Here is a 142564-nt window from a genome sequence, read left to right on the forward strand (position 1 = left end):
TGCCATTATAAACGTAAAAAAGTGCTACGCAGAATAATAAAACCATGTTACTGATACACAAACCATAATGTATATAGCAATTTCAGTTAAAACGATTTTTTTGCAATTTTTTAAATACGTTATTAACTACTGGAAATGAACGATTAAATAACTTTAGTTTTACTATTACTACCTTATCACACCATATTATGTGGTTATGAGAAATGTTTTACGATAACCGAAATATACAGGGTGTCTCAGAAATAAGTACATTAATTTTAATCAGTTATAGAGCTCATTGAACTCAACAACTTTTTTTAATAGAGTTTTGTCAAGAACTTTTTAATTATCAAGTTAAAAATTGTTCAAGTTTTATCCCAATTAAGGTTACCCGCCCATGGATCCTCAGTCACCCATGGACACTAATAATTATTATAATTAATAATTTATGGTCAAAAACAGTTACTAGGATACATATTTTCCTAATCTTGTCAATGTGACAAACATTTAGAGAGAAATTGAAAATCCTGCTCCCTAATGGCGTACGGAATTTCATCGGCCCAAATGTGGGTGTTGATTACACATTCCCTCGTGTAACGGACCTCATCAGTTGATGGTATAAAAGATACAAAATTTGCTTGTTCGTTTATTTTTCTATTAACCTACTCACAAAAGTTTTGCCTACGTGGTAAGTCTGTTAGTTTCAATAACTGAATTTTCTGGTTCTGAAAGGGGTACATTTGTTCTCTGAGTATCCTCCAAATAATACTCTCCGATACATCACACTAGACAGTGATGCGTGCTAGTGCTCGGTCGAGCTTCGACACTCTTCAAAACAGCCTCTTCAATATTAGCAATTCTACATATTACTACGTAACTTACCCTGATCCTGAGGTGCAACTTTAAAAGATCCGCACTCTCGAAGATGCTGCAACGTTCTTAAAAGTGCGCATATTTGGCAGACGATTTGGGAGGCTTTCTGAAAAAATTCTTTGGGCGCGAGTGTCGTTTCCCCGAGCTTCACCGTACGTTAAAACGATATCGGTGCATTCCAAATTTGAAAACAAAGCCATTTCAACACATTTCGTCTATAAATTAGAAACCTGTGCCAAACAAACTTTAAAGAGACAACGTTTAATAACATACACTTGACATAAAAATGATTGTCAGTGTCAAAACGGTTGCTGGGGTACCTTCTTCATTGTTGTAGTGTTGTTATTATTTAAATTATTATTTAAGGTGAACATAGACGGCTCGTGAATATATGGGTGGGAAAATTCGAAATTCGACTTGAGTTTTCGAAAAAATGGTAGATAAAAAAGTTGTTCCGTTTCACGAGTTCTGTTACTGGTTAAAATTAATGTACTTATTTCTGAGACACCCTGTATAATTGAAAGGTAAAATATCTTGCCATTGTACATATATTAAAAATGAGATTTGTTTAACAATAGATATTTTTACATGATGTCATTTCAGTATAATTTTTTGCAAAATATGTAATATATATGTATGTAAAATATACTTATGTACTTTGAATAAAGTGTCTTTTGCACAAAATGAACTTTAAACTAATTAATTAAAATACCTAATAGATTTTCATAAAAAAAATATTTTTTAATCAGTTATACAGGGTGTCTCAGAAATAAGTACATTAATTTTAATCAGTTATAGAGCTCATTGAACTCAACAACTTTTTTTAGTAGTTTTGTCAAGAACTTTTTAATTATTAAGTTAAAAATTGTTAAAGTTATATCCCAATTAAGGTTACCCGCCCATGGATCCTCAGTCACCCATGGACACTAATAATTATTATAATTAATAATTTATGGTCAAAAACAGTTACTAGGATACGTATTTTCCTAATCTTGTCAATGTGACAAACATTTAGAGAGAAATTGAAAATCCTGCTCCCTAATGGCGTACGGAATTTCATCGGCCCAAATGTGGGTGTTGAACACCTTCCCTCGTGTAACTGACCTCATCAGTTGATGGTATAAGAGATACAAAATTTGCTTGTTCGTTTATTTTTCTATTAACCCACTCACAAAAGTTTTGCCTACGTGGTAAGTCTGTTAGTTTCAATAACTGAACTTTCTCGTCCTGAAAGGGGTACATTTGTTCTCTGAGTATCCTCCAAATGTTACTCACCGACATCACACTAGACGGTGATACGTGCTAGTGCCCGGTCAAGCTTCGACACTCTTCAAAACAGCCTCTTCAGTATTAGCAATTCTATTACTACGTAACTTACCCCGATCCTGAGGTGAAGGTTTAAAAGATCTCTCGAAAATGCTCCAACGTTCTTAAAACTGCGCACATTTGGCAGACGACGATTTGGGAGGTTTTCTGAAAAAATTCGTTGGGCGCAAGTGCCGTTTCCCCGAGCCTCACCGTACGTTAAAACGATATCGGTGCATTCCAGATTTGAAAACAAAGCCATTTCAAAACATTTCGTCTATAAATTAGAAATCTGTGCCAAACAAACTTTAAAGAGACAACGTTTAATAAAACCATAAAACCATTGACATAAAAATGATTGTCAGTGTCAAAACGGTTGCTAGAGTACCTTCTTCATTGTTGTAGTGTTGTTATTATTTAAGTTATTATTTAAGGTGAACATAGACGGCTCGTGAATATATGGGTGGGAAAATTCGAAATTCGACTTGAGTTTTCGAAAAAATGTTAGATAAAAAAGTTGTTCTGTTTCACGAGTTCTGTTACTGGTTAAAATTAATGTACTTATTTCTGAGGCACCCTGTATATTTTAGAAAAAATTCAGCATAGGTTACTTCGACAAAACTTTCCTCGCCCCTGAAATACAATAAAAGATTTCTAACTTCTTCGAAAAATGTATAAACAAAAACAAATTAAAAGTCGAATGGGGCAAAACCCATATGAACCACCTTCGATGCAATGCCACTGATCCACCTTTTAAACAGTAGGTGAAAAAACGTTCGAATAAAAACGATGTAAACACCTTCAGTTTCAATTAAGAGTAAAACCGACTTTTTGCTGGTTATCATTCGTTCATTTATGTATTCATTCATCGTTAAAGGTTAATGCGAAACATTATTAATTGTAAAAACAAATGGTGGTCCTAAAAAGAACCAATTTTTGGTAATATTTCATGCAGTGAGGTGAAAGATTAATCTTTCACCTCACTGACTTCATGATGATCGACTTATTATTCTGACGAATGTCGTCCTTGCCACATTTAAAATGCTACTACTTTTTTACAATAAATGTTGAAAATGTTGTCCGTGACTAGCACTAGGAATACAGGCTTCAGTTACATCGCAACATGTTTGCACGGATACGTAAAAAACTCCAGAAGTTCCACGAACTGTAGCGGCTGCCACTTCCACCGTTGTTCAAGTTCTTTGATAGTTTCTGGACACTGCTGATTTCCAGAAATTAACCGTTTCATCCAACCCCACAGACAAAAATCACACGGATTGAGATCGGGTGAACGCCGAAGCCAAGCTCCTGAGCCGTTTCTACCGACCCACTGGTTAGGAAAATAGTTATTTAACCATTCAGTTACTGGCCTAGCAAAATGTGGTTGTGGTCCATCATGCAAGTACCACATGCGAACTGATTCACCTAAAACCACATTTAGCTGCTCTTCCAAAGTTCCCACACGTTGTTTAAAAACTTGAGGTTCTGTGCCGCAATTCGCCGACCAACCTGTCGTTTACATCAGCCACACCATAAAGCATTACCATGTCGACACGCTCAGAATTGAAAAAATTCAACATTATCAAAGACCGAACACACTACGGCAACTAACTGATACACGACTGGCCCTGATAATATTTTTATACGTTGCTTATTTAGTGCGCCGCTTTTTTGGTTCTTAATCTTAGTCATTCTGTGCCATTCATTGAATAGTACAGTCACCGGTACGAAAAACGGGGCATCCTTTTTTTTAAGATCCGAAAATGTGCAAAATAAAGTACGATTTCGGTTGCAATACTTTGATGTTGTACAATGCTTATTGTAATGTTTTTATTCAAAAAGAACTAAAAAATATATCATTTTAATAGAAAATGATAAAAATTCAACAATCAAACTAAGCTGAAAAAAAATTTAAGTTTCCAAAAAAGCAAAATCAATGATCATTGACACACTGTTTAAGGACGCCAATAACGAGTATTTCCCCCACGAACCTGTAAGACTGCTGCCATTCTCCAGGGCATCCCATGATTAAATTGTTAATTTCTTCCTGTTGGATATTCTCTCATTCCTTTAAAAGCATATTCTGAAGCTCATCTACAGTATGGGGTGCAGGTACACTCAATTAATATGCTGGTCAAGAAACAACATCAAAAATGAGCGTAGTAAAAACGTCGAAATACTGTACTGAGAAAAATATTAGCTGACCCATTTTTCATGTCGGTGAGTGTAGTTATAGTCACGAAACACAACCACTGGCGTGCATAATAATTCATATTTAATTTCAAATAATGTTTTCCAGACATTACTGCCCCTTAGGAACGTGAAATTTGCACAGATCCATAATCATATTGTGAGCTATTCCCCATTTTTTTAATTGCACACATTTCGAAATCACCCTGTATGTGCTCAGGAGAATATATCAGAACAAGCTTTGTTAACTAATTTCCATCAGAAATAACTGTAACTGAGTGTAAGAGGCCACATTAACATAAATATTAATGTTAAATAATATTCAATGAAAAATAGTAAAAACCTGGCAAATTACTATACCGCCCTAGATCGATATATTTTCATATTTACAGGTTTTACCTATCCCAATATTTTTATGAAATTGTATTTATAATTCCAACGTTAATCAGAAATTAACTATTAAAAATTAAAACAACACCTTTTACAATATTTTTAGTGAACCTTTCAATTTGAACACAAAAAAGTAAATGTATTATGTCGTTTAGAGTTAACAATGAACTTTCTCAGGGATGTCTGAGAGTACACGATTTGCTATAATTAATGTCTAATGTCATGTTTTCTTGGCATTGTGACTACTAAAATTTAGATTTCTTCGAAACTATTTACTATTGAAATTTACCCCAAGCTGTAAGTTAAAATTTGTCAGTTCATTGCAGCTAAAAAGTTGAAAATGTCTTGCTAAAACATTATTTGAACAACTTTCAAACACCAAACAAATTTCTTTATTTATGGTTTCAACTTTATAAGGGTTGTCCTAAAAAGATGTAACTATAGAAGTTACAGTTATCAGGGATTATTATCGAAGTTCTGATGTTAATAGTGTTTTGGAAGAAAGCTATTAGTTATTTACTTACGTTCACACAACTTCAAACATTTGTTTATTATATTTAATCGTTTGAAGATTCGACTTTAACTCTGATGTTCGTAAGATTGGCAAGAGAAAGGTTTGGACAGGTCAACAAACTGAATTTTCTCCGTCGACCTGCTGACTGAGATATTGCGAGGATACCTATACTGTTGCACATCGTCAGCAGAAGCCGGCATTTGAAATTCACACAGCGTAGTGAACAGTTACTCTATTTGCTAACGTACGTGGAATATTTATTTTATCAACTGTATCAAATTGAAGATGCGCCCTTTTCATTATCGTGCTACCGAGTGAGTATAATTTTTGGTTTTCCTTTTTTTTATTTGAACTCCAACTTTCCTTAACTGCATACATTTATTTGTTACCGATTCACCGCAACAAGTCTACTTTACTCCCACAAAAAGTTTAAAAACCAGATTAACAAGACTCAAATTTTTTTGTTGAATCGTTAGTGTTTTTAGGCATTCGTTTTAACGGCATTCAACAATTGGAAAAACAGTTTGTACGTTGTGATAAAGTAAACCCTGTACTTCTGTTCCATTTATATAACGGTTATAGGTCTGCAGTTACATACAAACAACTAATTAATTATTCGTATAGTGTAAACGATTTTCAAGACGATATTTTTATAAAAAAAAAAGGTGCTTATTTTGATTACACTTATGCTTACTTTACTTTATTACTTATTTTATTATGTATGACTATTTACTTTATTTAAATTAACTCCTACAAACATAAACAAAAAACATTAAACAGTTATTTGGGCGCACCATTTGCATGTGTGTTATATTTTTCCATACACTTACGTTCTTACTGACCGCCTCAAATTTTTGGTTGATATAAAATACGCGTTTCTCAGAAAAACTGTAAACTTGTAATGTACATACATATTTAATCTTTTCAAGAAATTATCGCTTTAATATTTGCCACCTCTTTCACAAATTATTTTTATAGTTAATGTAATAATAATACGTTTATTTCCAACAGAAAAACCCAATTACCGGAAATGTATAAAATTTAAAAAATGACTACTTATACAGTGATTGGTTGCGTATTGTAATCTAAAACTATTATTTCACTATGGCAGGTATAGTGTTAATTTTAAATGCCAAAATTAAGAATGACACAGAAAAAGAAATTATATTAAATAATAAGTATGTACCATAATGCTTACCTATGTATTAGCAACAGGCGATTTTCGCAAAGCATTGGTTCCACTAATATCGAAATAAAATGCAAACGCTCGAAGAAAGTGAATTAATTCTTGACACAAGAAAATTAAATTATAGAAAAAAATATGGGCAATCATTAACTAAAGTGAGGAATAATTAAAAGAAAATATGCTTTAATAACGATGAAAATATTAATTATAATCGGGAAAAATTTCAAAGTATAAAGTCGAAATTCCTAGGTACAAAACTGAACGTCAGAGTTATAAAGTATAAATACGCAGTAAAATTAATAGTTTTCAACATATTTTCATATGGTTTTCATTTTGCACAAAACTTTTTAGTTACTTTAAATTATTAATTTTGCAAATTCTCAATTTCCCCATATTATTCAAATGAGACATGTATTTTAAATCATTTTAGCGTTCATCTATAAGTAAACTTTTTTCCAAACTAGATTTTTTAGAATTATTTTTAGGAGCAACCCCAACAAAGTTGGTAAAGCTTATTTTTAAAGACAAATTCGAAAATATCCTACAACTTTGTGATATAGTGTTTTTCTTTTTTTTATAAAGATTCTAAATCTGTAGAAACATATAAGGTGTTCTCTCCATTTGAAAAGTAGGTACTGAGTAGTAAATAATCAAAATATTTTTTTTAATTTATCTTTTATTTTTATGATTTGTGTTCTAGACTCACTAATAAAAAATGATTTTGTGTTGTTTTTGCACATATAAGTCAGCAGCACCTATCTTTACAACCCAAAATCTGCTTCAAAAAAGCTTGTTTTGAGTCTAAAAACATTGATAATTAAGAATTAACCCCCACTTAATTTTTAAAATGTGTCAAACTTATTTACGATACTTGATAATTTTTAATTTCTCACTAAATCACTTTTTAAGGGCCATTTCGTTCGTTTTGAACCGTATACAGAAAGTCATCATAAAAGTCCTAGATTTGGTCATTTTGAGTTGGCTAGCTATCTATTACGTCAGTGAAGCCTTGATATTGACCGTAACCCCAACGTTCTTACGCAAACAGAAAGATCTTCGAGGTAAAATCATCCTTCTCACTGGCGGAGCCGGAGGCGTAGGTCAAGAACTCGCTATCAGGCTTGTCAGACAAAAAGCCATTGTCGTCATCTGGGATAACAATGAAAAAGGTAAAATATTATAGATAAATTAATGTAATGAGTCGAAAAAAGTAAAAGCGAATGTGAAGCGAAAGTCTTGGTCAGAGCGCATGGAAAGTGGGACAAGAACACGTAAATTATTAAGTTTCGTTTTTCTAATGGAAATTACGCGTGTGCCTTTTAGCATTACAAAAACATTTGCGTAAAGACAATGTTTTTTTTCAGCTTTGGAAAAAGTGCAGGAAAAAATAGAATCACAGGGTCACAAAGTTCACACATATCCAGTCGATATATCTGATCGGGCGAACGTTTACAAATATGCTGATATAGTTAAGTCTGACGTTGGACCTGTGGATATTATTTTAAACAATGCTGGAATTGTATGTGGGCAGACGTTTTTGGAGATTCCCGATCACATGATTGAGAAAACTTTCAAAGTGAACATACTTTCTCATTATTGGGTAAGCCGATAATTTTTAAGAGGGAAGATCACTTCCGTTTTAGAAACTACGCTTTCTAAAGATCTCAAATTTTGCTGCATTTTCTTTTGGCTTTTTTAAGCAAAGATATATTTATGTAGATGATGTAGATCATATTTAGTTTTAACACTTAATAACGTATGATATACAATAAACGTTCTCAAGCTAACGCTAGACAGCCAAGTCAAATTTCTCGTCTACCGTTAATAATGTTATTAGATCAGGACGTTTTTGTTAGAGAAAAATTCTGTAGGGATTAATGAAAACCCGTTCAATAACTTAGTTAAGCAATTGGTGAAGTGACTATTATACGTGTCGACGCACAGTTACATTTGGTATTCTATGATTCTACATGACTACTTCGGCAATGCCAGGGTTTACGAATTACATGAAAAGTTTTTCTGTAACTGTTTTTTAATAATGAAATAATGTTCCAAAATTAAATTCCAAGCATTAAAAAAAGGATGTAAAGTATACTAAGTACTTAGCACCACGTAAAAATTTAATAACCCATTAAAAAAAATTAATCGGAAATAATTACTTTTTCACAATCTATTCTATCATTTTGACAAGTTTACCAAAGTTGCTTTTTAAGAAAATAACTAGTGGAATGGTAACTATTGTAGAAAAAACTCTAGGAAGGGAAGGTAATTATGGTAATGATAATTTACATCCTGGATCTTCTCTCCAGTTGCTTGCAACAAAGATTCTATGAATCAGAAAAAAAACTCTATCCTTTTGGCCTTTTCGTCAAACAAGCCAAAAGCAGGCAAGCATTGCAGATTATAACTGTTACAATCGGTACCTAATAAGTAGTTTGGGGGCTACCAATATTCACTATTTAGTCGTCTCAGTAGAGTTTAACTACTTGGAGTATAATTCCGAATTTTAAAAGAATTCAACAAAAAATGTTTTCAATAAATTGTTGTTTTACGTAAGTCGAATTATATTACGAATGTTACTTATTAATTATGAGCACTATCAGAAATAAATAGCTTGTAAAAAGATGTTTTGAAGAAAAGAAAAATATGCAGTTAATAGATAGTCTGCAACGAAAATGTCTACGACACTATTCTAGTATCAGTGACAATACTAAGGCATTTTGCAGTTGCTATTTCCGTTTGTTACTGGTCGTCATCGATACAATTGTTGTACCTATAATAATTGGCACAATTAGTGACCATGAAATTAGGTATATAAATAATTTGGAAAATCATTAACATAGACTAGAAATAAGAGGGGCCCAAATACGAACCTCTATGGAACGCCGCACTCAATTGTCTATATATTTGATACCCGGCTATCAGTAAACCGTCTTTTGCGGATGACTTACCAAGTAATATTTCATAAGATTAATGTTCCATTAACCTTTCAGCCTTCAGGTCTAATAAGACTGGCGTATTTTAAAGTTATCGAAAAGTAGTTACATTTTTCGTCTTCTTTATCTGTGATATGGAAAAACTATAGGTATTAGATTTTGATTTTGATGGGAAGAATCGTTATAATAAGGAAACTGTTTTGATTCTTGATGCCATCAAGCGTCGGACTGCATAGTTCTTCTCCACAACTTATCACACATGTTATCATGTAACTCCCTGTAACAACAATGATACTTACCATCATCATTAGGTAATTTTCGTCGGGTGCGTATAGCTTAAAAAAATCCATGTATCTAATCTGGAGTAAATACCTTTGATTTTTTAAGATGATAGTCTCCGCTTTTTTGTAAAGAAAGATAAAATATTCGTATATTTTCAAATATCGACGTAGTTGTTGAGCATACAAGTATCTTTAACAAGAATCTTTGACCATAGGCTCCCTGGTGACTTCACTGACGTTAATTATTTTCGAAAATAAGCGGATGATACCGTGCTTCATTCTGTGAAAAGTTTTATTATAAAAGATGTCGAGTGTTTTTAGAAATTGCCAGTAGAATTTCGATATAAAGCTGCATTTGTAGATTCTTCTATATCTACAATTTTCTACTATTTTTGTGAATGCGGGCGCCACGGAAAACCTTGGTCGCTTCGTATTACGCACTGTGAATTTTTTTTGCGAAAATTTGGCCGTTTAGAGAGAAAACTCGAAATGGATTCGTACACCAGAAGTATAAGAGTATATTATTGTATAACATTTGAATCATTTTAATTTAGAATCCTCTGAGATGACCTCGTCTAATTGTTGGTGGGTACACATGATCAGCCAAATTTACAAATATAGGTTTACCTATTTAAGAACAATCTATCCATTAGTTTCGGAGATTACCTGTCTAATAAAAATCGACACAGACGACAGACAGACGGAAACGGGAGACTACTTTTTTCGTCCTCTAGGGGTCATGAAACGTCGAGAAAATATGAAATTGGCAAGTCGCCCGATGGACTCGACTACTTAGTACGTATCTACACCTCCTTCGCTTATGCTCGGAAAGTAAAAATAATAATAACAGACCTTTAAAATATAGCCGACTGTATTTGAAACCAAAAAGCTATAGCTATTTCTATACAGATTTGACAGAAGTTACCTTTATATTCTTTGTAACCATTAAACTGAATCACCTGGTATCCGGACATCGATCTTTAGGTTTAACAACTACTAAGAAAATGTAGCAACAACTTGTCTTAAGTCATTTCTTAAAAATGAAATCCGGCGAAATTAGATATATTTATTAATTTTAAAATATTACTACTAGTATTTAAACATTAAAAAATGTTGAAAGTGTGATTTCTAAGAGAATTGACTACAAACATTAAATTTACAGACAATTAAAGCATTTTTACCACATATGATAAAAACTGGCAAAGGACATATTGTCACGGTTGGAAGTCTGACAGGATTACTAGGAACTTATAAATGTACAGATTATAGTGCGTCCAAACACGCAACTATAGGCTTACATGAAAGTTTACTAATTGAGCTGAAAGTAAGTGTAGTCTGTTTGAAAAAATTGTAAATTATTAATGTTATCAAATTGCAGACACACGGACATCATAATATCAAAATGACTCTTGTATGCCCCTATTTCATAAATACCGGAATGTTTGCAGGATGTAAACCTAGGAATCTGAAGATGTTAGAACCAAAAGAAGTGGCAAAAAGGATAATTACAGCAATCAAAAATGAAGAAGTTTACGTTACAATACCCACTTTCTCCAGATTCTTTCTTCCTATTAAAAAGTAATGAACCCACATTATACAATGAATGTCAAGTACTTACTTCAGCTTATCCACTCTTTTCAGTTTTATTCCAGCCAAACTTGCGTGGGCGTTTATTTACAGAATAATTCAAGGGCCACAATCAATGATGGGAATGAGAAACTTTGAAGAAGTTGAAGCTGCCTGATGTCGTGTTAAAGTTATGTAGTCACAATACTAGTAAAACGTAAGGTGATAGTGATAGGTTTTATTTATTTTTTTGTGAAAAAACTAAAAAACGTTTAATAAAAAATCATAACAAATCATAAAAATACTTCAGTCCTTGTCCCAATTCCCAAATAGAGATGCCTGTTCCTAGTTTTTTGCACAATTCAATTCTCTTGTTAATAGAATAAAGACTTGGATAAAAAAGAAGATGTTTTCCATTGGATTCACTGTAAATATTAGTAATATAAATTTAGAAACAAACAATTTATTCACACTTACTCGTATTCAATATAATGTTCAGCTATCTGTGGGTCATACATCATTTTTGCGTTTTTTAGCTTCTCTTCTAACTTTTTTATAAATTCATGCCCCACTATTGGCTTACTGCCCATTTCTGCATAATGGTTGCCATAAAAATTAAAGCCTGTTAATATTTTGTGGCGTTTTTGTTGATCACTAGATACAGCTTTAACACAGTCTTCAACCCAAGATAACGGAGCGTTAGGTCCGGGTCTGCGAGGATTTGAATAATCATAAGTCATTAAGGAAAACGCAGTAGTGTGATTATATAATGAATTAAAGTGATTTTCGTTAAATGGTAAATTACGTCCCCGTTTAGGAGGAATGACTAGGATCATCTCTAGATTTTCAAGAGCTAAGCTATCACCTAATAAAAATTCATTTAACTCTTTTCAACAGCACTAAACATGATTTTACCAATAGTTTTTACAAAGTCTACAAGAGGCTGGTAGTTCATTGGCATTTCCAGTTGCGGCCAAATTTCTATAACGTATCCATCAAAACGATTTGAACTTGCCGTTTCAATTAGTAACTTGATCAACTGTTTTGCGTGCTTGGGATTGGAAAATAAATCATTAATATCTTTTTCACCAAGGCTACTAAACAAAACTCTAGGAAGAACTAAATCATTTGTTAGCTGAAAAAGTGCATAAAGAAATTCATACTCTTAAGTTTTCTTTCTCTTCCCGCGTTTCGCACATGAACCATCCACTTTTTATCAATATCATGGGTTCCGCTTAGTTCATACACCACTGGTCGCTTCACTTCTAACCAAACAGGACTTATGTAGGTAAACTTATTACCAAAAATTTTGGCAATATCGTAACCTTCACTATTCCACTAAAACACAACTGATGAATAAGTTACCTTAAAAAATACTTCCGAACACACAGGTGTAACATAACCCAATACATGACCCTCAAATTGAAAGTCATCAACTTCTCGAAAGTACCCCTGATAATTCTGTAAAATTTCCTTAGGAACAACCGTCTCGGTAACTAAACTTCGGTCAAAAACCGTCAAGTTCTGGGGGCCGCTTTTAATTTTGGCTAACCTTAAATCGTCATTTTTTCGTGACTTTGGTGTTAAAGTAGCTTCCGTGCAAAGATGAGTGTAAGAGTCAATTATGACAAAAACAATTAGTAAAGATAACATTATGTACAATTTGGAATTTAGACGCAAACAAAATGAGGTTAAGTTATATATTGACGTTTGTTGATGTGAAAAAGTTGTTAGACGTTTTTGCTGTCGAAAATTTATTCTGTCAAAAAGCGATTCTTGACGTTTTGTTGGTGACCCGTTGCTGTTTGAGGTTATAATAATCGAAATATTTACTTTACTTATTTCTTGCTCATTTTTACAAGAACAATAGACAACATTTCATGATGATGGCCGCACCTCCACAGGCACTTGTTAACCGTAACAAGAAACATTTTCTGGGAGTCCCTGCACCACTAGGTTATGTTGCTGGTGTTGGTAGAGGGTAAGTTTTGTAAATAGGTGAATAAGTGTAGTTGCTTATGTTATTGTTATTTCAGTGCTACAGGATTTACGACACGATCAGATATCGGTCCAGCCAGAGATGCTAATGATGTTTCGTAAGCCATCACATAAATTGTATAAATATTGAGTTACGAATTATCTTTTTTAAGGGATGATCGACATGCACCTCCCGCTGCCAAACGAACGAAAAAGAAAGAAGAAGAGGAAGAGAAAGAAGTACATGTCACTTATTAGCATTTTTACGGTAATGTTTATAATTTTGTTTCAGGAAGAAGAAGATTTGAATGACTCAAATTATGATGAATTTAGTGGATATGGAGGGTCACTATTTTCCAAGGATCCATATGATAAGGATGATGCTGAAGCGGATGCAATTTATGAAGCCATTGATAAAAGGATGGATGAGAAACGTAAAGAATATAGGGAGAAACGTTTACGGGAGGAATTGGAGAAATATCGACAGGAAAGGTAAAGACATACTTTTTGTGTGATCACATCTTTCATTTGAACAAAAACAAAAAAAGTTTATAATGTAGAAACATAACTACTGCAAAAATTCTTTACGAACAAAATATGAACAATTTTAAATTAAATTACTGATTTAATAAGAAAAAATACAAAAAAAGTAGTGTTAATTAAAAATTGCACTTCAGGGCTAAGAGAAGTTCTGGGTAAATAACTTTTTGTTGTTAATGGTAAATGAATATGAATTAATTTTATTAACAGGAAAATTTATGTATTTTATACTACTAACAAAAATCAAATTTAATACTAAAAAGTAATGCATTACTTTAACAATTACTTTTTGCACTTTAAAAAATTTGATGACACAATTTTATATATTTGTTGTATGGGTCCAAAGGATCAAGGAAAAACTTGTTAGAATCAAAAAATGCAGTGAGTGATTTATTTTTATTACATGTTACATATTTTACCAAAAATTGGAGAACCTATTCTTTTGCGCCTAATTTTATTCCACTCTAGCTACAAATAAAAGTTCGATGCCAACTGCAACAACTTTTAAACAAAAATTTGTATTGGTGGGAGATTTTAAAATATTTTATTGGCTACGTGTAAATGTATCGTAAATCCACCGATAATTACCTGCGGACGCAAATCTTTTAATCTTTAATAAAAAGGATGTTCCTAAATGCTTAGAAGGGGGCTATAAGATAATGCAAACTTAAAAATTTGTCCTTAATTGCGTTTTACTTGGTGTTGTGACGTACAGATTAAATTTAGAAAACTTTAGAGGGTGGACACTCTCATAAAATTTTTATGGGGGATTTAAAAGGACGGGCTCTATCGGTTACCTGTTATATATTTGAGTGAACCAGAAAAATGGCTAAAATTTGTTTGACCACAATATTCTGCCCCTGTTTACTCAATTATTTATTAAAATATTTTATTTCTGTAAAGCGCAATGGATTTTTTAATACAATTTCTACTAATGTACCTTTTTGAAAATTTTATTTTTGGTAAAAATTTAGACAGAAGTTTATATGTATTTCCCTATGCTGGAATATGCTTTAGCTCACCCTTAAAATGATGAAAAGCTTATGTTATGGTTACTGGGTTTCTTAACAAATTCAAAACTAAACAATATTTTTGAGCATGTGGGTTAAAAGTGATTGCAAAAAGTAATTGTAAAAGTGACTGAATTGCTCAAAAAAAGTAATTCGTTACAGTCACCGATTACATTTTTTGAAAAGTAATGCATTACAATTACTCATTACTTAAAAAGGAATTGAATTACAGTAATGAATAACCTGTAATTGAATTACTTCCAATGACTGCATGTACGGATTATTCACAAGGAAGTTCCACCACAGTATAGAGATCATTCAGTAGGGACAACTCGTGTCGGTGCCTTTGATCTTTCTGACCCGTCATCGGTGGTCGTTGCTTAAAATATTTCTAGATATCGCCACCCAATTTAAAAAGCATCACAAACGCTTCATTTAAAATTGATTGGTGTACCCAATTTACTACATTTTGTGCAAATGAATTTTTGGAAAAGAATTAAAAATTGTGTAATAACAATAACATTTTGTAACTAGTTGATCTTAGAAATCACACATTCTATAATAATAAATAATGAATTAAGCGCCCTACAACATAGATGCCGTGTTGAAATTTAGATTTGGTCCCGCTTCTCTGATTACGATTTTACGTTTTTTATTTATTTTTTTTACAAAAAAAAAATAAACAGTAAACAATGGTCCCATTAAAACATGAACAATCCTTTTTAGAATGTCTCTGTGAAAATGACACTTAACTGCAATAATTACACCGGAAGATTATCCTTAAATCGTCAAAACCAATGCAACTAAACTGCCAAATTTCAAATATTTCACATTAAAGTCACTAGATAACCAAAGTACCGCAGTTCAATGTCCCAATGTGTAAGAAAGAGAAGTACCTTGCGTTGCGCGCCCTCATACGGTCACAAGACAAACGACCACCCATGAAAACGGGTCAGTAAAAATAGCGAGTTGTCCCTACTGAATGATATCTATATGTCTATACTGTGGTTCCACGCCTAAAATTCAAGATGCAACCACAAATACAATTTCAAGCATATCTTTGATGTTTCATACTATGTATTTAAAAAAAAAAAAACGGAAATAGTAAAACGTACTGTCACATACTATCATATAAAAAATGACAATTCGTCAGAATTGATGCAGAGTGTGCTGAAACGACGAAAAGACTGATATGATTTTGATATTTGGTCAGTGCTGTACAGTTATATAGAGAACATTATCCGTATAGGAGGTATCGTGACAAGGTCTTGTTTTGATTTTGTTTACATTTAGTTTTAATCTAACAATTGACGTTTGTTTATTTCCAAATTATCAAACCCCTACAGCCATGTTTTACTTAAAAAATAGTGAGAGTAAGAATAAAAAAAAAAAACAACAGTGGATATTTACTAGAGAAAGGACTATGCAACCAATATGATAAATTTTAGCGAAATAGTTGTTTATGTTGTACCAAGGGTGGCTACGCCTCGGCCATCAAACTGGAAACTTGTCTAAAATAGGCAGTTTTTTGCCAAGGTGTATATTACATTTTTCCGTCGAACTTCCAGATTCTAGCAAATTAAAAATGCAACAACTCCTTATTTTCATTATAATTGACATTGATATTGATTGAAGGTTGATCAACAAAGTGCTGCAAGAAAAGCTACCTGTGTCCGTGATTTAAATCGAAATAACTGTCGATTTTGTGTATTGGCGTCTACCACACCTCAAGATGTAGCAGTTATAAAGATTTCATCTTTGCATCGGATTTGTAAATTGGTTAAGAAGGCCTAGAATCGGTTTGCACTCTTTTTGTGAACCTGACTTATCAAAACAGTGCTAGTTGTGGTCAGATAACTTATTTGTGTCCCCCTGATTCTTCGGGAACCAAATAAACAGCCGTTTGGCTGGGTTCTGCCAAAATGTCAACAAGTTCAATTTCAACTTTTTCAGTTTCCAAAAAAAGAACAAACCATTGTCCTAAATGTAATTAGTGACCTGAAACTCACAGACTATGTCGTTGCAGTGGGAGAAATTATACAACCTAAAAACATACTGTTTGCTTCTCGTATAGCGAACAATACAATATGTATTTATTTTAGTAGTAAGGATCTGGTCGACCAGATTTTTAATTGCTCAATCATGTACACTAATCTTGGATCTCTGACCGCAAAGTTTGATGATTTAACAGTTCTCGTTACTCAACAGAAACCTACTATACTCTTAATAACTGAAACTTGGTTGAATTCAAAAATACATATTACGGATTCAATAGTATCATTACCAAATTATATTCTTTACTGATCAGATCGTAAATCAGGAAGAGGGGGAGGTATGCATCTATTTGTCTACCCAAATAATTTCCAATTTTTCTGTATCACCTTTAGATATTGTTCTTGATAATGTCGAATCATTATTTATAAAAAATTCCTATCGTCAAGTATGTTTCGTATTTATAAGACTCCTTCAACAACATTGTGATCGATGTTCACCTGTTTCAAAGCCTGACGGAATTGGCAAATGACCATGACAATCTTCTTATTTTCGAAGACTTTAATATGCCGCAAATAACCAATAATAATCCATCGCTAATCACGGTTCGGACCAATCTTCACAACTTTTAGTCGATTTTATAAAGTAGTCATTTATGTCAAGTTGTGAATAAACCCACGAGATACAGACAGAATCAAACACCGTCGATCTCATAATATTGTCAGACGTGAATCTTCTTTCAAATTTGAGTTACGGTTCTCCTGTTGGTATTTTTGACCATGTTACTTTGTCAGCACAGCTGCAACTTTGTTGTAATCTTCAGGGTATGAGAAGAGTTTTCACTAAATTTTATACTGACTATGCAGTGCTGAACCATGACATCAGTAACTGGGAGACTTTGTTGAGTTCGGTGTCTGTAGATGATAACTGGATCATATTTAAAGAGCACTTAGTTGACAAAAATACTGTTAAACAAACTGTGACTCGTTCAACGGAAAAACCGTGGATTAGTAAAAACATTACTCCAGATGGTTTGTAAAAATAGAGCATTGTGGAAGCGATTCAAGAATAGCCGATCTGACACTGACTATGCAATTATGTTTACTCAATGGATGGAGTAGTATTAACCAGTACTAATACTCAATTGGGTCTAGGTGTAATAGTAAACTCAGAATTGACATGGAGTGATCACATCGTGAGTGTCATTAAAAAGCAAATTCCCTTGGGTACTTACTCCAAAGATCTTTTATAAAACCAAGACTAAGCACCAAGTTAAAGTTGTATAAAAATTTTATAAGACCAGTACTGGAGTTTGCAAATAACGTTTGGTGGCCTGTGCTCATTGAAGATCAAAATCCTTTAGAGTCAGTACTACAAGGTTTGGAGTCAGTACTCGTCTTCCCTATGGTAATAACCCTTTGTGTCGTTACCCACATTGAAGGACAAAAAAATTAGAGGGAATGTAATTTTCACCTTCAAATCGTTGAGGCTCGAGAATCCATTGATGCAGAATTTATAGGCCTTATGCCCATACTCCAGAACTAGAAGTTATTGCTTCAAATTGAAAAAGAAGAACTTTCGCACAACTGTAAGACACTTCGTAACAAACAGAGTGGTTGACACTTGGAACAAGTTGCCGGAGGAAGTCGTCCAGACTCCTAATGTAAATATTTTTAAATCTAGAATTGATAGTTTATAAATTGTTAACATATTGTTTGTAATTGTACAGTTCCAGGGGCATAAGAGGGCTTGCCCTCTGCCCTTTATCTTTTATTAATAATAATAATAATAATACTCAAAATGAAAATTAAAATGGTTATGTTATTCGTACACGCTGCTAAAAAACACCAAGCCAGCACTGTGCCGTATCTAGAGCGAACGAGAAGTGTTAAGTGTTGAAAAAAGGACCATTTTTTTGACCAAAAATTATAAGTACGTAAAATGTTATTTTTGGTAGAGGTCGACGGAAGCTTTTGTTTTTATTATGTAATGCTGTTTACCTTGAGAATAATAATTTTTTTAACAACAAAACAATTTTTTTATTGTTTTACAATAAATTAATCGACAAATAATGTTAAAATTCTGAGTTCTTTTTAAAAAGAAACCTCGAAAAAACTAATGCGTTTAAAACTGTTGCGCTTAATCTTGTATTATAAAGTGATCTTTTATAATCACGGTAATTACTCGAATTTAACATAAATGAATGGAATAATGTATTGTATAACAACTGCGTGAAATGGATTTTTTAACACAAGCACATGACAGTAAACAATTCTTCACGCATGTGTTGAACCTATATCTCTTATACGACCTTACTTACATAGAGCAAATTAAAAAAAGTCGAATACATTAATTTATTTTATTGAATAAACATTAAATAACAGAAAAATAATTGATTAATTTTGTTTGTTGTATGTAATAACTACTGCACTGATACGTGTTTTTTAATGGTATACTGAATCGTAAACGTCTGTGTATTTATCTTTGTCTCTACGTGTAAAGAATCTCTTTACGCGCTAGATGGGTAAAAATTTTTACCGGGCTGTCACTTTTTTTAACGATTTAACAATAATCATGAATACTGTCATATCATAATATGTATTTAAAACCTACATAAAAAAAAAATATACAAAATACTGAAACAAACATAGAAAATTTAGTCTATGATTTTATGCGTAAATAACGATTAACTATTGAGAATACCAAATCATAGTTATGAAATTATTGTATTGCCATCGGGTTCTTGATAGATAGATCTACGTGAACAAAATTTTAAATAATTGAGACGTCTCGAAGTGGGTGAAAATTTTATTGAATGATTCCATTATATACACACATATATCCAAGTGAAGCTAATAAAATCGTATTACATAAGTTCTTTTAATTCAGGTACAGACATTTTATGGGAGTTTCGCCACGACTGTTGTACATCGATCCTGCAGTACATGATAATTACAGTGTTTGAGTACAATTAACTATTATAATCTGAATCATTGGAATCATGTATGTAAATAAACAAGATATAGTTTACATGAGCATCTAAAAACTAACCGTTAACAATTAAAATACATCCAAATTCAGGTATAGATGAAATGTGAGATTAGGTTGATTTTTGTTCATTCCTTTTTTCGAATATTACTCGATAACCTTTTTTTGCTTTCGATACTAAGAAAAAATAGTAATCAATATCTTCAATATTTTTGTAATCCACTGTTTCCACTATTTTGTAATTTTTGACAATAGTTGCAAGGATAATTTTCATCGATAACATAGCATATTTTAAACCGATACAGTTTCTTGCGCCGTAACTGAAAGGAATATAAGTAAAGCGATTTCGTTTTTGAACTTCTTCAGGTAGAAATCTGTCTGGGTCAAACTTAAAAGGATCCGGCCATAAATCTGCTCTTCTGTGCAATGTTGCAATTGGAAAACCCACCCTTGTACCTGTCGGGAGAACATACGTGTCTGCAATAGAACTATTAAATATTTGTAGGGATTACGAAAATGGTTTTTAAGGACCTAGAGTAACATCTTGATCTAAAGTTCTTAATATAATTGGTATTGGAGAAAATATTCTCATCGTTTCTTTAATAACACGATCCAAATAATCCATATTGTTTATATCTTGTGTTGTGAAGTTTCTGTCACTAGTTCCTAAAATTGAACTTATTTCTTTGAAGACTTTTTCCTGCGGTAGACAAATATGTGGATTCAGTTATTTTCTAAAACATTGACTAGCGAACCTGAATATCGTGATATAGTCCAAACACTAGCAACACCGAACTTATGGTGATTGCAGTTGTTTCACTAGATGCGAAAAGCATGAGAGGAGTTTCCTGTAAAATTTCTTCATGCGTCAGTTTCTTCGAGTCACGCAGTTCCAGTAGATAATTTATAAAACGTTTCTTTTTTACAGATTCGTCTGAAATGATACATTAGCGTTACAACAAATACTTAATTCCGCAAAAATAATACATTCAACATCTTGCGTTTGTTGGCTACTATTACTCTTGGAATATCGATTAATACGTATTATCTGAAAATGTTTTATTTTAAAATATGTCTCTTCTGTTCTCATACACAAACCTGTTCCACAAAATCACGAGCTTTCTCTGTGATAGTTGTTGCCTCTTTTTTGAGGGCAGAATATTTCCAGAAGAAATCACTTTGTAAAAGTGGATTGAAAAACCGTTCTGTTAATAAGTCTTCATATCTGAAAATTCCAGATAAAAATGTATCTTTCTCATTTATTAGATTTGCATCTACGTCTCCTAGAGTTTCTAAAATTTCTAGATTAAAAATTACAACGTCAATTTACCAAAGACATACCACATGCAGACTCGAATGTGAATTTCCATAAAACAGGAAAAATATCTTTCGGTTCTATACTGTAACCACACAAGTTATTCAAATTATCGCTTAAAATATTTGCATATTTGGTTAGTATTGGAACAAAAGACTTTAGTACATTTGTGTTGAAAGTTTGATTTATGATTTTTCTGTGTTCTTTCCATATGTTTACTGAAAACATTGTTGAAAATCATTTTGACCACTGACTTTCTGTTTAGTAAATTACGTGGTGCAATAAGTAGGGAACCATTAAAATAATCCTTAGCCAAGTTGTAAAATTCACCCTTATTTAACACGTTAGGAAGTATAATTTCGATATCTTCTGGTCGAGTTGTGCAAACATATAGGTCTGGCCCCATCCACAGTTTAAATATTGGTGGATACTGTGTTGTAAGCTTCAATATAATGTTCAAACATTCTAGAAATATATATAAATAGGTACAAATTTTTACACTGTTAAGCCATATTATATTTTTTAATTTAAATTAAACGAACCCCTTGTTATTGCATAAAAAAATTATTATTCTTTCGGAATATGTACAAAAAAAACTTACCTTTACGCTCTCCTAATAACAAATAAGCAGCCCCAATTATTGGGAAATTAAAAGGGCCTGGCATTTTCATTGTGTGATAATAAAGCCAACGTTTTTTCCAGTAGTAGCAGAAAACAAAAAATACTAACAAAGTACTTAAGACGCATATGAAAATATCAGTAAGTAGAAGATCCTCGAAGAAGGTAATAAATGTCATCTTCGAATGTTGATGAATTATTTAAACCTATTATTGTCCCGTTGTTAATTTATACTCTCGCACTGTTTATAATATTGTTTGATTTGATGGAAACTCGTAGGACCAGTGTCCCATCCAACACAAGAACAAAAGACGTATTGACTCTATGGTTTTATTTTAACTAGTGAGTCGGCCGAAGCCCGCAGAAAGTTGACGCACGTGTACAAAGGGCGGCAACACGCACAAATACGTTAATTTCATATGTTGTGCGCAATTTTTTGCTCATGATCAATTATAAGAACGAGTCAACAAATCCATTTCAACATATACTTTTTTTTAAATCTAGATATGAGTCGTATAAACAGTCTGTATTCAACACATTGATATATGAAAGTAAGCCAACTTGATCAACGTTCGAGTGGTTTAAATCGCTAATATCATTATTGTTCTAGCTTCTCTCTGAATTTTTGAGGATGGATAAGTCCAGGTGTGTGTGCGACTTAAAGAGTGCGTTTATGTTGGAGCAACGCTAAGCGAAGAGAGCAACGATAAGAGCGAAGTAGCGAAAATGAATGCATGTAATTAAATGCAACCGTTTATGTTGAAGCAGCGCGATGTTGCATTTAGTTATACGCATTCGTTTTCGCTGCTTCGCTCTTCCTTTAGTGTTGAAACCTGCTGTTACTTGAAAAAAATCATACATAATTCAGTGAGACATTTTGTTGATCAATTAAAACACTGCCAACGGAGAATACCTTGAACATTTATTGTAGTCCCACTCATAGTTTATTATTTTATTAGTATCTTCAAAGATGACGTGATTTTACAATATTAGGGGCCGATTTATAGAAAAGCGAATTTACAAGGAACGGACCTCAATCTAAAGTCAATCGCGAATTAACTTTAATGTCGTTTTCTATAAACCGGGTCTAGGTATTTTTTTGTGAATTCATCAAAAAATGTGAAAAAACTCTGGGTGTTCCATTAAAAAAAAAGGTAGGCGGCCTTGTGTGTCAAACCGAAAGCGATAAAAAAGGAAAAACATTGTAATCAAGTTGCTATATTTAACTACATATCCACACAAAATTTCCAAAAAAAAGCTTTTCAAACAACAAGGTTATTCAATTCTTCGGGGACTTTATACTAACCCTGTATAAATAAAGTAAAGTGGGGAACGAACGTTCCAATGGCTTAACACTTCCTCTCGAACCTCAACTACTTTATAAAACGAAAACTATTATTATCAATTGCGTCTCTCCCTAACACATTTAACGCAGTTTTCATGTTTAGCTTTGGTAATGTTCTTGGTCAGAATGTCCGCTACCATCTTCTCAGTAGGACATGCTCAATCGCAATTGGTCTGATCAGCTCCACCAACAGTTAATGAATTCATCGTAAATTTTGAATAGTAAATGCTACTTAAATTTCAGATTTGTTATGCCCATTGTAGATATTTTTCTTGGCAAGATATTGAATAAATAGTAGAAATAATAATTTTCATCACGATTATACTTTTGAATAGAAGAGAAAGAAGAGCAATTTAAAATTTTTCGTAACTATTATAACCATTACACATTCTCATTAAACTGAATTAAGGCGATCTAGGAATAACAGACGAATAATTTGTTGTTACATAAATATTACAACTTTTATTGCTGTAACATTAGTTAAGACATACAATTAGTATTACGATTATTTACTGCCATATTACTAGAATATGTAGCAGTGTTAACAAACACCATATTAAAAAACAAGTTTTATAAGACGTTATTTTAGAGTATGAATTCCAAAATTAGAAAACGAGTGGTTATACCAGTTTTCTATGGGATGCGTGCTCTAAAATGTTTTATGAAACGTATATTGTATACTATTTTTTCTACTTCGCTCCTTTTTTACTTCCCGAGGAAGCATTGTATGTAATAGGGTCCCTTCGACGAATGTACACTTTCATGTTTTCTCGACCATTCATGACTTGTAAAGTACGAAAAAGTATGTCTCGGGTTGCTGCCTGGCTGTTGTCTGCCCATGTCGATTTTTATTAGACAGATAATCTATGAAAGTACTGAACCGATTGTTGTCACATTTTGTATGTGTGAAGGTGAAGACAATCTTACTCTCCCAGAAATACAAGAAATTGCCCAAAGTAGCACTCAGTATCTTTGGAAGGTCTAAATCTAAATTTGTCCGGATGCTTCAGAACTCAGCTGCAGTTAAATGAATCACGTGACAGTAATTTCAGCAAAATATTATGAGAATCGCCCTTATGTGGCATTAATCTAAGTGCCCAAGACACATCCAATGTGGCATTAATGTTTATAATAATTGTACTTTTCATGATAAAATTTAATTCTAATTAAAAATATAATGTTGAAAACACTCATTTGGGTGCTTGATTATGAATGCGAAGTCGAAAAATATATGTCTGCTGATTTTTTTTAAGTGGCTCTAAATTATTTCATATCTCAGCGTGCCATAAATTGTCATAGCGATAAAGAAAACCAGACTCGTCTGGAAAGCAATACTAATAAATATAACAATCCCTTTTCAATTGGGGGTGTTCAAAAACCAATTTTTATAATTTTTGTGACTTTGATAGTTACCAACACGATATTAATGGTCCATCGTGACACCTTCGAATGGAAATGTAATTTCGTTCAAAATGCAGCAGTATAAAAAATATAATATATGTATGAGCACTGAGCAGGAATCCAGAAGACCTGCCATAAATGGGGGTAAGTCTTCCAGTTTACGATAGATAAAAAAAAAATAATCGAAGGTAATTTGGAAAGAACTTCCCTTACCCCTAAAGTGCCGTCGAGCAAATACGACTTCGAAAAACTGTGAAAATTAACTTTGAGATTTTTTTTATGATGAGTCAAAATTAATATTAGTGTGGATTGTTAAAATACACGTAAAGAACATCAACAACATTTTAGCAAGGACACGTATATCAATTTGAATAGGTGCAATGTAGTACTGTTAATAACAATATTGTATCCTGAATTTTTCGTGAAAATGAGATAAGTACTAAAACATGTCGCAACATTCATTAATTTTTTTGAGTCACTTTATACCTATAACCAACTCTAAAAATATTAACGTTTTAGTAAACTACACGTGTAGTCTCTTAATATTGTGCATATTTTAAATCTATTAGATACAATTTTGAGATAACGTCATCATTTTTTTTTTGAGAGGGGATAAACGGATGAAATCTTATTGACGATTTACTGTGCTTACAATAACAGTAAAACGTTTGTAAAATTTCAAAGCAGTCGGTTTCGCAGTTTCAAAGTTACTTTGTAACATTTTGTTATACAATCTTGATTTTGTATGCCTCATAATTCTATGCCTAGGGTAAAAACTCAACACGGATTCATAAACTACAGCAGTATGTTATTTTACAAAATTGAAATAATATTAATTATTATTGTAAAAGTTGGAGATGACATCACATCGATGTTGGTGGTGGTGATCAGACAAATTTTGGTTAGCATTTTACCATCTGCACGACATTCCTAATATACGACAATCGGTCCGATAGTTTCAGAGATTATCTGTCTAATAAAAATCGAAGAGACACTGATAGACGAGAAATCTATTAGCTTACGCTCGAGAAGTAAAAAAACGTATGTTAGAAACAACAAAGAATTCATTTAAGTCATTTCACTTAAAAGTTGAAGTCAAACTGAAACGACATAATTTTGTAGCGTTAGTGCTATTTGTGATGTGATAATAATTTGTAGACCCTATCTATATTTAAAATTAGGTTGAGAGACTTACTTAGAGTTGTGTTTACAGTAACGCTATTGTTTTCTATAAACTAAGGGATAACAAATTTTGGGAAATATTTCCACACGTCGTTTTTCTTTATGGTGGTGTTAGAATAAGTAAGGAGACCCATTTGTCCCTCTCTGTATATATATATATATATATATATATATATATATATACTTATTAGCTGCGAAAAATTTCCAAGAGTCAACAAGAGTAAGTTTTTTTTTATTTTAGCTATTTATACAAAAAATTTATGGGAGTTCCATAACGACTGATAATTACATTGTTTATGTACTATTAACTTTTATAATCTGAATCATTGAAATTCCAGTTTATGTAAAGAAACGAAATACAATTTATATGAGCATCGACCTCAAAACTAAACATTAACAATAAAAAAAACTTCCAAATTTCAGATTAAAGATTAAAAGTAAAGTTAGGATGACTTTTGTTCATTTCTTTTTTCGAATAGTACTCGATAACCTTTTTTTGCTTTCGATACTAAGAAAAAATAAAATTCAATATCCTCGATATTTTTGTAATCAACTGTTTCTAATATTTTGTAATTCTTGACAATAGTTGCAAGGATGATTTTCATGGATAACATGGCATATTTTGAACCTGTAACGTAAAAGATGACAAATTATAAACGATCGTTGAAAATAACATTTACCGATACAGTTTCTTGCGCCGCAACTAAAAGGAATATAAGTAAAGCGATTTCGTTTTTGAACTTCTTCAGGTAAAAACCTATCTGGGTCAAACTTGAAAGGATCGGGCCACAAATCTGCTCTTCTGTGCAGAGTTGTAATTGGAAAAAACATCCTCGTACCTGCCGGAATAACATATGTATCTACAAAAGAAATGTCAGACATTTGCAAAGATTGTCAAAAAGGTTTTTAAGAACCTAAAGCAACATCTCGGTCTAAAGTTCTTAATATGAATGGTATTGGAGCAATTATTCTCATAGTTTCTTTAATAACACGTTCCAAATAATCCATACTGTTTATATCTTCTGTTGTGAAGTTTCTGTCACTATTTCCTAAAATTGAAGTTATTTCTTCGAAGACTTTTTCCTGCCGTAGACAAACATATGTATTCAGTCATTTTCAAAAATATTGATTAGCGAACCTGAATATCGTGATGAAGCCCTAACACTAGCAACACCGAACTTACGGCGATTGCAGTTGTTTCACTAGATGCGAAAAGCATGAGAGGAGTTTCCTGTAAAATTTCTTCGTGCGTTAGTTTCTTGGTGTCATGCAGTTCCAGTAGATAATTTATAAAACGTTTCTTTTTTACAGATTCGTCTGAAATGATACATTAGCGTTACAGCAAATACTTAATTCCGCAAAAATAATACATTCAACATCTTGCGTTTGTTGGCTAATATTACTCTTGGAACATCGGTTAATACGTATTATCTGAAAATATTTTATTTTAAATTATCTTCCTTCTGTTCTGATATACATACTTGTTCCACGAAGTCACGAGCTTTCTTTGAGATAATTGTTGCCTCTTTTTTAAGGGCAGAATATTTCCAAAAGAAATCACTTTGTAAAAATGGGTTGAAAAACCGTTCTGTTAATAAATCCTCAAACCTGAAAATTCCAGATAAAAATGTATCTTTCTCATTTAATAGATTTGCATCTACGTCTCCTAGAGTTTCTAAAAATCTATACATAAAAAAATTGCATTGTCAATTTACTAAAGACATACCACATGCAGACTCGAATGTAAATTTCCATAAAACTGGAAAAATATCTTTCGGTTCTGAGCTGTTCAAATTATCACTTAAAATGTTTGCATATTTGGTTAGTATTGGCACAAAAGACTTTAGTACATTTGTGTTGAAAGTTTGATTTATGATTTTTCTGTGTTCTTTCCATATGTTTACTGAAAATATTGTTGAAAGTAATTTTGATCATTGACTCTCACATTTCTATTCAGTAAATTACATGGTGCAATAAGTAGGGAACCATTAAAATAATCCTTAGCTAAATCGTAAATTTCACCCTTATTTAGCACGTTAGGAAGTATAACTTCGATATCTTCTGGTCGAGTTGTACTAACATACAGGTCTGGTCCAATCCACATTTTAAATATTGGTGGATACTGTGTTGTAAGCTTCAACATAACGTTCAAACATTCTAGAAATATATATAAATACAAGTTTTTATACTTTGTTAAACCATATTGTATTTTTTAATTTAAATTAAACGTATCCATTGCTACTGTGTAAAAGAAATATGACCCTACATAAATGTGTACACGAAAATAAACTTACCTTTACGTCCTCCTAATAACAAATAAGCAGCCCCAATTATCGGGAAATTGAAAGGGCCTGGTATTTTCATTGTGTGGTAGTAAAGCCATCGTTTTTTCCAGTGGTAGTTGAAAACAAAATATACTAATAGAGTAATTAAGGCATATATAAGGATATCAGTCAGCAGAAATTTCTCGAAGAATCTAATAAATGTCATCTTCGAATGTTGATAACTTATTTAAAACTATTATTGTCGTGTTGTAAATTTATACTCTTATACAAAAAAATAATTTCTTATTTTAAATGCAATTTGTCACGACACCTCATTTTTTGTTGCTCATCATCAATTACACTAACGAGTCAACAATATTTCTGTGTAAATACATATAAACATACACTTTTTTACTTCCTGACCGTAAGCTAAGGAGGTATAGTAATCGAATCCATCCTGCAACTTGCCACTTTCATGTTCTCTCAATGTTTTATGACCACTAGAGTACGAAAAAAGTGAATTCCCGTTTCCTTCTGTCTGTCTGTCTGTCTGTATGTATGTGGTAAAACGTTAACCAAAATTTGGCTTAACATCCTCACCAACAATTTTGTGACATCCGCTCATTTTATTGCATAACCAGCTGACCCGGTGAACTTCGTTTCACCTACAATTTAATTTTGAATCTGCAAAACCGAATGCTTTGAAATCTTGCAGATGTTTTAAACATATGATAAGCATAATACATTTTTATTTAAAATATAATTACTTATCCCCTCCAAAAAATTGATGGCGACAGGCCAAAATTTTGCCAAATGAATCCTATCTAAAATGATCAAAATAGGAGGAGTCTATACGGGACAAAATACGATAATGGGCAAAAACGTGTTCTTACCACATTTATCTGTGTTTTCTTTTAATTTTTTCTTTAATATTGAATTTATTATAAACAATGACTTTATAATTATTAGATATTACACAGTTCACTAATATTAAGTGGTACACAGTTGTGGTTTTCCATAAAACTTTTAACAAATGTAACGCCGGTCCCCTGTCCCCAGGCGATATTTACAAAATGCTTCGTATTGTGGGCAACTGCTGCATTCATGTTATTTACGTATAATTTATTTTTGTAAACTCAATACCGTGAAAATTTATTTAAACATGATTAAAAGTCTTTTAATTGCTTTATTGTTGCACAAAAAAAATAAATAAATGTGTACCTACAAATGCGTCATTTAAGGTTTGGTAAGCATTTATGGATATTGTTATCATTGCTTTTAACTAAAGAAGCTGTGACTGCTTCTGACAAGTTGACAAAGTGAGTGAAAAAAATGGCCAAACAGGTAAGTTGTCTGTTGTTGTAGTTTTCACGTTTTATTTACATCATTTATTCGTAATTTGAAAAAATATGTTTTCTAAAGTAACGACGGTCCCCACTGATATAAACGGTATTTTCAATTTTATAGCGTAAGTATTATGTTTGTTCAATAAAGCATTGAAAACAGTTTGTTTAAATGGTTATGTGCTAAATTTCAGATTATTGCGAATTACAAAACACATATATTAAACGTATTTTGTAACGACGGTCCCCCGTAACGCCGGTCCCCTTATTTTTACTTTTACCGATAAATTCTTATCTATAGTGGCTAACGGCCATATTATTTTATGTTTTAGAAAACGAAGAAAACTGCAGTTGAAAACGAGAATATGAACGTGAAAAGAAAAACGTGCAAGAATGTCGGAAAAAGATGGAAATTTAAAAAGAATGAAAGACACGGAGTACAATCTAAAAAAACAAAAGAAAATAAATGACATGAACAAAAATGAAAAGATGCGAGTAAGACAGCAGGAAAAATTAAGAACTAAGCGTTACAGAGATATTTTCAACATTCCAGGCATCTCACCAAATTACGTGTAGTATTGAAGCCAAAAAACATATTTTGTAGAGAATTAAGTTATTTTGAATGCTCATTTAATTGTATTTGTAATAACTTTCCTTTTACCAAAGGCCAAATAAATTTTATTAACGTATTAAAATTTATTATTATTTTATAATTAAAAATGTTCCTCGCTTAGAAATAAAATCTAGTTCTTTATTTGTTGCCTATTAAAATATTTTCGCGGACATTATTATAAATTGCTTTTTAACATCCTGTAGTGTTAATTTAATAACAAAAAATTACACCTAAAACATATTAGTTATTATTTTTTTCTTTTCACTGATTTTGCCCTGTATCGTATTTTGTCCCATACTTGTAATTTATCATTCGATTCATATTTTTTAAATTTGCTTATATAAGGTGAAAAAATTAATGAATGGGTGAATTAATTTTATTGATTTAATCGTGAACTACAAAACCGAATGCTCTGAAATCTTGGAGATGCTTTAATGTTATCATAAACTTGGTAATTTTTTGATTAAAATGTATTTGTTCATTCCCCCTAAAAAATTGATGACGTCACCTGAAAATTTTGCTGAATAAATCCTATCTGAAATGTGCAAAATATGTTGAGTTTTTACTTGCGATTTATCACTGCATTAAAAATTTTTTAGTTTTGCTCATACGGGGTGTCTCAAAAAAAATAATCACTGAGTTAATTTATTTTATTGATTGAATCAAGAATTGCAAAACTGAATACTTTGAAATATGTATTGCAGACGTTTTGAAGTTACTGTAAGCATGGTAGCTTTTTAATCAAAATATATCTGTTTATCAAGTCCAAAAACCTGATGACGTCATCTCAAAATTTTGCCGAATAAATCCCATCTAAAATGTGTAAAATATCATCAGTATACATATATTCGTAATTTATCATTGCATTCATATTTTTAGATTTGCTTTTACAGTGACTCAAATAAATTAGTGGATAAGTCAATTTATTTTATTGAATAACTCAAGAGTTTCAGAAATGAATACTTTGAGATCTTGCAGTTGTAGGAGTATTTAACATTGAAAGAAATCTATCTAGCCAAGAAAGCTACTTTTCTTCCGAGGCTGAGGCTAATTGCTAATGTTTCGATCAGTCAGCTACAATTTTTTGCAGTTGTTTTAAACACTCCTTTTCCAAATTGTAACGTAGATAAGTAAAATTTAATAACAAGTCAGTTATCATCTAAGTAACATTTTAATCACAATACATGAATAGATCGTAGTTTATTCGAGACGATTACAGAAAAACCAAATTCCAAATTATGTCATAATAATCACTTGAAAGTTACCTTACCGCTAAAAATAGACTTTTTGCAGAAAAACTATCTACAAAGAACGTTTAATATAATTAATTAATCAACAAGCAAATAAAAGTTTTGCTAAACATTTTATCTTGATATATTGTTTATTGTTGGCCTTTATTTTGTTGTTTTAAATTCGTAATTGGGTTTCCATTAGGACTGTATGGGTTGTGATTTGTGGTTATGAATGCTGAAGACTTAAATTGGATCTGTTGCTGAGTGTTAAATGAGATGACTTATTCATTCCTCGTTTCGAATTTTAGTCGGTAACCTTTTCGTGCTTTCGATACTAACAAAAAATAGTAATCAATATCTTCGATATTTTTGTAATCAACAGTTTCCATTATTTTGTAGTTTTTGACAATAGTTGCAAGAATAATCTTCATGGATAACATAGCATATTTTAAACCTACAACATAAAAGAAGACATATGGGTAGTCATTATAGTTATGTACTATTTACCGATACAGTTTCGTGCACCACAACTGAAAGGGATGTAAGTATAGTGAACCAAGACCTATAAGGTTATATGGCCATCATAAAAGTAGTTGACCGCAAATAAATACCCCCTTTGTGTGGTTCGCACTAAGCTTACCGGTTGGCAATAAATCATCTTCTAAACATTTCTTGCTCATATTTAACAGGGCCGGCTTTCAAAGCGAGTGGTTATTTCGGAACCTTCAGCGGCTGCAGGTAGTAAAGAAATAGTGGAGTGGTGGATGTTCATATTTAGTGAAAGCCGCCCCTGAACGAAACCACAAGAGCCGGTCGAGCTGCAGTGGACACGTTATTTACGACCCTAAAACCTTTTCTATTGTAAACAACTTAACTTCGACACAATGGGATGATTTTATGATGGCCATATAACCTTATAACTCTTGGTTCACTATAAAAGGATTTCGTTTTCGAACTTCTCCAGGTAAAAATCTATCTGGATCAAACTTGAGAGGATCTGGCCATAAATCGGCTCTTCTGTGAAGAGTTGCAATTGGGAAAAACACTCTCGTACCGGCAGGGAGAACGTATTTATCTACAATGGAAATATAAAACATTGTGTGAAGTAATAATTGTTTTTTAAGGACCTAGAGTGACATCTTGGTCTAAGGTTCTTAATATGAATGGTATTGGAGCAAATATTCTCATGGTTTCTTTAATAACACGTTCCAAATAATCCATATTGCTTACATCTTCTATTGTAAAGTTCCTGTCACGATTTCCTAAGATGGAAGTTACCTCTTTGAAGATATTTTCCTACAATAGACACCCATACCTATTAAATTGTCGCTAAAACATTCGTTATCGAACCTGAATATTATGATGTAGACCTAATACTAACAACACCGAACTTATGGTTATTGCAGTTGTTTCACTAGCAGCAAAAAGCATAAGAGGAGTTTCCTGTAAAATGGCTTCATGCGTCAATTCCTCCGTGTCACGCAATTCCAATAAATAATTTAAAAAAAGCCTCTTTTCCAGAGCATCATCTAAAATAATACATTAGACTTAAATTAATAATCCTTTAAAAACCATACTTTTAACATCTTGTGTTTGTTGGCCCTTGGAACATCGATTAATTCGTATTATCTGAAAATATTTTATTTTGAAATGTGTGGTTTTTGTTTCAAACAAACCTGTTCGACGAAATCACGAGCTTTTTCTGAAATTACCATTGTCTCTTTTTTTAGGACAGAAAATTTCCAGAAGAAATCACTTCGTAAAAATGGATTGTAAAAACGTTCTGTTAATATCTCTTCAAACCTGAAAAGCCCAGAAAGAAATGTGTCTTTCTCAATTATTAGATTTGCATCTACATCTCCTAGAGTTTCTAAAAATTTTATCCATCACAAATTTATTTGTCAATTCATGTAAAACATACCGCAAGCAGACGCGAATGTAAATTTCCATAAAATAGGGAAAATATCTTTTGGTTCCGTGTTGTAAACAGATATATTATTTTTTAAATCATCACACACGATATTCGCGTATTTCGCAAAGATCGGGGCAAAGGAATTTATAACATTTGTCTGGAAAGTTCGATTTATGATTTTTCTATGATCTTTCCATATGTGTACTAAAAACATTGAAAACAATTTTGGCGACTGGTTCTATTATTTTTATTCGGTAACTTACGGGGCGCAATCAGTAAGGACTCCTTAAAATAATCTTTGCTTATTTTATAAAATTCACCCTTATCCAGTTCGTTAGAAAGTATTATTTTCACATCTTCTGGACGAGTTGTGCTAACATACAATTCCTGTTGTATCCATATTTTAAATAATGGTGGGTACTTTGTTGTAAGATACAACAGGTTATTCATAAGTTCTATAATACATATAGATTTTGAATGTTATCAATTATTATCGTACATGCGTTCGTATAAAAATGAAACAGATTACCTTTACTGCCTCCTAGTAGCAAATGAGTAGGTCCAATTATCGGAAAATTAAAAGGACCTGGAATCTTCATCGCGTAATAGTAAAGCCATCGTCTTTTCCAATGATAGGAGAAAACAAAATATACTAGTAGAGTACTTAGTATATATATAAGGATATATGTAAACTGAAAATTATTGTAAACGGTGATAAACGCCATCTTCAAATGTTGATAAATAATTGAAAAATTTGATCGTTTCAACTTTATATTGCTTCGCAGTCTGTTAATTGTATGTTCGCACCATATATTTTTTTTTGCTCACCATCAATTATACTAAGTAGCCAACAACGTTTCTACATTAACTCATGCTAACAGGATTTTCCTTCCGACTATACATAAACGCTGCAAGCTGTGTCACTATTTTGGATTTAATAAGCATTTTCCATTCATTTTTTCTAGAATAGTAGATTGTAATAGTATTATATTGTATCGTTAAGTGGGTGACAGGTAGACCACCAAAAACTATTATATTCGATATACCTTATTTTGATTTTGCGCGTAATCCACCCTTGTTTTTATTTTTGTGTAGGTTTTTGTAAAACATGGAAATTGTACAATTTAATATAGGTTTTACAATTGTGTAACCCAACAGGTGAAACTTACCAATTTTTGGATTTGGCAAAAAGCTTCGTTTCTTACTCGTATTTCCACCAAGAATACAAAGGGCCAAGCCAGATAACACTCAGTGTAATTCTTAATTTTACGATATGTAATTTTTCAAAATTTTTCGACGTACTGTTTCTAAAATTGGAGGTGAACTTCCCCTCTGGTGGCGAAAAATATTGTCAGAAACAGGGTCACTCCTATTTATTGCCTGGATAATGATAATAATTGATAACGAATTAATTAATAATAATTGTCTACAAAACCGCAAAATAATGTTGATTGTGACACATGACGCAATAAAATTAAAAAATACTTTAATTACCAGTAAATCTAGTAATCAGCATAATATTCGATCAAACTGCGTAAAAAGAATAGAATCGTAGTTCATTGCATGTCATTACAGTTAGACCAAATTCCAAATTATTGTCATAACAAGGTTGTCATGCCTTTAACACTAGAACGACGGAGGCGGTCATTTGACCGCTTTTGAATTTTTTATTCTCGATATCTCTGGTTTTATAAAATATTTCGTTATTATCCTTCGTGACAATTATTTATTTGTTCTTGATTGTATGTGGAAAAAATCTCAATTCAATAGGACTGTTCGTCACCTGTGTGGGGATATGTCTTCCTAGAAAGACGGAGTGCGGTCATTTGACCGCTGCAATAAAATCGCTTCAAAAATTCTCGAAAAAATTAAAATTACCTGATACCCCATCCTGTCAACATCTGGACATAATTTCCACTAAGATGGTTGGTAATTTTCGTGGTAACTTAATTTATTTTGGCATTGCACTTGATTACATTCTTTGGTTTGGATCTTGTTCTTTTCGTGAAGGGTGTGCTTTTTTTTGGTGATTTTTGCTTTGAAAATGTCGCAACATTCGGTGAGAAAATAAATGACAGATTTGGAATTACTCCAAGAATTGAATAATTCGCCTCAAGATGAATAGTAGTAATGTATATGTGCACAAAAGTTCTGAAGTATAATACTACCACGCCGACTGTATATCAAGGGTAAAAAACAAAAATGTTCTGCTTTTGAGCACTATGCATCCTGATATAATAATTCAAGATAATCGAAAAAAGCTTCTGGACACCATAGCTTATTGCCACTTTACAAAATATGGCGACGATACGGTGGACCAAGTGGCTAGAAAAAATTTGTCCAAAGCGGGATCAAGGGCAAGTTATTTATAACATTTTAGACTTGGCTGTAATAAATGCATGGATTTTATATCAGGAAGTGATAAAGAAGAAAATAAGCAGACGAAAATTCCTCTTGAAATTGTGAAAAGAACTCGCAGCAAGTGATGTTGGGTCAGGTCAGGTCAAACTAATAAAAATGATCTACTGCTGAAAAAAAGTTTACAGGAAAAAGAAAACAATGCCATGCAAATAAATGCCGTAAAAAAGAAAACCGAACGCGTGATAGATGCAAAAACAATTTATGCGGAAAATGAAATAAAGTTACAAATTTCTTGTATGCAAATTGCTTTGAATCATAAGTTTCATTTATGATTTCCACTTTCTAATGTTTATGTTATTGTAATTTAGTTATTTAATTAATACTAATAAAGTATTTACGCTATTAACCATGTTTTACTGAAAAAAAAGTACAGCGGTCAAATGACCGCAAGCCGTCCGTAGAGGTATGCGTTAAACGCCGTCCTCCTAGTGTTAAAAAGAAACTTAAACACCTATAAGGATAGAGAGGAAGAGTGAGGCGACTTTAGAAAATTTTGTTGGGGGTATATTGACATTTTGAGGAAAAAGGTACCACCTATAAAGCATGGTACAATATAAAGGAGCTTTTTAAAACGTTTAAAGTTTGTGTTACAGATTTGAAGAAATCATCAATCGTACTACATACAAACATAGTGTTGCCCGTTATCAATGAATTCATATTTTTGGAGCAATTGTTAATCCGGTTCCTTATTATGGGTTGACGACCAGGTCACTCCAGAGTTGCGAACCAAATATAAACAAGTGTGTTTTCGTAATATGTGTTAGAATGTTAAACAGTGGACAGTAGCGGGGTATGGGTGATTAAAGTATGATACATTAATGAATTCAAAAAAACAAGCTCCACAAAGTCTCTAAAAAAAAGTATAGTGTGTCATTAAAAAATAAGTGATATGTGGTAGAAAAGCAAAAAAAAATAGGGTATCAAAACGAATTTATATGTCATTTACCATCTTAGGCGATTACTGGTTTTACTTATCTATATGTATTTTAATGTATAGAAGTTATCACGAATACAAATTCGCAAAAACAATGTTTTTTATTTTCCAAAGAAGCGAGATTTATTGCACTACATTTCAGGGGGGAGGAAAATAACTTTCGGACAATTTTTTTAGTTTATGGAAAGCAAGTGCTGATGCATGCATATGTGACAAAATATTAAATTTTGCGTCAAATAATACATATACATTTCGACAGAACTTCCCTCGCCCATAAAGTACGGTACATCAAATCCTGTCGATTTAACACAAGAGTATTACCGTATGTCAAACAACTGTAATATTTTCAGGCCAAAAATTCAGCAACAGTTCTCCGACTTAAAACGTGATCTCAGTAACGTGAGCGAAGACGAATGGAGAAACGTTCCCGAGGTGGGAGATGCACGTAATAGAAAACAGCGGAATCCTCGAGCCGAAAAATTTACGCCGTTGCCAGACAGTGTATTGTCCAGAAACTTTGGAGGTGAATCGACCAACACCATAGACCCATCGTCGGGATTAGCAAGCATGGTACCAGGAGTGACAACTCCAGGAATGCTTACTCCCACCGGCGACATGGACTTGCGAAAAATCGGTCAAGCTCGCAATACCCTCATGAACGTAAAATTGTCCCAAGTTTCTGATTCGGTGACTGGACAGACTGTTGTCGATCCCAAGGGTTACCTGACAGACCTTCAATCAATGATCCCAACCTACGGTGGCGACATTAACGACATAAAGAAGGCTAGATTGTTACTTAAGTCTGTTCGTGAAACCAATCCTAATCATCCGCCTGCTTGGATTGCTAGTGCCCGATTGGAGGAAGTTACAGGAAAGGTTCAAGCTGCAAGGAACTTGATAATGAAAGGTTGTGAAGTCAACCCTCATAGCGAGGATTTGTGGTTGGAAGCAGCCAGAATAAATCCCTCTGATACAGCTAGAGCTGTCATTGCCCAAGCTGCTAGACATATTCCTACTTCAGTTAGAATATGGATCAAAGCTGCCGATATTGAAATAGAAACTAAAGCGAAGAGACGTGTTTATAGAAAAGCTTTAGAACATATACCAAATTCCGTCAGGTTATGGAAGGCTGCTGTGGAGTTAGAAAATCCAGAAGATGCGAGAATATTACTTTCCAGAGCTGTAGAGTGCTGTCCGACTGCTGTAGAATTGTGGCTTGCTTTAGCGCGTCTAGAAACATACGAGAATGCTAGGAAGGTGTTGAACAAGGCTAGGGAGAATATTCCAACAGATAAGCAAATCTGGACTACAGCTGCAAAATTGGAAGAAGCCAATGGAAATCATCACATGGTTGAAAAGATTATTGAAAGAGCGATCACGTCATTGAGTTCTAATGGTGTAGAGATCAATAGAGAGCATTGGTTCAAAGAAGCTATAGAGAGTGAGAAAGGGGGTCATGTCCATTGCTGTAGAGCAATTGTTAAAGCTATCATTAGTTATGGAGTGGAACCTGAAGACCAAAAGCACACATGGATTGAAGACGCCGAAAATGTAAGTTATGCCTACGGGCTTATTTTTATCTCTTGTAATTTGGAAGGTTATTCCTTATGTTCATCTATCATACAAGGTCCTAAATGGAAAAGTGTTTTCAAGCAAATCACAATTTTTCTATTCACATATTAAAGATTCGTTAATTTAAATCCAGAAATAGAAATTAGCTGTGCCAATACAACAGTAACCGAAATTGGTGACGTCATCTCAAAATTTTGCCAAGTATTTGTTGTGTCATCTCCAAATGAGTAATTCCCAATTATTAATTTTTGAAGTAACGTAATTATCGAATTATACTTCAAAAACTGACAAAAATTTTATTATAAGTTGTAATATCTGCAGACTTATAATTTTTTTAAGACTCTGTGAATGTCAAGAGTAGTTTAAACCGCAGGCAAAAAAATTCAGTGTTGACTTTGATTTGAAAATGATGTCACACAGTTTTTTTCACTTCAAGTTATACGCAGTACTTTTAATTTTTTAAGTATCTATAATGTAGTATAAAATTACTTATTACGTGTCATACAAAAACTACATTTCTCAAAATGCTAGTTCCGGTTTATTCATTGTTAAATATTGTTAGTTGCTCTACACGTAGTTGCAAGGAGTGGGAAAACATTAAGGAAGTGGATAATAATTCTAATCGTCTTAAAGGAAATTAAAATTTCTTGCTATTTAAGTACGTTGTTAAAATGCATGTTTAGTTTTTGTCATAACAGCTGCTTTAATTATTAGTGCGCAAGCAAGTACATTATGTAACCACAACGTATTATTATAAACTTTACCATCATAAACTAATGCTAGTAATTTTTAATTTAATGATGCAAATGCATCTACGTACAGCATTGAGTAAGGATACTAACAACTTAAAGCCTAAAGTGTTCCTATCAACGAGAAATGTATGAAAATCAGTCTGCTTTAATTATTACCAATTGTGTTCAATGGGTAGAATTTGAAAACAGACAATGCTATTGCTTTTGCAGTAACTTTCCCGTGAAACCCAAAATCACAGATCATTAATGGAAATGTTAAAAAATCACAAGTCTTAAGTATAGGAAATAATTTATTCTAAAATTTGATTTTGATATTGAATTTTATTTTTTTATGACAGCCCCAAAATGATAAACATCAAAATAAATATTAAAGACTTTACCATCTTTTTTTTTTCTGCTACGTAAGCACATCATAGTGTAGTTATAGTTTCAGTATTAAAATGTTCTTTCAACATTTTTAAATTATGGAACATGATTCTATTTTTATAAATGAATTACCACTTAAAACTGAACACTGTATACGCAAAAGGCAGCAGCTTTATTTTACATTCAAATATTTCATTCGACCGTGGTCATGTGACATGTTGTAATAACCGCTGATATGATGTTTAAAATTGCATTTATTTGTGTTGTGCTGTGTGTGCTTGATGTATTCCACTTATGTTTACCCGGAATACACTACTGATACACTAGGTGAATAAGGAACATTTTTTCTTACATTTTTTTACATTTTTACTTCCCGAGCGTAAGCTAAGGAAGTATTGTAATCGAGCCCATCGGGCGATTGGCTGCTTTCAAATTTTTTTGATGAGTTATGCCTCCTAGAGTACGAAAAAATGGGTTTCTCATTTTCGTCTGTCTGTCCGCCGTCTGTGTCGATTTTTGTTAGACAGATAATCTCCGAAACTACCAGAGCGATTGTTGTCAAATTTTATATGTGCCAAATTTTGTCTAATCATCCCCACCAACAACGTGAAGACGTCACCTCAAAATTGTACATCGCAAATGGGTTTAACATTGTATAAAATAACATAGTCTTCCACGTGTGGTTTATGAATCCTCGTTGATTTTTTACCCGAGTTAATCAGACTAAAAAATCACAATTGTATAACAATATTTTGTAATTTAATTTTGAAACTGCAAACCGTATGCTCTCAAATCTTATAGACGTTTTAAAGTTATCATAAGCAATTCTTACCCAAAATATATCTGTTTATCCTCTCCCCCAACTGTTGACGTCATCTCAAAATTTTGCCGAATAAATCCTATCTAAAGTGTGCAAGACATGGTGAGTCTATGTTTGTGATTTTCCATTAATATTTTTTGGAATTGCTTATACAGGAGACTCAAAAAAATTTATGAAGGAGTCAATTTATTTTATTGATTAAATCATGAACCGCCAACTTTGAAATTTTACACATGATTTAAAGTTGTGTTAAGCATGGTAAATTATTGATTAAAATTTGTCTGATTATCCCCTTCCAAAAAATTTATAACGTCATCTCAAAATATTACCTAATAATTCCTATCTCAAAATAAAGTTTATAATACATGATCGTTTTCCGGGTTGGACCCGTGTTAATTGAGTTTTTGGGCTCAACGTTTCGCACACTTTCGTAAGTGGCATCTTCAGGAGCAGGGTTAAGAATAAGGCAAAAGAGCACGGTAACTCAGTATGTCAACCATACCAGAGGCGAAACTCTTCTGGTAGGAATTTATAATGTTTGGAAGAAGTTGAAAATGTGTTATTGTACTTCAGGGACCAATTTTTATATTCACTGTGCATAAAACAATTAAAAACAGCAATTAACATCAACCAAAAAAAAAATTACACAACTTTTAAATGTTATTTCTATTTTGTATCTGGAGATATTGACCTATACGATAATGATTGTTTGTGTCAAAAATGTTTTTACGTTTTTTCGTCAACATATAAGAACAATATATTTTTCTGGAAGTACTTATTAAACACTAATTTTGTGCGTTGGTAATGATCAATCTGCGACCTCTAAACATTTCGTTGAGATTGTCGGAATTTTCTATGACAAAAATATTTAATTTTAGTGTATTACTCAAGGAGCCTACGAGTGCGCTCGATCCGTCTACAACCATGCCCTTGCTACCTTCCCTGGAAAGAAATCCATATGGCTTCGAGCTGCCTACTTAGAGAAAAATCACGGAACTCGAGAAAGCTTAGAGGGCTTACTACAAAGAGCTGTAGCTCATTGCCCAAAAAGCGAAATTTTGTGGTTAATGGGAGCTAAAAGTAAATGGTTGGCTGGAGATGTTCCAGCAGCTAGAGGGATTTTAGCTTTGGCTTTCCAAGCTAACCCCAACAGCGAAGAAATCTGGCTTGCTGCAGTCAAGTTGGAATCTGAAAACCGTGAATATGAAAGGGCAAGAAGGCTGCTGGCGAAGGCCAGAGGCTCTGCGCCCACGCCCAGAGTCATGATGAAAAGCGCAAAACTAGAATGGTCCCTAAATGATCTCAAAGCGGCACAGAAATTATTAGAAGAGGCTTTGAAGGTCTTCCCAGATTTTCCGAAATTGTGGATGATGACTGGGCAGATTTATGAACAAGAAAACGAACTCTCTAAAGCTTTTGATACATATAATGCTGGGGTAACACTCTGTAGTCACCTCATAATAAAATGGTATTTACATAAATTTGTTTCTAGATAAAAAAGTGTCCCAACTCCATTCCTCTGTGGGTGTTGTTGTCTAAATTGGAGGAGAAACGAGGACTCTTAATCAAAGCAAGATCCGTTTTAGAGAAGGCTCGCCTCAAAAATCCCAAAAACGACATGCTGTGGCTGGAAGCAATAAGAATTGAACTCAGAGCTGGAATGAAGGACATCGCAAATGCAATGATGGCCAAAGCATTGCAGGAGTGTGCGACGTCAGGACCTTTGTGGTCTGAATCAGTTTTCATGGAAGCTAGACCATCACGAAAAACCAGATCGGTAAGTAATAAATTTGGACGTCACGTGGTTGGACAGAGATTTGTAAACTTTTCTCATTAGGTGGATGCCCTTAAAAAATGCGAGCACGATCCCCATGTACTTCTTGCCGTTAGCAAGTTATTCTGGTCGGAACGAAAAATTAGTAAATGCAGAGAATGGTTTCAGAGGACTTTAAAGATAGATGCCGATTTAGGTGACGCGTGGGCTTATTGGTACAGGTTTGAACAACTTCATGGCACACCTGAACAACAAGAAGAAGTTAAACAAAGGTGTTTAGCAGCAGAGCCGCATCATGGAGAGCTTTGGTGTTCAGTTTCTAAAGACATTAAAAATGTGGGGCTTAATACGGAGCAGATCTTATCAACAGTGGCTAAAGAAGTGGTCATACCTGTTTAAGCTAGAATCTTGTGTTGATGTGTCAAACGTCGTTAGACACAGAATTTTTTTTAATTGGGTGATCTTTACAGACGTGGATGTAGATATTAAGAAAATACTTAACATAAAATAATTATAGATTGTTCCCAAAAGAAATATAAATATATGTGTAGGTTTTTTATTGAGTATCACAAAACGAAAGAACAAGAAATCTGAACCTCATAATTCTTAAACAAGCTTTTCGTGGTTTATCTGGATTGACTTAATTTTGCTTTCAAAATTTAAGAATCTCTGAAAACTGTCTTCTATGAACTTTCGTTGCTACCTTCTTCTGTTACTTCATCAATATTACTGTAAAACAATTCATAGTCGAATTTTCAAAGCTCAATGATATTCCCCTATAAATTTTTTAGTATATTTTTTCATTAAATTTGTGTACGTCTTTTTTAGGAAGATTTTAAACTTCTTGCGTTTGTATCTGTTAACCAAGTAAATTTATTAATATCCAAATTTTTGACAGAAATGTTTCAACATTTTCAGACTTTTTATGGGAAACTCACACATCTTTCATCTTCTTTGCAACACATCATGAAGTTTCAAAGTATTTGTATTTCACCTCACATTTGATTTTCGACTTAAAAATTAACTTTGAAGTGGCCGCATTATCTATTAATTCGATATCTGAAGGCAGGCATTTATGGCGTCACACTGTAACGTGGGACTGGGAAGTGAGGCGAGAACCACTGTGCAAACAACTGTGTCTGATGGTCTAGCGGTTAGGTTGTCACTCACTCTTATTGCTTTTGCAATCATTACTGGTAACGATTTAACGTTTCGACAAACTAAAATTTCATGAAAGTTAAAACACCTTACTTTTACTGAAGTTAGTTGATTTTGTTATAATTTTTCAGGCTGTAGTGAAAAGTAAGTTAAGATAAATAAGTAAAAGTGATCATACATTTGTATCGTGACTAATGTTTTGTAGTTACGGCGTACTGTTATTGTTAAAATCGCTCATTCTTCTATCCTTCCTTGATTTTCACTTATTTTTACTCTTTACCGGGTGTTCCAAGATGTACACCACTTGGCCTTACTAGAGTTTAAACTCTATCAGCTCTAATTAGAGTAACTGTGACAAAAAATCTACAGAGTATACATACGTTAATTTAGTAAATCTTTGGGTACAGCGGTGATTTCAGTCGTGTAGGCAGACTGCTTAGTGATGAGGCGGTTTTCACTTTTTAAAGTAAGTGAGAAAGTAAAATAAAGTACAAGAGCTGTTTTGTACAACTTGAAGATCAAGAAGGTAGGACGTCCTTACACCTTCATTGTACTTTCATAGTACATATAGTCTATTTCAGAACTGTATGCCATAAACCGTCCCAAACATCGACAGATTCCAGGGTTTCTCAACCGTCGGTCGGTTGAGAGATGGTAATTCTCAAAAGGCACTGCCAGGATGGAGCAAACGATTCGTTTTGTTTTATTAATTGTAAACAATAAAGAAATAGGTTACCTTTAAAAAATTGCTATTTCAGCATGATACAACAGTTTCTCCTGTACATGTAAATGCAGTGCTTCAACATTTTTAAAGTCACGACTCTAACCGATGAGTGAATTGCTATATCATACAACCATAGAACATATTATACAACCATGCTGAAAGTGCACTATGGTTTTCAGGTTTCCTTGCTTTAACTCATTTGGCCTATACTAAAAGACAAGGAGACCCTTAGATTCAAAAGAAGCGAACAGCTTGTTCTTTAACAATAGAAGCGCGGTAGAAACACTTCGTGGGTGATAATTGTTGATTTACAATAACCCCGGTTTATGGCTTAGGTGAAGGGAGTTCTGAAATATACTATAGCAATAAACGCGAACTACTTCAGATTTTTATGCAAATACTCCCACACTAAAAAACAGTAAAAACGATTGGTAGAAATAAAATATAATTAATTCTGGAAGTAGACAAATTTTATTTAAAAATTATTTATTGATTCTAATTTGATGTAAATGAAAAACCCTAATTTGACATGCCGTCTTTTATAAAGCGAATTTTCATAATTAATAAATATAATTTATGCAAGTATGTAATGAAATGAAAGTCAAAGTGCATGTACAAAATTATAAGAAAACTAATATAAATATAATTATTCATCTTCATAATAAATTTCAGAATTCTCAAAACATCAGTTGTCTGTTTTATTTTGCCTGCGTTGAAGAGCAGCGGCCAAGTCCTGTTTCAACGCTTGCTGTTGCAAGCTTTCACTTAGTGATTGCACTGACCTCAGACTGTTTACTATATCTTTTGTTTTACTGAAGTAAATTTCACTCAAAGTGTTTCGAATTTTATTTTCCATATCTTCAACCATTCGACCAATGTTGGCAATATGAGGACTAGCCTCATTTACTGGAGCATCTTGTTCAATCTGAAACATGGTCTTATTACGGCAATCACGGGATTTTGTTCACTCACTTGTCTTGTTAGACTTCCACCCAAATTCATGGTTCCAGATCCTTGCTTGTTGGTCTGAAGCCACAACATAGCAGTTGAAGTCATTTTGTAGTGTGAAGTTCGTCCAGAACTCTTTTCCTGGACTTCCACTACATGAATAGAGTCCCAACACCCTTTAATCTTCTTACTACCATCACCAGTCTTCTTTATAAGAATAACACCTTTAAATAATTGTCATCATTTGCGTTTGTAGTTGTGTAATTTGCAAAATGGTTGTCGACGCAGTAGGCAAACCCACCTTTATATTAATTAGTTACAAAAAAGTAACTCAGATGTCAATTTTATCGTTTGAGGTTATGATTTTAAAAAATGCAAAGAAAGAAGTTTGCAGAGATGCTCTAAATCCTATTGTTGGCTGATGCAGTTAGTGTCTCTTGAATCCACCTGGTTGTTAACCCAGAATCAGCCTCTTGTGGGGTCTATAATTTCATGTGGTATGTCCTCAGCGAAACGAGAGTATTTGATGTACTGCCAACTTTATTTTGAATTTTTACAACCACCTGCGTTAACAACCATTTTGGAATAAATAATAATACACATACCTGCAAATCCATGCTCTAAATCCCAAAAATAAACAGACGAAACACCCCCTTCAAAATACATTTCTCTATACTGATCAAATGCATCGTTGGCGTCAATTTCAAGTTTTCTTAGTCTCTCAGATGGCATAGAGCCATCATCTAATGGAGGATAATAGGTGTTGGACCATGGCGATCTGTACGAGTCTCCATCTCTGTTATAATCACAAAGTAAATAATCTCGACCTGTTTCTTTATCTCTGGAAATTTTCAGTGGTTGGTCAACGGAAGACAGCAAATCCTCACATAAACTGGGGACTAAATCAATCAGGTCTCCTAGATTCTTCTCTATTTCTTGAGGCGGCAAACGCCGCATCAAATCTAAAGCGCAATCAAATTGTTGCTCGCCCTAGAACAGATGAGATAAGAATGGGTGTGACAACGTTAATTGCACAATAAAATTCGCTGAAGGTTCGTAAAAGCTGATGACTGAAACGGGGGCTAACTTACCATTATTTTCAAACTTAACTCAAACGGAAGAAACTATAATTAATTACAACAAATTAATACTTCAACACCGCTTGTCAACGTCGCCCAGTTGATGACAGACATTGACAATTTTGACAGTTTGACTCTTGACAAGTGCTGGGGAATTTCTTTCTTTTGTAACTTTGAGATATTTTTATTCTTATCTTTTAAAATGTCTCATTCCACTCGTTCATCAGAAAATATTTCTAAACCTTAAATAAATGGTGATGTAACTGATGATAACAACAATAAAACAACACTATTTGTTTTAAAATCAGATAACGAAAAATCTAAAGCGCGCCTTACAGCTCTGGATTCGCAATTCTCCGTAAGCATAATATGTATGTACCGGGGTACGTACAGTCACGCTCTCAGATTGGTAAAACTCAACAATTTATTTCTCAGTACTACTAATAATTTGCACCACTGCAATGGATGTGACTAGATTCATATTCTCTCATTGACTGTATTCGACTGGCCGCTCCCGACCCGACAGTGGTCCCTATTTAAACCCCGATACGTTCTTTTAGGGGATTCACAAATACCGCCTTCGGAGTTGTTCTGGAGTCCGCCTTCGAAACTTCTGGCACTGCATCCAGGCTTTTCTTTGTTCCAATGCTGCCATACATACTAGAAAACCATAGACGTCGTACCGGGGCGGCGTATGGGTTGATTTCGTAACAATATGAATAACAGTGATTTCAAGATTATTCTGATAAAAAAATGGTCAAAATTTTAAATATTCCTGTATATAAAAAACCTCTTTTTTCCAAATATAAAAGTATAATTTTTAACATTAAATTATGTATGCCCTATTCCACCAAGCCTTAATTTTGTAAATTAACTTTTTAATCTTCAAAACCACTGCCGGCTTTTGAGACAAATGTATATGCAAACAATATGTTTATCTGCTTAAAAAATACAGGCTGTTATTGAAAGGTACGTACAACAAAACTGACAGTTCTTCGTGAAGTCTAAGAAGTATGAAAAACTTATCCCTTATCCAACCTTTTTAGACGCTACTGAAAGATAAATAGGTAAAATTAAATTATTTTAGTAAATCCTAACAACTATAACAATAACACTTTTGTCAAGACTAATTAATGTTCCTATAGAAACTAGAAATGAAATTTGTATTTGACATTTAAATGTCATTGTTTATGGATACCTATTCAACTGAGTCTAGTTTAAGCAACTAAACTGATTGAAAAAAACCTTTCAAGGGGTGTTCTACTTTATTTTGACCGCCACTGTAAATATTTCAGTAACTATTTAATGATCATGACAAATGATAAAATTAACATTAATATTTTCAAACTATCCAAAAGTAGAGACCCTAGATATACTTTGGAAACACTGCTAAAAAAAATGGAAGCTTTATACGGATCCGTATATGGATACGTTTGTGTCTGAGAATACTGGATAATAAACCGAGCTTAATCAGTTTGGTGATTTACTGTATTTATGTTGGCTTCCCCACGTCCCCAGTTCCAAGCTGGTTCCAAGATAAATAACCGATAAATAAAATGTCAATAACCAAAACATAACCTAAATGTATTTAAATAAAAAAAAATTCATAAATCATAAAGCAACATTGCTAAACAACTGCATGACGCGAAACTCCCCAAAAAAAATCATCTTCAACTTATTATAATTTACTATTAATTCTGTTTATTAGAAAAATGGAACAATACCACTGTGGATTACTACTGAACTGAGTAAACGAAAGATCAAAATATCTTGTCAATACTTGACTGGTACACGTTATCATTTGACTGTTGAATCTCTAAAGCACAAACTACCTACTCTAGTAGGTGGTTTGTGCTCTAAAGTCTAAAATAAATTTAAGTCCAATGCACAAGAAGAAATCAGTTATGCAACACCTAATACTTATTTATGCGTCATCGCTTTCTTTAAAAGGCATTAATGGCTTTAGCTCATTAGAAATAATTTGCACGTTGTGAAAGGTCTAACAACTACAATACAATGGAATATTTTAGTGTGAGGCAGTGTTTGGGGCTGTGGACATCTTTCAATCTTAACGCTGGCTTCGTCTGCAAATTGAAGAACAAAAATAATTTGACCTTGCTGTGTGGGGTCCATTGGCCGTTAGCTTCATCTCTATCACTCACTTGTACCCACTCATCTTTTCCACTCTTCTAGGAAAATATGAGCGTCCACCTTGGGTGGTCCATCCATCTCCTTTTTTTCCAATAAAACTCCTATTTTCGTCTTCGTTTCTCCCCCACAGTTCGGCAAACCAACAACACACGTGCAGTTTCAGTGAGTTATTTGTTGTTGCTGTTGAAAATGCAAAAAGTGAAAGAAAGGAAATAAATGAAGAGCTGTGGTGGTGACCTTCCGTCGTGTTAACGTGAAAATGAAGATTTTAATTGGGATATTTGTATGTTTTGGAGTAATTACTATTAGTGATGCTTTGTATTTGCAAGACCTCCCGGAAGGAAATTCCACGAGATTCAATGAAGTTGTGGTGAGGCATAACGATAGAGATTCTCGGTATGACCGACACTTTAAAAAATATTGCCAAAAACCAGCGAAGTGCCAACAGCTGAATTACACCACTTGTATGGGGATAAAACTTCCCTATTATTCTACAACGTTAGAATTGACTGATTTAACATCACAAGAAAGTGTGCAAGAAAAATTAGACCACTATGAGTATCTTCGTTACATGCCGAAATGTTGGGCGGTAATTCAACCTTTTTTGTGTGCCTTGTATATGCCTAAATGTGAAAACGGAAAAGTGGATATGCCATCCAGGGAAATGTGCCAGCTGACACTAAAACCATGCAAAATGTTCTATAATAGTTCTGTTTTCCCAAAGTTTTTAAACTGTGATGATGAGAGAATTTTTTCATCAAATTGTACGAATGATGTACAGGGGCTGCGATTTAATACTACCGGATTTTGTATGGAGCCGCTGGTGAAAACTGACAATCAAAATTGGTTCTATCCAGGTAGGGAATTATATTAAAAATTTTTGTACTTATTTGGTTTTTGTTGTAAGATTTTTCCCATTTTTCTTTTCATAATTCACAATATTAATAGAGACCGGCAACCAGTAATACAGCTTTTTTATCATAAAATAAAAAGATGTTAAAATTAAGGAAAATTTATAAATCGAACTTAATTTTCTCTCCACACCGTGTTTACAGAGATACATATTTGGTATTTCCAAAAAATAATTACATGGCAAATATGACGTGCAAAGAATAATAATGTGTGGTAAAGTTAAATGCAAATTTTTTATTGAACGAAATTGTTTTTATTAATTGATTGTCATAAAAGAGTTACGACTTTAGAACATATTTAGGTCTAGTCAAGTGTGCAGTACATAGTAAGTTGTAAAATGATTCGTGGGATCAACGCCTTGATTAATATTAATGATAAATCATTAATCTGGTATATTTTTGCTTTTGTACGATCAATATTTATGATACCTGCCTACGCAATATCGAAAAAATGTGTGAAAAAACTCGATTTATTTCTTTTGCGAGAATAGCTAATACATTCTTTATCTCGAACTTTATAGGTAGGCAGCATTAATTAATTTTATTTAACGTAACTATATGTTTTTATATAAGGTGTTTCACTTAATACGTTTCCTTCAATACAAAAACATTTAAATCATTCAAATCCGAATGGTGTAAGTACCCAACGACGAATAGAAAAATCATTTTGGTAAACCTATGTTTTGTCGAAGTACACAAATGTTATATAGTCACTAGAATCTATAAATTAAAATCATTTTCTTAAAAAGAGTAATTTTAGCAGCAACGAAATGTTTTTGTTCATATAAGATTTTACAACCCGTGTTTTGTAACCCATAGATTTAATAATTTCGAAGTGTTGGTCTATCTCACTGAAATTCTAATTGTTGTCACGCACCAGCCAAAGTTTTCTATAGAGTAGTCTATTCATTTTTTTCATTATTTTGCCAAATTAGTTGTTACCGGTCTTTTCTGAGTACAAAATCATCAAAAATTTCGGTTGGTTAGCTAATATATCTATACACTGTATTGCAAACTGGAAGACATTTAAACAAATTTAATATTTCCGCAATTTAAACAAAAATCCATTTTTTGTCATCTTTACAAAATTATGATATCTATACTTATATAATAAAGCTGAAGCTGTTGTTTATTTGAACACGCTAATCTCAGAAACTACTGGTTCAAATTCAAAAAATCTTTTTGTGTTGGATAGTCCATGTATCATATCTACATATAGGCTATATAAAATCACGCTACGATCATTAGGAGCGAAGTAGCAATGAAAAATTCGGAAAAACGGGAAAATTATTCCTCCTTTGACAGCTTCCGTTGCTTACGCTGCTTAAACGGTTAAAGTTACGTAAAAATCATGTATGACGAAATTGTTCCCCTCTAAAAGTTCTAAAGAAAAGTCCGCGACAGCATATGTCTATCTTTTAAGGTCGAGTCAGTATAACCTCTTTTATGGTAATGAAATTTGTTCTAAAATAATAATGCATTATGTATAAAATTCTCGCGTCACAATGTTTGTAACCGAACTGGGTAGACCGATTTGTATGAAATTTTGTATGTCTATTCGGTAGGTCTGACAATAGGTTGTAAACTATTTTTTAAACCCCTAAGTGATAAGGGTGGCCCACCCTAAAAAATTTTTGTCTATTTTTTTGACAAATTTTTTTATTTTTATTTTTCTAAGATTTGGCATCAAAAAATATACATAACCCTAAATTTTCACCTTTCTACCACCAACCCCCATTTATTAACCATCTATAAAATAAAAATCAATTGCTGTTCCTATTAGTCTCTCTAAGACTCAAAAACGGCTTGACCGATTTGAAGAAATTTTTATATTACGGGGATTGTTTATAAATTAAAAAAATAGGGGAAACTTAAAAGAACAGCTAAAAAATCAAAAAATCCTAAAAATTTTTTATGGGAATCGCCACTTCAAATTAATTTCAATGGTTGTCGTCTAACTGACGTGTCATACAAAACTAATTCTATCGTGCGATTGTAAAAAGTATATTGCATTTCAAATCGTTCTTTGTTTTTTCGTAAAAAAACGGTTATGGAAGTTGATCAGCGTTGTGCTCATAATCAACATAATAGTCAAACATTGAAGCGAGACATTGGGTGGTATGAATAAAACTGAGTAGATACTTATATTCGAAGTACGAAGTACCTACTTCATTATTACTCTTATATACTTGAACATCTACTCTATGTACTGAGTACCTACTGGGAAACATTGTATCTCCCCGACCACAAACTGAACATCTACGCGTTTTGTGAGCATTTAATCTAGAAATGAGCATCGGCGTGGCAAATAACTGAGCTGTCTGTAAAGTAGCTTAGAAAACCAGTAGGATCGTTGTAAGCACGGTTGTAGAATAGATAGGTTTGTACACTAATGGCTTGGGATGGCGACGCTTCTTTTCGATCCCTATATCCATGGAAAGGACACATACAGCTAGCGCCTCTACCTTGTCGAGCGGAAATCATTCTAGTTATTTTGGGGATTTTCGTTTACATTGCTTTATGAACAATACAAAATTTGTAAATGACATTTGATCGGAGTCGATAAGTAGGATTTCTTTTATTAATTACATCGGTTATAGACAGATGCCTATAGAGTTCTGTGTCCCTAAAACGTCAAAAACCAGGCGACGCGATCGACAATTGGCGTCGCTAACCAGGGATATGCAAATGTATGCTAGTCAAGATACATAGAAAGAATGGTATACCGACTCCGCCATTAATTGATACCCAAAAGTAGGAACCAGATGTTAGTTTAAAATTTTTCCACTAGATGGCGCAGTGGTACACGAGGGACCGTCAAATGCGCTGTCAAAGTTGACATTAATATTCAATAGACGCTTTTGAAATTTGCAGCGTGTTTGCAGCAGAAACACCACAAATTGTAAAAGGGAGCCGTTCTCTAGCCGTTCAAAATGAAAAAGTGTGTTCTTTGTGGGCATATTAAACTTCTCAGTCGCGATATTTCGTTATTTCGGGTTCCTGCGGTAAATAACAATTCAATAACAGCTAACACTATTTAGACCATTTTTTTTTCAAAAATATGATTATTTATAGGATGGAAACAGAATAAAAGTCTGGACTGAAGCTGCCGGGTTTTTATTTATTCCCAAGACATATATTTGTATGCAGCATTTTGAAAACAAATATATAAGAATACACTATGATCATGAACATGTTGTTCGAAGAACATTAACTCCTGATGCTATACCGACTATAAATTTAGGTTGTGCAAGCACTGGAAATTCCTGTGTTTCCACACATCCTTTTCCTAAATGCCCCAAAAAGGAACAAACCTATCCATTTCCACCACTACAAGGAAATATGTATGTATAAAATATCCTGATTTATCCTAATAGCCTGCCGTTCATATAATTTGAAGAAATTCCACACCGGATGATCCAGTTGTAAACTTCGGTTATACCAATACCAAAAATGATATTTCCTACCAGAGTACCCATCCTATTAAACAATATCCTAGGAGCAATAAAACCCATCCAGTTGAAATGCTATCGATATATAGGTATGTATTTCTAAACAGCCTCACTTTTCATGACTTACCATTTGGTTGAGTCATGTCCAAAAAGTGGAAAATTACTTTAGTTACGCTACACTAAAGGAGACATCTTTGCCATTCTTGATGATTTTTACATAATATTCGTCAATATTTAAAATTTACAATGAGTTCGTTGAAATACATATACGTATGTGAATAAATAAAAACGCGCATCTTTTTTTCAGTAATGCAGATCCTGAAAACGATACATCCACACAGAGAAACCCTATATCACGTTCCTCCCCAATCAAAACTTTATCCTCGGATACCCTCAGTATGTTGAGAAACAATTATTCAGAAATTTGTGAATTGTTGCCTCTCACATGGGGTATTCATCAACTGCCAGATAAAATTATTATAAGCCACGTAACAACTGACGTCCCAAGAATAGACAAAGCCATCGTTATTGAAGGAGAAATTTCAAAAATATATTTGAATAATATTTGCCGCATGATCGATACCACATTCACGAACTTTCAAGATGTTCTTGATCTGGTCAAAAAAGTGGATGCAGTAACTTTGTGTCACGGTACTGGAATAGGAAACAAAACTAGCCAAAACTGTAATGGGGAGAATACAAGGAACAACACCAGACGCTGTTTATCTTGCGCACTGTTTCGCAAAAATTTGTTAAAAAAAAATTTTTCGTTCAGTGGCCATAGCCAAAAGTTTGCGAACAAGCAAAGAAAAATGAAAAAGAACTACGTACATTTGAAAAGACAACTACATGATAAAACAAATGTAATAGAAAGTTTGCACAAAAGGATGGCAAAAATAAACAACATGGGCGAGGTATTATCTAAACTACCTGAAAATCAAAGATTGGTAGTACAAACATGTTTGAATACAGCAACACAAAAAACTAATGGGAAAAGATACACCAAAGACTGGATATATTCTTGTATTCTGATAAGAATAAAAAGTCCAAAGCTATATCGCCATTTACGGAACAGAGAGTTACTTCCACTACCTGCACCAAGCACAATATCTAGATATATAAAAAACATTGACAGCAGCTACGGATTTCAAACAAAGTTATTTGAATTACTAAAAGTAAAGTGTCACTCTATGCCTGAATATGAACGTCATGGTACTTTAATGGTAGATGAATGTAAGATAACACCCAGCAAACATTTTGACAAAAATCGCTTGGAAGTATTAGGTTTTGTTGATTTGGGTGATTACACTCCAATATCTCAAAGAGACCAATTAGGTGACCATGTTTTAGTCATAATGTTTCAATCCTTTGCCGGAAAAAATATGCAGGCAGTCGGTTGCTTCCTGTCAAAAGGAAATGTATGTGGAAGTACTCAGGCAAAACTAATTTTGGAAGCAATAGTTCTTTGTGAAGCAGCTGGACTCTTTATTGATGTGGTGACATCTGATGGAGCGACATGGAATAGATCAATGTGGAAGCATTTGGGTGCAGGTAATCCACAGGCTCCATGGGTTATCCATCCCTGCAATGATGTTAGAAAATTGAGGATGTGTTCAGACTTTCCACATTTGCTAAAGTGCTTAAGGAATAGACTTGTTGCCAAAAAAGAATTCCACGTGCCCACAGGTCATGTTCAGCTGGTCCATTTTCAAAGGTTAATTGAATATGACGCTCAATTTGAATTTAAATTGGCACCCAAATTAACACTAAAACATGTTGATCCACAAAACCATGAAAAAATGACTACGCGCTATGCCTTTCAGTTATTCAGTGGTACCGTTGCTGATGCTCTGTCAATGTTAAACAGTAAAAATATACCTGGATTTCTTGATTGTCAAGCTACAATAGAGTTTTGTAGACGCATCAACAAGCTGTCTGACATCTTGAATTCGAGTAATGGTTTTAGTGCGCTGCGATTACAGTCACCACAGTATGAGGAGTTAGAAGACTTCTTAATATACTTAGATTTGTGGGAATCGTGTGCTGACCAAGAACATTTTTTGACTAAAAATACTGCAGATGGTTTGAGGGCCACAATAAACACAACCCTCGACTTACTAAAATATTGCACTGAAACCTTAAATTTCACTTATTTAATGACGTCACGGATTAACCAGGATCCATTAGAACATTTTTTTGGACTTCTACGTGATTGTGGTGGCTCAAATAACTGTGCTGAATCAGTTCAAATCGCCCAGATCTTTAGACTGATGTCTTTATATTCATTGGTAAAGCCACCTAAAGGTAGTAATGTTACTGGTGGCAATATGCTTGAAGTTCTTGTAAGTGATAAGCAAAATATCCTAAACTGCATTTCATCAGAGAGTTTATCGAATACAAAGCAAGAAATTGACCTTCAGTTGGATCGAATTCTAGATGAAGACATCTCAGCTGGAAGAGAGATCAATTTCAAGGACAACGAAGAAGCGTTCGCTTACGTCTGTGGGTTCCTTGCCCGAAAATATAAGTCTGAAGCATGTCAAGACTGCAAAAACACCATCATCGGAAACGGCGTGGAAAATTTTAATACGTTCATCGCCTTAAAGAGTAGAGGGCATTTAATATTTCCATCTTCAGAACTGCTAACACTTCTAGAACAAGTAGAAGCTGTGATTGGCGGAACTCTGAAATCAGATGTGAAACGAAATGCACTACTAGACGTCCTTCATGAATTGGAAAAACGAAAAATTAATCATTTTATAGGGTGCATGCAACACAAATTTAGTTTAACTAAGAGAGTTATTTTTTCATTTTTAATATTAAGAATGAGTTTTGCATGCAAAAAAGAAAGCAGGAAAAGAAGCGTTGATAATAGAACTTCTAAGAAATACGCCAAATTAGCGAAATTAGTATGAAATTATTATGACTACCTTTTTTCAACCAGATTTATTAATTTAGTTTTGTTTTACTTTCTTATTTCTTGTTTTCTCTTTGATTTTCTTCGACATTTAGTTATCTGTTTGGTAATTCATGTTTTAAAATTGAATTTAACGTTAAAATATGCATGAGGAACGATTTCAGTTATCCCAGAACACCGTTGTTTTATTTCTTAGATTAAAAATAACTTCAGTACCAAAGTAAACAATTTTCAGCGTTTCTTGGAAACAGACTGGCGTAAGATAAAAACAACCCCACTAATCGCACAACTTTTGCGTTATTCTTCGTCAAACATTCACTGTTCGGGTAATTTTCATTCAAAATCTTACGCAACAATCACGACAAAACCAGATATAACTTTAAAAAATCACAAAAATAACATAATCAACACGTTATTTTTTAACGACCAACACAGCATGACATCGATGACAGCACCCATACTTGACAAATGTCAACACTGACAGTCCCCCGTTACGCTGGCGCCATCTAGGTGAGATTTCATCTGGACCCTAAAATTGAGTAAACTGTTTTCATTACAAATGTCAAAAGTCGGTGTACCATTCTTTCTATGTATCTTGATGCTAGTGTATCAACCTATCTATTCTACAACCGTGGTTGTAAGAGTGAATTTTAACTAAACATGGTGACTTTCATGAATGTGGAACGTCGTCAAAAGGTGCATTCAGTTTGAAAAACACATTAGGAGCAGGAATATCGAAAACTTTTCATGTAATTAACTTTTATTTATGCATAAATTGTGCAGTGCGTTTTTTCTAACACTGGCCATAGAGATTCCCATCTCAAGGTGTCTACCCCATACTAACTTATATTTTGGTGACTCGATTTTTGCCTTGATGGTTGAACACTGTCATTGTTGTCCTTTTTTGTTGTATCGAGATGCTACTTGAGCATCAACTGTTACTGAAGTATTAGTATCATCTAGAGAAACTAGAAACATTTTGATTTGATATTCGAGTAGATACTTCGTATTTCGAGTATGAGCATCTACTGAGTTTTATTTATATCAACCATTGTCAAAAATTTGATCGAACGTTGTTTCGACAGAACTTCCTTCGCACCAAAAGTATAATGAAACATATTCAGCATTTTCGAGTTGAGTCTTTTCTTCACACAATTTTGTGATGACCTAATCAACATTTACTATCAACACGTAGGTATACCACCTTGGATTGGTGCAGTGTAATACTAAAAATAACTGTATTGTATTCCCAAAATTAACTGCGAAAATCGAGTGAGCCATTCCATCAATTTTTTGGAGGGAATAAATAAATATTCTTAACAATTTACCATGCCTACAAAAACTTTAAAACGTCTGCAAGATCTCAAAGTATTCATTTTTGCAACTCTTGAGTTATTCACTAAAATAAATTGACTGATCCATATATTTTTTTGAGTCACTGTAAAAGCAAATCTAAAAAATATGAATGCAGTGATAAATTACGAAAATATACTGATGATATTTTCCACATTTTAGATAGGATTTATTCGGCAAAATCTTGAGATGATGTCTTCAAGTTTTTGGGCTTGATAAACAGATATATTTTGATTGAAAACCTACAATGTCAAACAGTAACTTCAAAACGTCTGCAATATTTCAAAATTCAGTTTTGCAATTCTTGATTCAATCAATAAAATAAATTGACTCAGTGATTAATTTTTTTGAGACACCCCCTATAAGCAAAACTAAAAAATATGAATGGAATGATAAATCACAAATATAGTCTCATCCTATTTTGGACATTTTAGATAGGATTCATTTGGGAAAAGTTTGGGCTGACGCCATCAATTTTTTGGAGGGGATAAGTAAATATATTTTGAATAAAAATTTATTATGCTTATCATATGTTTAAAACATCTGCAAGATTTCAAAGCATTCGATTTTGCAGATTCAAAATTAAATTGTAGGTGAAACGGAGTTCACGGGGTCAGCTAGTTACCTATAATTTGCTTGGTGCAACCATAATTATGGTGATATTATCGATGTTATTTTATTTTCTTATTATAAAAGACAACAAAAACTGGATGTTGTCATATTAGATTTTCACTACGTACGCAAACACAGAAATAATAAAAATTCGATAAAAATATGGAAAGTTCTTTTCTTTTTTCGTATAGAGGTATTTAATTCATTTGATGGATGATCGTACGTAGATGTAGATCAGACAATAGAGATTCTCCAAAAATGCAGTTAAAAACATTATTATAACATTAACAGATACATTTCTTCGCTGGCCAGAAGTAAGAGAGCCTATGTTTTGCCCCGTTTTTTAACCTTTTTTTTAAAAGAACCATATTTTGCTTTCTTCTTTGTTAATGGGTAATTTAATTCTAGAATTGAAAACTTTTTACTTGCCGAGCGTAAGCTAATACATTCTATAAATGTAGTATCTCCATTATTAATAGACTTATTATTAGAAATTTTAAATATAACATGTCCACAATTTTCTCCCTACAGGATTATTCACGAGAAGTTCCACACCTGAAAAATTCAAAACGCAACCAATAGTATAATTTCATAGCGGAAATAAACGTCAATTATTAGGTTAAAATAAAAAAAAAAATTAAACAAGAACTCTCTACATAACTGTGAACCACTCACCGTATATCAAAATTTTATATTAGTCTTTTCGTCGTTTGAACACACTCTGCATTAATTCTAACAAAACGTCTGACACTGTGTTCATGTTACAGGAAAATTACTGTTTTTTTTTTTTAATGGTTTGATATATCAAAGATGGTTTTGAAATTGTGTTTCTGGTCGCGTCTTAATTTTTTTAGGCGCGTAGCTTCTCGTGAATACATTCCTGTATAATACAAGGGCAGTTTGTTGAACAGTTTATCATCATCATTCTTTTTAAAATGATGGTAAAATTTTTCATCACGCATTTTTAAAAATCAGTATCTCAATTATTAATGGAAATTTCGGAACGCGGTTTACATCACTGTTTATTACATGAATTATTATATTTATCTATTTCCAACATGTTTCCTGCATTTGAAGATCCGAAAATTATCCGTTCATGCAAGCCACAACATACTGCCTTCGTTTGCTGAAGACAGTTTGATTGTACTAAATTGCCGTCAATTATTACCTCTTTCAACGCGTACATTATTGCGCAATTTTGAAAAAGACTTCAATAATAATAAAACGACGAAAAGATGGATGTAGGTCTGAAAAACAAACACATTGAAAAAGGCTTAAAAATATTAGGTCATCGCAAAATGTTGTTTTGGAAAATCTCACTTGAAACATACGCATAACATGTTTCTTTACCTGTACTACACTACATACATTATATCATAAAGACATAAAATTCGCAAAATGAATTTTTATAATTTTTCGAAAAAGCTGTATTTGTTCGACTATACTTCAGGCGCGAGAGAAGTTCTGTCAAAGTAGGTAACCTTAGACCAATTTTTTAAAATTAATTTTGTCTATTTAATCCACCTATTTAATAGATAATAATATTCGTGTTTTTTTAATAGATACATAGTGTAATATATTTTTATAATACTCCTGGTTATTTATGTATCACGATTGAAGTACTCAATTTAAGCCTTACCAAGAGCGCCAAGCTTAGAGACACAAGTGCTTCTGGGCCGAGGGTTAATAAAGTCGTCCGAGGGAATAAACTTCCATGATGCATACAAAATTTTATGCCTTACCGTGTAGTTTTTGATATTTACAAAAAGTCATCTTTGCATATTCTTTTAGTGGTTGCAAAGCTTTAACGAAATTATTTTGATTGCTGATAATTTTATAAACCTAATAATAGACACCCAAAAACACAAAAACTAAAATATAAAAAGTATAGTAATCGAGTACATCGGGCGACTGGATACTTTCATTTTTTCTCGACGTTTCATGACCCCCTAGAGTAGGTCTCCCGTTTCCGTTTGTTTGTCTGTCTGTTTGTCGTCTGTGCCATTTTTTATTAGACAGATAATTTTTAAAATTATCGGACCGATTTTTGTCAAATTTGACATGTATGTTAGGAAAATCGTGTAAATGGTAAAATGCTAACCAAAATTTGTCTAATCATTCCCGCCAACAAATTAAGACATTATTTTACAATTTTGCCGAAAAATGTTCTTTAAATTTTATAGAATAACATACTCCTGCATGTGTGATTTATGAATCCGTGTTGAGTTTTTACCCTAAACATCCAGATTTTTGAGGAAAAATCAAAATTGTACAACAATATTTTACAATTTAACTTTGAAACTGCAAGGTTGCCATAAGCATGGTAAATCGTTAATCAATAATTTTTTCGTATTAATTTAAATTGTACGTATACGTCAATTTATTAATCAATTTGGCTGTGATTTTAACAACTGTCTCTTTTGACTTACTTTTCTTGTTTCCTTGCTTGTTGTCGCTTTCTGGAGAAGTAATCTTTACATTAAAAATAATTATTTTAATAACTTTATTTGCATATTCATTCAAAAATTGCATTTCCATTGGAGTAGAAAGCGTTTAATCGAGTCGTATTTTCGAAATGGACAGAAGGTAAACGGTATGTGGGAGTATTCGATTCAAGCGGCTTGGAATAAATTCCGGGAAGAATTTCCCAGTAACATTGTCGACTATCACCATTTTTGCGACAACGATATGTGAACTCCAGAAAATATTGGAAATGTTAGGCAGATAATAAAGCAAACCCTTACATCATCCACACAACATTTAGTGCAGTAAGTGGACTTATCTTATGGAATTTACCATGCAATACTGCGAAAAGATTTGACACTGTTTCTTTCTCGAGTAATATGTATGAGCCTATTTTCCAGCTAGAGCTGAGTATTGTCAGTGGTTTTTAGAGACATTTAATGACCGTTTGTTGGAGAAAACGGTTTTACAGACGAAGCGTGTGTGGCTTCATTAATTAAAATATGAGTACCAAAAATCCACAAATTTATATTGAGAGTCCCCTTCATCCTGAAAAAAAAACGTGTTTGAGCTGCAATTAATCAACGACGGATAGTTGGGCCTTTATTCTTTGAATATAATCATGGCAATAATAATCATGTAAATCATGTAATTAACTAGCGTGTTCAATGTAATCCTCTTCAAGTAGGTTATTATTTTCAACAAGATGGGGCTACAGCAATGTTGCGAGAATTTTTTGACCACCAGATCATTGATCGAAATACAGAGAATATCTGGCTCCCGAGACATTGCCATTTTACTCCTGCAGACCTTTTTGCGATTCTCTTTAAAGAAAACGTTGTCAACATTTTAGAGGAATTAATATTAAGAATAACAAAATAAATAACGACATAGACGTTGGGACATGTGGTATATGGAATTAGACAAAGAGCCCATTTATGCTTACAACAAAACATTTTCAGCACCTATAGTAATTTTATTTATTTTTTTTTTTTTATAAAATTAATCTTGTACCTTATATAATTTCATCCTTATTTTATTAAAAATCTTATCCACCATCTTTTCTTTGACATTTGTAACTTTTTGACATTTAGTGTGGTTTAATCATCGACATGCCAAATCCTTTCCGAGAAAAAATTATATTAAGTTGATCGCCTAATATTAAAATATGATTGATACTTTTCCGTCGACTAGAAAAAATAGAACACTCTGTACTCATAGTAACAGAATATTGAGAAAATGTATCTCTGTCGTGCATATCACGACTTTATTGAAACTGATTCTGTTTGTTTTGCAGGTGTCGAAGAGTGCGGTCTTCGGTGCAAAGACTCGCTATACACCGAAAACGAACAACACCAAATACACAATCTTATATGGTACTTTGTAGTCATCTGCTCTATTTTGCACCTATTTGTAGTCCTCACATTCATGATTGACTGGAAGGCAGCCACCAACAAATACCCAGCTCGCGCTATATTTAAAGTAAACATGTGCTTCTTCATCTCAACCTTGGGCTGGTCCATACAGTTTATAAACAGAGAAGACATTGTATGCAAAAGAGATGGCACCTTGCGAAAATCGGAACCAAATTCAAGGGAAAACCTATCTTGCGTCTGCGTTTTCGTCTTGGTTTACTATTTTTTAATTGCTGGATTGGTCTGGATAGGAATCTTTAGTTACACATGGCGTATGAGTTGTGTACAAGCTTTAGGAAAGATTCAAGAACGTGTGGATAAAAAACGTGTTTATTTCAATTTAGGGGCATGGAGTTTGCCTCTTATGTTCATGATTACGACATTCGCTTTGGGAGAAGTCGATGGAGATTATGTTACGGGAATCTGTTTTGTTGGGATGGTTAATTTTGCCGCTAGAGCGTGGTTATTGCTGCTACCTTTAGCAATAATGATGTTGGCTCTTGCATATATCAACATTAGAGGCCTTTTACTTTTGATTAAAGTTAAAAGTGATAGTAAAGAAATAATTGCTGAACATTGTAGAAGGAAAATTCGATCAAATATTGTAAGAATGGGAGTATTTACAATGTTCACAATAGTATTTTGTCTTATCACTTTTATTTATCATGGGTACGTCTTTATCAACTCAGAAGCCTGGAGCAAGAGTCTACAAAGCTATATTTTGTAAGTATTAGTTACCCTTTTAGGATCTGGTTTCGTTTGTGTGAATGTTATCAAAGTTTTTCAAAGTGGCCACTTCACCATTTATATCAGGTGACTGCCTAAATTTTCTTTTACAGTGTCAACGCCAAAGAAAAACCTAATTTTAGCTCATACGGTCAAACTAAAGAATACGTTTTCTGCGATTTTGTGTAAAGTATGTACGTTTACACGATCGTTTAGTAAACATACACCTCAGTCAACAATTTCTAATTCACAATGTCAATTTATTTTACAACTAGCGATAAAATTTTGTTGTACTTCAAGAAATGTATGTGCAGAAATATTAATTCTCATTACAAACGTGGGTATTTATTACAAATATTACAGGTATTGCTTGTAGAGAATTTTTTGGGGTTAATTATCACACGGTATAATACACTGTATTCGTAACCTAGTAGGGTATTAATAATGTCATTTTCTCGTTATATTGAAAAATATGTTTAAAAACTACACATGCAGGAAGTCTTGCTGTGTTTCACTTTTTAATGTCGCGTTCACCGAGCAATAACTTTTTGAACGGGTTATATAAATAACTGTTGTAATGGATATACGTACTCTAATAAGTGGAACATGAAGTTTCTAATTTGTTACATGGTTAATTTTGTCTCGTGTCATTAACTTACAGCATATTGGATTTACGGATTTTATGTATTATTTGTCACCACTTTGTGTAATATAAAAACTTATAAAATAATACATATTTGTTAATTGACAAAAAGAAATAATATTAATTACTATCGTCACAAGTATCAAATTTATTAATGATTTACTCTATTATTAACTTAATGTAATTTATTAATCCACCCTTACTTTTTACGTTAAACATCTAAACTTAAAAAAAAAAAATCAAAATTGGATAAGAAAAAATCTTTGATGATACAATCCGACTGCTCTGAAATCCTACAAACGGTACAAGGCTATCATAAACATAGTAAACTGCTAATCAAAATTTATGTATATTTCCTTCAAAAAACTCGATGAACTTTTAATAAACAAATGCTCTTTAAAATGCACAAAATATTATGCGTCTACATTTGTAGTTAGCAATGCGCTCATGTTTTTAAACTATGCATATTGTTATACGATGATCAGTGATAAAAAATCGGCGTGGGTAAAACTCAACAATCTATTTCTGAATAACTCAAATTTACACGACTGATTACACAGCGATTATGTACAAAATAATTCCGGCGCAACTTGACTGGATTCGACTCATTAACTGAATAATCATCGTTCCCGAAGATCGGTGTTATTTTGGAATACCCATCGCGAGTTCCGCTTCCGGGCTTTTCTTTAGGGAACGCCGTCCGGCCGCCGTCACCGACGATGAGTCACCCATTATTGCCGTGCATATTAGAAATCTCTCGACGGCCCATAGTTTGGATGTAAAGACTTTTGAAAAAAAAAATTGTATGGAAATTGTACAACAAAATTTTACCGTTTATTTTAGACTTAATTACTAAGCTGATTGCTCTGAAATTTAGCACATGGTTTGTGGTTTACGTTATTCATGAGTTTGATAGATCGCTAACCAAAATTGGTTTATCTATCCCCATTCAAATTTTGATGACGTCACCTCGAACATTTGCAAAGTAAAGACTATTTAGACTGTGTAAAATAATATGCGTTTATTTGTTGTTTATTAATCTAGCATATTTTTATTTTAATGTATAGATGGTGTCATATAAAAAACTTATAAAATCAAACTTTACAGAAAACTTTTACTTAAATAATTTTAGTACAGTTTGTTATAATTGACTGAATGAAATGAAGTTTTTAAATGTTTACATCGACGTGGCAGTGCTGCGGTATTTGTCGTACGTTAGAGGCAAGGGAAGTTCTGTATAAACAACTTCACAGATTTTTTATCAAATATAGACCTGACCACAGACCAATATCAGTGTCAAACTTTTTAATCGCATTTCATAATAGACCTCTATTTTTTTTACTATTTTACAATTTTTATATTTTATAACAGATGTAAGCTAACCAGTCTCAGTTCTGACTTTTGTCATTGCAAACAAGAATCTCGTCCGAGCGTTGCCATGCTCCAACTTCAACTCCTCGCACTTTTCGGCAGCGGGATTCTTATGTCTTCCTGGGCATGGTGTCCATCCACTCTCCATAGTTGGGCCCGTTACATTCGAAAGTAATTGCATAAATTATACTTTATTAATTCCCAATCAGCACTTGTATTTGCAGAAAATTTCATTGTGAAGTAGAAGAAAAGAAAAAGCTCCAAAAACATAAAATCATCGCCGAAGCTTTCGCCAAAAGAGACAAATACAATCAAGGCAGCAGAATCTCTATTGCTTGTCAACATTATACGGACCCGGTGGGGTTACATTTTGATTTGAACAGTGCAGTTAGTGACAGTTTCAGCACAGCTTGGGGGATAAATTTACCTCGATTGTTATGCCGAAGAGGGGCAATAGTTAACGAAGTTGGTTATTCAAGTAGTAATCAGTCACTTGATTCTGAAGTTAGTCGTGTCTCGGTAAGGCACGTAAGCATAGAAAGTAGATGTAACTCTGGCGACAGTCAGTTGTCTGTACAGATATCTGAACTGAAAGCTACAAGAAAAGTCAACAGGAGGCGTGGAAGGGGAAGACGGAAATACGACAGAAGAGATGACTGTGGGTCATCCAAGGGTTTATCTGGTATGGGAAAACACGGCAGCAGTGGAAGTTTGGATTCAAATTTACAGTTTTTGAAAGCTTTGACAGATCATTCAAGTATGAAAAAATTAAGGCCGAATTTGAAGAGACGTCCTGCAAATGCGGGTTTAGATGGACAACACATCAATAAGTTGTTATCTAACGGAAAGTTGATCATACCGTACAACAGAAACGAAAAGAGCGGAAGTGAGGATGAAAACATGTCTGTGACGGTATCAGAAAATAAATATAACTTGGTTTTGAGCAATACGAATTTAGATTTAAGTGATCAGTTAGTTATGAAATCTTTAAGACAGGGTTTACACATTGAAGAATTAAGCTCAAGTTCAGATAGCGATGGACAGAATGCACGAGAACAGGAAAAACAATTGAGGTCCGGGAGAGATTCACACCAAAGTCGAAGATCTAAACGATCTAGAACGTCACATAAACCGTACCATAGTAACTCAGACTCTGAAGAAAATGTACAAAGTGATAGCTCAACATGCCCTGAAGTGAGGGAGTTGCTATAGTATAATGTGCCTTGAAAATCAAGACTGATTTTAAAATACTTTTGTAAAAATATTTATTTATACTTTTATGTAACTGTATTTTAATGTACATATGTGGTATCTATGTAGACCAACCAAAGTGAATAATTGAGATTCCATTTTAACTGAAGATATTAAAATTTTTGAACAAAAATTTAACATTTAGTCTTAGTTTTATCTCGTGTATCTTTTACTGATACTAAGATGATGTACAAAATGTATTTATGTACGGAACTTTTACATATCATTGTAATACTATTTTCAAAATAATATTTTAATGTACTTTGCTACAGAGTGGTATTTTTAATAATTCCTCCAACAATTCAACAGTGCTCATCTGTCTTCAGTTGATGTGGCCCATAGCTTACAAATGGCATCACTTTCACTGCATTGTAATAATAATTTAATTGTTTATAGTTTTAATGCACTGAATTTACAGTTTGCGTATTGTAGTTATCAGCTATTCCAGCAAATGTTCAATATTAGAATGTTTTCTTCTCACTATGAAATTTTGGGTAAAAGATATCTTTCATCGGATCCTAAACATTCTTAATAAAAAAAACTAGGATGAAGCACCCAACAATTATTTTTGGACAAAAAAAATGTTTCCATTAAAACTTTTATATAAATCTTAGTCAACAATAAAATGGCCACTAAAAGATCAACGTTTCAGGATAACAAAACGCAATAAAAATGGAAATAATTATTTTATTAATTAAAAAAATTACTGTTCTTTAACTTCTCTGAGACGTCTGACAGCTGATCGTAGAGACGATGCGGCCGTTGTAGAATAAACCCACGCGCCTCCAGCTACAACACGTTTACATCTTTTGCATGACCAAATTCCTACACAACTCCTCTTCATAGCATCCTAAAAATTGGTATCATAAGCATCAACTTCTTTAATTAGTATCCATGACATACCTTTCCACAGAAACTGCATGAATATTTGCTGTGCTGGGTGATTTCCATTTTCTTGACCATTTTACGCAAGGAAGCACCATAGCGGGTTCCATATTTTCCTACGATTCCGACCTTCTTCGTGCGCTTGGCCTAGAAAACATTTTAATATTAGGGGCTAATGCATGTTAAAAACAATAATGTAATAATTTTGAATCATTTAAAATGAACTTAACCTCAAATTTTCATTACTATTGTAAAAAGCAAAAATATGACAAAATATCATTCCTGTACGGTAGCTTATATTTCACAATAATTATCCTTTCATAATTACCAAGATTGTTGTTGAGATGATTGTAATAAAACAAGAATTTTAGGACTTACCATTTTTGTGTACTTTTTGACAAGTTTCACAAACAGGAGAGATGTTGGTAGAACTTTTTCCAATTTACCAAATTTCAAAACATAAAATTCCCTAGAAGGTCCGAAATCCGGTGGTGTCTCACCGGAGTCGGGCAATCTGTAGAAAGCAGATTTAAGAGCATTAAAAATATTTTAAGTAGATATACATAAATATTTTAATTTAGAAAAAGTCTTAGATCCACTCAAATTAAAATAATAAATGAACAAATTATGGCGGTAAAACAGATTTGAATTGGCCAGTGATAAATGTCAGTTGTCACAAGCATGATGGAAGCAACATAAAAGTGATAAGAAATGATCTGAAATGTTCATTACTTTTTGATTTAAATCGTTCTTTATCTGCGTTATTGTAATGTAGTTATTCGGAGGTGTGCGTCTAAAAAATTTTTAACAATGTCTTCGCTGGCGATGCAGCAGTTTGTTGCGGGGTTGAAATCCCGTAACCCTGACTTTCGTCAAAAAACAGCTCGAGAATTAAGCTTATACGTGAAGAGCGAACTTCGAGAGGCCACCCCTGATGAAATAACCAGTTTTTTGGATGACTTCAACCATCATATCTTCGAAATGGTGTCGAGCAATGACCCTAATGAGAAGAAGGGTGGAATTTTAGCCATTGGTTGATTTCTTACCGTCAGTCTATTTACTGTAATAATCTCTTTAACTTCTAGTTTGCTTAATTAGTGTGGATTTTGGTAACATGACAACTCGAATATCTCGTTTTGCCAACTACTTGAGAAACTTGCTTCCTTCAAGTGATGTTAGTGTCATGGAGTCAGTTGCTAAAACTATGGGTAGACTGGCACTTGTTTCTGGATCTAAAGCATCCGAATATGTTGAATTCGAAGTAAAACGGGCTTTTGAATGGTTGACTGGAGACCGAATTGAAGTAATTGTTCTTTGTAATGGGGTGACATCTATATAATGTATGTTATTTTAGGGCAAGCGGCAAGCCGCTGTACTGGTTTTGAAAGAGCTGGCTTTAACAATGCCCACATACTTTTATCAGCACGTTTCTCAGTTTTTTGATTTGATATTTTTTGCAATACAAGATCCAAAGCCAGCCATCAGGGAGAGTGCCGTTGAAGCATTGAGAGCTGCTTTAGTGGTGACGGCACAGAGGGAGACTGCTAAGCAGAATCAGAGGCCCCAATGGTAATTTTATAGAATTATTATATTTGCCAACTTTGTGTTGGGGTTACACTTTTTTTGGAAGATGTTGTATAAGTTTTAAATAACTCATTTTAACGCGTCAGAATTATTCATGAGTATTTTTAGGAGGAACCCTTGGAGCAAGCTGATTTTATATCTGAATCTAGTAGTGAAATGCTGGTTGCCTAAGCTGAAATTAGCTATTTCGTTTTTGTTTTTAATTGGTTACCATGCCAAAAGTGAGGCACTGTTTAAAAAAAAACAGCATGTATTAATTTATGGCAAAGTGTCTCAAACGTAAAAACGTATAGAAAAAACGTTAGGAAAAACCAAGTGGAAAAATATACTAAACTGTTGATCTGAAAAACGTATATATTTGGTTTGGTCGAACTGAAGCGTGACCAATATCTGACAGAGAGCAGAGCATATTTTGTTCTTAAATGTTTCCTTTGAAAAAAATCTGAAAAAAAAAACAGTTTTTACTTCCTAAGCATAAGCTGAGAACATAGGTCTTCCGTTTTTGTCTGTCTGTGAAATTTTATGTGTTGGAATATCGTGTATAGTTAGTTTTTAAAGGCGTTTAAATATTCACTCAACCCAAAATACATATTTCAGAGTTAACCCGACAATTCATTTTCATATAATGTTAAACAATTTTTAATCAGTGTGGATGTTTTGCAAAAAAAAAATTTATTTATTTTCTCTGATGTAATATTTTTTATTATTTTTAACATCTAATCTAAATTACATATTTTATTGGAATTGAAAATATAATCGTCATCCTTAGTTTGTGTACATTATGTCGCATAATTGTGTGCACGCCCTTAAAAAATGAACTAAAATGGTAAACCCATGTAAAACGCTAACCAAACTTTGTCTAATCATCCCCACCAACGATGTAATGATGCTACCTCAAAGTTGTACATAGGAAATGTTATTTAAATTTTATATATAATATAATAATATGCTCTTACAGTTGTGGTTTATGAATCCGTCTTGATTTTTTACATTTGACATGCAAAGTTTTGGCAAAAAAATCATGATGACAGAGAGACGGAAACGGGGGATCTGCTTTGTCGTACCGTAGGAGTTCGGAAACGTCGAAAAGTAAAATCAAAAATTATATTACCAAAGCACAATCAACACTGCCTGGCGGGGAATGTTTTTTACAGATATCTAATAAATACATTTTGAGATAACTTTTTAAAGGAATTCATTAAATTTTTGGTGGAATGAACAATTAATGTTGATTCGCATTTTACCACGTAGACAATAAACTCAAAAGTACAGCAAAAAATTTGCAAAAAATTAGTCCAGTGGTTTCGGAAATGATCTGCTTAATAAAATCTCCAGAAAACTTACAAATGCAGAAACAGGCAGACATACACACCAAGATTTTCATCTTTCATAAGCTTTGAAACATCCAGAAGCCAAAATCAGACATTCGTTAATGTGAGACCATTACACCCAAGCAAAAAAGGTGATTTCAAATCTATACACTGACAACAGAATTAATTTCAATAGATGTACAATTGATGCTCTGGTTGGTGTTTTTTGTTTGTTTAATTTGTGAAAATACCAATATAAACCTCTCTTTCAGGTACAAACAATGCTACGACGAATCCGTAAAAATGCTGTCTGTCGAGCGAGGCGAGCGAATGAAAGAAGAACGCGTGCACGGTTTCCTTCTTATAATAAACGAATTAGTTCGCTGTTCAAACGCAGATTGGGAGCGCAAATACAAAAGTTTACTTGAACGAACTGATACTAAACAAACCGTCGAAACTAGTTTCAATTTCACAAAGTCACGGTTCGTTTTCTCAGTCAGCAGACGCATACCTCAGTACCAAGCAGTGTCTTTAGCTCCTTCTCAAATCGCCATCATAGAATCACAAATCTGCCGTCAGCTTGTCTCCGAAAAATTTGACTACATGTGTTTGGACGTGTTGTCTCAAAGACTGTCACGCTCTTCGCACATACAACAAAGTTTCTTAACTATTTTGCCGCGTTTAGCAACGTTTGACCGAGGAAACTTTGTCAAACAACATTTAAGTACTGTGATGAACCATATTTTTAACATTATTAAGAGTAGAGAAAAAGAGAGAGCCAAAGCATTTGTAACGATAGGAATGATCGCCATAGCTGTGGAATCCGATATAGAGCCTTACGTTGAAAGGATAATGGAAATAATCAGGATGTATCTGCCTAGAGGAGATATCTTAGGCCGGAAGAAGAGTCCCATTGACGCTTCCATTTTTAATTGTGTTACTTTCATGTCGCATGCCCTAAAAAATCACGGAAAGATGGAAATACCCAACCTACTCGAACCTATGTTAGCTACTGGACTTACTGCTTCTTTGACAATATGTCTGAGAGAACTGTCACGTAAGGTCCCAGAACATAAAGAGAAAATTAGTTTGGGATTGTTAAAAATGCTGTCTTACATTCTTCTCAACAAGCCTTTAGTCCATCCAGGAATGCCTCGTCATCTTACCGGAACCGTCATGTCTTTGGGAATCCCCGAAGTGAGCGACACTCAAATTATAGTACTTGCATTAAAAACACTAGGCACTTTTGACTTCGAAGGCCAGCGTTTACTCCCGTTTGTTCATCGTTGTGCTAACCACTTCTTGGTTCATGATAATAACGAAATTCGATTGGAGGCAGTTCGCACAACGTGTCGTTTGCTGAGACATGCAATTCATAGTACGGCTAAAAACTCCTCTGAAACGGTCACTAAAACAGTGGCTGCCGTATTGCATAGACTGCTTAGTGTGGGTTTGACAGATACCGATCCAAACGTTAGATATGGGGTTCTTATTTCTTTAGATCGCACTTTCGATAACCATCTAGCCCAGGCCGAGTCTTTAAGTGCATTGTTTGTAGCCTTGCAAGATGAGATGTTCGAAATTAGAGAAGTGGCGCTTTTCACTATTGGAAGGTTAAGTGCCATGAATCCAGCCTACGTGATGCCCTCACTTCGAAAAACCTTGGTGCAGCTGTTGTCAGAACTGGAGCACTCGGGAAGTGGAAGAAATAAGGAGCAGGGAGCGAGAATGGTGGATCATCTGGTCGTGAGTGCTCCGAGAATGATACGCCCATACATGGAACCTATTTTAAAGGTAAGAACTTGGTAGTTGTTTGTGAATAGGCTTAATAGCAGGTTTAATACAAATAAGTAAATTCTTGATTCATGCAAACTTTCATTATTTGATATGTCTGGTACCTAAGTTTTTTTAACAGGTTCTTGTTCCTAAACTCCGTGATCCTGAGCCTAATCCAGGCGTCGTTCTCTCCGTCCTTCTAACTATCGGCGACCTAGCAGAAGTGAGCAGCGGTGGTACCGAACTCCAAGAATGGATGCAAGAACTGATGGGCATTTTATTGGAAATGTTAGGCGACGCTTCAGCCCCAGAGAAACGAGGGGCTGCCTTATGCACTCTCGGACAACTTGTTGGTGTTACCGGTCATGTGATCCAACCATACACACAGTATCCGGTGTTGTTGGATGTGTTGCTGAATTTTTTGAAAACTGAACAGCAATCGTATATACGGAGGGAAACGATTCGAGTTTTGGGACTTCTAGGTGCCTTGGATCCGTACAAGCATAAAATAAACCGAGGAGAAATCGACTATTATCCAGAAGCACCAGTTTTGATCCCCATGACTGATAAAGGAGAGGATTTGAATGCTGATTTAACATCGAGCGAGATGTTAGTGAACATGAGCTCTAATACTCTGGAGGAGTATTATTTGGCGATTGCTATAGCAACTTTGATGAGGATTATCAAAGATCCTACTTTGGCACAGCATCACACTATGGTTGTTCAAGCAGTTACTTTTATTTTCAAAAGTTTGGGAATTAAGTGTGTGCCGTATATTTCACAAGTTTTGCCCAGTTTGTTGTATGTAGTGAGGACAGGTAAGTGGAATTCATTGAACTAATTAAAACAATGGAATAGTCACCTGTCAATAGTTACGGGACGAGAATTTAATAATTTTCGTTTCACTACTGGGACATTTTTTTAATTCTGAACATACACCATGAAGTCCCAGTTTGAAAAAAAACCACTTTGCAATCAATGGCGACCTTTTTTAGAAATTTGGTTATTCATTTGTGCTGTAGAGACAAAGATAAATAAATAGATTCATCGCCGCTCGGTAAATATGTATGTGAAGCGAAAATGAATAACAAACAAATTTTGTCGAGTATTGCACATTTTACAAATAAAACAAAAGTTTATTCGTAACAGTATAAACCCAAAAACGAAAAGTATGAAGAAAACAAAATAAATTAAAAAAAAAAATAACCCCTTCTAAAGTGTGCATGTTACGCTACTGACAGAGAGTCCGATCCTAATTCTAATGACTCACCATGTTGTGCTCCAGATCTAGTAGCGTGGTTTTCTTGTTGTATGCTTATAAACCTAAATAAAGAATAGGAATCGTAAAACTATAATTCCTTTTCTTTTAGTTATTGTATTATACAACTCCCATATCTATTAATGAAATAAGGATAAATACAGTGATTTCGATTCGACACTATAATATACGAATTTAGGAAAACATTCCAGGGTTTTAATTTAGTTCAATACTTGTCCAATTAAAAAGGCGACAAATTGACCAAATAATTTTCCAGCTGACGTTAATTTCAAAGAGTTTTTGTTCCAACAACTTGCACAGCTGATCTACATCGTTAAGCAACACATTCGAAATTACTTAGACGACATATGTCAATTGATTAAAGAATTCTGGACACCAAGTAGTACCATCCAAGGCACACTTATTTTATTAGTAGAACACATCGCAGTTGCACTGGGTGCGGAATTTAAAGTATATCTTCCAAAAATGCTGCCTCACATTTTACGTGTTCTAAATCATGACACTTCGAAGGAGAGATTATACACCATTAAACTTTTAGAAGCCTTGCATAATTTTGGCAATAATTTAGACGAGTATATGCACCTGATTTTACCACCAATCGTGCGATTGTTTGATGCGCAAGACTGTCCACTAGTTGTTTCAAAAAAAGCTCTAGAAACCATCGACCAGTTAGCGGAAATTATCGATTTCTCCGACTTCATTTCGAGAATTGTACACCCTTTGGTCCGGACAATCGATAATTGTCCAGAATTACGACCAACAGCAATGGATACCTTGTGTTCTCTTATGCAACAATTAGGACGTAAGTTTAGCATTTTTGTACCTCTGATACAAAAAGTGATGTCAAAACATAAAATACAGCATAGTAAGTTTGATATGCTAGTGTCTAAGATACAAAACGAAACAACGTTGGCAGAAGATGGCGATTTTCCAATGCCTAGATCTAAATCTAGTCTGAAAAATCGTGATCCTGCGATGCCTGCAGACAGCGGAATGATACAAAGATTGAAGGTTTCTGAATCTAACCTCCAACAGGCTTGGACTCCGGTTCGTAGAGTTTCAAAAGATGATTGGTTAGAGTGGCTGAGGAGGTTAAGCATTGAACTTTTAAAACAATCACCAATTCCGGCGTTACGTTCGTGTTTGACTTTAGCTCAGACTTATTCACAGTTACCTAGAGATCTTTTCAACGCAGCTTTCGTCAGCTGTTGGTCGGAACTTGGTGAAAGCATGCAAAAAGAACTGATTACGTGCTTGGAACAAGCGCTTACAGTGCCTGATGTACCGGAAATTACACAAACTATTCTAAATTTGGCTGAATTCATGGAGCACTGCGATAAGGGACCATTACCACTGGATACACACATTTTGGGATCCCACGCTATGCATTGTCGAGCGTACGCAAAAGCGTTACATTACAAAGAAGAAGAATTTCAAAGAGGAGCTAGTAGTCAAGTAGTTGAAGCTCTTATTTCCATTAATAATAAATTACAGCAAAAAGAGGCGGCTGAAGGGTTGCTGCAGTACGTTATGCAGCGAGACATGCAAGTGCAAGTGAGGTGGTACGAAAAGCTACACAACTGGGAAAAAGCCTTACGTTTATATATCGAAAAAATGGAAGTAGATAACGCGGACCAAGAAGCTTGTTTGGGAAGGATGAGGTTAACACATGAATTGGAAATGGTGAACAAAATTAATAAATATACTTTTTGCAGATGTTTGGAAGCTTTAGGAGAATGGGGCGAACTTCATCAAATTGTAGAAAAGAACTTTATTGTATTGTCAGATGATAACAAACAGAAAGCTAGTAGATTAGCAGCAGCCGCTTCGTTTGGCTTACACGATTATAGATCCATGGAAAGGTACGTCAACGTGATACCAAGAGATACTCAAGATGGTGCATTTTACCGTGCCATTTTAGCTATACACAAAGAAGATTACGAAGCGGTAAAAACTGTTTCTTTTGGTTCTCGTCAGATTTGTTGTCATTCTTTGATTTGTAGGCTCAAAGATTTATCGATTCCGCTCGTGATCTTCTGGATAATGAATTGACTGCAATGGCAGGCGAGTCTTATCAGCGGGCATACGGTGCTATGGTTATGGTTCAAATGCTGTCTGAATTGGAAGAGGTGATGCAATATCGTTTAGTTCCTGAACGCAGACCCACGCTCAAAGCTATGTGGTGGCAAAGGTTGCAATCTGGGCAGAGACTGGTTGAAGATTGGCAGAGAATCATTCAAGTTCATTCGTTGGTTTTGACGCCCCAAGAAGATAAAAGAACGTGGGTAAAATATGCTTCCTTGTGCAGAAAGAGTGGTTCTTTGGTAAGTGGTTCTATATATTTTTAGTGTTACTACTTCCAATTGACTGAAATTGTATTTTATATGAAAAAGTATTAGCATTTTAAAAGAATTTGTGTTAGATGTACGCATTTTTTTATTTTATTTAAATAGGTAGTATAGTCCTTGTATTTTTACTCGTTTCTTGTGAACTCATGGTATACTGTAAACGTTTTATTATTATTATTATTATTATTCTACGTATTTATAGATATTTGTTGTTTGCAAGTAGAACCACGTAATATTTTTATAAAACATTATTTCAGTCGATTTCGTGTCACTTTAATTTAGCTTAATTCTGTACCGAATTACTCTATCGTAGATGCTTTCCCAAAAAACGTTAGTGATGTTGCTGGGGTACGACCCGAGCGAACGCCCTGATATGCCCCTTCCTAAAAACCAACCCCACGTAACTCTGGCCTACACGAAACATTTATGGGTTGCTCAAGAAAAACAGAAGGCCTATCAGAAGTTGTCACAGTTTGTAGCAGAATATACGCACAGCGAACCTAGCGATGATGTTACCATTGAAGAGAAAAAGCGACTCCTGGCTCGATGTTATCTGAAGTTAGGTGCCTGGCAAGAAGTTTTAGAAGGAATAAATGAGACGTCAATTCCGTTTATTTTGAAATGTTACAAACAAGCGACTGAGCATGATCCGCAGTGGTACAAAGCTTGGCATGCTTGGGCTTATATGAATTTTGAAACTGTGTTGTACTACAACCATCAGGAAGAGAAAACCCACTACACCGTTTTAGCTGTTCAGGGTTTCTTCAAGTGAGTTGTTTAGGTGGGGTGTGTTGCCACATTTATAATTTTTTACAGATCGATTAACTTATCGAAGGGAAGTTCGTTACAAGATACGCTACGTCTTCTGACTTTGTGGTTTGATTATGGCGACTGGCCTGAAGTATACGATGCCATTGTTGAAGGAATAAGACTCGTGGAAAAGAATACGTGGCTTCAGGTTATACCTCAGTTGATTGCTAGGATTGATACGACGGCGTTAGTCTCTAAGTTAATTAATCATCTTCTCGTGGATATCGGAAAAACGCATCCCCAGGTAAATCAGATTAAAGTGACGCAAAAAGTTCAGAAAATTATTTATTAAAATTTATAGGCTTTAGTGTATCCATTAACAGTCGCTACCAAAAGCAACTCGATACGTAGAAGAAACGCGGCTAATAGTATATTGAAATCGATGAGCGAACATTCGCCGACTTTAGTCAGTCAGGCCATGATGGCCTCTGAAGAACTAATCCGTGTAGCTATTTTATGGCATGAAATTTGGCATGAAGGTTTAGAAGAAGCCTCAAGGTAAGAACTTATTTTTTTATGGTTTTGGTGTTATATATTTACTATGAATAGAAATAAATCAGTTCTTTGGTGAAGTTTGCCGCAAACAGCAATTTTTATGGTAAAAGTTTTATTAAATTTTTCTTTGAAAATAGAATTCCACTAGTTACTAATAAATGCAAAAATACAGATTTGCCAAAAGTATATGCAGGATGTCCCAAGGATCAATTTTGGGATCACTGCTGTTTTTATGATTTGTATTGATCTTTTATGGTGGAGTCTGTGAAACTACTGTTTTAGTTTATTAGTCCATATAACAAACGGGACAAATTTGGATAGATCGGTTCTTTATTTTTCATTGCACTCTTAGTATATTGTATACAGGGTGAATCGATTAAACGCACGTTCCTAGATATCTTATTAATTATTACTAGAAACAGAAAAAAAGTCAAGTACTAAAGTTGTAAAGTTTTCCCCTAGAAGAATAACAGAAGACCTATCTTTTGTAGTTTTTGCGTCTACTAGCCGAACTAAAAAGTATTTTTCTTGGTCTTTTACGTTGTCAGTGGTTAAAGAGACCAATTCCTGACGTCTAAAGGCTCCTGCTACGCCAAAAATAAGGTTAACCTAGAAAATGGAGCTCTTTCGTAATTGTTCTATAAAAACTTGGTAACATACGTTGCTCAGTAAATGCATTGCGTTATAAGAATTCAACAAAAAAGAATCTACATTTCAGTTAGATAAAATATTGGAGATTTTTTTGCCGTGTACCCTTCTCCCTTCCTTTTCAGATAGGGAATAATGCTTGAAAATAGCCATACCAAATACCTTCTTTTAAATTAATTGTACTTCGCAACATACGAGTATTTTGTCCATGATTTCAAAGAAGCGAGTTCAGTTTTTAGAGAAGCCAATATATGTAGTATCTTCTGTAGTTTTTTCGATTTTCTGCTTTCCGCACCATTTTTTATACGCGGCGTAAATTTCTACATATAAACCTCATGTCTTTATTGGGAGGCGTGTTTCTTTTGTCTTTTGGTTTCGAAGCAATTTTTTTTATTTCCAATCTCACGATTTCCAATACAACCTGCGAAAACTGTTTTTCAAAACAAATGAAAATTTACACAAATTTGTCACTTTGACAACTCTATAACATGACTATTATAGATGCTTATTATTTTGTTTTTTGTATTTCTACATTTTTATAAAAGATTTAATTACTGCAGTCGGGCATAAAGCTTTGTATATATGTAATTCGTACATAAACCGGCTTTAGTGACTCGCCTTCTTAATCGACTCGATCGCTGCGCTGTTAAAATTGGCTTATCAATAAAGCCCTGGTTTATGTACTTATTAGATAAATAGAGCTGTGTTTTTTTTTCCATTACGATTATTTTTACCATCTCCATCTGTGTTACAATATTGTATAAAGACATATACAGTTGTATAGAAAAAAATATGTAATAAAATCGCAGATAAAACTTTGTGACAAAGAAACGTCAAAATTTTCAGATTTGTATATTATAAGCAGGCTTCGGCATCACGGAAGTGATGCTCATTGGCGTCCGATTGCTAGTTGCGGCCACGTTTTCTGTTACAATGTCGGGAATTGCTAGAAACAATAATTATTACTTTTTCTAGGTTTTACTCATCAATTATACGAGTTCTCCTAGATGTTACAATTGCTTTAAAAATTAAAAATGATCGTTCCACATCACAATTTTCATGATGATTTTGATCAAATAAACCCTGAACTGAAACAAAGCCACTGAGTTTGAGACTGCATGGTCGGCCAGCCAAATTTATCGCCTGACGTCGCGCCGTCGTATTTAATATTTGTCTGATTGATTGATTCTTCGTCACTTCGGCTTTGACTAATTGTGGTTATAAGCAATATAAGCTATACACAGAGACGTGGGTTTAGCCACAGACAATGGGATAACAGTTGAGTTACGACGTATCATTTCCTCATCAAATCTGTCAACTATCATTCTATTTTGACACTTCAATGTAGTGGATAAATGAAAAAGATGTTGACAAGTTAAGTAAGTGCATCCACTTTGTCACTAACTTTTGTCTGCGACTTTAAAACACCTATATTTTACTACTAACTGGTCTAATGGCGAATTGACTGTACTAGAAGTTGATAGTCGTCTTCCACGATAACGTTATTTGGCCACATAATTGATTTCCATTGTTTATCATTTATCAGATATGTAAAATTTTAACATATTACGGTTTCCAAACAGTGTTGCCCTTTAAAAAACAAATTTTAATGATTGTACAAAATTATAAATTTAAATAAATCTTAATTAACGTTAGCCACACAATAATCTTGAGATACTTACACCTAAATCTAACATTTCAAAATAATCTGTTTCGGAGGTGATTGCCAACAGACCAAGTGGTCAGTGGCCAAGCACTTTGGAAAAATCTTACAAATTATTTTTTAAACAAAAAACGGCGTTGATATCGGTAGTGGTTTCTGATCGTCTTCTTGAGATTGAGGTTGATTTTCTATTGGTTAAAAAATTAAATTTTCAGCAGTTACTACACAATTGGTAGTCTTTTTTTTTCGTTTTTTTTCTTTCTTTTTTTAAATAAACAATTATTTATTGATGTGTTTTTTTTTGTATTCATGTTCTTATAGTTTAAGCTTCGTAATTGAGTCGCGACCTGTGGAGCTTATATTTTAATAATAATAGTACTAATAATAATAGACCGACAAACGGAAACAGGAAACCGACATTTTGATATCTTGCAAGTAAAATATTATTTTGTTAAAGCATTTTTTACGCTTTGTTTTCTAAATATGTTTTTGCGTAAGTAAAAATCAGTTTTTCATATTCATGAAATTATTTCTTTTATTATGCTTTTCTGAACAATCCAATCCAACATTTTATCAACTTTTAAATCGAGTTGCATTAGCAACGTTGATCAGAAAATTATTTTTTTTAATTGAAAAAAAAAAGTGCAAAATCTGAAAAATAAAAAAAGTTTAATGGCATTTCTGCAATATACTTTTCCGTACCTTTTTTTAAAGCAGTGAATTTACGTCTACACGCTGGGTGTTATTCTCCATTTCCAAATTTAATAGCAATAGTCATTACTTTTGGATAATAAATAAAAAAGTTATTCTAGGTGACCCCTTTTTGCTCACTCACCCTCCACTGTGTTCATAGAACTTCAGGAAAATGAGACAAGCCATTTTTGATTTAAAATAAATTGCTCGGATTTCTAAACCACAGGTATAGAAGGATATTATTTTACACATTTTAAAGGAGCATTCCACGAAAAACAGGAACTTGCAATATTTTTAAAAACAAACTAAAACAATAAAGTTTTTGCGCATTTAGATTGCTTAAAGTTCTTAAAATCCGTAATCAGCCATAACTTATAAACATCACATAAATAAATTGACTTATTATATGTCAAAATGTTTGACAGGAATTGCATCATATTGAAATTTGTTGTAATTTATTTGTTTGTTATTGTTTATGTTTAGTTTTGTCATTATGGTGTGTTTACTATTCACATATGTCCCATACGTGACAGTTCAAAAATAATTTCCTATAAAAAAAGCCGTCAAGGGCAATAATTTAAAATAATATCCAAATTAAAGGTTGTAACTTCTATTATTAATATATAATATCACCCTCTTCGGATAATTCAAACGGAGCAGATATAGCAAAATTTTTTCGATACATTTAGAATGTGAGAATTTTTGATGTCCCATACGTGACATACTTTAGTATTGAATTTGTTGTAATATGCAAAACAAAAACCTAAAAACAAATTGACCAAGATTGTTCAAAAAACTCAATTTTTCTAAGGTAGCCGCCATTGTGGTCATTTCCGCTTTAGAAAACTAATATGACAAAGTTTTACACAAAATTATTGTTACAAATGTCCCGAACGTGACAGTGGAATGCTCCTAAATAGAATTTATTTATCAAAATTTTGAGATGAAATCACCAAATTTTATCTGGAATATAAGTCAAAATTTTGTTGCCGTTATACCATCTGCAATGACATTTAAAAAATAAATCTAAAATATCTGTTTCGAAAATTATATGTTTAATAAAATAGTCAACAGATACAGACAGACGGAACGGAGACCTACTTTTTAATATTTTAGGAGCTATGAAACGTCAAATAAATATGAAATTAGCCATAGGCTAATAGACAAGTAGGTTTTCAATGAAATATATATATTGATTAATTTAAAAGAACTGTATATTAACTCAAGCTAATAAGTCTGAAATTAGTGAATACGTTGAAAGCTTCGAAATTGTTCCATAAATAGGGACCACATTATATCTTTTTACTTCCCGAGCGTAAGCAAAGGAAGTATTGTAATCGAGTCCGTCGGCCGACTCTCTACTTTTACGTTTTCTCGATCTTTCATGACCCCTAGAAGACGAAGAAATAGGTCTCCCATTTCCGTCTGTCTGTCCGTCTGTCCGTCTGCCGTCCCGGATTTTTATTAGACAGATAATCTCCGAAAGTACTGGACCGATTGTTGTGAAATTTTGTACTTATATTAGGAATATCATGTAGATGGTAAAACGCTAACCAAAATTTGTCTAATCATCCCCACCACTAATGCGATGACGTCACTTCAAAATTGTACATAGTAAATGGGTCTTAAATTGTTTAAAATAACATAGTCCTACACATGTAGTTTACGACTCCGAATTCAGTTTTTACCCGAAACGTCCAGATTTTTGGAAAAAAAATCAAAATCATAAAACAACATTTTGCAATTTAATTTTGAATCTGCTAACCCGAATGTTTTAAAATGTTGCAGATGTTTTAAGGCTCTAAAGAGCATCATAAATCTTTAGTCAAAATATATTTGGTTATCCCCTCCAAAAACTTGATGACGTCAGCTCAAAAGTTTGCCGAATAAATCCTATCTAAAATGTACAAAATATGATGCGTCTGTACTTGTGATATATCACTCCATTCATATTTTTTGGATTTGCATATACAGGGTGACTCAAAAAAATTAATGAATGCGCAAAATTTATTTTACTGATTTACTCAGGAACTACAAAACCGAATGCTTTGAAATCTTGAAGATGTTTTAAAATTATCATAAGCATGGTAAATTTTTGATCAAAATGTATTTGGTCGTCCCCTCCTAAAAAATTTATGACGTCACCACAAAATTTTGCTGAATAAATCCTATCTAAAATGTGAAAAATATGATGAGTCTGTACTTGTGATTTATCATTCCAATCGTATTTTTTGGATTTGCATATACAGGGTGTCTCAAAAAAATTAATGAATGCATGAATTTATTTTATTGGTTTAATCAGGATTTACAGAACCGAATGTTTTGAAATCTTGGAGATGTTTTAAAGTTATTATAAGCATGGTAAATTTTTTATCAAAATGTATTTGCTCATCCTCCCTAAAAAATTGATGACGTCACCCCAAAATTTTGCTGAATAAATCCTATCTAAAATGTACAAAATATGAGGAGTCTGTACTTGTGATTTATCATTCCATTCATATTTTTGGATTTGCATATACAGGGTGACTCAAAAAAAATAATGAATGCGTGAATTTATTTTATCGATTTAATCAGGAATTACAAAACCGAATGCTTTGAAATCTTGGAGATATTTTAAAGTTATTATAAGCATGGTAAACTTTTGTTCAAAATGTATTTGTTCATCCCTCCTAAAAAAATTGATGACGTCACCCTTAAATTTTGCTGAATAAATCCTATCTAAAATGCAAAAAATATGATGAGTTTGTACTTGTGATTTATCATTCCATTCATATTTTTTAGATTTTCTTAAGAGGTGGCTCAAAAAAATTAATGAAGTCAATTTATTTTATTGATTATATTAAAGGCAACACTTATTATTAGTATTACATTGGACCAACCCAATTTGGTAGACACAAAATTTTTTAAAGTAAAAACTCGGTTGAAACATAAGGGTAGCACGCTTATTTACATCGACTTTAACATTACAGACGTGCATTTGTTTTATGCGCTGACTATAGGTTCCGCGAATGTAGAATAGACATGTTTATAATTGTGAATTTCACCGTCAAAAATAAAAATAAAACCCAATGTTTTATATAATAAGCGGAAGTCGAAGCAATAAAACCGATGGTCGTTTTGTTTACAGTTTCTCTGTTTGACTCTCACGTATGCTGTTACGCTTGTCATCTTAAATTAAGAATGTTTATACATAAACGATTTTCAGTTGCCGTATACGTGAGTAAATTGTTTCGTTATTTTATTGATTATAAAAAATCAATATTCAAAACGACCCAATTCATTTTCCCGAAAATTTGGGAATACAATAATTTTATTCTTAGTATTACACTACATCTATCCCAACTGATATACGTGTCCTCGCAAAAATGTTGATGACGTCATCGCAATTTTTTTTAAATTCCCACTACAAAAATGTAATGAGAAAAAAACACAAGAGCCATGCAGTCGTCAAGTTTCCGACAGCGAGGGAAGTACTGTCTAAACTCTTTAGACCAATTTTTTATTAATACCATAAACAAAAGTGAAGTATTAAATATATACAACTTCAGAAGGTTAAAACTAAAATTAAGCGTGTGTTGTATGACGAACGGTCAATAAATACTTAATACACATACTGTCTTCATTTATAGACTATACTTTGGGGAACGAAATGTTAAAGGAATGTTGCGCATTCTTGAACCCCTTCATGCGATGATGGAACGTGGCCCACAAACATTAAAAGAAACTAGCTTCAATCAAACCTACGGGAGAGACTTGAACGAAGCTCAAGAGTGGTGTCAAAGATATAAGGTGCTAGTGGAACCTCAGAATTCCCAGACTAATATTAATTATTTACAGCTCTCAAGCAATATACGGGATTTAAACCAGGCCTGGGATCTGTACTATCATGTGTTCAGGCGAATTTCGCGCCAGCTACCTCAACTAACTTCACTCGAACTCCAGTACGTGTCTCCGAATTTACTAGTTTGCCAAGATCTAGAATTGGCCGTGCCTGGCAGCTACAGTCCGGGTCAACAAGTGGTTAGAATTGCGTATTTCAATAGATCTCTGGAGGTAAGCTGGCAGAGCAGGGCGGTAGATATTTTAAAAATAATGTTACAGGTGATCACTTCAAAGCAGCGTCCAAGAAAATTGGTGATCAGAGGCAGCAACGGAAAAGAATACATGTTTTTGCTCAAAGGTCATGAAGATTTAAGACAAGATGAAAGAGTCATGCAGTTATTTGGTTTAGTAAATACCCTTTTGATGAAAGATCCTGATACATTTAGGCGTAATTTGACAATCCAAAGGTATGCCGTCATTCCGCTTAGTACTAATTCGGGTCTGATAGGGTGGCTACCACACTGCGACACCTTACACACGCTGATCAGAGACTACCGCGACAAAAAGAAAATTTTGCTTAATATAGAACACAGAATTATGTTGCGGATGGCTCCCGATTATGATCATTTAACTGTAATGCAAAAAATGGAGGTGTTCGAGCACGCCCTGGAACATACACATGGCGACGACTTAGCTAGGTTATTGTGGTTGAAGAGTCCTTCATCTGAAGTGTGGTTTGACAGAAGGACAAATTACACTAGGTCATTGGCTGTGATGTCAATGGTGGGATACATTCTTGGTTTGGGAGACAGGCATCCTTCTAATTTGATGTTGGATAGATTAAGTGGCAAAATCCTTCACATAGATTTTGGGGACTGTTTCGAAGTAGCCATGACACGGGAAAAATTCCCCGAAAAAATTCCTTTCCGTTTGACCAGGATGTTAATAAACGCGATGGAGGTGACTGGAATTGAGGGAACGTACAGGAGAACGTGCGAGTCTGTGATGTCTATGTTACATAGAAATAAAGACAGCTTGATGGCTGTATTGGAAGCTTTTGTATATGATCCGTTACTCAATTGGAGACTGATGGATATTGAGGTTCGGAATTTGCCGATGAATAATGATTCAATGTCGACCAGTTGTTCGCAAAAGCAAGACTTGTCTGAATCGTTAAATATTCCGAAAAGAGAGTTGTTAATGGCAGATGATAACGAACCACAACATGAAGTTAATGCAAGGGCGGTTATTATTATTAATAGGGTGCGGGATAAGTTGACTGCGAATGATTTTGGAACGGAGGAACCACTAACTATTCCAAAACAAGTAGATTTGTTAATACAGCAAGCCACGAGTAATGAAAATTTATCCCAATGCTATATAGGTTGGTGTCCGTTTTGGTAACTGTTTCTTTTTTTCTTTCAGTACAATTATGTCTTGAGTACAAAGGTGATATAGTTAGGTTTCAACATTCTTCATAACAATATGTGAAATATATATCCAAACAAATCTTTGTAGTTATTAGTTTGTAAAAAAAGTAATTACGTAATTAGAATCACAAATATTAATTCAAGGCCGTTTTATAAGTTTAAATGTTCGCCTAACTAAATCACTGATTAGATAACAAAATGGATTGTTTTGCCTTTCCAAGATTTATATCTGGTCGTTTTCGTGATAAAGCGCTTGTCAAGTAATACTTAAACACATTGGAGAGTGTGTTATCTACCTTCTACTTAGTTTTGTTTATCTATATCTTATTTTTTATATTATCTACTAAAAATTAAAGACTTAATATTATACTGCGCTTTTATTTCCTTACACTTACCATTTACACTGAAATATCACAACAAAACTAAAATGTATAGTCACTACTAGGATGCATGAACTGATGAGGTAGAAGTTGGTTTATGTCAGTTACTAAAACCTGATCCAATTCAGGTTTAGCAACGTAGACATCAATATTGCCAAATTCACTCATAAATTGTCTACATGCACCACATGGTGTTGTGAAAGACTTTTCTTGATATCCTATCACAGCAATAGCTTTGTACTTCATATTACCTTCACTGATTGCTTTTGCAAAAGCTGTCCTTTCTGCACAGATGCCCACAGTAAAGGCCGAATTTTCAATATTACACCCCCGGTAAATGGTACCATTTTCACAAAGTAATGCAGCGCCTACTTGAAATTTACTGTACGGACAGTATGCAAAGGTTCTGGCTTCAACTGCCTCCCTTAATACTTGCTGTATTTTTGTATCTGAAACAAAAGAATGACAGATTAGTATGGTACCAATAATGACCAAAATTTAACGAGGAAAATACGTTTTTAAACAACTGATCAAACCAAATCTTAATAAACCATAACAGATTACATAACCTATACTTTTTATGCTATAATGTTACAATTTATTTTCGTAGTGTTTTATCTAGCGAACACGCTGTGTTATAGTTCAGGGAACAGAAAAATATACTAATCAATAAAAAAAAATTATATGCGCTTACCCAAGCTTTTAAATTTTGCAACATTACTTGCGCTAGGATCAGAAGTGGAATTTCTTGCTGACATTACTAACAAGAGGACTTTAAATTATTTTCTGCGTGGTATTAAAATTATGAACAATGAGAAATATAACTTTGTAATCCGTTTTATATCATATTAATCTGATAAAAACACATTTATCAACATTATGGAAATTCACACATAAGGAAAACAAAATTTGAAGGTCTTGAAAAATGTGGAAAGGTCAAATTCTAATTAATTACTAGTAATTTCAAATTATATTACAATTTTAGTGATAACGAGTCAAAAATGTGTAATTATTAAAAATTTGCATTACGTACACATATTTTCAGTGCAGTTGTATATCTATTTACTTTAAGCAAGAAACATCCTACTTTTATTTATAAATAAGTATGAATATACACATAAATAAATACATATACTGCGACTATAACTTTATTTGCTGTTTATTACGCTGATAAGAACTGAAGCGTACAAGCCGAAATAGCTCAGTTGGGAGAGCGTTAGACTGAAGATCTAAAGGTCCCCGGTTCAATCCCGGGTTTCGGCAAAAGTTTTTTTATTTAATTCAAAAAAGAGATATATGTATACAATACCAATAATTTTTTAGATATATGTATGTTTACGAACCTTTTATTTAGTACATTACAGTATTATTCTGTAATTAATTTAACATTACTATGCAAATCTTCTTTTCTTATCAGCATGCTGTAATCTTTAAAACTGTTACAGCACGAAGTAACTTATCCCATAATAATTGTCCCAAATTTTATATGTATAATTTATACTTTCAAGACATAAAAAAACTAAAATTCAATCATCCTTAGAGTGTGACATAATTCCTTCTAGTAATTTTAATATTGCAAATATCTAAACACTTCTACATGGCTGTATAATTTATAAATTATTTAGAAAAAATTAGTCGAAAATTGTTTCGACAGAACTTCCCTCTCCCCCTGAAGTATAGCCCAATAAATTTCTCTTCTTTGAAAACTTAAAAAAAATTATTTTGCAATTTTTTTGTGATAAGCCATATAAAGTAAAAAATTGATCCAAAGTTATTTAGACAGAACTTTCTTCCCTCCTCAAGTACAGGCGAACAAATATTGAATCTTCGAAAAATTTAATTTTGCGAATTTGATTTTATTTTTAACAACCCATATAAGTTAAAATAAAGTTATGTGTCGACTGTTAAAGTGCAGAGAAAGAAGCATGCTACGCGTATGTTTCAAGTGAGTTTTCATAACAAAATTGTGTGATGACTGATGACATTATCAAATTTTAGCAAGGAAGCGGTATCAGTTTGAATAGGTGCAGTGTAATACTAATAATAACAGTACAGCATACTCAAATTTTCGGGAAAATGGGGTGAGCCGTTCTTGATTTGATCAATAAAATAAATTGACTTATTCATTAATTTTTTTGATCCACCTGTTTAAGCAAAACTAAAAAATATGATTACAATGATATCATACTTAAAAACACATCATATTTTGCACATTTTGAGTAGAATTTATTCTTCGTCTTATTATTCATTAATTTTCTTGAGTCGCCCTGTATAAGTCATTCTAAAAAATATGAACGCATTAATAAACCACCAGTATAAGTTCAAAATATTTTGCATACTTTGGACATGATTTACTCGTCAAAATTTTGAGATGATCTCATCAATTTTTTGGGAGGGGATAAACGAATAAATTTTGACAACAATCGGTTTAGTAGTTCTGGAGATCATCTGTCTAATAAAAATCGACACAGACGGCAGACTTGGAGCACAGCTTGGAGACAGATAGACGAAAATAGGAAACCTAAGTTTTCATATTCTAAGAGCCATGAAACGTCAAGAAAACATAAAAGTAGCCTTTCGTCAGGTGCACCACTCTATTACAATATTTTTTTGTATCAACAGAATCTAAGTTAACCAAAAATTGTCAACTTATTTTTTTCAAAAAGTTAATAATATGTATATCAATCTAAGATATCACTCTAAAATATTGTTGAATAAATCCCATATTTAACTCGGCGGCCTACGTCTTGATAACGGATACAAATACTGAATTTCTGTAAACATCGAGTATATCTACCCTAAAAAAAAAACAAATTCTTTTTTAATGAAAAGTACTCCCTGAAGTAACTTGTTTTTATATACACTTTGTTATTTTTCAGAACCGTTTTATGATGGTCTAAAAAATTGAAATAAAAATGAACACCTAAAACCCGCAAAATTTAAAATATAGCCAGAGGTCGTGAACCCTAGGTATCCACAATAAAACGTGAACAAAGATTATAAAATTTTAATTTTATAATAAGAGAATAATAAAGATCAAGCTACGTAGTTTATGAAGATAATATCGCGGAATGAATTTGTTGGTATAAAATAATGATTAATGAAACTTAACTTAAAATGATTAGAGGATGGCATTTAGCAGACTAGTAAATATTTTAAATTTGACCCAAAATTGGAGGCACTGTTTTATTTATTATACATGGTCAGGAAAAAAATTCTCTTGTGTTTTTTCATCGTTTAAACAAGTTAACTCAATGCAAAAAAAGTATTATCATTAAAATTTCTCGGTTAAATAGACCCAGGCTCCCGGGGCTGCGTTGAAACTACAGTAGCGGTCATTTCTACGGAACCACTCGATAAAAAGTCAAGTTGGTAGCCCTGTCATCTAGTACTTTACGCCGAATGCAGTTGGTAGCGATAGTTGACATGGCAATCGAAACTAGTACAACACGAATGTTTCGGTTGCCCTCAGCTATGCCGCACTGTATCCCGTGCAGACTGTATGTTCTGTTCATCTATTTATTAAAATAAAATATCTACATTGACAATGGCGCCATCTAACCTGTCAAATTTTTGACACATATGTTTTCCCCCAGAAACCCGTCAAGGTCACTTACACCAAACAAATTTTGAAAATTTACACTAGGGAGTGGTTCTATAGAAAAGATCGCGACTTTAATTTGTCATTTCCCACTGTTATCCGAAGCCGGTCCTGGATAACCTTCATATCTATTACCTCACGACATAATTTATTTCTTTGTAAAAAGTCAGTGGCGAATCTTAAAAAATCGGTATGCAGGAAAGAATGTATAAATAGCTTTACACACTTTGTTACGAGCGTTTTGTATTCAAATAATGCTTCTGAATGTATATTTAAATTTAGCGCGAAAGCTATCAGCGACGACAGCAGTAGTTCTAAATAACAGTTTGACATTTGGACTACAGGTGGCGCATTGTTAATATTCAATTTAACCTAAAGATCAATTTTATATCACATGCATTGACTGATCAAAACATACGAACTTTGAGTAAAAGAAGTTTTTTTAAACAAACTTTAGGTTATAATCAATTTTCATTTACAGTTACGGTTCCAAAGTGGTAATCATTATCTGTTGATTTTACAAACACCCCCGGAAAAATCCCAATAGTCATAATCACAATAACAGATCGTTTTACCCTACACGCCATTATCCAGAAAAACCAAAAATGAGTGTTGAACTGGCTGAAAGGTGCGCTGTACCTAACTGTGACAATACCGCATCTACTGGCATTCCATTTCCAAAACAAACAGAAACTTTGGAAAAATGGTTACAATCTTTGAAAATACCAGATTTTACACCAACTCCGAGAAGTTTCGTGTGTTTGAATCATTTCGGCAGCGACGATATTTTGGAACGCATTGCAGGTAAAAGTAATGTAGCTTGTGTATGTTTGATTATTTTTGGCCAATAATTATTACGTGTAGATGCAGACATTGAACATGTACTGGAACATATACCTATTCCAACATTACCAGAGTCAAAAATTGATCTAACGAAGAACACCATTACTTCAACAAGTAAGTGTGGAACTTCTTAAAGTAATATCGATAGATGTTCAATACTTGTCAATTTTCAGAAAGCTATGACACACCAGAAGCGGTTTTTGTAGAAGCCTCAGGTAGCTTTCATATTCTATACTTGATTATAATCATTTAATGTATAAATTGTAGTTTGTAGGTTATGTATGAATGAAGGAGCTGAAGAACATGTTTTTGGGATATATGAAGATGTAGTCATTTCAAATTTAATTAACATCTGCATTCCTCCAATTAAGGTTGTCTTTCAAAATAACTTTATAAGTTATACAATAACGCGTATATTTCAGATTTTAAAAAGAGATGGTTTATCTAAATGGATTTGTAAAAATTGTGCTGAGACTTTATATAAGTTCTACCAGTTTCGAAATACCTGCATTGAAATAGATAAAAGACAAAAAAACATGTTAAAGATTAGTTTGAAACGTAAACATGAAGATGAACTTGCTGCAAATGATTTAAAGAAAAATTGTGTAGAGCTTCAGGAAGACATTGTTAACTTACAATCATTAACCACCCAACCAAGCATCAAAGTTGTGGATGCTGAATTAATGAAAGCTTTAGAAGAAAAAATTCCTGAGGAAATGAGATGTGCTGAGAATATTATAATTGAAGTACAAAGTGATGATGAAAGTGATCAAAGTCAAGAAATATTAAATGTATTGAGTGATGATAACGTGGTTATGGTTGGTGAGAAAGAAGTCAGGTTACCAAGGGGTATTAAAGTTAAATCGAGTCAAACTCAATTGAGGAGCGAACTAAGATATGTACAATTAGTCCAGGAAGTGGAGAACACTGAGTTTTGTTTAATTGATAATTATTTATTTGAATACCGACTATGTAAAGGAGATATCAGGTAGGTAATCTATAGTGTATCTACTACCATTATTTTTATAAGAATTAATTCTAAAACTTTACTATAACTGGTTGAAAAATATACATATCTGATCGGTTGTGTATTAAAACAGCGCAGGTCAAAAGAGCGCCTGTACAAATGAGCGCGTCAACAACAGCGTACTCATTTTAAGCAGGGTATAAAAAAATTCTAAATTAATATATTTCTAATAGTACTAATATATTTAATTACAAAAATAAATTTTAAGCAACAAATTTTAAATAATAATCTATAACTCTGCTAAAAGTGTATTCTTCCGTTAAGTTCTCAGTCTGTGACGTTGGAGCTTACATTTGGTTGCAGTAAGTTTATTGGCGCTTGTTACACAAAAATGAATAGATCATCTTTTCTGGAGTCCCAGTGCAAAAAAGATTCACTTCTATCAGTCGTATGACAAGTTTCGTCAATTTGAATTTGTGTTCCCACCAATGAGAAAAAAAAAAATATATTTTACAGCGTATTTTTACATTACAGAAAATATGTTAGAGACCCCCCATGTTACTTCTTCGAAAGAAAGATCGGGCCTGTCTTTTCGAAACTGTAAAAAACATCTTTTTATTGCAATTTTTTGTTGTAATGACAAATTACATATATATGCTGACAAAATTAAAACATTTGTTTGCTTGATTAAAAAATTGCGTCTAATAATTCTGATCTAATACTAAATGAAGTTTAGAAAAGTGGCAATCCAGCTCAAAGCAAATGTCAATCAGACTACTGACAGACAAAAAACTAAATCATCAAATCAGTTTATCCAATTTAAAGAAAAAATATCAAAGCCTACTTTACTATATAAAGATCGTGAATGGATAAGAAGTACTGCAATAGGGTCCATCCGACGAATGGCTACTTTCGTGTTTCTCGACGTCTCATGACTTTTAGAGTACGAAACAATTTGTCCTCGTTTCCTTCTGTATTGTGTAATTTTATATACGTGTAGATAAAAACGCTAACCAAAATTGATCTAATCATCCCCACCCACACTGTAATGACGTCACCCTAAAATTTTGCTTAGTAAATGCTATTTCAGTTTTTTAAAATAATACCCTCCTATACTTGTGGTTTATGAATGACTTGTTTTTGTTTATGGTTATTATAATTTTTATTGTTTAAACGTGTCCTTTATTAGTTACATAATACGTAGCTGCGTAAGCTTGACTCATAGGCCTGTGGAGGGGCCATGAAAAACTAGACACTAGGTTCCACACACATCTAAATTAAAAAAAAAAATTAGGGTTTAATTAATGTTTTATCTGACAAATCAAATAATTTTGACAAAATCACTATCCCGTTTTTCAAATCAGAAGCGTACATTCAAATTACTAAAAAAAAAAAACATAATTAAAACTTTGAAGTGGTCAAGTTTTCGTTCGCTGCGACTGTCCATTATACAGATAAGTGGATGGTTTCATATCTAATAACTATTAAATACATTTTTAGTGAAAAATAGGTACTGATGCAGTCAATTATGTTTATCGTTTAGAAATTTAATTTTTCTTTTATTTCATATACATATATCACTCACCTGAAAAAGATTATGAATCAGTAATGGGTGTTCTCAATTGAAAAAGTCATCAAGTTAGGCTTGTTTTTTGTAAATATTGTGAACATTTATCGTTGTTAATCGATGATAGCTGACAACGCGGAAATGTCAATTATATACGACTGCATCCGACAGTATAAACTAATAAATCCGTTTTTCTCTACGTTCTCAGAAAAGGAAGGCCAACTTGATGACTTTTTTTCAATTGAACACCCATTATAAAGAAAAATAAAAAAAGAGTGCGTCAACCCAGGGAGTTTTGACTCTGCGTTGTCAATTTATATAAATTAAACACGTATACGCGACGAAGTCGTTTTCTCTTAAAAAATAAAACCAAAAATATGTTGCATTTGTATTTTTTGACAAAATGATGATTAATGATGATTGGGTTAATTAAAGTAAATATCCATGTATTGCCAATTGTTGTTTATTATGAAATATACTTTTTTATTTATTTGTCATATAGAAATATCATAATTAATTATTGTAATAATGTTGTATAAAAAAATTAAAGTACAATGTGTGATTTACCAACTAAAGTAACAAATAAATATTTACAAATACTAAAGCAGTATTTATAACTTATTCGATTTAAAATACAAATTACTGTTCAATCACAGCGTTATCGCCTTCGGTATCTTTATCCCTATCATTTAATACAGTTATTAGTGGCCTATGGTGATTAAAATGAGTGATATAAATATCAGTTCTTAAATGAGTAATATAGCATGTGAAAACGGCATCAATTGTTGTACTTAATTTAAACAGTCAACGGAACACATTTAATTAAATAGTTTATTTCTCTCTCTCCTCTTCTATAGCGCGGTGTTACATGCGTATGCTCAGACTCAGTGTCCTCGACACCGACACCGACACCGAGTTCGAATACGAAAAGAAAGGAGTTAAAACTCCAATATTTTGTAAATAAATTGAGGGTTTTGAAGCACTTTCCTGTACGCTAAATCTTTCTATAAAATCTTTATTTTCGCGGTAGTGCCTGTGATTTAAGTAGTCTTACAGGGTGAGATTAAAAGTGTATAGACCACCTCGAATAATCGAATTACTGAGCAAATATTATTTATCATGCCTATCATAATCTTAAAACATCTGCTAAATTAAATTGCAAAATTTTGATTTTTTCGAAAAATCTGGACGTTTCGGGTAAAAATTCAACACGGAGTCATAAACTACATGTGTGGGACTATGTTATTTTATACGATTTAAAACCCATTTGCTAATGTACAAATTTGATGTGACGTCATCACATTATTGGTGGGGATGATTAGAAAAATTTTGGTTAGCCTTTTACCATCTACATGATATTCCTAACACATATAAATACAAAATTTGACAACAATCGGCCCAGTACTTTCGGAGATTATCTGTCTAATAAAAATTTCTTCGTACTCTAGGGGTCATGAAAGGTCGAGAAAATGTAAAAGTAGAGAGTCGGCCGACGGACTCGATTACTATACTTCCTTCGCTTACGCTCGGGAAGTAATATATGGTGGAGGATATTAATAGTAAATATCTAAGGAACTACGAAAACAAGTCTCTAAATATAAATCTGCTAGAAAAGAATTGAAAAGTACTATTTAAAAGTGCAAAAAACAGTTGTATTAATAGTTTTAAATAAAACGATAACACGAAGCAAAACTAAGATAAATGATTTATATTCAAATTTTATATTTTCTTGACGTTTCGCAGCTTGCAGGATACGAAAATATCGGTCACCCGCTTGTGTCTGTCTATCGGAGATTTTACTAATCAAATGATGACTTAATTTTAAGAAGTTTAATGATTTCATTATTCAGGGCCTCCAAAGATGGATTACATCATTTCAAATTTTTTTGAATAAATTTCTTTTGAAATGTACAGGTTCTTTGGTGTGTGGTTTAGTCACATTTATTTTTATTTTCAACTTTACGCATATAAATGATTGTAAAATGTATCTTTTAAAATACGTAACGAACTTCCTTGCAACTCATTTGGTGGCAAACTTTAATAAATGCTTATATTTTAATTTAAAAAATTGACCTAAGGTATTAGATAGAACTTCCCTCGCCTCTGAAGTATACCCCAACAAATTAGGCTCTTTCTAAAAATTATAAAAATGCAAAATGATGTTTCGTTGGAAAATTGTTGATGACGTCATCACAAAATTTTATACAGGAAAAACTCATTTGAAACTAGGGTTGCCAGATCTCATATATTTGGTATGAGTATTAGATATTTAAAGAAAATCTCATACCTCATACCAAGTATTAAATATATGAGATAATCTCATATATTTTCATTTTAACCGCCATTTCGAATTCTGTACTCTGCACTTTAGACGCAGAAACTTAAATTCGAATTCCAATAATTCAGAGTCTACTGTCTAACATGTATGCAAAGTTGTCGGCTGAATCATGACAAAAAAGTGGTGCAGAAACGTCAAATTAGAGACGCGATTAAATTAAATATTAATTCGAGCTTCTGTAAACTCGGCCTAAAACGTCTCATATATTTTTAACTGATCTCATATATATTTTTCCATGGAACTCATATATACCTTCTGAAAAAATCTGGCAACCCTATTTGAAACATACGCGCAGCACCCTTCTTTACATTAATATTACGTACATATTTTTATTTTAACTCATAGGGGTTCTCAAAAAAAAATAAAATTCGCAAAATTTTTCTAAAAAGCTGAATATGTTTTCGATCATAAAGTTTCCCGCAACGTTTATTCCTTACAACACCGGAAGCACAAAAAAATGTTTGTCAAAATTTTTGCCGACGCGTTTTTTTCGTCAGTTTAATTTTGTCTAGATATTGGCAAGATTCCTCATAAAGTTTTATTTTTCAAAAAAGTACTACGTGAATTCTTGTAAGTATCGTAGCGTTTTGTGTCTGTTGTATTAATTTTTAGCTTTATGATTTTATGATACTGATTTTTCTTTTACTCATATTAAAACTACCATTCTTTGAATTTTCAGGCACCTGAAATGTATAGTTACAAAATGTAAAGCTACTGCGCAGCAAACCATGACGAAAACTGGTGTTTATGACAGTAACGTCTGGTTAAAAGATGATCATAACCATCCAGCACCTTCTGTAGATGATCGGAAGAAGCAAATGTTTCTACATATGATGCGAAGAAAAATGCAGTATGATAAAAGCCTCAACTTCAGGAACGTTTACGAAGAGTTCTGTGAAAAGGATCCAGAAATTAAAAAATTGGTCCCTTTAAAAACAGTCATCAACCAGATTTGTTCCCAACAAATGAATTTAAAACTGCCGCCGATTGAATCATTCCAGCACTTTTTTGATATAATTGAAAATGATGAACTACAAAAGCTACATTTTACCCACACGAATGCACAATTCTACCAAGAAAAATTCGCCTCAAGTGATGGTTCTCAAGCTGTCGTTTTTGCCAATTGTGAGACCATCGAAAAGATATCGGACAGTAGGATAATGTATGTGGATGCTTCTTTTAAAATCGACACTCCTGAAGCTTTCAAGTATCACCTCGTTTCAGTTCTCGTATGGTTAACGGATAGTGTAAGTTTGAATTTCAGTTCGAAGTAGTGAAATTAAACGTTGGTTTTTAGTATTACCCTATAATGTTTGCTCTCATTAATGAAAAATCTCAAGAAATCTACAAGATGATTTTTTCTTATCTCCATGATACTTTGGCGCCAAACCTGCGACCTGTCGAAATTGTAACAGATTATGAAGCTTCTTTGTATTACTCCCTGGGTGAAGTATATCTAGATTCGCATATAGGAGGATCCGTTTTCTACTACACCCAAAACTTGTACAAAAAGATTTGTTCCCTAAATCTATCGCGGGAATTGGAAACCAATTCGTGCTTCCGAAATATCTATCACATGATTTTAATGTTACCATTGTTACCAGTCAATACAATCGTTGACGGCTTTAACAACATCCAACAACAAGCCGTTGAAATGGGACTTGGCGAATTAACAAAACCAATTTTCGATCATGTAAAATCTCAGTGGATTGACAGGGTAACTCCTGACTTGTTTTGTGTTCACAGACTGGAAAACCGAATCAACGAAAATGTTATAGCACCCTTCAAAAAATTACGTGATTTCATCATGTTATCAAAGGGCAAAATGCTGAAACAATATATCAACATTATATCTATAGTCGAGAAATTAATCGAATTGGAAAGCTTCTTGTCAGTGGTTTATTCAGCTCCGTCTAAAAAATCATTCGCTAGAGATTTAAGCAGTTCACAAAAGAAAAACGTTATCAGGGCATGGCAATTTATAGAAAGTCATCCTAAAATTAACATTAATAATTTCTTTACGAAAGTGCTGGGTTATATTAAATGTATGGAAAATCAGTTGTGGATTTGGGGTTTCTATCGGTATTCAGGAGAGGCCAATGATGAACTCATAAACGCGGCGAACTTTTCCATAGTGAACACTACAAGTGATGATAATGACGACCATAATTATGACCAGCACCATCAGTACGTAAATTACGCGTACCCAGAGGATGAAGTTGTTGTGGACGTAGTTATTGACCAAAAAAATGGATTTTTGATTAAAGACACTGAAATGCGAGAGCAGATGCAGTTGCAGACGCAGAATAGTTATATGGAATAGTACGTTACAAAAATAAATCTTCATATAATGAAATTTTTTAAATGTGCCGTGTTTCATTTGTTATACACGTTGCTAGCTTTATAAACATTAGGAAAAATATTTTTTAATTTTCTTGTAAATAAAGTGTACAACAGTATTATTATTATTAGTGATTTATTGGAAAGCACCTAAAAATATATTTTTTACAAAAGCCACACTTTAAGAGTTCAGTTATTGAAACAAAACTGCAAAATATGAACAATCGGCATATATGGTACATGAACTTTTGGTAAATTTTGTGAAGTCTCTTAAATCTCGTTATTTCTGAAACACAAATAATGCCGTATGCACTATCGTGTTGAGAAGAATATTTAAGTTTTAAGTATTTTTTTTGTGAAATGACAATTTTTAGTGATGTAAATTCTATAGATTTGGGTATATGTATGTACAAAGTAATGACAATAATACCGTCACTCTCTTACCAGAATTTTACATAACCAGGTTGACGTTCTTAAGAATACAATTAATTTAATACGTTTTTAGTTGTTACAGTTGGCTTACAGAAGACCTCTAGGAAAATCAATGTGTAAGCGGATTTGTTCTGTTTTTTAGAAATCTAATTTTCTTGAAATTTTACAACTTTGTATTTTTGTAATAGATCCTTAAAACTACTAAACGAATCATTGAAAAATCACTTCAATGGAGGTGCGGAATTAGTTGAGAAAGTTTGCAATGGAGTACTTAAAATTTTAAAATGTTAGATGTAAACTTGAATATGTTATAACCCTTGGAAATGTACATGTAAGTAAAAAACAATATAAAATAAACTTTCTACTATTTTATTATATTGCAAGACAAAAATACACATTGCGTCAATACTGTAAAAAGAATAGTTAAATAGAGTATATTTTTTATATCTAATTTACACAATACATAAAAATATATTTCAGTGTACATAACTGTTGGTAAAATGTGTCAAAGGCATCACTCGTCAGACAGAACTGAACAACTATCACAGTTAACTTTATTATTTCCTTCAGAACCTGACTTTAAATGCAAATTAAGTTGCAACTTCACTACATTATCAATGACTAGTCTTAAATCGGTTAAAATTTCATTGTATAAAGAAAAGTGTTCTGTATCTTCTGGTTGGTTTTCAGGTAACAACATCAGAAGTAACAAATTATCACTAACAGATTCTCTAAGTTTAAACAAAGAATAACAAAGTTTAATCTGTTCTCTTCTCGTTGTCCATATATATGCGAAAACTTTGGTTTTAATTATGCCAGCAAATAGGTAAGTTGCATATGGACCATATTCCTTTTCCGCGCAGTGGTTCAAGTGTATTAAAAGTTTACCGTTATTTTCCACCGTGTCACCTTTGAAACCCAAGCACGAAATGAGGATTGATTCTTCAAATGCTTCTGACATGGAAAAAACTAATTTGAATATAGCTGATAACTTCTCTGTAAATTTCTTGTCAACTTCTTCAGTTTCTACGTATTTTGCGAAGAGACAAAGTATGAAATTATTTAGGATCTTACGTGCATTTCGCCCTTCTGCACCACTCCAACAGTTGTTTTTAAATTTCTCTAGTATATTTGCAAATAGGTCGAATTTGTCATTGTTGTTCAAATTAATAAGAATATTGGCAACAAAATCGTTAGCTTCTCCTGATGTAAAAATATAAGCGCGAATAATATGAAAGGCAAATTCTGGGTTCAAATTTTCTATAGAACCCTTGTCCATTTTTGTAATTAAACTCTTCTTTATTCCCTCGTCTTCGTATTTAATGAGTATTTTCCAAATGGTTTCGACGTACTGACCCTTGTATTTGGACGGTACATTCACATGTATGGCCGACTTTAAGACTTGTAGGTTTTTCGTCTCAATGTTACGGATTTTAGTTTCGACTAATTGCCACACCATGTCAGAGGGATTTTTGACGAAGTATTTTAGAGTCGCCATCAACGCAAACACATCCGCTTCTTTTAAACAATTGTAAACAGTATCCACATCACATAGAAGAATAGTCAAAGTCATGCCGTGTTTTTTAACTGAAATTGCTTTATTTTGTTTCAGCTTCTCGATAAACGGTTTTGTTTCATTCTCAGGTAAATTATGGAAGCAACTATACAAAGGTCTTAAAGCGTATCGTAGATAGTGACCGTTACAAAGTTCCAAGACAACAGGCAGTACTTTTGCTGGAGAATGTATATGATGCATACATTTTATCAGTTGAGTCTGAATAGCGTATAAATTTCTGGTATTCTCATCAGTCAAGTCTGTTTCGGTGGAAACTGGTAGATAAGTTTTTATGTATTCTAAATATGAATCTGGGGTTAATAATATCAACAGAGCCTTAATCAGTTTAGCTTTATCTTTACAACCTTCAGCTGCAAGTTTTGATTTTAAAAATTCAACCGCTATTTTATCCATATCCAGATGAGAATATTTTTTCATACAACGCCAAATAGGTTCTGCTGTTAAATGCCCAACTGCATTAAACTGGTCCAGAAAGAATTTAAGATTGTCCTTTAATACGTTTGGTTCATTTTGCAAAAACCAAACTACTCCAGATAAGCGACCAAAATGCTTAAATGCCTTAAAATATAATTGTCTTAGTTCCATAAATTCCTTTGGTAAATTGGGACAACAAATCATATACTGTATTCCAGAATCGCAATTATTATTATCATAACAAGAAACTTCATTTTCTAACATGTATTTGACTGATTTTAAAATTCTTGGATGTCCATAAATGTTTACAATATTTTCAGGATAACGTTTGTTGTAAATTTTACACAAGTGTGCTAAGACGCAGTCATATCGAGCAGAATATTTCTCAGTAATATTTGGTTTTGGAAAACCTATTTTAACCAATTCCTTCAAGACCATGTTATATATTGTAGGGTTTTCATTCATAGGGCCACCATAATATATCAATTCTGCCCATCTTTTACACTTCAGAATGACATCCATCACACAATCTTTCTTTTCCTTCAACATAAATTTCAAGTGATGCATTCTTAATCTACATTCCTTATGAACCCAGTCATCTCTAGCGTTTGATATTGAAATGACCTCCAATAGCTTATCCCAATGTTGTTCAGTAAATGTATCCAAAATTTTGTTTCCACCAATTAAATAAAAAAATGAGTCACGAATTTTTGTGTCATCATTTTTAAACCTGCCACAAAGTAGCTGTAAAACCTTTAATAAATTACCAAGGTCTTTATTTAGAATACAACATTCTGTAATGATTTCAATATATTTTGCTCTTTCTGATACATCTATATGGTTTACTTTTTCCATAAATTCTTGCAAACAATTCTCTGGCGTAACATACTTCAGGTAATTTTGATTTTCTTCCTTTGCTAATTTTAGCTGAGCAATTCTCTCTCTTTCTGTTTGATCTGGGATAATTTTTAATATATCTTCTGGAATAGCATCAACATTTTCCCCAAATTTTTGATTGTAAGTCAAATTATGCATTGTTTTGTAAATACTGAATTGTCGATTTCTTGGATAATGTTTAAGTAAGTCAACCCACAATAGTTCATCTGTTTCTTCGTTTTTCTTGAAGAAAATATGTTGAAGTTCTGCACCGAATTTCCTTACAAATATACTTGTATTTAGAATTTTAAAATAAGTTTCAAGCTTGCCGAGTATATGATTTTCTTGTAACTCTATATATCTTTTGGTGGTTCGCCGACCAAGCATACCTTCAAACTTGTATTTATTTAATAAATCGGCGAACATTTCCGGATCCTTCTGTGCTATGTACGTCAAAAAAGAATTCTGGTGAAGAAACTTTGAACCTCCTTCATTCTTAGTCCTTTCTTCAATATAAACATAAATTAAGTTTGGATTCTTTTTGTGAATTGCCTGCAGTTGCTTATAAGTTAACTTGACTGCATTATTAATTAGTGTTTCATGAATTTTCTCTGTTGTACACTTTTGAAGAATAATCGTTGCAAGGAACGTTCCATACTTCTTTTGTACCGCAGTGAATACATCATCTGCAAGTTTCTCATCAAGTGGCAATTTTTTTAGAAGTTTTGCTTTCAGAGAATATGACAATGTTGGTAAAAATGTCTTGACAAAGTCCTCGGGGATAATTTTTTGGAACGCTTTTTGATAGAACCAACCATGCTTTGAAACTTTACTTATTGTATTGTCATCTCCATTTAAGTACTGCTTGTAAAGTTCATTGGTTCTTTGAAAATAAATTAAGACATCCACGTAGAATATTTTTTCCAGATGAGTTGTTGGCTCCAGATTTGCTACAATATCGTCTAGTTCTTGCGGGCTGTACGACTGGTGTCTTAATAGACTAAACAAATTTTTATGTTTTTGTTTCACAGTGGTTCCCGGTAAGTTATGAAATTCTGTTATAAATTTATGCACCATTGTTGGGTAGGAACCTAAAAAACGAAGAAACATTTTTATTTTAAAATAATACTATATAGTTCCAATATTTACCTACATAAAAATTGTTGCACAATTTTGGGTAAGTTGCTAGGTTGCTGGCACAAAACTGTTTACACGAAATCACAAATATAAAAATATTTATATTTAATAACGAAGCGTATATGTGTCTATAATACGTATATTATTTATAATCCACTGCCCAAAAATTGCCACCTTGACAATATTAACAAATCAACATTACAGCACATTACACCATTAACCGCCATTAGAACTACACCATCGTCGGCAAAATAAAGCATAAATGGATGACTATAAATTACCATTGGCCACGTTTAATTCGCTGAGAGAAGCACCGGTTTTTCGAACCTTGACCACGTGACAAGTTGTTTGTTGACGCAGAACCGTAACGATTATTTATGGTACCCCAGGGGGTTCAAAACACACAACTCAAAATCAGTATTAGAGTGAAGTTCGAGGACTAGCAATGGTGTTAAGTAAATCAGGCGTAAATCGGGATATACTTTTTAGTCGTCTCACGAAAGAAAGAAATTTTGTCTATAATTTACGTGTTGGTACAATATAGTATACCTAAGTACTCTTCGCATCGTATATCGGAATTTGAAAATACATTAATGAATAACGACTCGACATTTTGCCTTTGCTGTGATCGTCTAACAAAATGGAACCTATGTTGTGTGTGTTTTTTTTTTGCGGAATGCGTTCAGATGCAAGTGGTGGACTCCAAGGTTAGAAAAGTAGCGCTAAATAAAACACCAAATATATGGAGGACACAAAATTATTGATTTCTCCACTGACAAAAAGAAAGAAAAAAAAAGCTGCGACCAAGTTGTGCCGGTTGACGACACTGCTTGATGCTCAGCTACAAAAAAAACTTTGAATGAAATCAACTTAAACGTTCTGAATCAATGCAAATATTTGAATATCACAAATTTGATAAAAACAAAGAAAAATCTAAATTAAAGTAACTGGATGCAAATACACAAGTTATTACGAACGTGGACGGTACCAGAGCGCCATAAAGGTACGTGTCCACTGGAGAGCAATTCTCACGAGAGTTCTGATTGTAATTTTATACCATCCTTAATCTTAAGTTGTCATTTATAATTTCAGAGGTCTATTATTGCAATGAATTCAGTTATTACGAAAACAATAGGTACACGTAAAACAGACTTATCGGAGATCACTGTCACACCTCGAAATGCGTTCGTATTGTGGGAGTCGCTCAGAAACTCGGAAAAACCAGGAAAAAACGGTACGCTTACCCAGTTGAGGGCAGGGCCGACCATAGCTTTACGGGCTGATTTTGCAATTATTTCTCGCAAGCGCCCTCTCAAGTGGACACGTACCTTAAGAGTGTGGTGATGGAACTATCTCAATTTCATTCTAGAACACAGTAGAATTACCCATAGGGGGAGTTTGGAGCTCCCGGTCGTGGCTGTCCTTCCACTGCGACGGTGATTCTATTCTATCGATAAGCTCTGCCGCCCAGCACCCCAATATCGAACGAAGAAACGTGCCGCGCTATCCAGGCCGTTACGGTCGGAAACTCGTGATTGGAAGTCATGGCTACAAATAAGCTGACACGTCATCCCGACCGTCCCTGACTTCTATTCAAGACGTGCATCTTTTGTGTAGATGGCGCGGCCGCCAGCTCGACAAGGAACCGCGCACTCCGCTTCCGCTATGTGTTTCTGTGTTATTTAACTTCAATTTCATTTAAATATTCCATTTCTATAATTCTGACATTAACAACAATTGAACAAGTATTAAAGTTTCAAAAAGAGCAATAAACAACATTTAAATTCGCCATGCACTCTCGTGAAATTTTTAAACAGCAAATAATTCTTATCTGAGATTAGGATTGGACATCAGATAATTTATATGATGGAAACAAAATATTTACAAAACAAAAACTAGCAGATTTATAAAAACAAAAGATCTGGTGTGGAATAAAACTTGTGCAGACAAAAATTTACGAGGTTAGAAACTGTAGAGCATGAAAATTTACGTTCAGTTTAAATTATACAACAAAGAAAATTACTGAAGTTAAAATTGTGAGATAGCAAAAAATTGTATGAGATGAAAAATTTCAAAGCTTACAAAATTACATGAGTTTAATATTTTATGTCCATTCGAATTATTGCATAATTTTTAAAAGTGAAATTATTCAGCTGCATTGTGGGCCATTGTTACACATTCCCCCAAACAAACACAAAAAAAACATAGCAGGCAACCTGGGGGTTCAAAATGGCGTCGGACGAATGCACCGTTAAAAAAATGCGTTAAAAATATGTTTTCCAGAAATATGATCAATCCTGTGGCGCTGTGCAAATAATGGTCTAAATCAGGAATAAAATGCACGTCCCACATGACCCACAATGTTGTTAATTTGTTCAATAAGATTTTATAGTTCAAACATGTGCTCGTTTGGAAAATACTGTTTCAACATGGCCGCTGCCAGAACAAAGAATTTAAATTATGTTAAATGATGCCACACTTTAGCAACGATTCAAACAAAGGCTTGATTGATTTTTTTTTAAATTCAAATTATTCAAATGTGATTTCACGCCGCTGTTAATTTTTTTCAGTGCGAAATTTTAATCCAAATTCGGTCACCATAGCCTTATTTTATCAAAATTGTTTCAAATAAACTTTGCAAATTGAAAGAATAAATTTATTTTTTGGGGTAATTTTACACAGATAGGTACAATTACAAAAAATTGGTCGCAGGTTATTACATAACAGAACTTTCCTAGTCGTGAAGTGGTCAGAGTGCTCGTCATTTACTTCCTGACAATAATGACAACATATGTTTGAATTTTAATGATTTATTATTAATGAACAAACCTGTTGAACGTAAAGGCGTTGAAAGCACTTATTCGCGGCGATTTTTTATTCCAAAAAAAAAAAAAATGACAGGGTGGATCGAAGCTGACAAATGTATAAGTAAAGTCATATACCTTTATTATACTCAGCACCACAGTTTACCAGGGAAGATTCTTTACAACGTATGGGCCACGTGCCCGCTTTTGCACGCTTGCGGGCAACCAAGTGAATTGCGTCCACTCGACGCTTTACTGGAAATGCTCTCCACGAGGGTTTAACCATGCCTAATACATACAGGTGTCTCAGCAATAAGTACATTAATTTTAACCAGTAACAGAACTTGTGAAACGGATCGACTTTTTTATATAGCATTTTTTCGAATACATGTTCACCTCAAATAATAACAACACTACAACAATAAAGAAGGTATTCTAGCACCGTTTTGACACTGACAATCATTTTTATGTCAAGTGTATGTTATTAAACGTGGTCTCTTAGAAGTTTGTTTGCCACAGATTTCTAATTTATAGACGAAATGTGTTGGAATGTTTTTTTTTTTAAAACTTGAATACACCGATATCGTTTTAGCCTTGGGGGAACGACGCTTGCGCCCAAAGAATTTTTTCAGAAAACCTCCCAAATCGTCGTCTGCCAAATGAGCGCACTTTTAAGAACGTTGTACATCATCTTCAAGAGTACGAATCCTTTAAACTTGCAGCTCAAGATCGAGGTAGGTTACGGTTAAGATTTGCTAACATTGAAGAGGCTGTTTTGGAGAGTGTCGATGCAGTAGCATGCGTCACTAGACTGTGTGTACGGAATATCGGGGAGTAGTAATTGGAGGATACTCAGAGAACAACTGCACCCCTTTCAGGAGCAAAAAGTTCAGTTATTGAAACCAACACAAAAAAAATTGTGGAAAGCTTCTTGTCAGCTCCATCTAAAACACTATTCGCTAGAGATTTAATAAGCAGTTCAGAAAAGAAAAACGTTATCAGGGCATGACAATTTACAGAACGTCATCCTAAAATTAGCATTAATAATTTTTTACGAAAGTACTGGGTTATATTAAATGTATGGAAAATCAGTTGTGGATTTGGGGATTCTATCGGTATTCAGGGGAGGCCAATGATGAACTCATAAACGCGGCAAACTTTTCCATAGTGAACACAACAAGTGATGATAATGACGACCATAATAATTATCGTCGAAATTCCGGTGGGACGAACGGTTCGGAATCTCGCCGATAACGTGTGGTGGCGGGGTAACTAGGTGCCAAGCCTTGCGCCGACTAGTGCCGCTGATATAAGAAACACGTCTGGCCGACCTAGGCTTATGCTGCGACTTTCACGCCGCCGGGGGTGGCGCCTTCGGTCAGGAGCGGCGATCGCTCGGGCGCCCGCTACCTCTCCCGGGGAGGGAGCGTCGGGGTTGCTCTCAAGCCGGAGACACGTATCTCAGGTGGTGAGCGCCCGCGAAAACCAGAAAATAAAACAAAACGACAAGAAATATTTTACATAGGTAATAAATCGGGTTTATTCCCTGCCACCAGCTACACGGCTAAAGTAATAAATCTTACGGCTAAACTTAAAATAAATAAATACAAAACGGTTTTACAAAAAAAAAGAAGACGTCCGGCACGGTCGTTCCCTCCGGCAACTTCCTTCAGGACGGGCTCCTCCTGGACTTGGGGGCGGCGACCATGAAACTGGAAATCGCGCGAGAACGCTACGGTGACCCTGGAGGGGAGCGCGGTGGCGGTACACGACGGTTTAGATTTGTTCCTGTGACGACAAAAAAAAACGGTGACGACGATACGTAAACGGGCAAACGACCCAAAAGGTATTTACGGAGGTCGGAGGGTCAGATTGTACACTTTGCCACACTTTCCGATAACTTTTCAAAACAACCACAGCATAGGGCAACACACCTTTTTTTCCGAAGACTTCAAGCAAGGATCCTCTTCTTCGGCCCCGTTGGCGCGGTGCTTCCGAATTTTCCCCCGGCTCTCACAGTACGCATCCCGGTTTCCGGCCTGCGAAAATTCGCTTCGTTACAAAGCGTACTCCGAAGATGAAGTTGTTGTGGACGTAGTTATTGAGCAAAAAAATGGATTTTTGATCAAAGACACTGAAATGCGGGAGCAGATGCAGGTGCAGACCTTAGATCATATAATAATGTATTATCTAAGATGCAGACGCAGAATAGTCACATGGAACAGTACGTTATAAAAATAAATCTTCTCTAAAATGACTTTATTGCTAAAAAAGATATACATATTTAAAAATATAATGTCATGTGCATAACTGTATTAAAGGCATCACTCGTCACATAGAACTGAACAACAACAAGTATCGCAGTTAAATTTATTATTTTCTTCAGAAACTAACTTTAAATGCAAATTAAGTTGCAACTGCACTACATTATCAGTGACTAGTCGTATATCGGTTAAAATTTCATTATACAAAGAAAAGTGTTCTGTATCTTCTGGTTGGTCTTCAGGTAACAACATCAGAAGTAACAAATTATCACTAACAGATTCTCGCAGTTTGAACAAAGAATAACAAAATTTGATCTGTTCAATACTCGTTGTGCATATATGTGCGAATACTTTGTTTTTAATTATGTCAGCAACCAGATAAATTGCAAATGGACCATATTCCTTTTCCGCGCAGTGGTTCAAGTGCATTAAAAGTTTACCGTTATTTTCCACCGTGTCACCTTTGAAACCCAAGCACGAAATGAGGATTGATTCTTCAAATGCTTCTGACATGGAAAAAACTAATTTGAATATAGCTGATAACTCCTCTGTAAATTTCTTGTCAACTTCTTCAGTTTCTACGTATTTTTCGAAGAGACAAAATATGAAATTATTTAGGATCTTACGTGCAGTTCGCGCTTCTGCACCATTCCAACAATTGTTTTTAAATTTCTCTAGTATACTTGCAAATAGGCCGAATTTGTCATTGTTGTTCAAATTAATAAGGATATTGGCAACAAAATCATTAGCTTCTTCTGATGTAAAAATACTAGCGTGAATAACATGAAACGCAAATTCTGGGTTCAAATTTTGTATACATCCCTTGTCGATTTTTGTAATTAAACTCTTTTTTATTTCCTTGTCTTCATATTTACTGAGCATTTCCCAAATGGTTTCGACGTACTTACTTTTGTATTTTGACGGTACATCCATATCTATGGCCGACTTTAAAACTTGTAGATTTTTCTTCTCAATGTTACGGATTTTAGTTTCGACTAATTGCCACACCACGTCAGAGGGATTTTTGACGAAGTATTTAAAAGCCGCCATCAACGAAGCCATATTCGCTTCTTTCAAACAGTTGTAAACAGTATCCACATCACATAGAAGACTAATCAAATTTATGCTGTGTTTGTTAACTGAAACTGCTTTATTTTGTTTCAGCTTCTCGATAAAAGGTTTTGTTTCATTCTCAGGTAAATTATAGAAGCAACTATACAAAGGACTTAAAGCGTATCGTAGATAGTGGCCTTCACAAAGTTCCAAGACAACGGGCAATGCTTTTGCAGGAGAATGGATGTGATGCATAAATTTTATCAGTTGAGTCTGAATAGCGTATAAATTTCTTGTATTCTCATCAGTTAAGTTTATTTTGGTGGGAGGTGGTAGATAGGTTTTCATGTATTCCAAATATGAATCTGGAGTTAACAATATCAATAGAGCTTTAATCAGTTTAGCTTTATGTTGACAACCTTCACCTCCAAGTTTTGATTTTAAAAATTCAACCGCTGTTTTATCCATATCCAAATAGGCATATTTTTTCATGTAACGCCAAATCGGTTCAGCTGTTACATACCACGCTGCATTAAACTGGTCCAGGAAGTAGTTAAGATTGTCCTTCAATACGTTCGGTTCATTTTTCAAAAACCAGAGTACACCAGATAAGCGACCAAAGTGCTTAAATTTTTTAAAATATAATTGTTTTAGTTCCATATATTCCTTTGGCAAATTGGGACAACAAATCATGTATTCTACTCCAGAAACGCGGTCCTCATTATCATAACCTGAAAGTCCATTATCTAACAAGTATTTGACTGATTTTAAAATTCTTGGATGTCCATAAATGCTTACATTCATTTTAGGATAACGTTTATTGAAAGTTTTACACATGTGTGCCAAGAAGCAGTCATATCGAGCAGAATTATTGTCAATAGTGGTATTTGATTTTGGAAGACCTATTTCAACTAATTCTTTCAAAATAATCTTATACACTGTAGGGTTTTCATTTATATGGTTATCATAATGTATCAATTCTGGGTCTGTCCATTTTATACACTTCAGAATAGTATTTCTAACACAACCCTTCTTTTCCATTAACATGAATTTTAAGTGTTGCATTCTTAATCTACATTCGTCATAAACCCACTCACCCCTAGCGTTAGAAATTGAAATGATCTCCAATAGCATATCCCAATGTTGTTCAGTGAATGTATCCAAAATTTTGTTTCCATCAATTAAATAAAAAAATGAATCACGAATTTTTTTGTCGTCATTTTTAAACCTGTCACAAAGTAGCTCTAAAACCTTTAATAAATTATCAAGGTCTTTATTTAGAATACAACATTCTGTCACGATTGCAATATATTTTGCTCTTTCTGATATGGCCATGTGGTTTACTTTTTCCATAAATTCTTGCAAACAATTCTCTGGCGTAACATACTTCAGGTAATTTTGATTTTCTTCCTTTGCTAATTTTAGCTGAGCAATTCTCTCTCTTTCTGTTTGATCTGGGATAATTTTCAATATATCTTCTGGAATAGCATCAACATTTTCCCCAAATTTTTGATTGTAAGTCAAATTATGCATTGTTTTGTAAATACTGAATTGTCGATTTCTTGGATAATGTTTAAGTAAGTCAACCCACAATAGTTCATCTGTTTCTTCGTTTTTCTTGAAGAAAATATGTTGAAGTTCTGCACCGAATTTCCTTACAAACATACTTGTATTTAGAATTTTAAAATAAGTTTCAAGCTTGCCGAGTATATGATTTTCTTGTAACTTTGTATATCTTTTGGTAGTTCGCCGACCAAGCATACCTTCAAACTTGTATTTATTTAATAAATTGGCGAACATTTCCGGATCCTTCTGTGCTATGTACGTCAAAAAAGAATGCTGATGAAGAAACTTTGAACCTCCTTCATTCTTAGTCCTTTCTTCAATATAAACATAAATTAAGTTTGGATTCTTTTTGTGAATTGCCTGCAGTTGTTTATAAGTTAACTTGACTGCATTATTAATTAGTGTTTCATGAATTTTCTCTGTTGTACATTTTTGAAGAATAATCGCTGCAAGGAACGTTCCATACTTCTTTTGTACCGCAGTGAATACTTCATCTGCAATTTTCTCATCAAGTGGCAATTTTTTTAGAAGTTTTGCTTTCAGAGAATATGACAGTGTTGGTAAAAATGTCTTGACAAAGTCCTCGGGGATAATTTTTTGGAACGCTTTTTGATAGAACCAACCATGCTTTGAAACTTTACTTATTGTGATGTCATCTCCATTTAAGTACTGCTTGTAAAGTTCATTGGTTTTTTGAAAATAAATTAAGACATCCACGTAGAATATTTTTTCCAGGTGAGTTGTTGGCTCCAAATTTGCTACAATGTCGTCTAGTTCTTGCGAGCTGTACGACTGCTGCCTTAATAGACTGAACAAATTTTTCTGTTTTTCTTTCACAGTGGTTCCCGGTAAGTTATGAAATTCTGTTATAAATTTATGCACCACGTCGTCCATTGTTACCTAAAAATGAAGAAATGTTTTTATTTTAAAATGACACTATCTTCTTCTAATACTTACCTACATATAAATTGTTGCACAATTTTGGGTGAGGAGATAGATCACTATCGCAAAACTGTTTACACGAAATCAAATATAAAAATATTTATATTTAATAACAAAGCATGTATATCTGTATTATTTATAATCCACTGGCCAAGAATTGCCACCATGATAGTATTAACAAATCAACATTACAGCACATTACACCATACTTATAGAGTTGTTGGTTGCGCTGACATGCCGCACAGCATGACCAGACTAGACTAATAATAATTATTATATTGGCCACGTTTGACTCGATGCGAGATGCACACAGGTTCCGAACCTTCCGACCACGTGACAACTCGTTTGTTGACGCAGAACCGTAACGATTATTTATAGGACCCCAGGATTTCAAAACACAAACTCAAAATTAATATCAAACTGAGATTCGAGGGCTAGCAACGTTCATAAAGAAACCAGGCATAAATCTTCATATATTTTTTGCTCGTCTCACGAAGGAACGAAATTTCGTTTACAATTTAGGCGTGTAAATTGAAAGAATACAATTATTTGTTGTAACAATTTATACAGGTTAGGTCAGGTCAGGTCAGGTCAAGTCGCAGCTTATTTCGATGGAACTTCCCTTGTCTTGAAGTATAAATAAATAAATAAATAAAATACATAAATAAAAAACACCCGTTATTGTCCAACAGGTAATACCCAGTTCAAGGACAAAAATAAGAAAATACATAATAAATAATAATTGTGTCGTTGCAGACATTAGTTTTTGCAGTTCAAAAAATTGGTAGAAGATTACTTCGACAGAACTTCCCTCACTCATATCAAACCCCCAGCTCTTACAATTTAATCATGTCGGCCATGTGTAAAAATAGCAGAGGTGCGACTGAAGACTGAACTGAAACTCATTTATTGTATTCGTAATTTAAGACAAATGGCGATAACGCTTGAAGCGAATGCATACGTGAGAGTGAAACAGAGAAACTAAACTAAAAGATATTTTCTATGAATTGCATCTCCTGGCTTCCCCATAGTTACGGCCTTGTCTAGGGGTCATGAAATATCGAGAAAATATGAAAGTACCAAATTGTTCATGGACTCCATTATTATACGTCCTCATCTTACGTAAAACAACTTGAAAGTGTTTATGTTTATACATCGGAAGAATGTCACCTAGAAACTAGTTTGATTTGTATAAGTTCGTCGTGTCAAAACAAAGGACTTATTATTAAGTAAGCTACGATCGAATAAAATGTTCTGAATATTATTTATTACTATAATTCTTATTTAATCTTTATTTTACATAAAGACGTTCGTATATTCATATTTTCGACAAAATGGGTTGACTCTTTCTTAGTTTGATCAATAAAAAATTATATAGTGATATAATATACCGGGTGTCTGGAAAATGACGGATTAACTCTCCGCTACGCTCTTAACAATAAACTGGTGAGTCTGGGAAAAATAGTAAAAAAATTCCTTCTCACATTTTGGTGGAGTTACAATGATTTTAAAATTGGTTTTTTTGCTACGGTTAACAACTAAATAACACATTCATTATCACAATAGCTAGTTATAAAACTTATAGTTAATAGTTTTCTTGCCCATGACCATGTTTAATTACCATTTCAGTTAGAATGCACAAAGATATGGCTGTGTTGTTTTTGTAATAATTTGATAAAATCCCATTTGACAACAATGTTTGCCTGATATAAAGCGAGGATGGATTTCAGTCACCATCGTTACTAAGAAACCAGAAAGTAAGCCGGAGATATTCACGCAATAGGTGTGTGCAGTGTTGCCAATTTTACTTTTATAAAATTACTTTTTTTTCATAATCTACATCATAAAGAATTTTTTTATTATTTTTTCGGGACTCCCGAAACACCCGTATATAACGTACTGAAGAGTTAATCCGCCATTTTCCAGACACGCGGTATAATTAGGTATATCTACATGATATACCTAATATAAATACAAAATTTGACAACAATCGGCCCAGTACTTTCGAAGATTATCTGTCTAATAAAAATCCGGGACGGCAGACAGACGGAAACGGGAGACCTATTTCTTCGTCCTCTAGGGGTCATGATAGGTTGAGAAAATGCAAAAGTAGAGAGTCGGCCGACGGATTCGATTACAATACTTCCTTTGCTTACGCTCGGGAAGTAAAAAAAACTGCAGGTAATACTATGCCAACAATAAATTTCGGGCATAACTAATGACTGCTTTAGAACTAATAACCGTGAAATGATACTAGTGCCCGAAATTTATTGATTGGCACTGTACAAGCTCTTGTATAAAAGAGTGGTTTATTTTCTTTTGCAGATGGCATTGGTAACATGAATTTTAACAGAAAGTATAATCTCATTGTATTACAAAATAAAGTTGTAGGTATATAATTTTTAACAATGACAATGATTAACATTTGTGTAGTAATTAAAATGTTTCTCATTTTGTACAAATACAGTAAAGCATATAACTCTTGCATTAAATGTTTTATATCACTTAAAATTAAATTAATATAACACAAATATTATAGAACTTAACATACTGCTCGTCACATCCACAACAAACGACGATTATTTTAAATTAACTTTTCTTGCATTGAGTCTTATTCAACACTTAAAATTAAAATGATATAACCCAAATAGTATAGAATTTATCATACTCCTCGTCCCACATACACCAAACGGTGAGTTAAGATATATCTGAACGAGGTATGTCCCAATCAAGTTTTACATTTTTATATGGACCAGCTTTTAAATATAGATTAAATTGTAATTGCACAACTTTATCAGTCACTTGATTAAGTTCACTTACAACGGTATCATACAATTCAAAGTACTTTTGCTTTTCAGGTACATCGTGGGGCAACAATTTAATAACTAACAAATAATCGCTAATGGATTCTTTTAATTGTAGCAACGAATGACAGAGCTCATATTGTTCGGCGATAGTAGTAAAAATATGTTTACGAACATTATTATTGAGAACAATGGCAAACAAATTTACAGCAAAAGTTCCATATTCCTTGGTATAAATATTATTTAATTTTATTAAAAGTTTACTTTGATTTTCTAAATTTTCATCCTTCAAAGTCATACACTCAACAGCAATTAATTCCACGAAAGCGTCAGACAAGGTGAAAACTGAACCAAGTACAATTTTCAATTCTGTAACAAATTTTGCATTGGATTTTTCAGCACCCATGTATTTATCAAACAAATTTAGCATAAATTTGTTGAACTGTTGTCGTGATGGCTTACACATTTTTGGGTGATTCCAACAATTTTTCTTGAAATTAGACAAAATATCCGATAAAACTGTGAACTTTTTGTCAGATTTTAGGTAGAGGAGAATAGTTGCAACAACGTCATTGGCTTCGTTTCCTTTAAAAATACTCTTTCGAATTATATTGAAAGCCAATTCAGGGTCCAGCTTTTCAACAGACGCCTCGTTTATTTTTTGGAATAGAAGCTTTTTCAGTTCGTTGTTTTCATATTTATCCAAGACGTTCCATACTATCTCGATATATTTGGATTTGTATTCAAACGGTACGTTTATTTTATCAAGTGCTAGTTTTAACATTGGCAATTCGTTTTTCTCTAAGGCACCAATTTGAGTTTCTATCACTTTCCATAAGGCCTCTGAAGGATGTTTTGAAAAATATTTTATTGTGGGTGTTAACGATGGCACTGTTGCGTTTTTCAAACAGTTGTATACGTCATCTACATCATATATCACACAACTCAAGTTCATGGCATGTTTCCTCACCGAGAGAGCTTTAACTTCGTCCAGTTTGTTGATAAACTGTTTTGTCTCATTTTCGGGTAGTTTGTAGATACAACTATATAAAGGAGATAAAGCAAATTGCAAATAATCGCCTTTGCAAAAATCGAAAGTGGCATTTACGACTTCTGTTGGTGAATTTAAATAGTGAAGTACTCTCACAACCTTACCTTGAAGATTATACAAGTCTGTTATATCGTCATCTGTTAAATCAACTTTGTCAACTGTTGGTACATATGATTTGATAAATTCCAAATGTGAGGTTGGGGACGATAAAATTGTCAATGGCCTAATCAAATTCTTTTTCTCTTCAAATTTTTCTTCCGCTAATTTCTGTCTGCAAAATTCAACCGTTCTTCGATCTAAATCTAAATGAGTGCATTTTTTTACGAGCCTCCATAACCTTGATGGATTTAGACCTCGGGTTTTAAAGAATATGTTTAAATAATGATCAAAATTTTCTTGTAATGTTTTTGGTTCATGCTTCAAAAACCAAATCAATCCTCTTATCCGACCAAATGATTCAAAAGATTTAAAGTACAGTTTCTTCAGTTGTTGTATTTCTTCGCTTGAGTTCTGCTGACAAACAATATATTGTATGCCTTCGACTTGGTATGTTTCCAAATATTTATCACTTCCATCTTCTAAAATTTTTTTGGCTGATTTAATGATTCGTGAGTTATCATAAATAGAAATCGTATCATTAGGGTATTTCTTATTGTAGATTTTGCAATAACAAGCAAGATAACAATCAAATGCAGCCGCTTCAAATGGTTCATCAGAACTTGGTTTTACAACTTCAGTTTGAAGTAATTCACTTAATAAAAGTTTAACCGACTTAAAATCATTCATAATTCCAGAAAACATAAAAATACCGTCCCATTTAGATTTATATTTTTGTATTAGCTCTTTTAAAGATTTATCATTCTTCACTAAATACTTTATAGCGTTTAGCATAATATCATTTTCGCCGTGGATCCATCTGTTTTTAGCTTTCTCAGTTACCATAATCTCTATAATATATTTCCAATGTTTTTCATCCAACATTTCCAAAATACATTTATAAGAGCTGAGTTTGTTTAAAAAATCTCTTCTAATTGATGCATCATCATTCTTACATCTTACACAGACTAATTCACAAAGTTTTTCTAGCAAAGTCATATCTTTATTCAGACAACAACAATCTGTCGCTAATTCAATATACTTTGCTCTCTCTGACGTTGTTAAATGATTTATTTTATTCATTAATTCTTTTAGGCAATAATTTGACGTAACATACTTTAAGTAATTCTTTTCGCACTCTAGTTCCATTTTCAATAAGGCTAATTTTTCTCTTTCTTGTGCATTTGGCATCATTTTTAACATATCTTCAGAAACTGCGTTAATATCTTCGGCAAATTTGTGGCAATGCAAGGAGTTGTACGTTGTCTCAAATATATCAAATTGCTGGTGTTTAGGATAATGCCTAATTAGCGAATTCCAATATAGTTGGTTTGAACTTGGATAATTCTCAAAAAGTATATCTTTTATTTCTGAACCAATTTTTCTGACCATTACACCGTTATTCAAAATTTTTAAGTAGTCCTCCTTATTATGTACAACAGTGTCTTTTTGGGAACTGACTACACCTTTCGTTGTCCTACGTCCCAAAGTGGTGGAAAAACTATATTCATCATATAAGTCAGTAAACAATTTTGGATTTTTTTGTGCTATGTATGTGAGAATTGGATTATTATTTATAAAAGCAGAAGTGCCTTCAATCTTTGTTCTTTCTTCCACATACACACAAATTAAATCAGGATCTTTGTTAAAAATAGACTTCAACTGAGCTACACTTAGCTTAACTGGATAACGCTTAATGGTATCTTTAATTTTTAAACTAGAACATTTTGGGAGTAAAACAGTGGCAACAAAAGTTCCATACCGTTTGCAAACCGCATCAAAAAATTGATCAGCAACCTCCTCTTCCACAGGTAGTTTCTTCAAAATCTTCAGTTTCAGGGAATAAGAAATGGTTGGCAAAATACTGTTGGTGAATTCTTCATAATTAACTTCTTTGAAGGCCCGTTGGAAAAACCAGTCTTGTTTGGATAGTTTATTTATGGTAATTTCATCACCATTCATAAAATCTTTGTAAAGGCTATCAAACACTTTAAAGTAAATCAGGAAGTCTGTTCGTAAAATTTTTTCTAGGTGGTTGTTTGGGACCAACTTTGCTGCAATAGTTGCTAATACCTTTGACTCGTTTTTGAGCGTGCCATGCTGCTGTAGCAATTTGTAAAAAGTTTGCTGTTTTTCTTTTATAGTTTCGCCTGGAAGGTTGTGAAATTGTGTAATGAACTGTTTAACCACATCACCCATGGTGGATTACCAGCTAAAAAAAATATAATAACTGATTAAGATAAAAGTGATTTACATAAAAAAAAACGAAAAATATTTTACCTCCCCACAATGTTGCACAATTTTTTGTAATAAAAAACTTGTTACTAAAGATGGGTTTTAATATCACTTCGATAACTGTACTATGGCGGTGGCAACTTTATATGTATTTTTCAAGTTTTTATTACAGATGATAATGATTTAAATTAATCATTATCATAAAGGTGACTACTACACATCACAGACACCTTGCCACCTAGTACATTATTGGTATTACACTTGATATGTTATGTTGACAGGTGACGGCGTGGATAACAGCACGTTTACATGCGCAGAAGAAACCCAATATTTAAAAAGGATTAGCAATTGACATAATGCAATTAGGAAATAATTCAAATTTGTACTATATAACAATGGGTGATCAAAGGGTTCTAAAAAACGTAAAATGTAATGTTACAGCCCATAGTATGTAGGTATTACAAAATGAAACATTAATAAAATGCAACAATACTCTATACGTTGGAGTATTTAGGCAACCAACAATATTAACGATGCAGATTTTGTTAAAGAGCTGTTTTAAAGTTAGGCTCCTGTATAACTTTCGTACTGGTAACTTTGCAATTTAAAATAAATGATGCTGATTCATAGTGACGCACTGTGACCTTGAAGTATCAAAACTGTGATATATAGGCAAAAAAATAATTTCTTTACAGATTATTTCAAATCTATTTATTTACAGATTTTGCTAAAATACGGGTCTCTATTGAATCGAATTTTAATTTTAGATATTGTAATAACCCAAACTTCCCGCCTCTAAATTGACCTTGAAAAAGTTTGAAAGGCCCGCGAAAAATTTAAAAATTCGAAGTTTCGACTTGGCTGTGATCGTCTAACAAATAGGAACCTACGTTGTTTTTTTTTTGTTTTTGAAAAATGGCGGGAAGACGTTCTTTCATACAAGTGAGCATATACTGCATGCGAGTTGAGAACGCAAGAAATAATAGACAAAATTAGGGAGGTCGAAATCCTTCCTTTGGAGGAAAAGAAACGAAGAGCGAAAGACACTCAGCATGCCCTTCTGGCGACTCCGCAGGGTCAAGGCGCCATCGGTCTTCATTCCCAAAAACCCACTGGGGTTTTATTCACCGAAATATTACATTTCAAACACCTTAAGATATATGAAAGAAAAACACTCGCGAATTGACAGACATACACATATGAAAACCGAACAAACACAAAAACCTACACATATGTAAAATGGATGGCAGAACCCGAATCATTATGAGAGTGTGGCGATCGAACAAAATATAGAACAAAATACAAAAGGGGGCGTCGTAGCGCGAGCGAAGTTTGGGGCTACCAGTCTGGGCTAGTTTCCCCCGCGACGGTGATTCTATCTATCACCAAGCCTGCCGCACAGCACATCTCCATGACGAACATGCTGTCCTAGCAGGCCGTTTCGGCCGAAAACTAGAGGTGAAGTCCGGTCGACAACTACCTCCAGACCGTTCCCACTGAAATCTTATTCAAAACCTGTACACCTTGTGCAGATAGCGCGATACATTCCGTTACCTTAACTAGGAACCGCGCCCATCGCCGACACTACGTGTTATTGTGTTATTTATCTTCAATTTTATTTAAATGTTCAAACTCTATGACTCTAATATTAAATTACAACCGAACAATTGTTAAAGTTTCAACAAAGAGCTATTGCTCTTGTATTCACAACATTTAAATTCGCCATACACTCTTACGAAAATTCAAACAAATAATTCTTAATTGAGATTAAATTTGGACATCAGATAATTTATATGACAGAAACATTCATCAACAAAAATATTTACATGATCAAAACTCAAAAGATTTATAAAACAAAGATCTGGTGTAATATAAACTTCTGCAAATAAAACATTATGTTACGTTAAAACTGTAGAGCATGGAAATTTACGTTCAAATAAAATTATACAACAAGGAAAATTACTGAAGCTAGAATTGTGAGATAAAGAAAAATTGTGTGAGGTGAAACATTGCAAAGTTAACAGATTTACATGAGATTAATAATAATTCGTGTCCAGTCAAGTTATTGGTTAAAATTCAAAACGTGAAATTATTCAGCTACATTGTGGGCCATTATTATACATTTCCCCAAACAAACACATACACCAAAAACATGGCAGACAATCTGCAGGTACAAAATGGCGTTGTGTAAACAATAGGCTAAATCAAAGTAATAAAAGGCACGTCCCCCCATGACCCACAATGTTGTTAATTTGTTCAATAGATTCAACAGTTAAACATGTGCTCGGTTAAAAAAAAACAAAATAGACGCTTGCAAAATGGCCGCTGTCTGAACAAAGAACGGTGAAAATAACAATTCGTTTGCCGCCATCCAAAATACAGATTCACAAATATAGCTAAATAAAGCATGGCCCGAGCTAAAAAAATCACTTCTTGTAAAGCCCTACTACGACGGATTTTAAATGAAAGATAAAAAAAAAAACGAGATTAATATTTGCTACACTTTATCAACGATTCAAACAAAAAGTTTACATTATGTCAAATTATATCATGATCTAAGTGAATTTTCATGAAATCTTCTAACAAGTGGTTTATTTAAATAATCCTGATTGTTAAATTGTGTTTACGCTAGCTGATGATTAAGAAAAACTAACTTGATTGGTGAATTTACAAACAATGAAACAAATTTACAGCACGTGTTTCGTGTTGAACGAAAGTCCGCAATTCTCGATTAAACGGCCGCAAGAATTAACGCGCGGGTTGGGGACAACAGAGTGACGTCAGTTACAATATATTGTCGTTAAACAAAGGCTTCCTCCCGTTTTATTAACTACCAAACCAACTAATTTACACCTAGCGCTTACCACGTGTTTACACTCACACAAACACATTCAGAATGAATCTACGCCATGCAGTTTCTCTCTCTACTAACCAACCAACCCTCTAACTAAAAACTCCCTAGCGCTATGTGCATTAAACCCGACATGCATATTTGGTTGCCTATGTTTAACGATTTTCTTTTTGTGATTGAATTTTTTTTTCAAATTCAAATTATTCAAATGTGATTTCGCGCCGCTGTTAATTAATTTCAGCGCGAAAACTTTGATTTAAATTTGGTCACCACACCGTATTTAAGCATTTTCTAAAATTCAACCCCTAAGGGGGTGAAATGTGGAGGCTAAGTTTGTATGGGTAAATATTTCTATTGTATATTTACATTTTTACAAGAAACTTAGTATTAATGCTCTTCGACACAAAGAATGAAATACGCATTCAAACATTTTCCGAGATTCAACCCCTTAAGGGGGTAAAAAGGGTGTGGCTAAATTTATATGAGAAAAATATTTTTATGGTGATGATTACTTAAAACTTGGTATGAATGCGCTTCGGAACAAATAATAAAAAACGTATTTAAGCATTTTTCCAGATTTAACCCCTAAGGGGGTGAAATATGGTGGCCAGAATTGTGTGGGAATATTTCTATTGTAAATTTAAATTTTTACTTGAAACTTGATATTATTGCTTTTAAAAACAAATAACGAAACACGTATTTAAGCATTTTCCGAGATTCAACCCCTAAGGGGGGTGAAAAGTACTGGCTAAGTTTGTGTGGAAAAAATATTTCTACTGTAAATTTAAATTTTCACGTGAAACTTTTTTTTTCTTATCCAAAATATAAAGAAAACCGTATACACTTGTCGCTGAATTAATCATTTTATCTTCCACCGTCTACCAACTACCATGCGTATACTCAAGTAATGTTAGTACCATACATTTATTCACTTTTCAAGAAATAATCGCATCAAGTATTTCGTACATAACCTCAATCTTCTTTTTGAACCTTGGTCGCAAAAGCTGAACTTTGCTACCTCTAAATAAGTCGACATTTGCATGCTTCATGGCTGCTAGTGAAAAAAAAAAGCAAAACCAGAAGTAACTCTGACACACAATATTTGGTAAATAACTGGTAATAGAACAAAATATATACATATAATAATGTTTTACGAGATTAAGATATCCTCTACTAATTTGTTAATACACTTGCACATTGTTACTACGTATGGGAGAGTGTCGTTGCACATTAGTTCTTTCAGTTGGAATAAAAAAAGTAGAAGCATACATATCTTGAAGAAATTCTGGGGATACTGAAATGTATTGCTGAGAAAATAGGAGAACAGTCTACACAATTCTTTATTAAATTCGTAAAAAACTTCGAACAAATGTCGTCTCTTCTCTGGGGGAGACTTATCTTCGTATATCTGCATGAGTAGCTTGTCCATACTAATCACCCGCAGTAGGTAGTTTATGAGGGTTTTAACTTACTTTAGGCTCGCCTAGGCACACTAGGTACGGGGCGTTTTTTTGGGTGTATTTAGCGTTGGTGGGGTCGTTTTGTTTTTCGATTTGGTGTTTTTTAGACTTAGGCACGCACTGTACGTAATGGTTTAGGCACGATTTATAAGATATATTTAGGAGTTTTGTGGGTATCGTTGGTGATTTTGAGAAAAAGCGACGGTTACGGTTTTCAGATTTTTATTAGATGCTTATGGTTTGAGGGCTCGAGGAAGAACAAGGAAGGATGTTTGAATTGTCGGTTTTGGAAAGGGATTGGCATAAATTATACATGCGTTCAGGTAGAACACGTGCTTTTGGAGGAACGGTTGTTCCTACAGTTTTATTTTAATAAGACATAGATCTTAAACTTTAAACTCTACTTAATAATAACTTAAAATTTCTGTAGTGAATTATATTTCTTATTTTTATAACATCTCCAATAATTTTTTAACCTGTTTTTAATTCTTTCGAGTTGTTCTATCAGTCTACAACTCACTAACAGCCTATGAACAACTTACGAACAGTTACGAACATATCGTAAACAGTTTAAATCACGTAGGAACAGTTTAATAGGTTGATTCGATCTTGGCGATTTAATGATCCCAAATAAAATAACACTGAAAATCTTAATCTTACAAATCGCGTTGAAACCAAATAAAACTGTTAAATGTACTTGTTTGTTGTGATAAATACGTTGGATACCAAATTAGACACGCAAATTCTAATTTACTAAGGACGTATACAAAGAAGAGTGATTTAATAGTATTGATGTTCTTAAAGTACTCTCATTCATTATTATGAATCCTGACATTTTATTATCAGTATTTCTAAGTTCTTGTGTATGAAGATTGAACGTAAGCTGAGAATTAAAAATCACAACTAGGTGTTTTATGTAATTTTTCTTCCTTGAGATAGAAAGTCTAATTATTATTGTACATATGTATATGATGAGATTATCTGCATGTGATTATGGGAAAAAGAACTATGGAAACATTTATCTAAGTTTCGAGGGAGTTTGTTAGCGATGTTCCAATCAAATATCATATTTAGGTTGACTTGTGGCATTTGAACATCTTCCATAGGGGAAATGATGGAATATATTTAAGATCATCTGCGAATCCTAGCCGCCAACACGTTACGCACTCAAGTAAATCATTGCTAACACGTTACGCACTCAAGTAAATCATTAATATACAGGGTGTTTTTAATTTACACGGAAAGAAAAGAAACTCTGGCGACTTTAGACATCCTAAGAAATTAAATCTATAAACGTTTGTAGCCTTAGTAAAATTTTTAGGGGCAATTTAGCCCCTGTCTAGACGTTTACACCCCCATTGGTAAATAATGGCTTCAAAACACTAGTAACTAAAGTGTAACGACGTGTGACCATCATTTTAGTATTAATTTGTTATACAAATCCTAGGATAAACCAGATGAAACAAAAAATGTACAGTGTGTAATTAAACCAAATTTAAAAATGTTGGCCCATTGCGTATACAGGGTTAGTCACGAGAGAATTACTTCTGAAAATTATTTTTACGCAACCAAAAATACTAATACCGTGTACCACTTGATACTAACTGAATTTAAAATGAAATGCTTAATCCATGATTGCTTTGACTTTGGCACTTTTGGCAGTGTCACTTTGACAATTCCGGAAAGGAGGTTACGCGAGTGTCCATGGTCGTACCGTACCCACTCGGAAATAGACTACGCTGGCGCCTCTAATAAATTTGTTAGGGCTTGCTTCGAGTACCTTTTGATTTTTTGCAATGATACGGATTAGTTATGATAGAATTATTTCTAAAAATTACTTTTACGATATTTTATTCAAAGGATACAACGTAAACTTGAAAGAGTAATTAAATAATTTAACTACTGCAACAACTGTTGAAAATGTTGGCATGTTGGAGGGATACTACGGGATTTTTGTAAATGGGTGCTCGAAGAGGCCCAGAGGCTGCAGATTTGTACTTCGAAGAGGCACTAGTTGACGCAGAGATGGCGAAATAACACATGCCCATTAGCGGGGAAAAATATTGCTAGAGTACTTACAATTTCAGAAGAGCGCAGATTGAGAGAGGTACGTCGATCCAATTGGGTTGCAGAGCGGAGTAAACGATGAAGAAAAATGTTAAAAATTAATTAACGTCAAACGGACACTGCCAAAGTCAAAGCAATCATGGAGTAGGCATTTCATTTTAAATTCAGATAGTATCAAGTGGTTCGGGGTATTAGTATTTTGGATTGCGTAATAGTTATTTACGTGGCAAGCTTAGTAAATTAGCCTTTACGGGCGAGCCGGAATGTTTGCAGGGCGAGCGACGTAGGAGCGAGCTCTGTAATCCGGTGAGCCCCAGTAAAGGCTAGTTGCAAGCGAGCCGCGTACAACGTTTTACTTCCTCTTGGTGAAAATCCTGAAAATGAACAACTTTGGCATCTCTAGAAATTTTACTTGAAATTACAGTCATAGAAATTATAGTCATTTTTCATAGTTTGCTCCGGTAACTATGGAAAATTGAAATGTTTGAAAATAACGGGACTGTCAATTTGTAAATTCGATTAATAATTTAAATAGTTTAATTTTGTTTCTGAGCTCTGTTAATTGTCGAATTCGATGAAGATGAAGAGTTTGAAGGTGATTTTAACGTTAGTATTAGCACAGTATTAGTGAGATTAAGAAAAAGGCCGACGCAGCGAATGTGTGTTTGATTCCGGTGCTGTCAAGACAACGTTTTACAGGCACGGTGCCTGTAAAGCTGCCACGGTAACGCTTTACAGGCAGGGTGCGTGTAAAGGTTAGTTTACCGAGTTAGTTCAGACGACAGTAAACGAGCTTTAACAAGACAAGAGGAAGTAAAAATAATTTTCAGAAATAATTTTCTCGTGACTAACCCTGTATATGTTTCAGCACATCGAATTAAAGATTGTTGGGTTTTTCTTATCACGTCATTCTGTATTCTGTCCCGCAGTTCTTCAGCAGTATTTACTGGAGTCCGATATACCAACTGGTTCATAATCCCATAAAAAGAAATTAAGATCTAGTGATCGGGGAGGCTATAGCATTCAGTTCGAACCATTTTCCAGGAAATTTATGAATAAAGCACTCTCTCACTTCTGGGCTGAAATTTTGCATCAATAATCCTCGTATTGAAAAACTAGCGAATGTCAAATTTTAACTTGATTAGAGTATTTTTAAGCCCCAGTCTGCAAGGTTGTTTTGGGGGTAGTTTTTAACGGTGTCTCCGAACGGGTTGAAATTTTGTATCAACAATCTTCGTATTGAGAAATAAGCAAATGTCGAGTTTTAACTTGATTGGAGCATTTTTAACCCCCAGTCTGCAAGATAACCTGTGGTCTGCAAATTAGAAACGCCTCTTCTGCAGCGTAATGGGCGGGGGCTCTATTATAGAGATACCACAGGTCTCTTCTTGTTGCCAGTGGTACATTATCCATAAGGTCTTTCCATGTGGTATTCAAAAAAACTAAATGTGGTTGAGCTGTTAATCGCGGGGGTAATACATAGAGACCTGTCAACTCGTTCCCAACCGTAGCTGCCCGTATGTTTATAGAAAAACGCTTTTGAAAGTTACTTTCTTGAACTGGATGGGGGCTTTCGTCATTTTAGATGTGAGTATTGTTTGAATTAACAACACCTAGAGCAACTTCTCAACAAAATAATTGCAGTTTCTCTCTATTTTTTTGGCAGGTCCATTCACAAAAGCGAACTCTACTTGGAAGATCTTCAGGTTTCAAATGTTGATCCCGTTGTATGTGGTAAGGTTATAATTATTGTTACAAACCTTGTGTATGTATAGTTGTTCATACCACAGATGGTGGAAATTCCACTCGATAAGATAATCGTCTGCTGCTTATCCCTGGGTTGTCTTCAACAGCATTCAAAATTTCTTCCTCAGTGTCAAGCACACGTTCTATCCTCTGACGACCACAATCGCTCGAACGAGATTCAAATTTGCCGTTTTCTCGTACGCGTTGAATAACGGTGACAAAGGTTTTGTGATTGGGCAGTCTCCTCCCAGGAAACGTTTGCTGGGACAAACGTTGGTTGCTCGTACAGTAGGACCATGTCGATCATTTCAACATTTGAAAAATCCATTTTCTGTTACGAAAAATTACTCAAACGTCAAATGGTTGTATTGTCATTGTTCCTAAGCAACAGGTATTTTTCAATTTTACCTTTTTATTGTAATCGAGTCCGTCGACCGACTCTCTTTACGTTTTCTTCACCATTCGTGACCCCTATTATAGTACGAAGAAATAGGTCCTCGTTTCCGTCTGTCTGCCGTCTCGGATTTTTATTAGATAGATAATCTCCGAAAGTACTGGGCCGATTGTTGTCAAATTGTGTATTTATATTAGGAATATCATGCAGATTGTAAAACGCTAACCAAATTTTTTCTAATCATCCTCACCACTAATGTAATGATGTCACTTGAAAGTTGTACATAGGAAGTGAGTTTTATAGCTATTAAGACAACTAGTGTTTTATAGACAGTTTAAAAATCAAGATCGTAGTTAAAATCCTCGCTCCCTTCGGTCGCTCGGATTTTATAGAGCGAGATTTTTAAACTATAAAACACGTGTTGGCTTCAAGATTTTTTCAAACACTAACAGTAATTCATCAACTCCTTTTTGATCAATTCATTACTACAAATTTTGACAAATCATTTGTGAAGCTTCATAGTATCATAGTAAGATTGCTGTGTATTGTAACTATGACAAGTAAACAAATTTTGAAAAAAACAATTTTCATCGTCAAAATCTGCGAAAACGTTCCGGAAGAGATTGCGAAAAAGGGAAAAGAATTGCGAAGAAATTTGTTACCCTTAAAGTCAAAAAATGCATATGTTTCGTTCCAAGACTGGAAAAATAAAAACCGCATCAAGGTTGGTTATCGTGGCAAAAAATCCAACGTTCTGACACAAGAAGAAATCAAAATTTTCTTGCAAGAAGCTGATGACGGAGAATATTTATTCGAGAAGGTAAGAATTACTTAATAAGAAGTATTTTTTATACATATGAAATCGTGTAGGTTGCTTTAATTTTTGGAATTGCCGGAGCTTGCAGAAAGGCCGAATTGTGTGCTATGAGATTTGACGATATACAAGATTGTGGTAATGTTCTAAATATTGTTATACCTGACAGTAAAACCCACAAAGAAAGAAGATTCAGTGTAGTTAATGAAGGCTTTGGTGTTAATACCATTGATTTGTATCGACGTTATGTTGCTTTACGACCCACAAATTCACCATTGAGTTTTTTTTTACACTATTGTAAATGTACTCGCGAAAATGTAAGAGACACCTTTGGAAAAATTCCCAGAAAAATTGCAACTTTCCTCAAACTGGAAAATCCAGCTAAATACACAGGTCATTCTTTTCGCCGCAGTTCAGCAACTCTCCTGGTTAACGCAGGTATTGTAATGATTACCTTTATTCTTCAAAGTAACTTTATATTCAATGCAGGTGGAGACATTACTTCGTTGAAGAGGCATGGCGGGTGGGAATCGACCAAGGTGGCAGAATCTTACATACAAGAATCTTTTGTAGAAAGAGTGAAAATTGCTCAAAAAGTTTTTGGAGATGAAAAGCTGGCACCGAATGAATTAGTTGACAATGAAATCGTTATGGACAAGCCCACGAACCTAAGTTATAGTGAAGCGTGTGGCAGTTCCAGTTCTAGCTCTAGTACTAGCAAGAACACCGCTCAAAATGTTTATTTTAATAATTGTACTTTTAACTTTGGTGATAATTATTGTAAAGATTCAATAGTAATACCACTAGGGATGGAAATATTATCGATAATTTTTTTATGAAGCACGAGTGTCTGCTGTTGTAATAATTCCCGACTGCGAAGCAGGAGGGAATTAAACAGCAGACACGAGTGCTTCAGAAGAAAAATTATCTGAGAATATTTCCATCGCGTGTGGTATTTTATATGAGAATTTGCCGAAGGAACCACCGTTGATGAACGGCACTTTATTATATTCAACAGTTCTATCAAGTTGCCAATATAGTTAGTATCGATGGCAATGACACGTAAACAATAATTTTATTAAAAGTAAAATAATTTACGTACGAGAAAAATGTGCACTTCTAAGAGATTTGGAAGTTCCTGTTTTCAAACTATTGATGAAGCAATTATTAATTCTATCCCAGAAAATACAAAAAAATCAAAAAAATCTGCGTGGAAACAGTTTAATGCCTTTTGTCAGGAGAAAAATTATGTACTGGACCATCAAAGATCCATTGAAGAAATCGCCAACATTTTGAAAGATTGGGGCTACAATATGAGGCGTAAGAATGGTGAGGAATATAAGGAGTGTGTCGTAAAGACGCTTTGGAATGTAGGTGCCAAAGAAGTCCAAGAAATGTACGACTACAAGTACAATATTAAGTTCAACCCTTTTTCTGACTCAACGTTTAACGAAGCAAGAAGGGCTCGTGATGCTAAACGAAAAACTTTGCAAAGTTCATTAAAAAAAAAGAAGAAGTAGTTCAACAGTTCTTTCTGGTGATGAAATACGAAAAATGGTGACAGCTTGGAACGAGGACACACCAGCCGGTTTACAAAAGAAATTCTACCAAATTTCAGCGTATGAACTTGCATGGCGTGGTGCAGTAGCGGCTCGCGACTATTTGAGTCGGTGAGGCTCATCCAAGATGGTTATTGGGGTACCGCCGAATACTATTTAATATATAGGTATTCCTACATTATTATAATTTGTCGCGATCAATTGAGGCTTTTAACAATTAAAGTAACTAATAATAAATTAATTCGGAACTGTTGTTGAAAACTTAATTTTTGTATATTAAATCTATACGTCTATCTTTTAATGTGGCATATTTATTTATAATTTCGTCATAAAAGTCTGGTTTTCTGCTCAATTCATTTACTAAGCATTCTTCTATTGACATTAATGCGAGTCCAGATAAACGTTCTTGTGACATGGTGCTTCTTAAATAAGTTTTAATACGTTTAAGACAGGAAAAATTTCTTTCTGCAACTACGCTGGTTGCTGGAATTGTTACTATTAAAGATAGCAGTTTATTAACTTCAGGAAAAACGTCTTCGAACTCTTTATTAATAATATTTAAACTACGTTGTATATCACTATTTTGGAATTGATCATCATAATATATATTTGATAATTCATTTAATAAACGATCTTTTTGAAAAATTTTTGGGTATGTTTTCATTAATGAGTTCAGTGCTTCATACGGAAACTCGTTGCGATAATCAATATATTTGGCAGAATCCACAAGAGACAAAAATTCTAATTTATTTAGGTCTGTAAATCGCACGTCTAACTGAAATGTGATACAATCTAAAATTTCATAAAATAAAATGCGGTAAGTTGTAATTAACTCTGCTTCATCAGTTACTTTCCCACGTTTGTTTGGAATACCAGTCCTCAACTTTGCACACTCAAAAATTGTTGTAAAAGTTATCTCGTTCCTCAGTGACTTAATGTGTGAAACAGCCATATTTATCTGAGAAAAACATTATTTCACATCTAAAACTTTTTTCTGCAGAATTCTGAACAAGGGATCAGTTATTATAAAAATGTTATTATAAATTACAGTGAAAATAGCAAAATCAAAGTCCTCAAAACATTTCAAGAAACCCTGAGCCTTTGTAATAGACTCTATTCCAGAGGACTTGTCATTAACAATCGTTTCAAAAACAACCTTAAGCTTATCCCACTCTTGATGAACCAAGTTAACAACTTTTGAACGTGTGCACCAACGGGTTTCATTAGCCTGCGGTATACTTCTTTTTAAAATGTTATTTAAAGTAAATGTTCTTTTTGGAGATTGATTTAAAAAAGCCGGAATACCTAAAACTGTTGCAAAAAAAATTCTAGCTTTGGAAATTCCATTAGTCCCTTGCTGCAACACTAAATTTAATCTATGGGCCGCACAGTGAGTAAACAAAGCCGAAGGAGACTTTGGAGACCGTTTAGTTCACCCGACATCACACTAGCTCCATCATAACATTGAGCGATTAATTTATTTTCAAAATCAAATGGCTTCAAAACGTTTATTAACAGTTCAAATAAAGCATTGGCCGTCCGGTCAGCACTTACATCATGGAATCCTAAAAACCGTTCTTTTAATTCGCCATTACAATTAACAAATCGCAGAGTAATTGAACACTGGGACTTTTCAGATATATCTGTAGTATCATCAGCTATTACAGCAAAAAATTTGGAATTATTTATTTCTTTTTTGATAAAATCATTCAAATATTCTTCACAACATGAAATTAATTCATTCTGAATAGTTTTCGATTGACCGGTAAAAATGTGACTAACTTTTTTCGCATGTTCACTTAATTCCGAGTTACGTTTAATCATGCAGTCAAAAATTTCTCTGAAGTTACCGCGATTAGCCGAATGGGTGGATTCATCACGTCCACGAAATGACAGTTCTTGTTTTCCTAATAGCAAAGTTACATCAATTAGGTAAGTTAGCAGCTGCCGATTTTTCCTAACGTTTTCGTTGTATAAAATTTTATTTATGCTTGCATGTTCTTGCACAGCATCGGATATTGTTGACGTGTTTCGTTCGACGCGCTTAACGCCCATACAATTTTTAATGTGCTCTTTGGAATCATTATGTAGCTTTGTACTTCGCGAGATGTTTTTTAAATCAAAATAACCAGTGGTATTCCATACATTTTTAACATTACCTAATAATAAACAAGGCCAACAATACAGTCTGTTAGTGCATCTACTACCGCATAACCACTTGTGGCTTTCGTACCATGAAAGCTGAAATGTTCGGCAATAGGTACGTTTTTGAGTTACGTTTTTCTCTGGACAATTAATTTCGATCTTATGCGTGGGCCGATACTGTAAAATTTCCCGTTTCTCACTTTCACTTCGCCTTGAAAAAGGCGTTGCGAGCAGAGACATAACAATGTCGTGTTGGGGATTAATTTCAAAGTAAACGAATAGTATACACTGGAAAGATCCTACCTTTGGTTTAAATGCCTTGACTTTGGACAACCTGTATCTACCTGAGTACACCGTACACCTGCGTAAACCTGTTCGTTCGAAAGTAGCGACCAACACACGCACAGCACCGTAAAATAAGCGGGAGAATGCTTTAGAATCTTGCAAAGATGCAACTTGCTCGTGATAATCACGAATGGTTTTAGAACCGACGATGGAGTGGCCGAACATTTCCGAACAAGTTTTATCTTGTTTTTAAGCTCAAAGACGACAGCCTCATTTCAGCATACTAAAACATATCTGCGCGTGCGTCACCAATGTACGCTGCATGCGAAAATAGAGGTAGAACTGAACCGCAAAATTCTGAGCCTCTCGTCACAGCATAGATATCAATCAGTAGAGACGGCTCGCCGTTTTTCGTGACCCGTTTTCGTTGGTGGTCGTTCGCATTATGACCGAATGAGGGCGCCCAACTGACGTCTAAAATATTTGAAATTTGGCAGTTTTGTTACAATATTTTTGCCAGTTTTGCTTGTTTAAGACTGCTTTTCCGGTAGAATTGTACAAATAGTATAAAAATGTAATTTTCACAATAAAAGGTAAAGTCTTTGTCCGATGAATTTTCATACCGGATCCCTGTTGTGCGTCTTATTCTCTCCCTCGTGTTTGGAATTCTTGGAAAAGATAGTAAACATAACACATTTTTTGTTTAAAAAGTCGTCGCAAACGAACAACAACGGTGGTTATGAATAAAATAAAAACTGTAACAAATCATCGTGTTTATAAATTAAATATGGACTTTTCTTTTTTCTTATTGCGATTCACGATTATACGATTTGAGCAAACTAGACAGTTTGCAATAAATTGCGTACACGAATCAATTTTTGAAATTGTAAATGAAGTGATACTTTTTACAAGGCCGACTGAATTCATGCGTTATAAGGCCTGCTCACTCGGGCTTTTTAAAAGTTCTTGTCAGAAGTTTAGAAAGTGGCGTGCTCTTGTGAGTTTTTTTATAAATATTGTGACGTGATTGTGACAATCATTTGTCGTTAGCAGTTAAAACAACGAAGTAAATTAACCAATAGGTTATGTCAATTTGTCAGCTTTTATTTACAAAGAAGATAATAAGTTATAATACTATTATGAACACTAACGATAGATAGAAACACAAATTATTAAAACACGAAAACAATACACAGAAAACTTGTAAGTATATTAAACTTTTAATACCTTTCTACTCGAGGGTTTGTTATCCAACATTTTTCTCTTTAAAGAGTCTGTTTTTTCCAGACAAATATTGGATAACACTGGTCTAGCTACTATAACAATTAGCATCACACAAAATTCACTCTGGTGCTGTTGGCAAGACAATAATGGGTTTTGTAATAAATGTGGTTCCAATATTTTGATGAGTTGACCGCATGTTCTGTTGAAAGTTAAATGTGGTAACACCTCTTGTGTTATTTCAGCAATTCTTTTGACGAGTCCTACGAAAGGTTCGTTGGGGTACAGTAAACCTCCACGATCTTGGAGTGTGATTAATTTCATTAGAGGTCCAGGTAATGTAGTTGAGAGCAGTGGTGCTACACAGTCGTCACATTGTTTTTTTTGTTGCAGCTTTAAAATAATGTATCCCGACAGGAAAGCCACAGAGGCAGAGAATAGATTTGGCTCTGGTATTTCATTCTTTTTTAAATTGTGTATTTTAGTTCGTAGTGTCGCTGGTAAAAGTATTTCTTCAAAGTCTTCATCAATATTTTGTGGTCTCACACGAGAAAGTTGGTTACGGCTTATATTACTTATAGTTTTTGCTGTGTTGGCAGAAGTCGATGATTTTAAAATACCAGAGCGCAAAATTTGCCGTAAACCATACTCGGCAGCACGAGCATCGGTAGTATCATTTGAACCACCTTTCAAGCGTATATGAGAAAAAGTTGCTTCAACAGCATCGGAACTGAAACAACGAGGTAAAACATAATAAAATCCTGCATCTTTGAGGAGAAACTTGATACACAAAAAAGTACTTTGAGCTGTAAATTTTAGTGCGTGAGCAGTTTCGTTGCTCAAACCTTGGTACCCTGTGCATGCAGAGATCGACTGGATATCATCAACATAATTTTGGAAGTCCTTATTTAGCCACTGCAGGCGTTCATCACAAATATCAATATATGGTGCAATACTGCTGTTTAATGCATGTATGTAGTGCCTTCTGCTTGAGACATTGTGGACTTGGAAAAAGAGGAACATGTTTTCCATGTATAAAATAGTTCCATCGCTATTATCAAAATCTTCATATTTATCTTCTTTTAAGAGCTTCAGTGCTGCGGTAACGGTTGGTGAAAATACCTGTATGGCCCGCAAAACATTCATCTTCTCGAAATTAGATGGGTATAGATGTTTTTTAGTTAGATATCTAACAGGCTTTACAGGCATCCCCTTTTGCAAGTCATATAAAGCTTTCAAAAATGATGACGAAATAACACCAGCTGACGAGTTCATGTCATGGTCTAAGAAGAGGTTTCTAGCATTTTTGATTGCGTGGCAAAAGTCGAATGATAAGAAGAGGGGCATCGGTAGAAATGGGTTGTTAATGCAGTTTTGCAATATTCCTCCACTTAAATTTTTAAATAGACCAACATTGCCGGGATGATTATCTGTAACAATCCTCAACACCATGAAGCCACAATCTGTTAATAGTTTCATCACTTGCATGGTTAAAGAGTGAAATTCTTTGGCTTGCATAGATGAGTGGAAAAAATACCCACATGGTATGGTATATGTTGCTGATATTCCTTGTACAACATAGCACAACATTTTGTTCGCTATTTTAGGTTTTTTTCCAATAGAAGAGTCAGAACTGCAAGTATTAAGGCCATAAATATGATCTTCAACTCTGTGATAATACATTTTCTCTTTAATTGACATATCGTCAATAATTAGTGAACACAATCGTTGTGCAGGATGCTCTAAATGTGCAATTTCTACAGACAAACGTTCTTTGATAAGGTCATTTTGTCCATTGAAGTGACCAAGATGCCTGTCTATGGTTGCCCGAGATGGTAATTTGACCAAATGTGTTTGGCAATAATCGTATCCTTTAGGTGAACAGTATCTCCACACGGTACATGATCGAACAGACATTTCAGACCATCTTGGCGATTTCTTCTTATAATTATGAATTAAGTCTAGTAGAAAAATGGCCTTTTCATCAGAACTGTCAGCATCGCTGTTAATTTGCTCCAGTACGTCTATGGTTTTTGAATGTTTCTTCAGTTGATGCTCAATGTTTTTAAGTTTTGCAGAGCAGCGAGCATGAGAACGTTTTTCTTTTTTTAATTCTAACGCTAAGGCTTTACATTTCTCATGCAAAGCTGTCATCTCACTGGAGGAATTATTCATTTCGTTTCTGGGAGACAAATTGGGATCGTTGAAGTGAATTGAATCGGGAATGGAAGCGCAAGAAGGACCAGGTATAACAGGATCAGTATCCTTCAACAAAAATTATATTTAAAACGAATTAAAATTATTAAAATGTTTTTTATTATTGTCTAAAGTACTGTAAATTTAAAAAATAATTACAATATTTAAAAATAAATTTTTTTACCGCACTATACTTACAAATATGGTAGGAATGGATCCCTTGATTAAACGATATCCTGTAGCAACTTTCTTGAAACATTTTTCTTTGAAATGTTTCTTGCAAATTACAGTGAAATCTGTTATTTCGAATGCATCTGCAAGTGGATCAGAAAAGTGTGTACCGTAAATTTGATTAAAAAATACTTACTGTAATGTTTTTTGAAGAACTCTAACCACCAGGGGCGGCTTGTCCGATGAGGCAGGTGAGGCAGTGCCTCACCAATGAATTGCGCCTTATTCGTATTTTTATTATTTTTTTCTGATACATTTCTGCCCATAATTTGTGTTTCTTTTTTAAAATTTTAAAAATAAATATGTTACATTATATTGTTAGACTGTTGTATATTGTTACTCTTATCTAGGTAGGTACTCGCTGCTCCCTTAATTAAACAGCGCGCTTCAACACTCGACACAACATGTATTTTCTGATGCGAATGCGAATGAGGCCAACTTGAAGCTTGCCTCTACAGTAGATGCAAAAATGACGTCTGTTAAAATGTAAGCAACCTGCAGTACACTCATAAGCGCAATGAGTTGAAAAAAGATAAAATTGAGGCTAGCCTCATTTCCGTGCTTGCAATAATGATAGACGATAATATATGCGCGCGCAGCATGTGCGATTGTATGCACGGTGCAATTGCAGGCGAATTCAAAATTAGGCAGTTGATTGTTTTGTGATAAATTTGTGTGTGAATAAATTGATTCAAAATTTCGGGAACAGAATTTTGTGTTAAGCGTGCCTACGGTTGCGTGTGTCGAGTCAGTACTTTGTGATTCTCATAGTTTGATTTCGGTATTCGAGATTTAAAATTACGAGTAAATTTTATTAAATCGGAATTTTTTTTTACGACAATGGCAGTTCCAGAATCCAGCAAGGTGCATGAACTCGGGTGCCAGGTAACTCTGAGGAATACGAATGATGTGGTAGACTTTTTGATAAATAATTGTGTTTTTTCTACTCTCACCTACGATGATAAACTCTATGTTGTTAAGGAATTAAAACGGCCGGTTCCAGATTTGAGTAAATCGTTAATTAACGTACGCGTACGAGAAAAATCAAATCGAGCATTTAATAATACTTGGTATAAAAAGTACGACTGGCTTACCGGAAGTATACAGTTGAATAAATTATTTTGTTGGCCATGTATCTTATTTGCAAATAACAGCGAAAAAGTGTGGTGGAAAAATGGATTTTCCGATCTTAAAAACTTGTCACGTGGTTTAGCACTGCACAACAAAAGTACCTACAGAACATATTTCTTCAAACTGTAAATTGGCTCTTATGAGGAACAAAAAACAAAATATTGCTACGGTTTTAGATAGTGCACGCAAAATTGAAATTGAAACTTATAATCTTAAAGTTCGGGAAAACCGCCAAATTTTAAAAAGTTTAATTGAAATTACAATGCATTTATGTATGCAAGAGTTACCGTTTCGAGGGCATGATGAATCAGAAAATTCTTCAAATCGTGGGAATTTTAAGGAACTCGTTACGTTAGTTAGTAAATTTAACCCCGATTTAAAAACTTTTTTGCAAAGGGACAATGATATTAGATCTGTTTTTTCTGGGACGTCAAAAACAATTCAAAATGAATTAATAGATTCTATTGCATTTGTTTTAAATAAGAAAATAGAAAATGAAATTTCAAAATCTTTATTTTTTTCTTGGCAGGTCGACGAAACCACAGATATCAATTGTCATTCACAATTATCTATTATTTTTCGTTATATACATGAGGGCCAACCTGTTGAGCGATTTATGGGATTTTTTGATGTAAGTTCCGGACGATCTGCGGAAGAACTATCTCAGCTTTTAGTAACTAAATTTGACAAATTTGATCTGAACACTAAATTAGTAGCTCAAACATATGATGGAGCAGCTGTAATGTCTGGCGAATTGAATGGACTGCAATCAAAAATTAAATCTGTTGCACCACAAGCATTGTTCACTCATTGTTACACACATGCTTTTAATTTGGTTTTAAGTGGAGCCTGTAGTTCAATACAGTCGATTAGAGTTTTCTTTGCAACTTTGTCAGGATTTTCCTCATATTTTTCAAAATCTACGAAGCGCACCCATGTCTTGGACGAAATTTGTGGCCGGCGCCTGCCCACTAATGTAGCAACTCGCTGGAATTTCACTTCTCGTGCCGTTTTAACTGTTCACAATAATAAGGACAAATTGTTGGAGGTTTTTGATTTTATTATAAATAGTCGTGAATTTAACGATGCTTCTATAAGAGGAGCGGTGGGTTTAAAAGGATTTCTGGAAAATTACCAAAATTTATTTTTTTTAGAAACTTTTGTATTAATTTTTCAACAGACCGATACCGTCTTTTCTATTTTACAAAGTAAATTCACAGATATTCTCAGAGCCAGGAATTTGTTGTTAACAACATTAGATAAATTACGAGAATTTAGAAGCAGTGACAATTTTTTTAACAAAATTTATGAGAAACTTGACATTGATAATTTACCGCCCAAACGTCGCAAAGGGAATGAAATAAACGATAAACAGCAGCAACTAAGGCAATTCTTTTTCGAAATTCTTGATATTATAATTAATCAAATACAAATTAGATTTTTTGACATAAAAAAATTACATTTTTTTGATTTGCTTAATGTTTCTATATTTTCATTTTTTGCTAAACAATTTCCTGATGAACTCCTAAAAACGCTTACACAACAATATCATTTTTTCGACATGAGTCAGTTAAAAAACGAATTGATTGTTTTATACAATAATAATATTGTAGACAATTGTACTACTCCTACTGAAATGTTAGCTTTTTTCCACGAGAATAACCTTCAGTCCTGCATGCCACAACTTTTCAAATTATTTTGTGTCGCTGTTGTCTTGCCAGTAACATCTGCTTCCACAGAAAGGGGTTTTTCGGCATTAAAAAGGATAAAAACTTATATAAGAAACACCACTGGGCAGGCGCGATTAAGTAACATGGCCGAAATTGCAACTGAAAGGGAATTTATAAAATCTCAAGATAACTTCACAGAAGAAATAATAGATCATTTCGCGGAACAAAAAAATCGCAGAATTCCCTTTATCTTCAAAAAGTTTTAAAATAGATTCACAGTATTTATCAATTTTTTTTCGTTTTGTTTTTTGTTATAAATCATCATATTAGATTTATTTTATGTTGTATTTGTTTTTTTTTATATGTTTTATTTAGAGTTTATTTTAATTTTGTTTTTTGTTAGAATTTATATTTAGTTTCTCCTGACTATGTTTTCCTTTTTCCTTTTCTTTTGTCCTGTCATTCCCATCCTTTCTTGGCAAGAGTTCTCTACACCTCCACGTTGGTTCTTGCTAGACAGTTAAATGAGTTTACAAATTTGTTTAACGGACTAAGTAGAGTCTATTTAAGTATCCTTGCATTATTTATATTTTGGAGCGTTTTGAACTTTGCCTCATCAACTTTTCAAGTCATGAGCCGCCCCTGCTAACCACTCTTTTCTAGTGTTGGGATCTTGAGGTATTTCACACAAAGGTAAGTCTTTATTTTTGCACAAGACACAACGTCTACCCATTGTTACAAATAACAAATAAATAACATAAATTGTTTATAACCCAATAAAAACGAAAACTAAGAAATGAAACACGAAAAGTAAAAAACTGAACACGAAAAAATTGTTAAATCAAACACGAAATATGAATAATGGAGCAAGAAAATAATAAACTGAGAAAATTACGTTGACAAGGATATTTACGTTTCGCGCCAAGGATTGACAGTAACTGATTAGAATTGGCAGACAGATGTCGCCACTTTCTAAACGTCACGGCCTACTTTTTGAGAACCGAATTTTCTGCAAAGTGAGCAGGCCTTATAACTAGACAGCGGATTTCTGTCGGGCTACGTCACGATATAGGTGGGGACGCGCTGCATCGCCGGGACTCAGTAGCGGGTGATAGGTAAGCACTGAATTTAATTGGCACTTGATTCCATAAATACAATTAACGATTTATTAATCAAACGGCCAAGTAAATGAGAACTGGAATTAACAGCAGAGTGCAACGAAGCAGCGTTATTCTAATCTCAAATAAACGAAGTGCAGCCCGTAATTTCAATGAATTCCCATCCCGTACGAGCCGTACCGAGTTTGGCCTTGTCTAGCCCGACAGAAATCCGCTCCCTACTTATAATAACGCATGAATTCAGTCGGCCTTGACTTTTTAAATTGGGTGGCGACATCTAGGAATAGTTTAGGCAACGACCACCCATGACGGCTTAAAATTCGGGTCAGAAAGAACAAAGGCGCCGACACGAGCTGTCTCTACTGATTGTTATCTATGCTGTGCTCTCGTATCAATAATTTCGAATTTGCGGGACAAAAATCAGTGAAAAATATATATTTTTTTTGTACAATACGTAACTTTATTAATATTACGAAGCTGTATCTGAATTTTGGATACTGATAATTATGATGTCTTGTTGCATAGGTGAGGTTCAGAAAGAACAAAGGCGCCGACACGAGCTGTCTCTACTGATTGTTATCTATGCTGTGCTCTCGTATCAATAATTTCGAATTTGCGGGACAAAAATCAGTGAAAAATATATATTTTTTTTGTACAATACGTAACTTTATTAATATTACGAAGCTGTATCTGAATTTTGGATACTGATAATTATGATGTCTTGTTGCATAGGTGAGGTTCAGCCTCACTTGCCTCACCTGGCGAGCCGCCTCTGGCGTGGTGGGGAGGCGGCTAATTGTCTACTCCATTACTTTAAAATTGAAAAAAATAATAAGGGAGAGGAAACTGGCAGAATAGAATACAATTCGGTGTTTTCAAAAACTACACAAGGAGGTGCAAAACCCTTGGCCAACAGTAAATGGTTAATTGCTAACAAGGACGACCTAAATATTTGTCCCGTAAGGTAGGTTTCATACAGCCAAACAACTCCAGTTGCGGTTTTCATGGTATCTATTTTTTATTTAGATTGTTCAAGAAACTTTCGTCAAAACGGACCACAAATATTACTACGGAGAGATTTTTTTTAACTCCGAATCCGCAATGGCAAAACCACAACTCCCCATGGTACAAAAATTGTCCTGTAGGCAAGAACGAAATAGGAAAATGGACCAAATTGGCAGCAGAAAAAATTGGTTTAGACGTATGTAACATCAATATAACCAACCACTCCAACAGAGCTACGGCTGTGTCACACCTGTCAAAATCTGGACTTGACGAACAACAAATTATAAAAATTACAGGTCATGCTAGTACTAGTTCACTGGCGCCTTATTTGGAAATTGACACAGAACACCATGAACAAATCATTAAGAAAATGCGTTTGCAAGAAAAGGAATCGAACACTGTCGTATCTGCAACCAATGAGCTGCAAGCGAAGGCGTCTTCTAATGGTACCTATAATTATAATAAGTGTACTTTTATATTTAATTCTGACAGTTCAAAATAAATCAACAATGTTTTGAGTTATTTGACTTATTGACATAAAAAAATTATCGCGATAATTTTTTACGCCAAAAAAATTTTCGAAATAATTTTTTTTCTATGAATCTGATTGGTCGAATTTTTAAAAATAAAGCATTTTTATTGGCTAAAACTACCTGAGGTAAATTCTCGAAATAATTTTTTTTCTATGAATCTGATTGGTCGAATTTTTAAAAATAAAGCGTTTTTATTGGGTAAAACTACCTGAGGTAAATTCTCGAAATAAAAAACTTGAAATATGCGAAATCGTATTTTAAGAAGCTATAAGATACGTTGCCATTGACAGCGTACTTTAAGAGAACAACGTTATTTTAAATCAAAGTTAACATACGAGTTCTTATGAACCATAGAAACAATATAAGATGTTAGTGTTTGAAAAAATTGTACATATAAAATAACATTGTCCTACACATGTAGTTGAACAAAAATCACAATTATAAAACATTTTGCAATTTAATTTTGAATCTGCAAAACCGAATGCTTTGAAATCTTACAGATGTTTTAAAGTTATCATAAGGATGGTGAATTTTTAATCAAAATGGATCTGTTTATCGCCCTAAAAAAATCAAAATGGCGTCGTTTCAAAATTTTGACGAATAAATCCTTGTACAATATATGACGAATCATTCTATACTTGTGATTTATCATTGCACTCATATTTTTTTATATTTGCTTATGCAAGTGGCTTAAAAAATTAATAAATGAATCAATTTATTTTATTGATCAAGTCAAGAACGGCTCACTCCAAACAGTTTTGGAATACAATGTTATTATTAGTATTACACTGTATCAATCACAAGTTGATATACCTACGTGTCCTTGCAAAAATGTTGATGACATTATCACAAATTTTTTTAAAGTAAAAACTTATTTGAAATATGTGTGTGGCAGGCTTCTTTACATTTACTTTAACATTACATAATTACATATCTTTATTTCCACTTATAGCGGTTCACTCCAAAAAATTTTGGAGTACAATGTTATTATTAGTATTACACTGCACCAATCACAAGTTGATATACTATTCCGGACAAAATATTTCAAACGACTTCACATTATATTGGCATTAAATTGTAAATGTGGCTTTATGAACACCTAACCTTACCTTACCCAGTCGTTGTCCACTTGCGAACAGTTGAGTAAACTTTGTCCAGAATTATAAGAATTTTATGAACTCCCAAAGTTAATTCGTTTTACAACCCTGTCGTCAATTCTATTGTACAGGTAAAGAGCCTGTCATGAGAAAGCCGATGTTTTCTGTACCTGAGTTCGCCACGCTGTTCAGCTGTACAATAAAATTGACAACAGGGCTGTAAAACGAATTAACTTTGGGAGTCCATAAAATTCTTATAATTCTAGACAAACTTTACAATGGTAGCCTTTCCAATACTCAACTAAGCCGAAATTTGTCCATATGACATACCAATTTCGCGAAGACATAATTCTCTCTTTATCAATATGAAATGCTGCCGGCATTTTGACAAAATAATTTCAAATTGCCAAAATTTGAAATTTATTTACAAACACTTGTCAGAATGACAATAAAGGGTGATTTACAATGATGGTTTTTAAAATGACAGAAGCTGATCGTTTGAAATTTTGTGTCCGGAATAGTACGTGTCCTTGCAAAAATGTTGGTGTCATCACAAAATTTTTTAAAGTAAAAACTTATTTGAAATATATATGCGCAGCAGCAGTGAGTATAGATGTTAAATACATAGTCACTGGTAGCAGGCTTCTTTACACTTACTTTAACATTGCATAATTACATATCTTTATTTCAACTTATAGGGATTCTCATAAAAGAAATAAAATTCGCAAAATCAAATTTTATAATTTTTCGAAAATGCTGGATGTTTCATTGTACTTCAGAGGCGAGGGAAATTCTGTAGAAACAACTTTCGACCAACTTTTTTTCATATTTCCTTCACTTAATTTAACACCTTATGCACATTAAAAATATTTTTCGGTAAGTTCACAGACAATACCATAACAGTGACTATGTATTTAACATCTGTACTCACTGACCATAATGTTTGTCTTATTCAGTATTACACACACTTTTAAAATTATAAAACAATATAACTGCATAGCAGTTGTGGTAAATAAAAAAAACTACAGATAATACAATACCAACAATAAATTTCGGACATAACTAATGACTGCTTCAGAACTAATAACCGTGAAATGATAGGTACTAGTGCCTGAAATTTATTGATTGGCACTGTACAACCTCTTGTATAAAAGAATAAAACATATTTATTTCTTTTAGAGAGTAATGAGTTTTAACAGAAAATATATATAATCTTATTGTATTACAAAATAAAGTTGTATATAATTTTTAACAATGATAGGAATGAATAAAATTTGTGTCGTAGGTAATTAAAATGTTTCTTCTTTTGTACAAATACAGTAAAGAATACATAACTCTTGCATTAAATGTTATACATCACTCAAAATTAAATTAATATAACACAAATATTATAGAACTTAACATACTGCTCGTCACATCCATAACAAACGGCGATTATTTTAAATTGACTTTTCTTCCATTAAGTCTTATCCATCACTTAAAATTAAAATAATATAACCCAAATACTATAGAACTCAACACACTCCTGGTCACACACACACCAAACGGTGAGTTAAGATATATCTGAACGAGATATTTCCCAATCAAGTTTTATATTTTTATATGGACCAGCTTTTAAATATATATTAAATTCTAATTGCACAGCTCTATCAGCAACTTGATTAAGTTCACTTACAACGGTATCATACAATTCAAAGTACTTTTGTTTTTCAGGTATATCGTGGGGCAACAATTTAATAACTAACAAATAATCGCTAATGGATTCTTTTAATTGTAGCAACGAATGACAGAGCTCATATTTTTCGGCGATAGTAGTAAAAATATGTTTAAAAACATTCTTATTGAGAACAGTGGCAAACAAATTTACAGCAAAAGTTCCATATTCCTTGGTATAAATATTATTTAATTTTATTAAAAGTTTAGTTTGATTTTCTAAATTTTCATCCTTCAAAGTCATACACTCAACAGCAATTAATTCCACGAAAGCGTCAGACAAGGTGAAAACTGAACCAAGTACAATTTTCAATTCTGTAACAAATTTTGCATTGGATTTTTCAGCACCCATGTATTTATCAAACAAATTTAGCATAAATTTGTTGAACTGTTGTCGTGATGGCTTACACATTTTTGGGTGATTCCAACAATTTTTCTTGAAATTAGACAAAATATCCGATAAAACTGTGAACTTTTTGTCAGATTTTAGATAGAGGAGAATAGTTGCAACAACGTCATTGGCTTCGTTTCCTTTAAAAATACTCTTTCGAATTATATTGAAAGCTGTAGCGCGATCAGTACCCCTAGCGCCCTCTGTCACGCCCACGCACCACCACTACCCTGCCGCAGCACCCCGGTACTCGCTCACTCCCTTACCAGAGGGCGGTGCGCCCTTTCACTCCCACGCGACGCATTTCTAGCCGCCTTTACATAGGACCCGAGCGGCCAGATTCGGCAAGTTTTTCCATCTGCGAACTTCACAGCTCATTTGCGTATCACCTTGCATCCGAGGGGTCTTGGAGGTCCAAATCGAGTAGCAAGTCGGCTTGAGTATCAGCGGCGTATCCGAGGGGTCCCGCAGGTCCGGCCGTGGAAAAACGCTCCGGGTGTTCGCGAGTGTACGAGTTATCAGGACTGTTCGTCCGCGGAGTGACCATTTTTAAGAACTCGTGTAACCAGTCTATGTCTATGCAGTGTATATACTATGTTTTGTTGAATAAAGTTTTTACGGAATAAACCACGTGTTATAAAAAGTGGCGCCCAACTTAGTGGCACGAAGAAGGCGTCTGTTATAAAAAGTGACGCCCAACGAAGCGGCCCGAAACCGACCACAATTTCGCGAAAAACGAAGATTCCGACGCGAAGAAGTCCGCGAACCAACATCGGGATGACGATTCAAATGTCCGCAGAACAATTCAACGAACTGATAAACGGCATCAGGGATGTCGCGAGGCCCCGAGAAGCCGATCTGCACCCATCTTCAGGGACGAGACACTTCAGCCATTGCCCGGCCCGGTTCAACGGCTCCCGCAACGCCTCGAGTGTAGAGGAATTTATTACAACCGCGAGCCTGTACAAGAGGTTGGAGAAAATTAGTGACGAAGACGCCCTAGAAACTCTACCGATCCTGCTACGCGAGGAAGCGCTGACGTGGTGGAACGGAGTAAGGAATTCCGTCAACACATGGCCAGCCGCAGTCCAACTAATCAGGGACGCCTTCGCCCCGAGGGCCCCGAACCACCGCCTGTTCAAGGAGATATTCAACGAACCTCAGGGGGACGAGGTCTCCACCGACGCGTACATCACGCGCCAACGCGAACGGCTGTCGCGGATGTCCCGGCAGCTGGACGAACAGTGGCAGATGGATATCCTCTACGGACTGCTGCGACGTAGACTTAGAGACCGCATCGCCCGTACGGAAGTGGACACCTTCGCAGATCTCCTCCACAAGGCCCGCGCCGTCGAAGAGAGCGAGCGAGAAGGGAAAAACTCGCACGCGAAACCAAATGGTAAGGGCCCCAAAGCAGACGAAAACCGAAGTCGCGGCCCCAGACTCCGCTGTGACGTCTGCAGAGGTTTTGGCCACGACACAACCGCTTGCCGCCGGAGACCACGAGGACCTGCCCCAGCTCCCGGACCGGCAACCCGGACGCCCGCTGAGCCAGTGCGTTGTTACGGTTGCAACGCCCCGGGGGTGTTTAGAAGAAATTGCCCCACCTGTAACACGACCGACGCCAGCCAACCCGCACGCAACATGGCATTCTGTGCGCTGAGGTCCGGCACGATCCAACCACGGTCCCGCCCGGCAATCCACATAAAAATCGCCGGAGAAGAAGGCACCGGCTACCTCGATACGGCCGCGTGCAATAGCGTGGCCAGCGCTACATTGTACCGCCACCTGATAAAAACGGGACACAAAGCAAGGACGGAAAACGTGATCGCCACCCTTGCAGACGGCACGAGCAAGCACCTGCAGGTGCCGGCCGTCACGACCAAGGTAGGCGTACAAGGACGACACGTAGAAACCACCTTCATCGTGTTGTCCGACTCTTGCGACACCCGCACCCTGCTGGGCGCGGACTTCATAGAGGACGCGAGAATCATCCCCGACTTGGCGAGACGACGGTTCTATTTTGGCGGCGACATCACGCGGACCTACCCGTTCGTCGACGTCGACGGAGCCGAGGCGCCCGCCAGAAAAGGAGTTCCCACGACCATAAAAGAAGTTCGAATCACACAATCGGAACCCATGG

At 34.0% G+C, this 142564-nt stretch overlaps 14 protein-coding genes, 2 long non-coding RNA genes and 1 other non-coding gene across 29 annotated transcripts; 7 read left to right on the top strand and 10 right to left on the bottom strand.

The window, feature by feature from the left end:
* Positions 1 to 5417: 5417 nt before the first annotated feature.
* On the top strand, positions 5418 to 11465 carry LOC135133335 (short-chain dehydrogenase/reductase family 16C member 6). The gene is made up of 6 exons (XM_064061715.1): positions 5418 to 5565; positions 7347 to 7606; positions 7802 to 8037; positions 10817 to 10978; positions 11033 to 11232; positions 11296 to 11465. Exons 1-6 carry the CDS (start codon positions 5537 to 5539, stop codon positions 11396 to 11398), a joined length of 990 nt encoding a protein of 329 aa, XP_063917785.1. The 5' UTR covers positions 5418 to 5536; the 3' UTR covers positions 11399 to 11465.
* On the bottom strand, positions 11444 to 12955 carry LOC135133334 (chitinase domain-containing protein 1). Its single transcript, XM_064061714.1, has 5 exons — positions 12610 to 12955; positions 12384 to 12558; positions 12136 to 12339; positions 11698 to 12085; positions 11444 to 11645 (listed from the first exon to the last, which is right to left on the bottom strand). Exons 1-5 carry the CDS (start codon positions 12871 to 12873, stop codon positions 11504 to 11506), a joined length of 1173 nt encoding a protein of 390 aa, XP_063917784.1. The 5' UTR covers positions 12874 to 12955; the 3' UTR covers positions 11444 to 11503.
* Positions 12956 to 12976: 21 nt separating this feature from the next.
* On the top strand, positions 12977 to 42148 carry LOC135133333 (pre-mRNA-processing factor 6). The gene is made up of 8 exons (XM_064061713.1): positions 12977 to 13201; positions 13257 to 13316; positions 13371 to 13437; positions 13490 to 13689; positions 36658 to 37858; positions 40696 to 41253; positions 41310 to 41594; positions 41655 to 42148. Exons 1-8 carry the CDS (start codon positions 13101 to 13103, stop codon positions 41988 to 41990), a joined length of 2808 nt encoding a protein of 935 aa, XP_063917783.1. The 5' UTR covers positions 12977 to 13100; the 3' UTR covers positions 41991 to 42148.
* LOC135132898 (cytochrome P450 4C1-like) lies at positions 26032 to 29680 on the bottom strand. Its single transcript, XM_064061113.1, has 10 exons — positions 28258 to 29680; positions 27883 to 28005; positions 27554 to 27745; positions 27315 to 27491; positions 27070 to 27263; positions 26959 to 27019; positions 26727 to 26905; positions 26503 to 26671; positions 26269 to 26448; positions 26032 to 26216 (listed from the first exon to the last, which is right to left on the bottom strand). Exons 2-10 carry the CDS (start codon positions 27950 to 27952, stop codon positions 26032 to 26034), a joined length of 1407 nt encoding a protein of 468 aa, XP_063917183.1. The 5' UTR covers positions 27953 to 28005; positions 28258 to 29680.
* LOC135132899 (cytochrome P450 4C1-like) lies at positions 30711 to 34386 on the bottom strand. The gene is made up of 11 exons (XM_064061114.1): positions 33781 to 34386; positions 33482 to 33644; positions 33216 to 33407; positions 32962 to 33156; positions 32717 to 32910; positions 32618 to 32669; positions 32391 to 32569; positions 32168 to 32336; positions 31958 to 32115; positions 31548 to 31602; positions 30711 to 31494 (listed from the first exon to the last, which is right to left on the bottom strand). Exons 1-11 carry the CDS (start codon positions 33781 to 33783, stop codon positions 31322 to 31324), a joined length of 1533 nt encoding a protein of 510 aa, XP_063917184.1. The 5' UTR covers positions 33784 to 34386; the 3' UTR covers positions 30711 to 31321.
* Positions 42149 to 43925: 1777 nt separating the features above from the next.
* LOC135132521 (F-actin-capping protein subunit beta) lies at positions 43926 to 45733 on the bottom strand. The gene is made up of 4 exons (XM_064060643.1): positions 45513 to 45733; positions 45027 to 45411; positions 44446 to 44645; positions 43926 to 44398 (listed from the first exon to the last, which is right to left on the bottom strand). The coding sequence occupies exons 1-4, from the start codon at positions 45513 to 45515 to the stop codon at positions 44159 to 44161; spliced, it is 828 nt and encodes a 275-aa protein (XP_063916713.1). The 5' UTR covers positions 45516 to 45733; the 3' UTR covers positions 43926 to 44158.
* A 1446-nt stretch (positions 45734 to 47179) lies between these two features.
* On the top strand, positions 47180 to 65034 carry LOC135131931 (protein smoothened). 2 transcript variants are annotated; one of them, XM_064059797.1, is made up of 4 exons: positions 47180 to 48508; positions 60657 to 61497; positions 63515 to 63685; positions 63724 to 65034. In XM_064059797.1, exons 1-4 carry the CDS (start codon positions 47911 to 47913, stop codon positions 64724 to 64726), a joined length of 2613 nt encoding a protein of 870 aa, XP_063915867.1. In that variant the 5' UTR covers positions 47180 to 47910; the 3' UTR covers positions 64727 to 65034. The 2 variants fall into 2 exon arrangements, with proteins under 2 accessions (XP_063915867.1, XP_063915868.1); XM_064059798.1 differs by having other exon boundaries at positions 63739 to 65034.
* On the bottom strand, positions 51664 to 55288 carry LOC135131932 (uncharacterized). Its single transcript, XR_010280955.1, has 2 exons — positions 54945 to 55288; positions 51664 to 54698 (listed from the first exon to the last, which is right to left on the bottom strand). It is a non-coding gene; the product is annotated as an uncharacterized LOC135131932 (long non-coding RNA).
* A 402-nt stretch (positions 65035 to 65436) lies between the features above and the next one.
* On the bottom strand, positions 65437 to 66133 carry Rpl37a (Ribosomal protein L37A). The gene is made up of 3 exons (XM_064061119.1): positions 66029 to 66133; positions 65669 to 65797; positions 65437 to 65615 (listed from the first exon to the last, which is right to left on the bottom strand). The coding sequence occupies exons 1-3, from the start codon at positions 66029 to 66031 to the stop codon at positions 65469 to 65471; spliced, it is 279 nt and encodes a 92-aa protein (XP_063917189.1). The 5' UTR covers positions 66032 to 66133; the 3' UTR covers positions 65437 to 65468.
* Positions 66134 to 66299: 166 nt separating this feature from the next.
* LOC135132900 (serine/threonine-protein kinase mTOR) lies at positions 66300 to 83875 on the top strand. 2 transcript variants are annotated; one of them, XM_064061116.1, is made up of 14 exons: positions 66300 to 66683; positions 66736 to 66953; positions 67005 to 67219; positions 68817 to 70338; positions 70460 to 71138; positions 71856 to 73260; positions 73315 to 73546; positions 73603 to 73923; positions 74261 to 74715; positions 74764 to 75001; positions 75059 to 75255; positions 81886 to 82045; positions 82094 to 82309; positions 82358 to 83875. In XM_064061116.1, exons 1-14 carry the CDS (start codon positions 66461 to 66463, stop codon positions 83480 to 83482), a joined length of 7206 nt encoding a protein of 2401 aa, XP_063917186.1. In that variant the 5' UTR covers positions 66300 to 66460; the 3' UTR covers positions 83483 to 83875. The 2 variants fall into 2 exon arrangements, with proteins under 2 accessions (XP_063917186.1, XP_063917185.1); XM_064061115.1 differs by having other exon boundaries at positions 82094 to 83875.
* On the bottom strand, positions 83871 to 84702 carry LOC135132901 (cytidine deaminase-like). Its single transcript, XM_064061118.1, has 2 exons — positions 84583 to 84702; positions 83871 to 84337 (listed from the first exon to the last, which is right to left on the bottom strand). The coding sequence occupies exons 1-2, from the start codon at positions 84644 to 84646 to the stop codon at positions 83931 to 83933; spliced, it is 471 nt and encodes a 156-aa protein (XP_063917188.1). The 5' UTR covers positions 84647 to 84702; the 3' UTR covers positions 83871 to 83930.
* A 376-nt stretch (positions 84703 to 85078) lies between these two features.
* On the top strand, positions 85079 to 85151 carry Trnaf-gaa (transfer RNA phenylalanine (anticodon GAA)). Its single transcript has one exon. It is a non-coding gene; the product is annotated as a tRNA-Phe (tRNA).
* A 2657-nt stretch (positions 85152 to 87808) lies between these two features.
* LOC135132459 (uncharacterized) lies at positions 87809 to 95669 on the top strand. 2 transcript variants are annotated; one of them, XM_064060563.1, is made up of 8 exons: positions 87809 to 87916; positions 87971 to 88299; positions 88354 to 88446; positions 88506 to 88547; positions 88600 to 88703; positions 88755 to 89320; positions 93884 to 94451; positions 94502 to 95669. In XM_064060563.1, exons 2-8 carry the CDS (start codon positions 88095 to 88097, stop codon positions 95525 to 95527), a joined length of 2604 nt encoding a protein of 867 aa, XP_063916633.1. In that variant the 5' UTR covers positions 87809 to 87916; positions 87971 to 88094; the 3' UTR covers positions 95528 to 95669. The 2 variants fall into 2 exon arrangements, with proteins under 2 accessions (XP_063916633.1, XP_063916634.1); XM_064060564.1 differs by having other exon boundaries at positions 87971 to 88293.
* Positions 95670 to 96339: 670 nt separating this feature from the next.
* LOC135132458 (uncharacterized) lies at positions 96340 to 100306 on the bottom strand. Of its 2 annotated transcripts, none has more exons than XM_064060562.1 (2): positions 99996 to 100306; positions 96340 to 99933 (listed from the first exon to the last, which is right to left on the bottom strand). In XM_064060562.1, exon 2 carries the CDS (start codon positions 99917 to 99919, stop codon positions 96491 to 96493), a length of 3429 nt encoding a protein of 1142 aa, XP_063916632.1. In that variant the 5' UTR covers positions 99920 to 99933; positions 99996 to 100306; the 3' UTR covers positions 96340 to 96490. The 2 variants fall into 2 exon arrangements, with proteins under 2 accessions (XP_063916632.1, XP_063916631.1); XM_064060561.1 differs by having other exon boundaries at positions 99992 to 100306.
* A 3990-nt stretch (positions 100307 to 104296) lies between these two features.
* On the bottom strand, positions 104297 to 108928 carry LOC135132170 (uncharacterized). 3 transcript variants are annotated; one of them, XM_064060154.1, is made up of 4 exons: positions 108624 to 108928; positions 105956 to 108566; positions 104718 to 104822; positions 104297 to 104571 (listed from the first exon to the last, which is right to left on the bottom strand). In XM_064060154.1, the coding sequence occupies exons 2-3, from the start codon at positions 108558 to 108560 to the stop codon at positions 104797 to 104799; spliced, it is 2631 nt and encodes an 876-aa protein (XP_063916224.1). In that variant the 5' UTR covers positions 108561 to 108566; positions 108624 to 108928; the 3' UTR covers positions 104297 to 104571; positions 104718 to 104796. The 3 variants fall into 3 exon arrangements, with proteins under 3 accessions (XP_063916224.1, XP_063916223.1, XP_063916222.1); XM_064060153.1 differs by having other exon boundaries at positions 104718 to 108566; positions 108628 to 108926; XM_064060152.1 differs by having other exon boundaries at positions 104718 to 108566; positions 108624 to 108926.
* Positions 108929 to 110975: 2047 nt separating this feature from the next.
* Positions 110976 to 115082, bottom strand: LOC135132181 (uncharacterized). The gene is made up of 2 exons (XM_064060168.1): positions 114840 to 115082; positions 110976 to 114771 (listed from the first exon to the last, which is right to left on the bottom strand). Exon 2 carries the CDS (start codon positions 114756 to 114758, stop codon positions 111306 to 111308), a length of 3453 nt encoding a protein of 1150 aa, XP_063916238.1. The 5' UTR covers positions 114759 to 114771; positions 114840 to 115082; the 3' UTR covers positions 110976 to 111305.
* A 13999-nt stretch (positions 115083 to 129081) lies between these two features.
* Positions 129082 to 131994, top strand: LOC135132960 (uncharacterized). 7 transcript variants are annotated; one of them, XR_010281118.1, is made up of 7 exons: positions 129082 to 129112; positions 129169 to 129318; positions 129403 to 129671; positions 129730 to 130079; positions 130156 to 130368; positions 130424 to 130880; positions 130944 to 131993. It is a non-coding gene; the product is annotated as an uncharacterized LOC135132960 (long non-coding RNA). The 7 variants fall into 7 exon arrangements; XR_010281122.1 differs by lacking the exon at positions 129082 to 129112 and having other exon boundaries at positions 129123 to 129318; positions 130944 to 131171; positions 131214 to 131994; XR_010281123.1 differs by lacking the exon at positions 129082 to 129112 and having other exon boundaries at positions 129123 to 129318; positions 129730 to 129766; positions 129822 to 130079; positions 130944 to 131994.
* The last annotated feature ends 10570 nt before the right edge of the window (positions 131995 to 142564 follow it).

This window comes from Zophobas morio, unplaced genomic scaffold, assembly GCF_036711695.1.
Source record: "Zophobas morio isolate AGI-343-1 ecotype UQ-CSIRO unplaced genomic scaffold, CSIRO_AGI_Zmor_V1 ptg000021l, whole genome shotgun sequence".
Classification (NCBI taxonomy): domain Eukaryota; kingdom Metazoa; phylum Arthropoda; class Insecta; order Coleoptera; family Tenebrionidae; genus Zophobas; species Zophobas morio.

What these genes read in the sequence shown, in the direction of transcription:
- LOC135132458 (XM_064060562.1), bottom strand. Translation starts at nt 99,919, where the DNA reads ATGGTGCATAAATTTATAACAGAATTTCATAACTTACCGGGAACCACT.
- LOC135131931 (XM_064059797.1), top strand. Translation starts at nt 47,911, where the DNA reads ATGAAGATTTTAATTGGGATATTTGTATGTTTTGGAGTAATTACTATT. An exon ending in AGTCTACAAAGCTATATTTT is followed by an intron (nt 61,498 to 63,514) that starts GTAAGTATTAGT and finishes ATTTTATAACAG; the next exon opens with ATGTAAGCTAACCAGTCTCA. An exon ending in TGGGCCCGTTACATTCGAAA is followed by an intron (nt 63,686 to 63,723) that starts GTAATTGCATAA and finishes ATTCCCAATCAG; the next exon opens with CACTTGTATTTGCAGAAAAT.
- LOC135133333 (XM_064061713.1), top strand. Translation starts at nt 13,101, where the DNA reads ATGATGATGGCCGCACCTCCACAGGCACTTGTTAACCGTAACAAGAAA. An exon ending in AAGAAGAGGAAGAGAAAGAA is followed by an intron (nt 13,438 to 13,489) that starts GTACATGTCACT and finishes ATTTTGTTTCAG; the next exon opens with GAAGAAGAAGATTTGAATGA. An exon ending in GGATTGAAGACGCCGAAAAT is followed by an intron (nt 37,859 to 40,695) that starts GTAAGTTATGCC and finishes ATTTAATTTTAG; the next exon opens with TGTATTACTCAAGGAGCCTA.
- LOC135132901 (XM_064061118.1), bottom strand. Translation starts at nt 84,646, where the DNA reads ATGTCAGCAAGAAATTCCACTTCTGATCCTAGCGCAAGTAATGTTGCA. An exon ending in TGCAAAATTTAAAAGCTTGG is followed by an intron (nt 84,338 to 84,582) that starts GTAAGCGCATAT and finishes CTTTTGTTTCAG; the next exon opens with ATACAAAAATACAGCAAGTA.
- LOC135133335 (XM_064061715.1), top strand. Translation starts at nt 5,537, where the DNA reads ATGCGCCCTTTTCATTATCGTGCTACCGA. An exon ending in TTTCATTATCGTGCTACCGA is followed by an intron (nt 5,566 to 7,346) that starts GTGAGTATAATT and finishes TCACTTTTTAAG; the next exon opens with GGCCATTTCGTTCGTTTTGA. An exon ending in TTCTTTCTTCCTATTAAAAA is followed by an intron (nt 11,233 to 11,295) that starts GTAATGAACCCA and finishes CACTCTTTTCAG; the next exon opens with TTTTATTCCAGCCAAACTTG.
- LOC135132181 (XM_064060168.1), bottom strand. Translation starts at nt 114,758, where the DNA reads ATGGGTGATGTGGTTAAACAGTTCATTACACAATTTCACAACCTTCCA.
- LOC135133334 (XM_064061714.1), bottom strand. Translation starts at nt 12,873, where the DNA reads ATGTTATCTTTACTAATTGTTTTTGTCATAATTGACTCTTACACTCAT. An exon ending in AGACTTTGTAAAAACTATTG is followed by an intron (nt 12,086 to 12,135) that starts GTAAAATCATGT and finishes AATTTTTATTAG; the next exon opens with GTGATAGCTTAGCTCTTGAA. An exon ending in GAACATTATATTGAATACGA is followed by an intron (nt 11,646 to 11,697) that starts GTAAGTGTGAAT and finishes TAATATTTACAG; the next exon opens with TGAATCCAATGGAAAACATC.
- Rpl37a (XM_064061119.1), bottom strand. An exon ending in CATGCAGTTTCTGTGGAAAG is followed by an intron (nt 65,616 to 65,668) that starts GTATGTCATGGA and finishes ACCAATTTTTAG; the next exon opens with GATGCTATGAAGAGGAGTTG.
- LOC135132898 (XM_064061113.1), bottom strand. Translation starts at nt 27,952, where the DNA reads ATGAAAATACCAGGCCCTTTCAATTTCCCGATAATTGGGGCTGCTTAT. An exon ending in GTTATTAGGAGGACGTAAAG is followed by an intron (nt 27,746 to 27,882) that starts GTAAGTTTATTT and finishes ATATATTTCTAG; the next exon opens with AATGTTTGAACGTTATGTTG. An exon ending in TACATTCGAGTCTGCATGTG is followed by an intron (nt 27,264 to 27,314) that starts GTATGTCTTTAG and finishes ATAGATTTTTAG; the next exon opens with AAACTCTAGGAGACGTAGAT.
- LOC135132521 (XM_064060643.1), bottom strand. An exon ending in TTTAGAGCATGGATTTGCAG is followed by an intron (nt 44,646 to 45,026) that starts GTATGTGTATTA and finishes AATTATTTAAAG; the next exon opens with GTGTTATTCTTATAAAGAAG. An exon ending in GTGGAAGTCTAACAAGACAA is followed by an intron (nt 44,399 to 44,445) that starts GTGAGTGAACAA and finishes ACCATGTTTCAG; the next exon opens with ATTGAACAAGATGCTCCAGT.
- LOC135132900 (XM_064061115.1), top strand. Translation starts at nt 66,461, where the DNA reads ATGTCTTCGCTGGCGATGCAGCAGTTTGTTGCGGGGTTGAAATCCCGT. An exon ending in GCAGAAAGAGTGGTTCTTTG is followed by an intron (nt 73,924 to 74,260) that starts GTAAGTGGTTCT and finishes ACTCTATCGTAG; the next exon opens with ATGCTTTCCCAAAAAACGTT. An exon ending in GCTGTTCAGGGTTTCTTCAA is followed by an intron (nt 74,716 to 74,763) that starts GTGAGTTGTTTA and finishes AATTTTTTACAG; the next exon opens with ATCGATTAACTTATCGAAGG.
- LOC135132459 (XM_064060563.1), top strand. Translation starts at nt 88,095, where the DNA reads ATGAGTGTTGAACTGGCTGAAAGGTGCGCTGTACCTAACTGTGACAAT. An exon ending in GGTTTTTGTAGAAGCCTCAG is followed by an intron (nt 88,548 to 88,599) that starts GTAGCTTTCATA and finishes TATAAATTGTAG; the next exon opens with TTTGTAGGTTATGTATGAAT. An exon ending in TCGTATGGTTAACGGATAGT is followed by an intron (nt 94,452 to 94,501) that starts GTAAGTTTGAAT and finishes GTTGGTTTTTAG; the next exon opens with TATTACCCTATAATGTTTGC.
- LOC135132170 (XM_064060153.1), bottom strand. Translation starts at nt 108,560, where the DNA reads ATGGACGACGTGGTGCATAAATTTATAACAGAATTTCATAACTTACCG.
- LOC135132899 (XM_064061114.1), bottom strand. An exon ending in TACATTCGCGTCTGCTTGCG is followed by an intron (nt 32,911 to 32,961) that starts GTATGTTTTACA and finishes TAAAATTTTTAG; the next exon opens with AAACTCTAGGAGATGTAGAT. An exon ending in TGGTGCACGAAACTGTATCG is followed by an intron (nt 31,495 to 31,547) that starts GTAAATAGTACA and finishes TTTATGTTGTAG; the next exon opens with GTTTAAAATATGCTATGTTA.